This window comes from Salmo salar, chromosome ssa16 (genome assembly GCF_905237065.1).
Source record: "Salmo salar chromosome ssa16, Ssal_v3.1, whole genome shotgun sequence".
Taxonomy (NCBI): Eukaryota; Metazoa; Chordata; class Actinopteri; order Salmoniformes; family Salmonidae; genus Salmo; species Salmo salar.
The window spans coordinates 58,246,886-58,367,069 of NC_059457.1; the positions used below are offsets into that span (position 1 = coordinate 58,246,886).

The following is a 120,184-nucleotide window of genomic DNA, read 5'->3' on the forward strand; positions in this document are numbered from 1 at the left end:
ATAGTATACTGTAGAATCCTATAATCCACACTGTAGTTTCCCTCAATCGTGTCGTGCTTACAATAGAATTATATAGTATAGTATACTGTAGAATCCTATAATCCACACTGTAGTTTCCCTCAATCGTGTCGTGCTTACAATAGAATTATATAGTATAGTAAACTGTAGAATCCTATACACCGTAGAATCCTATACACCGTAGAATCCTATACACTGTAGAATCCTATACACTGTAGAATCCTATACACCGTAGAATCCTATACACCGTAGAATCCTATACACCGTAGAATCCTATACACTGTAGAATCCTATACACTGTAGAATCCTATACACTGTAGAATCCTTTGATCATGTAGTGTTTACTTTATCGGTTTTTTATTAATCGATTGGAACGTCAGCTAGCTTTAATGCTAGCTGCCAACATTGTCAATGCTGTTTTGGATGTGCTGTCCTTGGGGGAGCTCCTGCTGGGGATTTCCTCTGAGGTTCCCCCACTGTAGAATACTACACTCCACACTGTAGTATCCATGGATTATATTTGACTATTTAGAAACACAAAACAATCACAAAAATGTGGATACAATTCATTTAGACATTTGTCGAGAATGTATTTCCATTGTGGTCCTAGTTCAGGCATGTCACACATTTACAGCTAACCCACATGAAGAAATATTAATAGTGTACTATGGTTTAAACACTGTACTATTATTATATTTATATAAATTATAGAATTCTATCATCTAAATACTATAGTATTCACTGTAATGTTTTTACAAACTTCACTGTAGAATTAATTGTAGCATTATTGCAGCCATGACTGTAATATATTGCAGTAAAACCTGCTGACTAGGGTTAGTATATAGTAACTAGGGTTAGTATATAGTAACTAGGGTTAGTATATAGTAACTAGGGTTAGTATATAGTAACTAGGGTTAGTAGATAGTAACTAGGGTTAGTATATAGTAACTCCTGCTGACTAGGGTTAGTAGATAGTAACTAGGGTTAGTATATAGTAACTCCTGCTGACTAGGGTTAGTATATAGTAACTAGGGTTAGTAGATAGTAACTAGGGTTAGTATATAGTAACTCCTGCTGACTAGGGTTAGTATATAGTAACTAGGGTTAGTAGATAGTAACTAGGGTTAGTAGATAGTAACTAGGGTTAGTAGATAGTAACTAGGGATAGTATATAGTAACTAGGGTTAGTATATAGTAACTAGGGTTAGTATATAGTAACTAGGGATAGTAGATAGTAACTAGGGATAGTATATAGTAACTAGGGTTAGTATATAGTAACTAGGGTTAGTAGATAGTAACTAGGGTTAGTAGATAGTAACTAGGGTTAGTAGATAGTAACTAGGGTTAGTAGATAGTAACTAGGGTTAGTAGATAGTAACTAGGGTTAGTAGATAGGGTTAGTAGATAGTAACTCCTGCTGACTAGGGTTAGTATATAGTAACTAGGGTTAGTATATAGTAACTAGGGTTAGTAGATAGTAACTAGGGTTAGTAGATAGTAACTAGGGTTAGTAGATAGTAACTAGGGTTAGTAGATAGTAACTCCTGCTGACTAGGGTTAGTAGATAGTAACTAGGGTTAGTATATAGTAACTAGGGTTAGTATATAGTAACTAGGGTTAGTAGATAGTAACTTCTGCTGACTAGGGTTAGTAGATAGTAACTAGGGTTAGTATATAGTAACTAGGGTTAGTATATAGTAACTCCTGCTGACTAGGGTTAGTATATAGTAACTAGGGTTTGTATATAGTAACTAGGGTTAGTAGATAGTAACTAGGGTTAGTAGATAGTAACTAGGGTTAGTATATAGTAACTAGGGTTAGTAGATAGTAACTCCTGCTGACTAGGGTTAGTAGATAGTAACTAGGGTTAGTATATAGTAACTAGGGTTAGTATATAGTAACTAGGGTTAGTAGATAGTAACTCCTGCTGACTAGGGTTAGTATATAGTAACTAGGGTTAGTATATAGTAACTCCTGCTGACTAGGGTTAGTATATAGTAACTAGGGTTAGTATATAGTAACTCCTGTTGACTAGGGTTAGTATATAGTAACTAGGGTTAGTATATAGTAACTAGGGTTAGTATATAGTAACTACGGTTAGTAGATAGTAACTAGGGTTAGTAGATAGTAACTAGGGTTAGTAGATAGTAACTAGGGTTAGTATATAGTAACTACGGTTAGTATATAGTAACTAGGGTTAGTATAAAGTAACTAGGGTTAGTATATAGTAACTAGGGTTAGTAGATAGTAACTAGGGTTAGTAGATAGTAACTAGGGTTAGTAGATAGTAACTAGGGTTAGTAGAAAGTAACTAGGGTTAGTATATAGTAACTAGGGTTAGTATATAGTAACTCCTGCTGACTAGGGTTAGTATATAGTAACTAGGGTTAGTATATAGTAACTAGGGTTAGTATATAGTAACTCCTGCTGACTAGGGTTAGTATATAGTAACTAGGGTTAGTATATAGTAACTCCTGCTGACTAGGGTTAGTATATAGTAACTAGGGTTAGTATGTAGTAACTAGGGTTAGTATATAGTAACTAGGGATAGTATATAGTAACTAGGGTTAGTATACAGTAACTAGGGTTAGTATATAGTAACTAGGGTTAGTATATAGTAACTGGGGTTAGTATATAGTAACTCCTGCTGACTAGGGTTAGTATATAGTAACTAGGGTTAGTATATAGTAACTAGGGTTAGTATATAGTAACTCCTGCTGACTAGGGTTAGTATATAGTAACTAGGGTTAGTATATAGTAACTAGGGTTAGTATATAGTAACTCCTGCTGACTAGGGTTAGTATAGAGTAACTAGGGTTAGTATATAGTAACTAGGGTTAGTATATAGTAACTAGGGTTAGTATATAGTAACTAGGGTTAGTATATAGTAACTAGGGTTAGTATATAGTATCTCCTGCTGACTAGGGTTAGTATATAGTAACTAGGGTTAGTATATAGTAACTAGGGTTAGTATATAGTAACTAGGGTTAGTATATAGTAACTCCTGCTGACTAGCGTTAGTATATTAGTCAGGGGTTAAAAGACAAGTCTACTGGCTGATAGTCGGGGGTTGGAATCTCTATTCAATTCAGATGAATATGATTGGTGGTTAGTATATAGTAACTAGGGTTCAGATGATTATGATTGGTGGTTAGTATATAGTAACTAGGGTTCAGATGATTATGATTGGTGGTTAGTATATAGTAACTAGGGCTCAGATGATTATGATTGGTGGTTAGTATATAGTAACTAGGGTTCAGATGATTATGATTGGTGGTTAGTATATAGTAACTAGGGTTCAGATGATTATGATTGGTGGTTAGTATATAGTAACTAGGGTTCAGATGATTATGATTGGTGGTTAGTATATAGTAACTAGGGTTCAGATGATTATGATTGGTGGTTAGTATATAGTAACTAGGGTTCAGATGATTATGATTGGTGGTTAGTATATAGTAACTAGGGTTCAGATGATTATGATTGGTGGTTAGTATATAGTAACTAGGGTTCAGATGATTATGATTGGTGGTTAGTATATAGTAACTAGGGTTCAGATGATTATGATTGGTGGTTAGTATATAGTAACTAGGGTTCAGATGATTATGATTGGTGGTTAGTATATAGTAACTAGGGTTCAGATGATTATGATTGGTGGTTAGTATATAGTAACTAGGGTTCAGATGATTATGATTGGTGGTTAGTATATAGTAACTAGGGTTCAGATGATTATGATTGGTGGTTAGTATATAGTAACTAGGGTTCGGATGATTATGATTGGTGGTTAGTATATAGTAACTAGGGTTCAGATGATTATGATTGGTGGTTAGTATATAGTAACTAGGGTTCGGATGATTATGATTGGTGGTTAGTATATAGTAACTAGGGTTCAGATGATTATGATTGGTGGTTAGTATATAGTAACTAGGGTTAAGATGATTATGATTGGTGGTTAGTATATAGTAACTAGGGTTCAGATGATTATGATTGGTGGTTAGTATATAGTAACTAGGGTTCAGATGAATATGATTGGTGGTTAGTATATAGTAACTAGGGTTCGGATGATTATGATTGGTGGTTAGTATATAGTAACTAGGGTTCAGATGAATATGATTGGTGGTTAGTATATAGTAACTAGGGTTCGAGACGATTATGATTGGTGGTTAGTATATAGTAACTAGGGTTCAGACGAATATGATTGGTGGTTAGTATATAGTAACTAGGGTTCGAGACGATTATGATTGGTGGTTAGTATATAGTAACTAGGGTTCAGATGATTATGATTGGTGGTTAGTATATAGTAACTAGGGTTCAGATGATTATGATTGGTGGTTAGTATATAGTAACTAGGGTTCGAGATGATTATGATTGGTGGTTAGTATATAGTAACTAGGGTTCAGATGATTATGATTGGTGGTTAGTATATAGTACCTAGGGTTCAGATGAATATGATTGGTGGTTAGTATATAGTAACTAGGGTTCAGATGATTATGATTGGTGGTTAGTATATAGTAACTAGGGTTCAGATGAATATGATTGGTGGTTAGTATATAGTAACTAGGGTTCAGATGATTATGATTGGTGGTTAGTATATAGTAACTAGGGTTCAGATGATTATGATTGGTGGTTAGTATATAGTAACTAGGGTTCAGATGATTATGATTGGTGGTTAGTATAGAGTAACTAGGGTTCAGATGATTATGATTGGTGGTTAGTATATAGTAACTAGGGTTCAGATGATTATGATTGGTGGTTAGTATAGAGTAACTAGGGTTCAGATGATTATGATTGGTGGTTAGTATATAGTAACTAGGGTTAGTATATAGTAACTCCTGCTGACTAGGGTTAGTATATAGTAACTAGGGTTAGTATATAGTAACTAGGGTTAGTATATAGTAACTCCTGCTGACTAGGGTTAGCATATAGTAACTAGGGTTAGTATATAGTAACTAGGGTTAGTATATAGTAACTAGGGTTAGTATATAGTAACTAGGGTTAGTATATAGTATCTCCTGCTGACTAGGGTTAGTATATAGTAACTAGGGTTAGTATATAGTAACTAGGGTTAGTATATAGTAACTAGGGTTAGTATATAGTAACTCCTGCTGACTAGCGTTAGTATATTAGTCAGGGGTTAAAAGACAAGTCTACTGGCTGATAGTCGGGGGTTGGAATCTCTATTCAATTCAGATGAATATGATTGGTGGTTAGTATATAGTAACTAGGGTTCAGATGATTATGATTGGTGGTTAGTATATAGTAACTAGGGTTCAGATGATTATGATTGGTGGTTAGTATATAGTAACTAGGGTTCAGATGATTATGATTGGTGGTTAGTATATAGTAACTAGGGTTCAGATGATTATGATTGGTGGTTAGTATATAGTAACTAGGGTTCAGATGATTATGATTGGTGGTTAGTATATAGTAACTAGGGTTCAGATGATTATGATTGGTGGTTAGTATATAGTAACTAGGGTTCGGATGATTATGATTGGTGGTTAGTATATAGTAACTAGGGTTCAGATGATTATGATTGGTGGTTAGTATATAGTAACTAGGGTTCAGATGATTATGATTGGTGGTTAGTATATAGTAACTAGGGTTCAGATGAATATGATTGGTGGTTAGTATATAGTAACTAGGGTTCAGATGATTATGATTGGTGGTTAGTATATAGTAACTAGGGGTTCGGATGATTATGATTGGTGGTTAGTATATAGTAACTAGGGTTCAGATGATTATGATTGGTGGTTAGTATATAGTAACTAGGGTTCAGATGATTATGATTGGTGGTTAGTATATAGTAACTAGGGTTCAGATGATTATGATTGGTGGTTAGTATATAGTAACTAGGGTTCAGATGATTATGATTGGTGGTTAGTATATAGTAACTAGGGGTTCAGATGATTATGATTGGTGGTTAGTATATAGTAACTAGGGTTCAGATGATTATGATTGGTGGTTAGTATATAGTAACTAGGGTTCGAGACGATTATGATTGGTGGTTAGTATATAGTAACTAGGGTTCAGATGATTATGATTGGTGGTTAGTATATAGTAACTAGGGTTCAGATGATTATGATTGGTGGTTAGTATATAGTAACTAGGGTTCAGATGAATATGATTGGTGGTTAGTATATAGTAACTAGGGTTCAGATGATTATGATTGGTGGTTAGTATATAGTAACTAGGGTTCAGATGATTATGATTGGTGGTTAGTATATAGTAACTAGGGTTCGAGATGATTATGATTGGTGGTTAGTATATAGTAACTAGGGTTCAGATGATTATGATTGGTGGTTAGTATATAGTAACTAGGGTTCAGATGATTATGATTGGTGGTTAGTATATAGTAACTAGGGTTCAGATGATTATGATTGGTGGTTAGTATATAGTAACTAGGGTTCAGATGATTATGATTGGTGGTTAGTATATAGTAACTAGGGTTCGAGATGATTATGATTGGTGGTTAGTATATAGTAACTAGGGTTCGAGATGATTATGATTGGTGGTTAGTATATAGTAACTAGGGTTCAGATGATTATGATTGGTGGTTAGTATATAGTAACTAGGGTTCAGATGATTATGATTGGTGGTTAGTATATAGTAACTAGGGTTCAGATGAATATGATTGGTGGTTAGTATATAGTAACTAGGGTTCGGATGATTATGATTGGTGGTTAGTATATAGTAACTAGGGTTCAGATGATTATGATTGGTGGTTAGTATATAGTAACTAGGGTTCGGACGATTATGATTGGTGGTTAGTATATAGTAACTAGGGTTCAGACGAATATGATTGGTGGTTAGTATATAGTAACTAGGGTTCAGACGATTATGATTGGTGGTTAGTATATAGTAACTAGGGTTCAGACGATTATGATTGGTGGTTAGTATATAGTAACTAGGGTTCAGATGATTATGATTGGTGGTTAGTATATAGTAACTAGGGTTCAGATGATTATGATTGGTGGTTAGTATATAGTAACTAGGGTTCAGATGATTATGATTGGTGGTTAGTATATAGTAACTAGGGTTCAGATGAATATGATTGGTGGTTAGTATATAGTAACTAGGGTTAGTATATAGTAACTAGGGTTAGTATATAGTAACTCCTGCTGACTAGGGTTAGTATATAGTAACTAGGGTTAGTATATAGTAACTAGGGTTAGTATATAGTAACTCCTGCTGACTAGGGTTAGCATATAGTAACTAGGGTTAGTATATAGTAACTAGGGTTAGTATATAGTAACTAGGGTTAGTATATAGTAACTGGGGTTAGTATATAGTATCTCCTGCTGACTAGGGTTAGTATAAAGTAACTAGGGTTAGTATATAGTAACTAGGGTTAGTATATAGTAACTAGGGTTAGTATATAGTAACTAGGGTTAGTATATAGTAACTCCTGCTGACTAGCGTTAGTATATTAGTCAGGGGTTAAAAGACAAGTCTACTGGCTGATAGTCGGGGGTTGGAATCTCTATTCAATTCAGATGAATATGATTGGTGGTTAGTATATAGTAACTAGGGTTCAGATGATTATGATTGGTGGTTAGTATATAGTAACTAGGGTTCAGATGATTATGATTGGTGGTTAGTATATAGTAACTAGGGTTCAGATGATTATGATTGGTGGTTAGTATATAGTAACTAGGGTTCAGATGATTATGATTGGTGGTTAGTATATAGTAACTAGGGTTCAGATGATTATGATTGGTGGTTAGTATATAGTAACTAGGGTTCAGACGATTATGATTGGTGGTTAGTATATAGTAACTAGGGTTCAGACGATTATGATTGGTGGTTAGTATATAGCAACTAGGGTTCAGACGATTATGATTGGTGGTTAGTATATAGTAACTAGGGTTCAGATGATTATGATTGGTGGTTAGTATATAGTAACTAGGGTTCAGATGATTATGATTGGTGGTTAGTATATAGTAACTAGGGTTCAGATGATTATGATTGGTGGTTAGTATATAGTAACTAGGGTTCAGATGATTATGATTGGTGGTTAGTATATAGTAACTAGGGTTCAGATGATTATGATTGGTGGTTAGTATATAGTAACTAGGGTTCAGATGATTATGATTGGTGGTTAGTATATAGTAACTAGGGTTCAGATGATTATGATTGGTGGTTAGTATATAGTAACTAGGGTTCAGATGATTATGATTGGTGGTTAGTATATAGTAACTAGGGTTCAGATGAATATGATTGGTGGTTAGTATATAGTAACTAGGGTTCAGATGATTATGATTGGTGGTTAGTATATAGTAACTAGGGTTCAGATGAATATGATTGGTGGTTAGTATATAGTAACTAGGGTTCAGACGATTATGATTGGTGGTTAGTATATAGTAACTAGGGTTCGAGACGATTATGATTGGTGGTTAGTATATAGTAACTAGGGTTCAGATGATTATGATTGGTGGTTAGTATATAGTAACTAGGGTTCGAGATGATTATGATTGGTGGTTAGTATATAGTAACTAGGGTTCGGATGATTATGATTGGTGGTTAGTATATAGTAACTAGGGTTCAGATGATTATGATTGGTGGTTAGTATATAGTAACTAGGGTTCAGATGATTATGATTGGTGGTTAGTATATAGTAACTAGGGTTCAGATGAATATGATTGGTGGTTAGTATATAGTAACTAGGGTTCAGATGATTATGATTGGTGGTTAGTATATAGTAACTAGGGGTTCAGATGATTATGATTGGTGGTTAGTATATAGTAACTAGGGTTCAGATGATTATGATTGGTGGTTAGTATATAGTAACTAGGGTTCGGATGATTATGATTGGTGGTTAGTATATAGTAACTAGGGTTCGGATGATTATGATTGGTGGTTAGTATAGAGTAACTAGGGTTCAGATGATTATGATTGGTGGTTAGTATATAGTAACTAGGGTTAGTATATAGTAACTAGGGTTAGTATATAGTAACTCCTGCTGACTAGGGTTAGTATATAGTAACTAGGGTTAGTATATAGTAACTAGGGTTAGTATATAGTAACTCCTGCTGACTAGGGTTAGCATATAGTAACTAGGGTTAGTATATAGTAACTAGGGTTAGTATATAGTAACTAGGGTTAGTATATAGTAACTAGGGTTAGTATATAGTATCTCCTGCTGACTAGGGTTAGTATATAGTAACTAGGGTTAGTATATAGTAACTAGGGTTAGTATATAGTAACTAGGGTTAGTATATAGTAACTCCTGCTGACTAGCGTTAGTATATTAGTCAGGGGTTAAAAGACAAGTCTACTGGCTGATAGTCGGGGGTTGGAATCTCTATTCAATTCAGATGAATATGATTGGTGGTTAGTATATAGTAACTAGGGTTCAGATGATTATGATTGGTGGTTAGTATATAGTAACTAGGGTTCAGATGATTATGATTGGTGGTTAGTATATAGTAACTAGGGTTCAGATGATTATGATTGGTGGTTAGTATATAGTAACTAGGGTTCGGATGATTATGATTGGTGGTTAGTATATAGTAACTAGGGTTCAGATGATTATGATTGGTGGTTAGTATATAGTAACTAGGGTTCGGATGATTATGATTGGTGGTTAGTATATAGTAACTAGGGTTCAGATGATTATGATTGGTGGTTAGTATATAGTAACTAGGGTTCAGATGATTATGATTGGTGGTTAGTATATAGTAACTAGGGTTCAGATGATTATGATTGGTGGTTAGTATATAGTAACTAGGGTTCGGATGATTATGATTGGTGGTTAGTATATAGTAACTAGGGTTCAGATGATTATGATTGGTGGTTAGTATATAGTAACTAGGGTTCGGATGATTATGATTGGTGGTTAGTATATAGTAACTAGGGTTCGGATGATTATGATTGGTGGTTAGTATATAGTAACTAGGGTTCAGATGATTATGATTGGTGGTTAGTATATAGTAACTAGGGTTCAGATGATTATGATTGGTGGTTAGTATATAGTAACTAGGGTTCGAGATGATTATGATTGGTGGTTAGTATATAGTAACTAGGGTTCGGATGATTATGATTGGTGGTTAGTATATAGTAACTAGGGTTCAGATGATTATGATTGGTGGTTAGTATATAGTAACTAGGGGTTCAGATGATTATGATTGGTGGTTAGTATATAGTAACTAGGGTTCAGATGATTATGATTGGTGGTTAGTATATAGTAACTAGGGTTCAGATGATTATGATTGGTGGTTAGTATATAGTAACTAGGGTTCGAGATGATTATGATTGGTGGTTAGTATATAGTAACTAGGGTTCAGACGAATATGATTGGTGGTTAGTATATAGTAACTAGGGTTCAGACGATTATGATTGGTGGTTAGTATATAGTAACTAGGGTTCAGATGATTATGATTGGTGGTTAGTATATAGTAACTAGGGTTAGTATATAGTAACTAGGGTTAGTATATAGTAACTCCTGCTGACTAGGGTTAGTATATAGTAACTAGGGTTAGTATATAGTAACTAGGGTTAGTATATAGTATCTCCTGCTGACTAGGGTTAGTATATAGTAACTAGGGTTAGTATATAGTAACTAGGGTTAGTATATAGTAACTAGGGTTAGTATATAGTAACTAGGGTTAGTATATAGTAACTCCTGCTGACTAGCGTTAGTATATTAGTCAGGGGTTAAAAGACAAGTCTACTGGCTGATAGTCGGGGGTTGGAATCTCTATTCAATTCAGATGAATATGATTGGTGGTTAGTATATAGTAACTAGGGTTCAGATGATTATGATTGGTGGTTAGTATATAGTAACTAGGGTTCAGATGATTATGATTGGTGGTTAGTATATAGTAACTAGGGTTCAGATGATTATGATTGGTGGTTAGTATATAGTAACTAGGGTTCAGATGATTATGATTGGTGGTTAGTATATAGTAACTAGGGTTCAGATGATTATGATTGGTGGTTAGTATATAGTAACTAGGGGTTCGAGATGATTATGATTGGTGGTTAGTATATAGTAACTAGGGTTCAGATGATTATGATTGGTGGTTAGTATATAGTAACTAGGGTTCGGATGATTATGATTGGTGGTTAGTATATAGTAACTAGGGTTCAGATGATTATGATTGGTGGTTAGTATATAGTAACTAGGGTTCGAGATGATTATGATTGGTGGTTAGTATATAGTAACTAGGGTTCAGATGATTATGATTGGTGGTTAGTATATAGTAACTAGGGTTCAGATGATTATGATTGGTGGTTAGTATATAGTAACTAGGGTTCAGATGATTATGATTGGTGGTTAGTATATAGTAACTAGGGTTCAGATGATTATGATTGGTGGTTAGTATATAGTAACTAGGGTTCAGATGATTATGATTGGTGGTTAGTATATAGTAACTAGGGTTCAGATGATTATGATTGGTGGTTAGTATATAGTAACTAGGGTTCAGATGATTATGATTGGTGGTTAGTATATAGTAACTAGGGTTCAGATGATTATGATTGGTGGTTAGTATATAGTAACTAGGGTTGGTATATAGTAACTCCTGCTGACTAGGGTTAGCATATAGTAACTAGGGGTTAGTATATAGTAACTGGTGGTTAGTATATAGTAACTAGGGGTTTAGTATATAGTAACTAGGGTTAGTATATAGTATCTCCTGCTGACTAGGGGTTAGTATATAGTAACTAGGGGTTAGTATATAGTAACTAGGGTTAGTATATAGTAACTAGGGTTAGTATATAGTAACTCCTGCTGACTAGCGTTAGTATATTAGTCAGGGGTTAAAAGACAAGTCTACTGGCTGATAGTCGGGGGTTGGAATCTCTATTCAATTCAGATGAATATGATTGGTGGTTAGTATATAGTAACTAGGGTTCAGATGATTATGATTGGTGGTTAGTATATAGTAACTAGGGTTCAGATGATTATGATTGGTGGTTAGTATATAGTAACTAGGGTTCAGATGATTATGATTGGTGGTTAGTATATAGTAACTAGGGTTCGGATGATTATGATTGGTGGTTAGTATATAGTAACTAGGGTTCAGATGATTATGATTGGTGGTTAGTATATAGTAACTAGGGTTCGGATGATTATGATTGGTGGTTAGTATATAGTAACTAGGGTTCAGATGATTATGATTGGTGGTTAGTATATAGTAACTAGGGTTCGGATGATTATGATTGGTGGTTAGTATATAGTAACTAGGGTTCAGATGATTATGATTGGTGGTTAGTATATAGTAACTAGGGTTCAGATGATTATGATTGGTGGTTAGTATATAGTAACTAGGGTTCAGATGATTATGATTGGTGGTTAGTATATAGTAACTAGGGTTCAGATGATTATGATTGGTGGTTAGTATATAGTAACTAGGGTTCAGATGATTATGATTGGTGGTTAGTATATAGTAACTAGGGGTTCGAGATGATTATGATTGGTGGTTAGTATATAGTAACTAGGGTTCAGATGATTATGATTGGTGGTTAGTATATAGTAACTAGGGTTCGAGATGATTATGATTGGTGGTTAGTATATAGTAACTAGGGTTCAGATGATTATGATTGGTGGTTAGTATATAGTAACTAGGGTTCGGATGATTATGATTGGTGGTTAGTATATAGTAACTAGGGTTCAGATGATTATGATTGGTGGTTAGTATATAGTAACTAGGGTTCGGATGATTATGATTGGTGGTTAGTATATAGTAACTAGGGTTCAGATGAATATGATTGGTGGTTAGTATATAGTAACTAGGGTTCGAGATGATTATGATTGGTGGTTAGTATATAGTAACTAGGGTTCAGATGAATATGATTGGTGGTTAGTATATAGTAACTAGGGTTCAGATGATTATGATTGGTGGTTAGTATATAGTAACTAGGGTTCAGACGAATATGATTGGTGGTTAGTATATAGTAACTAGGGTTCAGATGATTATGATTGGTGGTTAGTATATAGTAACTAGGGTTCAGATGATTATGATTGGTGGTTAGTATATAGTAACTAGGGTTAGTATATAGTAACTAGGGTTAGTATATAGTAACTCCTGCTGACTAGGGTTAGTATATAGTAACTAGGGTTAGTATATAGTAACTAGGGTTAGTATATAGTAACTCCTGCTGACTAGGGTTAGCATATAGTAACTAGGGTTAGTATATAGTAACTAGGGTTAGTATATAGTAACTAGGGTTAGTATATAGTAACTAGGGTTAGTATATAGTAACTAGGGTTAGTATATAGTATCTCCTGCTGACTAGGGTTTGTATATAGTAACTAGGGTTAGTATATAGTAACTAGGGTTAGTATATAGTAACTCCTGCTGACTAGCGTTAGTATATTAGTCAGGGGTTAAAAGACAAGTCTACTGGCTGATAGTCGGGGGTTGGAATCTCTATTCAATTCAGATGAATATGATTGGTGGTTAGTATATAGTAACTAGGGTTCAGATGATTATGATTGGTGGTTAGTATATAGTAACTAGGGTTCAGATGATTATGATTGGTGGTTAGTATATAGTAACTAGGGTTCAGATGATTATGATTGGTGGTTAGTATATAGTAACTAGGGTTCAGATGATTATGATTGGTGGTTAGTATATAGTAACTAGGGTTCGAGATGATTATGATTGGTGGTTAGTATATAGTAACTAGGGTTCGGATGATTATGATTGGTGGTTAGTATATAGTAACTAGGGTTCGAGATGATTATGATTGGTGGTTAGTATATAGTAACTAGGGTTCGGATGATTATGATTGGTGGTTAGTATATAGTAACTAGGGTTCAGATGATTATGATTGGTGGTTAGTATATAGTAACTAGGGTTCAGATGATTATGATTGGTGGTTAGTATATAGTAACTAGGGTTCAGATGATTATGATTGGTGGTTAGTATATAGTAACTAGGGTTCAGATGATTATGATTGGTGGTTAGTATATAGTAACTAGGGTTCAGATGATTATGATTGGTGGTTAGTATATAGTAACTAGGGTTCGGATGATTATGATTGGTGGTTAGTATATAGTAACTAGGGTTCAGATGATTATGATTGGTGGTTAGTATATAGTAACTAGGGTTCGGATGATTATGATTGGTGGTTAGTATATAGTAACTAGGGTTCGAGATGATTATGATTGGTGGTTAGTATATAGTAACTAGGGTTCAGATGATTATGATTGGTGGTTAGTATATAGTAACTAGGGTTCGAGATGATTATGATTGGTGGTTAGTATATAGTAACTAGGGTTCAGATGAATATGATTGGTGGTTAGTATATAGTAACTAGGGTTCGAGATGATTATGATTGGTGGTTAGTATATAGTAACTAGGGTTCAGACGAATATGATTGGTGGTTAGTATATAGTAACTAGGGGTTCAGATGATTATGATTGGTGGTTAGTATATAGTAACTAGGGTTCAGATGATTATGATTGGTGGTTAGTATATAGTAACTAGGGTTAGTATATAGTAACTAGGGTTAGTATATAGTAACTCCTGCTGACTAGGGTTAGTATATAGTAACTAGGGTTAGTATATAGTAACTAGGGTTAGTATATAGTAACTCCTGCTGACTAGGGTTAGCATATAGTAACTAGGGTTAGTATATAGTAACTAGGGGTTAGTATATAGTAACTAGGGTTAGTATATAGTAACTAGGGTTAGTATATAGTATCTCCTGCTGACTAGGGTTAGTATATAGTAACTAGGGTTAGTATATAGTAACTAGGGTTAGTATATAGTAACTAGGGTTAGTATATAGTAACTCCTGCTGACTAGCGTTAGTATATTAGTCAGGGGTTAAAAGACAAGTCTACTGGCTGATAGTCGGGGGTTGGAATCTCTATTCAATTCAGATGAATATGATTGGTGGTTAGTATATAGTAACTAGGGTTCAGATGATTATGATTGGTGGTTAGTATATAGTAACTAGGGTTCAGATGATTATGATTGGTGGTTAGTATATAGTAACTAGGGTTCAGATGATTATGATTGGTGGTTAGTATATAGTAACTAGGGTTCGAGATGATTATGATTGGTGGTTAGTATATAGTAACTAGGGTTCGAGATGATTATGATTGGTGGTTAGTATATAGTAACTAGGGTTCAGATGATTATGATTGGTGGTTAGTATATAGTAACTAGGGTTCAGATGATTATGATTGGTGGTTAGTATATAGTAACTAGGGTTCAGATGATTATGATTGGTGGTTAGTATATAGTAACTAGGGTTCGGATGATTATGATTGGTGGTTAGTATATAGTAACTAGGGTTCGAGATGATTATGATTGGTGGTTAGTATATAGTAACTAGGGTTCAGATGATTATGATTGGTGGTTAGTATATAGTAACTAGGGTTCAGATGATTATGATTGGTGGTTAGTATATAGTAACTAGGGTTCAGATGATTATGATTGGTGGTTAGTATATAGTAACTAGGGTTCGGATGATTATGATTGGTGGTTAGTATATAGTAACTAGGGTTCAGATGATTATGATTGGTGGTTAGTATATAGTAACTAGGGTTCAGATGATTATGATTGGTGGTTAGTATATAGTAACTAGGGTTCGGATGATTATGATTGGTGGTTAGTATATAGTAACTAGGGTTCAGATGATTATGATTGGTGGTTAGTATATAGTAACTAGGGTTCAGATGATTATGATTGGTGGTTAGTATATAGTAACTAGGGTTCAGATGATTATGATTGGTGGTTAGTATATAGTAACTAGGGTTCAGATGATTATGATTGGTGGTTAGTATATAGTAACTAGGGTTCGGATGATTATGATTGGTGGTTAGTATATAGTAACTAGGGTTCAGATGATTATGATTGGTGGTTAGTATATAGTAACTAGGGTTCGAGATGAATATGATTGGTGGTTAGTATATAGTAACTAGGGTTCAGATGATTATGATTGGTGGTTAGTATATAGTAACTAGGGTTCGAGACGATTATGATTGGTGGTTAGTATATAGTAACTAGGGTTCAGATGATTATGATTGGTGGTTAGTATATAGTAACTAGGGTTCAGATGATTATGATTGGTGGTTAGTATATAGTAACTAGGGTTAGTATATAGTAACTAGGGTTAGTATATAGTAACTCCTGCTGACTAGGGTTAGTATATAGTAACTAGGGTTAGTATATAGTAACTAGGGTTAGTATATAGTAACTCCTGCTGACTAGGGTTAGCATATAGTAACTAGGGTTAGTATATAGTAACTAGGGTTAGTATATAGTAACTAGGGTTAGTATATAGTAACTAGGGTTAGTATATAGTATCTCCTGCTGACTAGGGTTAGTATATAGTAACTAGGGTTAGTATATAGTAACTAGGGTTAGTATATAGTAACTAGGGTTAGTATATAGTAACTCCTGCTGACTAGCGTTAGTATATTAGTCAGGGGTTAAAAGACAAGTCTACTGGCTGATAGTCGGGGGTTGGAATCTCTATTCAATTCAGATGAATATGATTGGTGGTTAGTATATAGTAACTAGGGTTCAGATGATTATGATTGGTGGTTAGTATATAGTAACTAGGGTTCAGATGATTATGATTGGTGGTTAGTATATAGTAACTAGGGTTCAGATGATTATGATTGGTGGTTAGTATATAGTAACTAGGGTTCGAGATGATTATGATTGGTGGTTAGTATATAGTAACTAGGGTTCAGATGATTATGATTGGTGGTTAGTATATAGTAACTAGGGTTCAGATGATTATGATTGGTGGTTAGTATATAGTAACTAGGGTTCAGATGATTATGATTGGTGGTTAGTATATAGTAACTAGGGTTCGAGATGATTATGATTGGTGGTTAGTATATAGTAACTAGGGTTCAGATGATTATGATTGGTGGTTAGTATATAGTAACTAGGGTTCGAGATGATTATGATTGGTGGTTAGTATATAGTAACTAGGGTTCAGATGATTATGATTGGTGGTTAGTATATAGTAACTAGGGTTCGAGATGATTATGATTGGTGGTTAGTATATAGTAACTAGGGTTCGGATGATTATGATTGGTGGTTAGTATATAGTAACTAGGGTTCAGATGATTATGATTGGTGGTTAGTATATAGTAACTAGGGTTCAGATGATTATGATTGGTGGTTAGTATATAGTAACTAGGGTTCGAGATGATTATGATTGGTGGTTAGTATATAGTAACTAGGGTTCAGATGATTATGATTGGTGGTTAGTATATAGTAACTAGGGTTCGAGATGATTATGATTGGTGGTTAGTATATAGTAACTAGGGTTCAGATGATTATGATTGGTGGTTAGTATATAGTAACTAGGGTTCAGATGATTATGATTGGTGGTTAGTATATAGTAACTAGGGTTCAGATGATTATGATTGGTGGTTAGTATATAGTAACTAGGGTTCGGATGATTATGATTGGTGGTTAGTATATAGTAACTAGGGTTCAGATGATTATGATTGGTGGTTAGTATATAGTAACTAGGGTTCGGATGATTATGATTGGTGGTTAGTATATAGTAACTAGGGTTCAGATGATTATGATTGGTGGTTAGTATATAGTAACTAGGGTTCGGATGATTATGATTGGTGGTTAGTATATAGTAACTAGGGTTCAGATGATTATGATTGGTGGTTAGTATATAGTAACTAGGGTTCGGATGATTATGATTGGTGGTTAGTATATAGTAACTAGGGTTCAGATGATTATGATTGGTGGTTAGTATATAGTAACTAGGGTTCAGATGATTATGATTGGTGGTTAGTATATAGTAACTAGGGTTCAGATGATTATGATTGGTGGTTAGTATATAGTAACTAGGGTTCGGATGATTATGATTGGTGGTTAGTATATAGTAACTAGGGTTCAGATGATTATGATTGGTGGTTAGTATATAGTAACTAGGGTTCAGATGATTATGATTGGTGGTTAGTATATAGTAACTAGGGGTTCAGTATGATTATGATTGGTGGTTAGTATATAGTAACTAGGGTTCAGATGATTAGTGATTGGTGGTTAGTATATAGTAACTAGGGTTCGGATGATTATGATTGGTGGTTAGTATATAGTAACTAGGGTTCAGATGATTATGATTGGTGGTTAGTATATAGTAACTAGGGTTCAGATGATTATGATTGGTGGTTAGTATATAGTAACTAGGGTTCGGATGATTATGATTGGTGGTTAGTATATAGTAACTAGGGTTCAGATGATTATGATTGGTGGTTAGTATATAGTAACTAGGGTTCAGATGATTATGATTGGTGGTTAGTATATAGTAACTAGGGTTCAGATGATTATGATTGGTGGTTAGTATATAGTAACTAGGGTTCAGATGATTATGATTGGTGGTTAGTATATAGTAACTAGGGTTCAGATGATTATGATTGGTGGTTAGTATATAGTAACTAGGGTTCGAGATGATTATGATTGGTGGTTAGTATATAGTAACTAGGGTTCAGATGATTATGATTGGTGGTTAGTATATAGTAACTAGGGTTCAGATGATTATGATTGGTGGTTAGTATATAGTAACTAGGGTTCAGATGATTATGATTGGTGGTTAGTATATAGTAACTAGGGTTCGGATGATTATGATTGGTGGTTAGTATATAGTAACTAGGGTTCAGATGATTATGATTGGTGGTTAGTATATAGTAACTAGGGTTCAGATGATTATGATTGGTGGTTAGTATATAGTAACTAGGGTTCAGATGATTATGATTGGTGGTTAGTATATAGTAACTAGGGGTTCGAGATGATTATGATTGGTGGTTAGTATATAGTAACTAGGGTTCAGATGATTATGATTGGTGGTTAGTATATAGTAACTAGGGTTCGGATGATTATGATTGGTGGTTAGTATATAGTAACTAGGGTTCAGATGAATATGATTGGTGGTTAGTATATAGTAACTAGGGTTCAGATGATTATGATTGGTGGTTAGTATATAGTAACTAGGGTTCAGACGAATATGATTGGTGGTTAGTATATAGTAACTAGGGTTCAGATGATTATGATTGGTGGTTAGTATATAGTAACTAGGGTTCAGATGATTATGATTGGTGGTTAGTATATAGTAACTAGGGTTAGTATATAGTAACTAGGGTTAGTATATAGTAACTCCTGCTGACTAGGGTTAGTATATAGTAACTAGGGTTAGTATATAGTAACTAGGGTTAGTATATAGTAACTCCTGCTGACTAGGGTTAGCATATAGTAACTAGGGTTAGTATATAGTAACTAGGGTTAGTATATAGTAACTAGGGTTAGTATATAGTAACTAGGGTTAGTATATAGTATCTCCTGCTGACTAGGGTTAGTATATAGTAACTAGGGTTAGTATATAGTAACTAGGGTTAGTATATAGTAACTAGGGTTAGTATATAGTAACTCCTGCTGACTAGCGTTAGTATATTAGTCAGGGGTTAAAAGACAAGTCTACTGGCTGATAGTCGGGGGTTGGAATCTCTATTCAATTCAGATGAATATGATTGGTGGTTAGTATATAGTAACTAGGGTTCAGATGATTATGATTGGTGGTTAGTATATAGTAACTAGGGTTCGGATGATTATGATTGGTGGTTAGTATATAGTAACTAGGGTTCAGATGATTATGATTGGTGGTTAGTATATAGTAACTAGGGTTCGGATGATTATGATTGGTGGTTAGTATATAGTAACTAGGGTTCAGATGATTATGATTGGTGGTTAGTATATAGTAACTAGGGTTCGGATGATTATGATTGGTGGTTAGTATATAGTAACTAGGGTTCAGATGATTATGATTGGTGGTTAGTATATAGTAACTAGGGTTCAGATGATTATGATTGGTGGTTAGTATATAGTAACTAGGGTTCGGATGATTATGATTGGTGGTTAGTATATAGTAACTAGGGTTCAGATGATTATGATTGGTGGTTAGTATATAGTAACTAGGGTTCAGATGATTATGATTGGTGGTTAGTATATAGTAACTAGGGTTCAGATGATTATGATTGGTGGTTAGTATATAGTAACTAGGGTTCGAGATGATTATGATTGGTGGTTAGTATATAGTAACTAGGGTTCAGATGATTATGATTGGTGGTTAGTATATAGTAACTAGGGTTCGGATGATTATGATTGGTGGTTAGTATATAGTAACTAGGGTTCAGATGATTATGATTGGTGGTTAGTATATAGTAACTAGGGTTCGAGATGATTATGATTGGTGGTTAGTATATAGTAACTAGGGTTCAGATGATTATGATTGGTGGTTAGTATATAGTAACTAGGGTTCAGATGATTATGATTGGTGGTTAGTATATAGTAACTAGGGTTCAGATGATTATGATTGGTGGTTAGTATATAGTAACTAGGGTTCGAGATGATTATGATTGGTGGTTAGTATATAGTAACTAGGGTTCAGATGATTATGATTGGTGGTTAGTATATAGTAACTAGGGTTCAGATGATTATGATTGGTGGTTAGTATATAGTAACTAGGGTTCAGATGATTATGATTGGTGGTTAGTATATAGTAACTAGGGTTCGAGATGATTATGATTGGTGGTTAGTATATAGTAACTAGGGTTCAGATGATTATGATTGGTGGTTAGTATATAGTAACTAGGGTTCAGATGATTATGATTGGTGGTTAGTATATAGTAACTAGGGTTCAGATGATTATGATTGGTGGTTAGTATATAGTAACTAGGGTTCAGATGATTATGATTGGTGGTTAGTATATAGTAACTAGGGTTCAGATGATTATGATTGGTGGTTAGTATATAGTAACTAGGGTTCAGATGATTATGATTGGTGGTTAGTATATAGTAACTAGGGTTCAGATGATTATGATTGGTGGTTAGTATATAGTAACTAGGGTTCGGATGATTATGATTGGTGGTTAGTATATAGTAACTAGGGTTCAGATGAATATGATTGGTGGTTAGTATATAGTAACTAGGGTTCGGATGATTATGATTGGTGGTTAGTATATAGTAACTAGGGTTCAGATGATTATGATTGGTGGTTAGTATATAGTAACTAGGGTTCAGATGATTATGATTGGTGGTTAGTATATAGTAACTAGGGTTCAGATGATTATGATTGGTGGTTAGTATATAGTAACTAGGGTTCGGATGATTATGATTGGTGGTTAGTATATAGTAACTAGGGTTCAGATGAATATGATTGGTGGTTAGTATATAGTAACTAGGGTTCAGATGATTATGATTGGTGGTTAGTATATAGTAACTAGGGTTCAGATGAATATGATTGGTGGTTAGTATATAGTAACTAGGGTTCAGATGATTATGATTGGTGGTTAGTATATAGTAACTAGGGTTCAGATGATTATGATTGGTGGTTAGTATATAGTAACTAGGGTTCGGATGATTATGATTGGTGGTTAGTATATAGTAACTAGGGTTCAGATGATTATGATTGGTGGTTAGTATATAGTAACTAGGGTTAGTATATGTAACTGGGGTTGGTATATAGTAACTCCTGCTGACTAGGGTTAGTATATAGTAACTAGGGTTAGTATATAGTAACTAGGGTTAGTATATAGTAACTCCTGCTGACTAGGGTTAGCATATAGTAACTAGGGTTAGTATATAGTAACTAGGGTTAGTATATAGTAACCGCACTAGGGTTAGCATATAGTAACTAGGGTTAGTATATAGTAACTAGGGTTAGTATATAGTAACTAGGGTTAGTATATAGTAACTAGGGTTAGTATATAGTAACTAGGGTTAGTATATAGTAACTAGGGTTAGTATATAGTAACTAGGGTTAGTATATAGTAACTAGGGTTAGTATATAGTAACTCCTGCTGACTAGCGTTAGTATATTAGTCAGGGGTTAAAAGACAAGTCTACTGGCTGATAGTCGGGGGTTGGAATCTCTATTCAATTCAGATGAATATGATTGGTGGTTAGTATATAGTAACTAGGGTTCAGATGATTATGATTGGTGGTTAGTATATAGTAACTAGGGTTCAGATGATTATGATTGGTGGTTAGTATATAGTAACTAGGGTTCAGATGATTATGATTGGTGGTTAGTATATAGTAACTAGGGTTCAGATGATTATGATTGGTGGTTAGTATATAGTAACTAGGGTTCAGATGATTATGATTGGTGGTTAGTATATAGTAACTAGGGTTCGAGATGATTATGATTGGTGGTTAGTATATAGTAACTAGGGTTCAGATGAATATGATTGGTGGTTAGTATATAGTAACTAGGGTTCGGATGATTATGATTGGTGGTTAGTATATAGTAACTAGGGTTCAGATGATTATGATTGGTGGTTAGTATATAGTAACTAGGGTTCAGATGATTATGATTGGTGGTTAGTATATAGTAACTAGGGTTCAGATGATTATGATTGGTGGTTAGTATATAGTAACTAGGGTTCGAGATGATTATGATTGGTGGTTAGTATATAGTAACTAGGGTTCAGATGATTATGATTGGTGGTTAGTATATAGTAACTAGGGTTCAGATGATTATGATTGGTGGTTAGTATATAGTAACTAGGGTTCGAGATGATTATGATTGGTGGTTAGTATATAGTAACTAGGGTTCGGATGATTATGATTGGTGGTTAGTATATAGTAACTAGGGTTCAGATGATTATGATTGGTGGTTAGTATATAGTAACTAGGGTTCGGATGATTATGATTGGTGGTTAGTATATAGTAACTAGGGTTCAGATGATTATGATTGGTGGTTAGTATATAGTAACTAGGGTTCGAGATGATTATGATTGGTGGTTAGTATATAGTAACTAGGGTTCAGATGATTATGATTGGTGGTTAGTATATAGTAACTAGGGTTCAGATGATTATGATTGGTGGTTAGTATATAGTAACTAGGGTTCAGATGATTATGATTGGTGGTTAGTATATAGTAACTAGGGTTCAGATGATTATGATTGGTGGTTAGTATATAGTAACTAGGGTTCAGATGATTATGATTGGTGGTTAGTATATAGTAACTAGGGTTCGGATGATTATGATTGGTGGTTAGTATATAGTAACTAGGGTTCAGATGATTATGATTGGTGGTTAGTATATAGTAACTAGGGTTCAGATGATTATGATTGGTGGTTAGTATATAGTAACTAGGGTTAGTATATAGTAACTAGGGTTAGTATATAGTAACTCCTGCTGACTAGGGTTAGTATATAGTAACTAGGGTTAGTATATAGTAACTAGGGTTAGTATATAGTAACTAGGGTTAGTATATAGTAACTAGGGTTAGTATATAGTATCGCGACTAGGGGTTAGTATATAGTAACTAGGGTTCAGTATGATAGTGATTGGTGGTTAGTATATAGTAACTAGGGTTCAGATGAATATGATTGGGGGTTAGTATATAGTAACTAGGGTTCGGATGATTATGATTGGTGGTTAGTATATAGTAACTAGGGTTCAGATGATTATGATTGGTGGTTAGTATATAGTAACTAGGGTTCAGATGATTATGATTGGTGGTTAGTATATAGTAACTAGGGTTCAGATGATTATGATTGGTGGTTAGTATATAGTAACTAGGGTTCAGATGATTATGATTGGTGGTTAGTATATAGTAACTAGGGTTCAGATGATTATGATTGGTGGTTAGTATATAGTAACTAGGGTTCAGATGATTATGATTGGTGGTTAGTATATAGTAACTAGGGTTCGGATGATTATGATTGGTGGTTAGTATATAGTAACTAGGGTTCAGATGATTATGATTGGTGGTTAGTATATAGTAACTAGGGTTCAGATGATTATGATTGGTGGTTAGTATATAGTAACTAGGGTTCAGATGATTATGATTGGTGGTTAGTATATAGTAACTAGGGTTCAGATGATTATGATTGGTGGTTAGTATATAGTAACTAGGGTTCAGATGATTATGATTGGTGGTTAGTATATAGTAACTAGGGTTCGAGATGATTATGATTGGTGGTTAGTATATAGTAACTAGGGTTCAGATGAATATGATTGGTGGTTAGTATATAGTAACTAGGGTTCAGATGATTATGATTGGTGGTTAGTATATAGTAACTAGGGTTCAGATGAATATGATTGGTGGTTAGTATATAGTAACTAGGGTTCAGATGATTATGATTGGTGGTTAGTATATAGTAACTAGGGTTCAGATGATTATGATTGGTGGTTAGTATATAGTAACTAGGGTTAGTATATAGTAACTAGGGTTAGTATATAGTAACTCCTGCTGACTAGAGTTAGTATATAGTAACTAGGGTTAGTATATAGTAACTAGGGTTAGTATATAGTAACTCCTGCTGACTAGGGTTAGCATATAGTAACTAGGGTTAGTATATAGTAACTAGGGTTAGTATATAGTAACTAGGGTTAGTATATAGTAACTAGGGTTAGTATATAGTATCTCCTGCTGACTAGGGTTAGTATATAGTAACTAGGGTTAGTATATAGTAACTAGGGTTAGTATATAGTAACTAGGGTTAGTATATAGTAACTAGGGTTAGTATATAGTAACTCCTGCTGACTAGAGTTAGTATATTAGTCAGGGGTTAAAAGACAAGTCTACTGGCTGATAGTCGGGGGTTGGAATCTCTATTCAATTCAGATGAATATGATTGGTGGTTAGTATATAGTAACTAGGGTTCAGATGATTATGATTGGTGGTTAGTATATAGTAACTAGGGTTCAGATGATTATGATTGGTGGTTAGTATATAGTAACTAGGGTTCGAGATGATTATGATTGGTGGTTAGTATATAGTAACTAGGGTTCGAGATGATTATGATTGGTGGTTAGTATATAGTAACTAGGGTTCAGATGATTATGATTGGTGGTTAGTATATAGTAACTAGGGTTCAGATGATTATGATTGGTGGTTAGTATATAGTAACTAGGGTTCAGATGATTATGATTGGTGGTTAGTATATAGTAACTAGGGTTCGGATGATTATGATTGGTGGTTAGTATATAGTAACTAGGGTTCAGATGATTATGATTGGTGGTTAGTATATAGTAACTAGGGTTCGGATGATTATGATTGGTGGTTAGTATATAGTAACTAGGGTTCAGATGATTATGATTGGTGGTTAGTATATAGTAACTAGGGTTCAGATGATTATGATTGGTGGTTAGTATATAGTAACTAGGGTTCAGATGATTATGATTGGTGGTTAGTATATAGTAACTAGGGTTCAGATGATTATGATTGGTGGTTAGTATATAGTAACTAGGGTTCAGATGATTATGATTGGTGGTTAGTATATAGTAACTAGGGTTCAGATGATTATGATTGGTGGTTAGTATATAGTAACTAGGGTTCAGATGATTATGATTGGTGGTTAGTATATAGTAACTAGGGTTCAGATGATTATGATTGGTGGTTAGTATATAGTAACTAGGGTTCGGATGATTATGATTGGTGGTTAGTATATAGTAACTAGGGTTCAGATGATTATGATTGGTGGTTAGTATATAGTAACTAGGGTTCAGATGATTATGATTGGTGGTTAGTATATAGTAACTAGGGTTCAGATGATTATGATTGGTGGTTAGTATATAGTAACTAGGGTTCAGATGATTATGATTGGTGGTTAGTATATAGTAACTAGGGTTCGGATGATTATGATTGGTGGTTAGTATATAGTAACTAGGGTTCAGATGATTATGATTGGTGGTTAGTATATAGTAACTAGGGTTCGGATGATTATGATTGGTGGTTAGTATATAGTAACTAGGGTTCAGATGATTATGATTGGTGGTTAGTATATAGTAACTAGGGTTCAGATGATTATGATTGGTGGTTAGTATATAGTAACTAGGGTTCAGATGATTATGATTGGTGGTTAGTATATAGTAACTAGGGTTCAGATGATTATGATTGGTGGTTAGTATATAGTAACTAGGGTTCAGATGATTATGATTGGTGGTTAGTATATAGTAACTAGGGTTCAGATGATTATGATTGGTGGTTAGTATATAGTAACTAGGGTTCAGATGATTATGATTGGTGGTTAGTATATAGTAACTAGGGTTCAGATGATTATGATTGGTGGTTAGTATATAGTAACTAGGGTTCAGATGATTATGATTGGTGGTTAGTATATAGTAACTAGGGTTCAGATGAATTATGATTGGTGGTTAGTATATAGTAACTAGGGTTCAGATGATTATGATTGGTGGTTAGTATATAGTAACTAGGGTTCAGATGATTATGATTGGTGGTTAGTATATAGTAACTAGGGTTCAGATGATTATGATTGGTGGTTAGTATATAGTAACTAGGGTTCGGATGATTATGATTGGTGGTTAGTATATAGTAACTAGGGTTCAGATGAATATGATTGGTGGTTAGTATATAGTAACTAGGGTTCGGATGATTATGATTGGTGGTTAGTAGATAGTAACTAGGGTTCAGATGAATATGATTGGTGGTTAGTATATAGTAACTAGGGTTCGAGATGATTATGATTGGTGGTTAGTATATAGTAACTAGGGTTCAGACGATTATGATTGGTGGTTAGTATATAGTAACTAGGGTTCGGATGATTATGATTGGTGGTTAGTATATAGTAACTAGGGTTCAGATGATTATGATTGGTGGTTAGTATATAGTAACTAGGTTTAGTATATAATAACTAGGGTTAGTATATAGTAACTCCTGCTGACTAGGGTTAGTATATAGTAACTAGGGTTAGTATATAGTAACTAGGGTTAGTATATAGTAACTCCTGCTGACTAGGGTTAGCATATAGTAACTAGGGTTAGTATATAGTAACTAGGGTTAGTATATAGTAACTAGGGTTAGTATATAGTAACTAGGGTTAGTATATAGTATCTCCTGCTGACTAGGGTTAGTATATAGTAACTAGGGTTAGTATATAGTAACTAGGGTTAGTATATAGTAACTAGGGTTAGTATATAGTAACTCCTGCTGACTAGCGTTAGTATATTAGTCAGGGGTTAAAAGACAAGTCTACTGGCTGATAGTCGGGGGTTGGAATCTCTATTCAATTCAGATGAATATGATTGGTGGTTAGTATATAGTAACTAGGGTTCAGATGATTATGATTGGTGGTTAGTATATAGTAACTAGGGTTCGGATGATTATGATTGGTGGTTAGTATATAGTAACTAGGGTTCGGATGATTATGATTGGTGGTTAGTATATAGTAACTAGGGTTCAGATGATTATGATTGGTGGTTAGTATATAGTAACTAGGGTTCAGATGATTATGATTGGTGGTTAGTATATAGTAACTAGGGTTCCGAGATGATTATGATTGGTGGTTAGTATATAGTAACTAGGGTTCAGATGAATATGATTGGTGGTTAGTATATAGTAACTAGGGTTCAGATGATTATGATTGGTGGTTAGTATATAGTAACTAGGGTTCAGATGATTATGATTGGTGGTTAGTATATAGTAACTAGGGTTCGGATGATTATGATTGGTGGTTAGTATATAGTAACTAGGGTTCGGATGATTATGATTGGTGGTTAGTATATAGTAACTAGGGTTCAGATGATTATGATTGGTGGTTAGTATATAGTAACTAGGGTTCAGATGATTATGATTGGTGGTTAGTATATAGTAACTAGGGTTCGGATGATTATGATTGGTGGTTAGTATATAGTAACTAGGGTTCAGATGATTATGATTGGTGGTTAGTATATAGTAACTAGGGTTCAGATGATTATGATTGGTGGTTAGTATATAGTAACTAGGGTTCAGATGATTATGATTGGTGGTTAGTATATAGTAACTAGGGTTCAGATGATTATGATTGGTGGTTAGTATATAGTAACTAGGGTTCAGATGATTATGATTGGTGGTTAGTATATAGTAACTAGGGTTCAGATGAATATGATTGGTGGTTAGTATATAGTAACTAGGGTTCAGACGATTATGATTGGTGGTTAGTATATAGTAACTAGGGTTCAGACGAATATGATTGGTGGTTAGTATATAGTAACTAGGGTTCAGACGATTATGATTGGTGGTTAGTATATAGTAACTAGGGTTCAGATGATTATGATTGGTGGTTAGTATATAGTAACTAGGGTTCAGATGATTATGATTGGTGGTTAGTATATAGTAACTAGGGTTCAGATGATTATGATTGGTGGTTAGTATATAGTAACTAGGGTTCAGATGATTATGATTGGTGGTTAGTATATAGTAACTAGGGTTCAGATGAATATGATTGGTGGTTAGTATATAGTAACTAGGGTTCAGATGATTATGATTGGTGGTTAGTAGATAGTAACTAGGGTTCAGATGAATATGATTGGTGGTTAGTATATAGTAACTAGGGTTCAGATGATTATGATTGGTGGTTAGTATATAGTAACTAGGGTTCAGATGATTATGATTGGTGGTTAGTATATAGTAACTAGGGTTCAGATGATTATGATTGGTGGTTAGTATATAGTAACTAGGGTTCAGATGATTATGATTGGTGGTTAGTATATAGTAACTAGGGTTAGTATATAGTAACTAGGGTTAGTATATAGTAACTCCTGCTGACTAGGGTTAGTATATAGTAACTAGGGTTAGTATATAGTAACTAGGGTTAGTATATAGTAACTCCTGCTGACTAGGGTTAGCATATAGTAACTAGGGTTAGTATATAGTAACTAGGGTTAGTATATAGTAACTAGGGTTAGTATATAGTAACTAGGGTTAGTATATAGTAACTAGGGTTAGTATATAGTATCTCCTGCTGACTAGGGTTAGTATATAGTAACTAGGGTTAGTATATAGTAACTAGGGTTAGTATATAGTAACTAGGGTTAGTATATAGTAACTCCTGCTGACTAGCGTTAGTATATTAGTCAGGGGTTAAAAGACAAGTCTACTGGCTGATAGTCGGGGGTTGGAATCTCTATTCAATTCAGATGAATATGATTGGTGGTTAGTATATAGTAACTAGGGTTCAGATGATTATGATTGGTGGTTAGTATATAGTAACTAGGGTTCAGATGATTATGATTGGTGGTTAGTATATAGTAACTAGGGTTCAGACGATTATGATTGGTGGTTAGTATATAGTAACTAGGGTTCGGACGATTATGATTGGTGGTTAGTATATAGTAACTAGGGTTCGGATGATTATGATTGGTGGTTAGTATATAGTAACTAGGGTTCCAGATGATTATGATTGGTGGTTAGTATATAGTAACTAGGGTTCAGATGAATATGATTGGTGGTTAGTATATAGTAACTAGGGTTCGGATGATTATGATTGGTGGTTAGTAGATAGTAACTAGGGTTCAGATGATTATGATTGGTGGTTAGTATATAGTAACTAGGGTTCGGATGATTATGATTGGTGGTTAGTATATAGTAACTAGGGTTCAGATGATTATGATTGGTGGTTAGTATATAGTAACTAGGGTTCAGATGATTATGATTGGTGGTTAGTATATAGTAACTAGGGTTCAGATGATTATGATTGGTGGTTAGTATATAGTAACTAGGGTTCAGATGAATATGATTGGTGGTTAGTATATAGTAACTAGGGTTCAGATGATTATGATTGGTGGTTAGTAGATAGTAACTAGGGTTCAGATGAATATGATTGGTGGTTAGTATATAGTAACTAGGGTTCAGATGATTATGATTGGTGGTTAGTATATAGTAACTAGGGTTCAGATGATTATGATTGGTGGTTAGTATATAGTAACTAGGGTTCAGATGATTATGATTGGTGGTTAGTATATAGTAACTAGGGTTCAGATGATTATGATTGGTGGTTAGTATATAGTAACTAGGTTTAGTATATAATAACTAGGGTTAGTATATAGTAACTCCTGCTGACTAGGGTTAGTATATAGTAACTAGGGTTAGTATATAGTAACTAGGGTTAGTATATAGTAACTCCTGCTGACTAGGGTTAGCATATAGTAACTAGGGTTAGTATATAGTAACTAGGGTTAGTATATAGTAACTAGGGTTAGTATATAGTATCTCCTGCTGACTAGGGTTAGTATATAGTAACTAGGGTTAGTATATAGTAACTAGGGTTAGTATATAGTAACTAGGGTTAGTATATAGTAACTCCTGCTGACTAGCGTTAGTATATTAGTCAGGGGTTAAAAGACAAGTCTACTGGCTGATAGTCGGGGGTTGGAATCTCTATTCAATTCAGATGAATATGATTGGTGGTTAGTATATAGTAACTAGGGTTCAGATGATTATGATTGGTGGTTAGTATATAGTAACTAGGGTTCAGATGATTATGATTGGTGGTTAGTATATAGTAACTAGGGTTCAGATGATTATGATTGGTGGTTAGTATATAGTAACTAGGGTTCAGATGATTATGATTGGTGGTTAGTATATAGTAAATAGGGTAGAGATGAATATGATTGGTGGTTAGTATATAGTAACTAGGGTTCAGATGATTATGATTGGTGGTTAGTATATAGTAACTAGGGTTCAGATGATTATGATTGGTGGTTAGTATATAGTAACTAGGGTTCAGATGATTATGATTGGTGGTTAGTATATAGTAACGTCCTGCTGACTAGGGTTAGCATATAGTAACTAGGGTTAGTATATAGTAACTAGGGTTAGTATATAGTAACTAGGGTTAGTATATAGTAACTAGGGTTAGTATATAGTATCTCCTGCTGACTAGGGTTAGTATATAGTAACTAGGGTTAGTATATAGTAACTAGGGTTAGTATATAGTAACTAGGGTTAGTATATAGTAACTCCTGCTGACTAGCGTTAGTATATTAGTCAGGGGTTAAAAGACAAGTCTACTGGCTGATAGTCGGGGGTTGGAATCTCTATTCAATTCAGATGAATATGATTGGTGGTTAGTATATAGTAACTAGGGTTCAGATGATTATGATTGGTGGTTAGTATATAGTAACTAGGGTTCAGATGATTATGATTGGTGGTTAGTATATAGTAACTAGGGTTCAGATGATTATGATTGGTGGTTAGTATATAGTAACTAGGGTTCAGATGATTATGATTGGTGGTTAGTATATAGTAACTAGGGTAGAGATGAATATGATTGGTGGTTAGTATATAGTAACTAGGGTTCAGATGATTATGATTGGTGGTTAGTATATAGTAACTAGGGTTCAGATGAATATGATTGGTGGTTAGTATATAGTAACTAGGGTTCAGATGATTATGATTGGTGGTTAGTATATAGTAACTAGGGTTCAGATGATTATGATTGGTGGTTAGTATATAGTAACTAGGGTTCAGATGATTATGATTGGTGGTTAGTATATAGTAACTAGGGTTCAGATGATTATGATTGGTGGTTAGTATATAGTAACTAGGGTTCAGATGAATATGATTGGTGGTTAGTATATAGTAACTAGGGTTCAGATGATTATGATTGGTGGTTAGTATATAGTAACTAGGGTTCAGATGATTATGATTGGTGGTTAGTATATAGTAACTAGGGTTCAGATGATTATGATTGGTGGTTAGTATATAGTAACTAGGGTTCAGATGATTATGATTGGTGGTTAGTATATAGTAACTAGGGTTCAGATGATTATGATTGGTGGTTAGTATATAGTAACTAGGGTTCAGATGATTATGATTGGTGGTTAGTATATAGTAACTAGGGTTCGAGATGATTATGATTGGTGGTTAGTATATAGTAACTAGGGTTCAGATGATTATGATTGGTGGTTAGTATATAGTAACTAGGGTTCAGATGATTATGATTGGTGGTTAGTATATAGTAACTAGGGTTCAGATGATTATGATTGGTGGTTAGTATATAGTAACTAGGGTTCAGATGAATATGATTGGTGGTTAGTATATAGTAACTAGGGTTCAGATGATTATGATTGGTGGTTAGTATATAGTAACTAGGGTTCAGATGATTATGATTGGTGGTTAGTATATAGTAACTAGGGTTCAGACGATTATGATTGGTGGTTAGTATATAGTAACTAGGGTTCAGACGAATATGATTGGTGGTTAGTATATAGTAACTAGGGTTCAGACGATTATGATTGGTGGTTAGTATATAGTAACTAGGGTTCAGATGATTATGATTGGTGGTAAGTATATAGTAACTAGGGTTCAGATGATTATGATTGGTGGTCAGTATATAGTAACTAGGGTTCAGATGATTATGATTGGTGGTTAGTATATAGTAACTAGGGTTCGGATGATTATGATTGGTGGTTAGTATATAGTAACTAGGGTTCAGATGAATATGATTGGTGGTTAGTATATAGTAACTAGGGTTCAGATGATTATGATTGGTGGTTAGTAGATAGTAACTAGGGTTCAGATGAATATGATTGGTGGTTAGTATATAGTAACTAGGGTTCAGATGATTATGATTGGTGGTTAGTATATAGTAACTAGGGTTCAGATGATTATGATTGGTGGTTAGTATATAGTAACTAGGGTTCAGATGATTATGATTGGTGGTTAGTATATAGTAACTAGGGTTCAGATGATTATGATTGGTGGTTAGTATATAGTAACTAGGGTTAGTATATAGTAACTAGGGTTAGTATATAGTAACTCCTGCTGACTAGGGTTAGTATATAGTAACTAGGGTTAGTATATAGTAACTAGGGTTAGTATATAGTAACTCCTGCTGACTAGGGTTAGCATATAGTAACTAGGGTTAGTATATAGTAACTAGGGTTAGTATATAGTAACTAGGGTTAGTATATAGTAACTAGGGTTAGTATATAGTATCTCCTGCTGACTAGGGTTAGTATATAGTAACTAGGGTTAGTATATAGTAACTAGGGTTAGTATATAGTAACTAGGGTTAGTATATAGTAACTCCTGCTGACTAGCGTTAGTATATTAGTCAGGGGTTAAAAGACAAGTCTACTGGCTGATAGTCGGGGGTTGGAATCTCTATTCAATTCAGATGAATATGATTGGTGGTTAGTATATAGTAACTAGGGTTCAGATGATTATGATTGGTGGTTAGTATATAGTAACTAGGGTTCAGATGATTATGATTGGTGGTTAGTATATAGTAACTAGGGTTCAGATGATTATGATTGGTGGTTAGTATATAGTAACTAGGGTTCAGATGAATATGATTGGTGGTTAGTATATAGTAACTAGGGTTCAGATGATTATGATTGGTGGTTAGTATATAGTAACTAGGGTTCAGATGAATATGATTGGTGGTTAGTATATAGTAACTAGGGTTCGGATGATTATGATTGGTGGTTAGTATATAGTAACTAGGGTTCGGATGATTATGATTGGTGGTTAGTATATAGTAACTAGGGTTCAGATGATTATGATTGGTGGTTAGTATATAGTAACTAGGGTTCGGATGATTATGATTGGTGGTTAGTATATAGTAACTAGGGTTCAGATGAATATGATTGGTGGTTAGTATATAGTAACTAGGGTTCAGATGATTATGATTGGTGGTTAGTATATAGTAACTAGGGTTCAGATGATTATGATTGGTGGTTAGTATATAGTAACTAGGGTTCAGATGATTATGATTGGTGGTTAGTATATAGTAACTAGGGTTCAGATGATTATGATTGGTGGTTAGTATATAGTAACTAGGGTTCAGATGAATATGATTGGTGGTTAGTATATAGTAACTAGGGTTCAGATGATTATGATTGGTGGTTAGTATATAGTAACTAGGGTTCAGATGAATATGATTGGTGGTTAGTATATAGTAACTAGGGTTCAGATGATTATGATTGGTGGTTAGTATATAGTAACTAGGGTTCAGACGAATATGATTGGTGGTTAGTATATAGTAACTAGGGTTCAGACGATTATGATTGGTGGTTAGTATATAGTAACTAGGGTTCAGACGATTATGATTGGTGGTTAGTATATAGTAACTAGGGTTCAGATGATTATGATTGGTGGTTAGTATATAGTAACTAGGGTTCAGATGATTATGATTGGTGGTTAGTATATAGTAACTAGGGTTCAGATGATTATGATTGGTGGTTAGTATATAGTAACTCCTGCTGACTAGGGTTAGCATATAGTAACTAGGGTTAGTATATAGTAACTAGGGTTAGTATATAGTAACTAGGGTTAGTATATAGTAACTAGGGTTAGTATATAGTATCTCCTGCTGACTAGGGTTAGTATATAGTAACTAGGGTTAGTATATAGTAACTAGGGTTAGTATATAGTAACTAGGGTTAGTATATAGTAACTCCTGCTGACTAGCGTTAGTATATTAGTCAGGGGTTAAAAGACAAGTCTACTGGCTGATAGTCGGGGGTTGGAATCTCTATTCAATTCAGATGAATATGATTGGTGGTTAGTATATAGTAACTAGGGTTCAGATGATTATGATTGGTGGTTAGTATATAGTAACTAGGGTTCAGATGATTATGATTGGTGGTTAGTATATAGTAACTAGGGTTCAGATGATTATGATTGGTGGTTAGTATATAGTAACTAGGGTTCGGATGATTATGATTGGTGGTTAGTATATAGTAACTAGGGTAGAGATGAATATGATTGGTGGTTAGTATATAGTAACTAGGGTTCAGATGATTATGATTGGTGGTTAGTATATAGTAACTAGGGTTCAGATGAATATGATTGGTGGTTAGTATATAGTAACTAGGGTTCGAGATGATTATGATTGGTGGTTAGTATATAGTAACTAGGGTTCAGATGATTATGATTGGTGGTTAGTATATAGTAACTAGGGTTCGGATGATTATGATTGGTGGTTAGTATATAGTAACTAGGGTTCAGATGATTATGATTGGTGGTTAGTATATAGTAACTAGGGTTCAGATGAATATGATTGGTGGTTAGTATATAGTAACTAGGGTTCAGATGATTATGATTGGTGGTTAGTATATAGTAACTAGGGTTCGGATGATTATGATTGGTGGTTAGTATATAGTAACTAGGGTTCAGATGATTATGATTGGTGGTTAGTATATAGTAACTAGGGTTCGGATGATTATGATTGGTGGTTAGTATATAGTAACTAGGGTTCAGATGATTATGATTGGTGGTTAGTATATAGTAACTAGGGTTCAGATGATTATGATTGGTGGTTAGTATATAGTAACTAGGGTTCAGATGATTATGATTGGTGGTTAGTATATAGTAACTAGGGTTCAGATGATTATGATTGGTGGTTAGTATATAGTAACTAGGGTTCAGATGATTATGATTGGTGGTTAGTATATAGTAACTAGGGTTCAGATGATTATGATTGGTGGTTAGTATATAGTAACTAGGGTTCAGATGAATATGATTGGTGGTTAGTATATAGTAACTAGGGTTCAGATGATTATGATTGGTGGTTAGTATATAGTAACTAGGGTTCAGATGAATATGATTGGTGGTTAGTATATAGTAACTAGGGTTCGAGACGATTATGATTGGTGGTTAGTATATAGTAACTAGGGTTCGAGACGAATATGATTGGTGGTTAGTATATAGTAACTAGGGTTCGGGACGATTATGATTGGTGGTTAGTATATAGTAACTAGGGTTCAGATGATTATGATTGGTGGTCAGTATATAGTAACTAGGGTTCAGATGATTATGATTGGTGGTCAGTATATAGTAACTAGGGTTCAGATGATTATGATTGGTGGTTAGTATATAGTAACTAGGGTTCAGATGATTATGATTGGTGGTTAGTATATAGTAACTAGGGTTCAGATGAATATGATTGGTGGTTAGTATATAGTAACTAGGGTTCAGATGATTATGATTGGTGGTTAGTAGATAGTAACTAGGGTTCAGATGAATATGATTGGTGGTTAGTATATAGTAACTAGGGTTCAGATGATTATGATTGGTGGTTAGTATATAGTAACTAGGGTTCAGATGATTATGATTGGTGGTTAGTATATAGTAACTAGGGTTCAGATGATTATGATTGGTGGTTAGTATATACTAACTAGGGTTCAGATGATTATGATTGGTGGTTAGTATATAGTAATTAGGGTTAGTATATAGTAACTAGGGTTAGTATATAGTAACTCCTGCTGACTAGGGTTAGTATATAGTAACTAGGGTTAGTATATAGTAACTAGGGTTAGTATATAGTAACTCCTGCTGACTAGGGTTAGCATATAGTAACTAGGGTTAGTATATAGTAACTAGGGTTAGTATATAGTAACTAGGGTTAGTATATAGTAACTAGGGTTAGTATATAGTAACTAGGGTTAGTATATAGTATCTCCTGCTGACTAGGGTTAGTATATAGTAACTAGGGTTAGTATATAGTAACTAGGGTTAGTATATAGTAACTAGGGTTAGTATATAGTAACTCCTGCTGACTAGCGTTAGTATATTAGTCAGGGGTTAAAAGACAAGTCTACTGGCTGATAGTCGGGGGTTGGAATCTCTATTCAATTCAGATGAATATGATTGGTGGTTAGTATATAGTAACTAGGGTTCAGATGATTATGATTGGTGGTTAGTATATAGTAACTAGGGTTCAGATGATTATGATTGGTGGTTAGTATATAGTAACTAGGGTTCAGACGATTATGATTGGTGGTTAGTATATAGTAACTAGGGTTCAGACGATTATGATTGGTGGTTAGTATATAGTAACTAGGGTTCAGATGATTATGATTGGTGGTTAGTATATAGTAACTAGGGTTCAGATGATTATGATTGGTGGTTAGTATATAGTAACTAGGGTTCAGATGATTATGATTGGTGGTTAGTATATAGTAACTAGGGTTCAGATGAATATGATTGGTGGTCAGTATATAGTAACTAGGGTTCAGATGATTATGATTGGTGGTTAGTATATCGTAACTAGGGTTCAGATGAATATGATTGGTGGTTAGTATATAGTAACTAGGGTTCAGATGATTATGATTGGTGGTTAGTATATAGTAACTAGGGTTCAGATGAATATGATTGGTGGTTAGTATATAGTAACTAGGGTTCAGATGATTATGATTGGTGGTTAGTATATAGTAACTAGGGTTCAGATGATTATGATTGGTGGTTAGTATATAGTAACTAGGGTTCAGATGATTATGATTGGTGGTTAGTATATAGTAACTAGGGTTCAAATGATTATGATTGGTGGTTAGTATATAGTAACTAGGGTTCAGATGATTATGATTGGTGGTTAGTATATAGTAACTAGGGTTCAGATGATTATGATTGGTGGTTAGTATATAGTAACTAGGGTTCAGATGATTATGATTGGTGGTTAGTATATAGTAACTAGGGTTCAGATGAATATGATTGGTGGTTAGTATATAGTAACTAGGGTTCAGATGATTATGATTGGTGGTTAGTATATAGTAACTAGGGTTCAGATGATTATGATTGGTGGTTAGTATATAGTAACTAGGGTTCAGATGAATATGATTGGTGGTTAGTATATAGTAACTAGGGTTCAGATGATTATGATTGGTGGTTAGTATATAGTAACTAGGGTTCAGATGATTATGATTGGTGGTTAGTATATAGTAACTAGGGTTCAGATGATTATGATTGGTGGTTAGTATATAGTAACTAGGGTTCAGATGAATATGATTGGTGGTTAGTATATAGTAACTAGGGTTCAGATGAATATGATTGGTGCTTAGTATATAAATACACTTCATGCTGTGATGCCCTGTTTCTCTTCAAATAAGAACCATAATTTAATTCCATGTTATTGTTTACTAACTAATGTACATTAGTATTAGCAGTATGACTGGAGACGGCCTAATGACCAATTAGGGTGGAATCCCTGTCCTTATAACGTTCTCCATACTTAGGCCAGGAAACTAAGTGGTAAGCACTTTTCTTCTACAGCCAGGCAACCCCCTATATACTCACTACAGTAGACCTGTCGAAACCACTCCATCTGGAAACCCAAGGCTCTATTCTGGTCTGGTTGTTTTACACTACCTTTATTTCTGTCTCTTTTTATAAACGTCTGTTTGCTCTTCTATTAATAAGTCTACGCATGACAGATCACTATGATAGCCTACCTGAGGTTACTCATAGAGATGGATAGAGGACTCGCTTGGCCCAAAACGTGTTGTAGCATGGGGCAGGGCTAATCGTCATTGAGGGCTTTCACCATTTCGAAGTAGTCAACTGGGTGAGACTTGCGATAGGTTAGGAAAGGACACAGAGAGAGCCTATAAAATGTGTAATATGTTGTAATACATTCAAAAACGTTCTAATGTAAATCTATGTGGAAGGGTCACAGAAGAGGCCATTTTGAAGATAGACTATAGAGAGCTCTTCTATCTCTATGAGGTTAGCTTCGTAAAGGGTACGCCCATCTAACTGCCTGTTTCCAAGCAGCAGCTTTAGGAAGCTCAGATGGTGCTCAGGTCTTATCTGAGATTAACGGTGGCCACTCTATCTCTATCTGCAGATTGGCCAGGGATTTCTCAGGTCTCTCTCGGCTAACTGGGGGGGTGCTTGGCTTATGTCAGGTCAGGTGTTACTTTGTGTAACGGTCCGTGTGTCCTGTGTGTCCTAATCACCTGGATCGCTGGATCATCAAATATCAAGCTGCCAGAACCAAGAATTGTTGTGATAGTTAGAGAAATATTGAGAGTTACAAAGAGTACGGATGACCCTATTGACAGAGTGCACGTTAGATGTTACAGTACACGGGGCTGTTTAGTCCATCTATATAGCTGAAGCGTCACAGACTCAGCTAGAGAAATTTAAAGGTAATTTCAGATTGAGTTGACATAAGCAGTGTTTACTGTGAATGCAGTCTCCCGCTAAAGACGGAACATTACCTTTAAATTCAATCACGCTGTAAAGCTGAACTTCCGTGATGTGGATTGAAAAGAACCCGTGGTCTAGATATGTCCAGTATTTAGGTATGTCCAGTGTAGCGTGTTTTCTTCATGTTACCGTGTGTATTACAGGAATCTGCCAGTAGATAAATGACCTAGCTTGTTACCATGTGTATTACAGGAATCTGCCAGTAGATAAATGACCTAGCTTGTTACCATGGGTATTACAGGAATCTGCCAGTAGATAAATGACCTAGCTTGTTACCATGTATATTACAGGAATCTGCCAGTAGATAAATGACCTAGCTTGTTACCGTGTGTATTACAGGAATCTGCCAGTAGATAAATGACCTAGCTTGTTACCATGGGTATTACAGGAATCTGCCAGTAGATAAATGACCTAGCTTGTTACCGTGTGTATTACAGGAATCTGCCAGTAGATAAATGACCTAGCTTGTTACCATGTATATTACAGGAATCTGCCAGTAGATAAATGACCTAGCTTGTTACCATGTGTATTACAGGAATCTGCCAGTAGATAAATGACCTAGCTTGTTACCATGTGTATTACAGGAATCTGCCAGTAGATAAATGACCTAGCTTGTTACCGTGTGTATTACAGGAATCTGCCAGTAGATAAATGACCTAGCTTGTTACCATGTGTATTACAGGAATCTGCCAGTAGATAAATGACCTAGCTTGTTACCATGTGTATTACAGGAATCTGCCAGTAGATAAATGACCTAGCTTGTTACCGTGTGTATTACAGGAATCTGCCAGTAGATAAATGACCTAGCTTGTTACCGTGTGTATTACAGGAATCTGCCAGTAGATAAATGACCTAGCTTGTTACCGTGTGTATTACAGGAATCTGCCAGTAGATAAATGACCTAGCTTGTTACCATGTGTATTACAGGAATCTGCCAGTAGATGTGGATTGAATAGAACCAGTGGTCTAGATGTGTCCAGTATTTAGTTATATACAGTGTAGCGTGTTTTCTTCTTTTGACTCTATACTCCAACATTTTGATTTAACATCCAAACTTTTGGAGTATAGAGCCAAAAGAAGAAAACACTATGCTGCACTGTCTCAATAATTACAGGGGGCACTGAATACTGGTGCTGACTGTCAGCTTTAATTGGAAGGTATTTTCATACATATCGTGTGAAACGTTTAGAAATTACAGCACATTTTGTACATAGTGGCCCCATTTTAGGAATCCAAACAAATTCACATATGTGCAGTAAAAGTGAAGTATTTGGACCCATATTCATAGCATGGAATGACTACATCGATCTTGTGACTACAGATTTGTTGGATGCATTTGCTGTTTGCTTCGGTTGTTTCAGATTATGTTGTGCCCAATAGAAATTAATGGTAAATAATGTATTGTGTCATTTGGAGTCCTTTTTATTGTAAATAAGAACACAATATGTATATAAACACTTCCACATTCATGTGGACGCTACCATGATTACTGACAATCCTGAATGAATCTGAAACACAACCAAAACAAACAGCAAATGCATCCAACAAATCTGTAGTCACAAGATCGATGTAGTCATTCCATGCTATGAATATGGGACCAAATACTTCACTATTTATTACTTTAATACACATACAGTACCAGTCAAACGTTTGGGTTTTTCTTTATTTTGACTATTTTCTACATTGTAGAATAATAGTGAAGACATCAAAACAATGAAATAACACATATGGAATCATGTAGTAACCAAAAAAGTTTTAAACCCTTTTCCATGATGACAGCTTTGCAAACTCTTGGTATTCTCTCAACCAGCTTCACCTGGAATGTTTTTCCAACTGTCTTGAAAGAGTTCCCACATATGCTGAGCACTTGTTGGCTACTTTTCCTTTACTCTGTGGTCCAACTCATCCCAAACCATCTCAATTGGGTTGAGGTCGGGTGATTGTGGAGGCCAGGTCATCTTTTTTTAACCTTTATTTAACCAGGTAGTCTAGTTGAGAACAAGTTCTCATTTACAACTGTGACCTGGCCAAGATAAAGCAAAGCAGTGTGACAGAAACAACACAGAGTTACACATTTAGGGAGGTAAGGCAATAAATAGGCTATTGTGGTGAAATAATTACAATTTAGCAATTGAACACTGGAGTGATAGATGTGCAGAAGATGAATGTATAAGTAGAGATACTGGGGGGCAAAGGAGCAAAAATAAATAACAATATGGGGATGAGGAAGTTGGTTGGGCTATTTACAGATGGGCTATGTACAGATGCAATGATCTGTGAGCTGCTCTGACAGCTGATGCTTAAAGCTAGAGAGGGAGATATAACTCTCCAGCTTCATTGATTTCTACAATTCATTCCAGTCATTGGCAGCAGAGAACTGTAAGGAAAGGCGGCCAAAGGAGGTGTTGGCTTTGGGGATGACTAGTGAGATATACTTTATGGAGCGCGTGCTACGGGTGGGTGCTGCTATGGTGACCAGTGAACTGAGATAAGGCAGGGCTTTACCTAGCAAAGACTTATAGATGACCTGGAGCCAGTGGGTTTGGCGACGGATATGAAGCGAGGGGGAGTGTGGTGGAGGTACCTGTACCAGACAGGGGGGAGACAAGCCAGGGCAGACGGTGAACAGAGACGGGGAGACAGGCCAGGGCAGACGGTGAACAGAGAGGGGGGTACCTGTACCAGACAGGGGAGACAGGCCAGGACATTAGGTTAGGTTGTAGGTTTGGAGTTTTGATCTGGAGTGAAAGTTATGCTGTGGAGGGTAGCATCCTGTATGTGTCTCTGACCCAAAAAAATCCAAGTTTATCTAACTCTAAATCTCTATTTTTGTATAAACATGCTGAAAAACACGGGAGCTCATCTGCTCATGACCTCTCTCCAGCAGCCAGCTCTCTCCATGCAGCTCTCTCCATGCAGCACTCCATCTCTCTCCTTATTGGTCAAATAGCCCTTACACAGCCTGGAGCTGTGTTGGAACATTGTCCTGTTGACAAAATGATAGTCCCACTAAGCACAAACCAGATGGGATGGCGTATCACTGCAGAATGCTGTGGTAGCCATACTGGTTAAGTGTGCCAAAGCAGGCATCACTTGCCACCATGTGTGGCTGGTAAAAGTTACTTTACAAGAGGTGATTTTAGGAGGCATTCTTCTTTAAATGACCCCAAAATTGTATTTTTTATTATTCTTTCTAATCTATCCTACAGAAGGACAGTTACTAAATCAAGTCAAATACTCACATTTCTGAGGCAAATGCCCACTGTTCCAAAATTAATCTATTTCCTTGTTTCTAGGGGACGTTCCCTCAGACCAATGTATATGAACCTTGTAGAATAAACGTTGGTTAGGTGACATGACACTTTAGAGGGACAGACAAACAGATTGCAGAGGGTCAGGTGAGGACTGCAACGAGTCAATTACCAACTAATCCTACCACCTGCATGGCTTGGCATCGCTTTCTTCGTCATTCTTTCCCCAGTGTACTTTGTAGTGTGATTTCCCCACCTCCCCCCAGTGTACTTTGTAGTGTGATTTCCCCACCTCCCCCCAGTGTACTTTGTAGTGTGATTTCCCCACCTCCCCCCAGTGTACTTTGTAGTGTGATTTCCCCACCTCCCCCAGTGTACTTTGTAGTGTGATTTCTCCACCTCCCCCAGTGTACTTTGTAGTGTGATTTCTCCACCTCCCCCAGTGTACTTTGTAGTGTGATTCCCCCCCCAGTGTACTTTGTAGTGTAATTTTCCCCCCCAGTGTACTTTGTAGTGTGATTTCCCCCCCAGTGTACTTTGTAGTGTGATTTTCCCCCAGTGTACTTTGTAGTGTGATTCCCCCCCACTATTGTAAATCTATTCTGAGGCATCTGGAACAGAATAACAACAGAATAGAAGAAGGAGGAAGAGGAAGAGGATGTCTACCATGAAGAGGAGGTCACAGAGAATGAAATAGAAGAGGAACTAGAGAAGCTTGTCTTCTCCTCTGATACCAGTCTTAGAGAAGCTTGTCTTCTCCTCTGGTACCAGTCTTAGAGAAGCTTGTCTTCTCCTCTGATACCAGTCTTAGAGAAGCTTGTCTTCTCCTCTGGTACCAGTCTTAGAGAAGCTTGTCTTCTCCTCTGATACCAGTCTTAGAGAAGCTTGTCTTCTCCTCTGGTACCAGTCTTAGAGAAGCTTGTCTTCTCCTCTGATACCAGTACTAGAGAAGCTTGTCTTCTCCTCTGATATCACTTCTAGAGAAGCTTGTCTTCTCCTCTGATACCACTTCTAGAGAACCTTGTCTTCTCCTCTGATACCAGTACTAGAGAAGCTTGTCTTCTCCTCTGATATCACTTCTAGAGAAGCTTGTCTTCTCCTCTGATACCACTTCTAGAGAAGCTTGTCTTCTCCTCTGATACCAGTTCTTCAGGATTGAGCCAGTAGCTCATCAGAATGTCAAACCCATTCGGAAAGTATTCAGACCCCTTCACTTTTTCCACATTTTGTCACGTTACAGCCTTATCCTAAAATTGATGAAATAGTTTTTTCCCCTCATTAATCTACACACAATACCCCATAATGACAAAGCAAAAACAGGACAATCCTGTCTCGTAGCTCTACGGACAATTCCTTCGACCTCATGGCCTGGTTTTTGCTCTGAAATGCACTGTCAACTGTGAACTGTGAATTTACCACAGGTGGACTCCAATCAAGTTGTAGAAACATCTCAAGGATGATCAATGGAAACAGGATGTACTGCGAGTCTCATTTGAAAGGGCCTGAATACCTATGTAAATATGGTATTTCTGTTTTTTATTTTTAATACATTGGCAAAAATGTCTAAAAACCTGTTTTTGCTTTGTGATTATGGCGTATTGAGTGTAGATTGATGAGGGAATAAAAAAAAAAAAACATATATTTTACAATAAGGCTTTAACTTAACAAAATGTGGAAAAAGTGAAGGGGTCTGAATAATTAGCGAATGCACTGTATGTTCACCATCAAACCCATGTACAGTTTGTTTTCCCTTGATATACCAACATTTATAGGTTGCCGTGAACATCTGTATTGTGAGCATGGCACCCAAATCAAAAAGATCAGAATACATCAAATGCTTGGCGTATTAGGGTACATTCACAAACCATGAGTAGAGGGATAGGGAAAAGGGGATACCTAGTCAGTTGTACAGCTGAATGCATTCTACTGAAATGTGTCTTCCGCATTTAACCAGTACCAATAATAATGCATATACTTAATTTAAGACTCTTAAATTGAAAATAAATGAAAAAAAAATAATAATAATAATAATACAACAAAACCTTAATTTTGTTTCTTGAGGAACAGTGAGAAGCTTAATGTTTTACGATACTCCTTGCATTACATTTTGACATTTAAATGAAGCTTTCGGGCCAAGAACGCTCACTAATGAAATTATGTAATGTTTTGGAAATAAAATAAGTATTCTGTTGATCTGGGTGCATTGTTTTTGTAGATTTATTTCTACTAATTACCTTATAGGAAAATACAATCGGAATCAACCTTTTTATGACTTAATAAAATGATATATTAATAGCAGAGTATCCATAGAGATCCTATTAAATGACGTTCATGTCCATTCTAGTATTCTAATTATATGGCAGCATCGTTGATTTAAAAAATGCCAGATTGTTTGCCTGTTGAATATTGATGAGTTAGAGCACCACCAGGCTCCGCCCTGCCATTAAAAACTGTCAGATTGTTTGTCTGTTGAATATTGATGAGTTAGAGCACCACCAGGCTCCGCCCTGCCATTAAAAACTGTCAGATTGTTTGTCTGTTGAATATTGATGAGTTGGAGCACCACCAGGCTCCGCCCCTACCATTAAAAACTGTCAGATTGTTTGTCTGTTGAATATTGATGAGTTAGAGCACCACCAGGCTCCGCCCCTACCATTATAAACTGTCAGATTGTTTGTCTGTTGAATATTGATGAGTTAGAGCACCACCAGGCTCCGCCCCTACCATTAAAAACTGTCAGATTGTTTGTCTGTTGAATATTGATGAGTTAGAGCACCACCAGGCTCCACCCTGCCAGACGGCTCAGTGATCTCTCTCCTGTTAGCGCGCTGTCCGTGATGGTTAATGTACCACAGAAAGGCTTCTCTGAAAGTCACTCACTAAATTCTCTACTATTTGGATTACAATTGGGATTATGATTTTTTTCCTCACAGAACAACAACTAACGACCAAACGACATAGGATTACAATTATTTCTGAAAAATGGAATTATCCAATGTGAATTTGAGAGGGATTATGTGCAACACAGCGTGAGGAGAGGACCAGGCTACATTCAGGTGAGCTACTGTTGCTTTAGCCGACGACACAGGACAGTCTAGATGCTGTTTGAACAGTTCTAACTATATACCCTATTAGTGTTTCATTAACGACTACCAGGTTATTATATCAAGAGAGCACCACATCACAGGCTACACGTTTTGTCAGTAAACAACCTTGATTGGCTATCATAGATACTTTATGGACTATAATTATGTTACAGGCTATTTGAAGATGCTGAAATGTTTAAAACCGATAGTACTGCTATATGCGTATGTATATTCAGAGCTTACCTAACTGGGATCTGCTTGAGCAGAGCTTAAAGCCATGGTATTATCTATCACTAATCCGTAGGTACACGTGTTGTCAGCAGTGGTCTTCACACCATAGATCAGATCACTCCATCACCAAATAAATACACATCAGGGTTCAGCTCAATTATATTTCAATTCTGGAAGTAAAACTCACATTCAAATTCTCTCCAATGTTTTTCAATGAGGAAAATGTGGATTTGGAAATGGGTTTAAGTTCTGGATTTAAATGGAAAAATACCCCCGAACCTGATAAACATGCAAAGACAGTGTCACTTGAGGTCAACAGAAATGTTGATCTCAGTAAATGAATTACGACCTACCTATACTATCTCAATAAATGAATTACGACCTACCAATACTATCTCAGTAAATGAATTACGACCTACCTATACTATCTCATTAAATGAATTACGTCCTACCTATACTATATCAATAAATGAATTACGACCTACCTATACTATCTCAGTAAATGAATTACGACCTACCTATACTATCTCAATAAATGAATTACGACCTACCTATACTATCTCAATAAATGAATTACGACCTACCTATACTATCTCAGTAAATGAATTACGTCCTACCTATACTATATCAATAAATAAATTACGTCCTACCTATACTATCTCAATAAATGAATTACGACCTACCTATACTATCTCAATAAATGAATTACGACCTACCTATACTATCTCAATAAATGAATTACGACCTACCTATACTATCTCAGTAAATGAATTACGACCTACCTATACTATCTCAATAAATGAATTACGACCTACCTATACTATCTCAGTAAATGAATTACGACCTACCTATACTATCTCAATAAATGAATTACGACCTACCTATACTATCTCAGTAAATGAATTACGACCCACCTATACTATCTATCTCAATAAATGAATTACGACCTACCTATACTATCTATCTCAGTAAATGAATTACGACCTACCTATACTATCTCAGTAAATGAATTACGACCTACCTATACTATCGCAATAAATGAATTACAACCTACCTATACTATCTCAATAAATGAATTACGACCTACCTATACTATCTCAATAAATGAATTACGGCCTACCTATACTATCTCAATAAATGAATTACGACCTACCTATACTATCTCAATAAATGAATTACGGCCTACCTATACTATCTCAATAAATGAATTACGACCTACCTATACTATCTCAGTAAATGAATTACGACCTACCTATACTATCTCAGTAAATGAATTACAACCTACCTATACTATCTCAGTAAATGAATTACGACCTACCTATACTATCTCAATAAATGAATTACGACCTACCTATACTATCTCAATAAATGAATTACGTCCTACCTATACTATCTCAGTAAATGAATTACGACCTACCTATACTATCTCAATAAATGAATTACGACCTACCTATACTATCTCATTAAATGAATTACGACCTACCTATACTATCTCAATAAATGAATTACGACCTACCTATACTATCTCAGTAAATGAATTACGACCTACCTATACTATCTCAGTAAATGAATTACTACCTACCTATACTATCTCAGTAAATGAATTACGACCTACCTATACTATCTCAGTAAATGAATTACGACCTACCTATACTATCTCAGTAAATGAATTACGACCTACCTATACTATCTCAGTAAATGAATTACGGCCTACCTATACTATCTCAGTAAATGAATTACGACCTACCTATACTATCTCAGTAAATGAATTACGACCTACCTATACTATCGCAATAAATGAATTACAACCTACCTATACTATCTCAATAAATGAATTACGACCTACCTATACTATCTCAATAAATGAATTACGGCCTACCTATACTATCTCAATAAATGAATTACGACCTACCTATACTATCTCAATAAATGAATTACGGCCTACCTATACTATCTCAATAAATGAATTACGACCTACCTATACTATCTCAGTAAATGAATTACGACCTACCTATACTATCTCAATAAATGAATTACGACCTACCTATACTATCTCAGTAAATGAATTACGACCTACCTATACTATCTCAGTAAATGAATTACAACCTACCTATACTATCTCAGTAAATGAATTACGACCTACCTATACTATCTCAGTAAATGAATTACAACCTACCTATACTATCTCAGTAAATGAATTACGACCTACCTATACTATCTCAATAAATGAATTACGACCTACCTATACTATCTCATTAAATGAATTACGACCTACCTATACTATCTCAATAAATGAATTACGACCTACCTATACTATCTCAGTAAATGAATTACGACCTACCTATACTATCTCAGTAAATGAATTACTACCTACCTATACTATCTCAGTAAATGAATTACGACCTACCTATACTATCTCAGTAAATGAATTACGACCTACCTATACTATCTCAGTAAATGAATTACGACCTACCTATACTATCTCAATAAATGAATTACGACCTACCTATACTATCTCAGTAAATGAATTACGACCTACCTATACTATCTCAGTAAATGAATTACGACCTACCTATACTATCGCAATAAATGAATTACAACCTACCTATACTATCTCAATAAATGAATTACGACCTACCTATACTATCTCAATAAATGAATTACGGCCTACCTATACTATCTCAATAAATGAATTACGACCTACCTATACTATCTCAATAAATGAATTACGGCCTACCTATACTATCTCAATAAATGAATTACGACCTACCTATACTATCTCAGTAAATGAATTACGACCTACCTATACTATCTCAATAAATGAATTACGACCTACCTATACTATCTCAGTAAATGAATTACGACCTACCTATACTATCTCAGTAAATGAATTACAACCTACCTATACTATCTCAGTAAATGAATTACGACCTACCTATACTATCTCAGTAAATGAATTACAACCTACCTATACTATCTCAGTAAATGAATTACGACCTACCTATACTATATCAATAAATGAATTACGACCTACCTATACTATCTCAATAAATGAATTACGACCTACCTATACTATCTCAGTAAATGAATTACGACCTACCTATACTATCTCAGTAAATGAATTACGACCTACCTATACTATCTCATTAAATGAATTACGACCTACCTATACTATCTCAGTAAATGAATTACGACCTACCTATACTATCTCAATAAATGAATTACGACCTACCTATACTATCTCAATAAATGAATTACGACCTACCTATACTATCTCAATAAATGAATTACGACCTACCTATACTATCTCAGTAAATGAATTACGACCTACCTATACTATCTCAGTAAATGAATTACGACCTACCTATACTATCTCAGTAAATGAATTACTACCTACCTATACTATCTCAGTAAATGAATTACGACCTACCTATACTATCTCAGTAAATGAATTACGACCTACCTATACTATCTCAGTAAATGAATTACGACCTACCTATACTATCTCAATAAATGAATTACGACCTACCTATACTATCTCAGTAAATGAATTACAACCTACCTATACTATCTCAGTAAATGAATTACGACCTACCTATACTATCTCAGTAAATGAATTACAACCTACCTATACTATCTCAATAAATGAATTACGTCCTACCTATACTATCTCAATAAATGAATTACGACCTACCTATACTATCTCAATAAATGAATTACGGCCTACCTACACTATAGCCTATATACAGACATAACAATGTAGGACTAGATATTTTTGTCATAGCATTGATTTTCGGACTTTTTGACTTTTACTTTAAAACAGGAAGTTCTTTCAGTGATGTTTACATTCACAAGTTGGATAACTTAAAAAAAACAGTTTTGAAATGAGAAAGACAATCAAAAAGTAAGCTTTCTTAGTCACTGTACAGATTATAGTGAATAAATAAACATGGAATCAAATATTAGCCACCTGAGGTCAGAACCACCCTATAGCCTATTCATAACCATGCTATTATTAGCGTAGGCTACCATTGATTGCTATCAATAATTGAGAATATTTTCAATTTTACAGCACTTTGATTTGAACGAACAGTTCATAACTTTCTGCCGATTTACTTGAAAAGAGGACATTCTTTCGGTGAAATGTAAATTCACAGGGAAATAAACACAATGGTCTCTTCTTTTACATGTTTTACTATCCATACCACAGGTCAGTGGTCTCTGACTCTCTGTCCACACCACAGGCCAGTGGTCTCTGACTCTCTGTCTACACCACAGGCCAGTGGTCTCTGACTCTCTGTCCACACCACAGGTCAGTGGTCTCTGACTCTCTGTCTACACCACAGGTCAGTGGTCTCTGACTCTCTGTCTACACCACAGGCCAGTGGTCTCTGACTCTCTGTCTACACCACAGGCCAGTGGTCTCTGACTCTCTGTTTACACCACAGGCCAGTGGTCTCTGACTCTCGGTCCACACCACAGGCCAGTGGTCTCTGACTCTAGGTCTACACCACAGGCCAGTGGTCTCTGACTCTCTGTCAACACCACAGGTCAGTGGTCTCTGACTCTGTCTACACCACAGGCCAGTGGTCTCTGACTCTCTGTCTACACCACAGGTCAGTGGTCTCTGACTCTCTGTCTACACCACAGGTCAGTGGTCTCTGACTCTGTCTACACCACAGGCCAGTGGTCTCTGACTCTCTGTCTACACCACAGGTCAGTGGTCTCTGACTCTCTGTCTACACCACAGGTCAGTGGTCTCTGACTCTCTGTCTACACCACAGGTCAGTGGTCTCTGACTCTCTGTCTACACCACAGGCCTGTCACTTTATTTTAATTCAAGGTTCTCCATTCAGCTACATTTGATCCATGGTTCTCCTTTCAGCTACATTTGATCCAAGGTTCTCCATTCAGCTACATTTGATCCATGGTTCTTCATTCAGCTACATTTGATCCAAGGTTCTCCATTCAGCTACATTTGATCCAAGGTTCTCCATTCAGCTTTTAATAAGAGCAGAACGATGCCGTTATTATGCAGTTCAATGACGGTATGATGACCCCATCATTGTGGTGTATTCTCAGTGTTTAACACCACCAGTAGCACCAGTCAGAATGTCCTGTATGTAGATCAGGCTGGGCAAGCTCAGAAAGGCTCCGTCTCAGCCACTGCATTTTGGATACATTACAAATCGTCCTTTGCGAGGATAGGCTAAGTACGCTAATCTCTTCCCAGAAGCCAATGGCTAATGAACTGTTCCTCGAAATCGCCAATAACAAAAATGTCCTAAAATATCTTATTCCCCCATACTAGAGGTCTTTCAGGGTGCTTCTGTAAAATGTCCTAAAATATCTTATTCACCCATACTACATGTCCTGAAAATGAGGTCCTTCACATAGTCTATACGTGGCCCCAGAACTAGAATGGTTCTATTTTTATGGACCTGTAGACCTGATGAAACACAGGGCCTAGCCACAGGGCCTAGCCACAGGGCCTAGCCACAGGGCCTAGCCACAGGGCCTAGCCACAGGTAGCCACAGGCCTCACCACAGGGCCTAGCCACAGGGCCTAGCCACAGGGCCTAGCCACAGGGCCTAGCCACAGGTAGCCACAGGCCTAGCTACAGGGCCTAGCCACAGGTAGCCACAGGGCCTAGCTACAGGGCCTAGCCACAGGGCCTAGCTACAGGGCCTAGCTACAGCCTACAGGGCCTACCTACAGGGCCTAACCACAGGGCCTAGCTACAGGGCCTAGCTACAGGGCCTAGCTACAGGGCCTTGCTACAGCCTATAGGGCCTAGCTACAGCCTACAGGGCCTAGCTACATGGCCTAGCTACAGCCTACAGGGCCTAGCCACAGGGCCTAGCCACAGGGCCTAGCCACAGGGCCTAGCCACAGGGCCTAGCCACAGCCTATAGGGCCTAGCCACAGGGCCTTGCTACAGCCTATAGGATCTAACCACAGGGCCTTGCTACAGCCTATAGGGCCTAACTACAGCCTATAGGGCCTAGCTACAGCCTATAGGGCCTAGCTACAGGGCCTAGCTACAGCCTATAGGGCCTAGCTACAGCCTATAGGGCCTAGCTACAGCCTATAGGGCCTAGCTACAGGGCCTAGCTACAGGGCCTAGCTACAGGGCCTAGCTACAGCCTATAGGGCCTAGCTACAGGGCCTTGCTACAGCCTATAGGGCCTAGCTACAGCCTATAGGGCCTACCTACAGCCTATAGGGCCTAGCTACAGCCTATAGGGCCTACCTACAGCCTATAGGGCCTAGCTACAGCCTATAGGGCCTAGCTACAGGGCCTAGCTACAGCCTACAGGGCCTAGCTACAGGGCCTAGCTACAGGGCCTAGCTACAGCCTATAGGGCCTAGCCACAGGGCCTTGCTACAGCCTATAGGGCCTAGCTACAGGGCCTAGCTACAGCCTATAGGGCCTAGCTACAGCCTATAGGGCCTAGCTACAGCCTATAGGGCCTAACTACAGCCTATAGGGCCTAGCTACAGGGCCTTGCTACAGCCTATAGGGCCTAGCTACAGCCTATAGGGCCTAGCTACAGCCTATAGGGCCTAACTACAGCCTCTAGGGCCTAGCTACAGGGCCTAGCTACAGGGCCTAGCTACAGCCTATAGGGCCTAGCTACAGCCTCTAGGGCCTAGCTACAGGGCCTAGCTACAGGGCCTAGCTACAGCCTATAGGGCCTAGCTACAGCCTATAGGGCCTAGCTACAGCCTACAGGGCCTTGCTACAGCCTATAGGGCCTAGCTACAGCCTATAGGGCCTAGCTACAGCCTACAGGGCCTTGCTACAGCCTATAGGGCCTAACTACAGCCTCTAGGGCCTAGCTACAGGGCCTAGCTACAGGGCCTAGCTACAGCCTATAGGGCCTAGCTACAGCCTCTAGGGCCTAGCTACAGCCTATAGGGCCTAGCTACAGCCTATAGGGCATGGTTCTTTTAAAGCCGTGGTGATCTTTCAGAGGACCAGGGCACTGATCCTGTTTAGTGTTTAAGACTTAATCAGGATGTATTTTTAGGAGCCTCCAGGAGCACCACTCTCAGATGGCTCGCCTGCCTTGATTGGCACTTCAGTCAGCCAGAATAAATCTCGTCATGACAACAACAGGTGTGTGTCCCAAATGTCATCCTGTTCCTTTTAAACTGCACTACTTTTGACCAGAGCCCTATGGGTAGAAACCCTATGGGTAGAGCCCTATGGGTAGAAACCCTATGGGTAGAGCCCTATGGGTAGAAACCCTATGGGTAGAGCCCTATGGGTAGAAACCCTATGGGTAGAGCCCTATGGGTAGAAACCCTATGGGTAGAGCCCTATGGGTAGAAACCCTATGGGTAGAGCCCTATGGGTAGAAACCCTGTGGGTAGAAACCCTGTGGGTAGAGTCCTATGGGTAGAAACCCTGTGGGTAGAGCCCTATGGGTAGAAACCCTGTGGGTAGAAACCCTGTGGGTAGAGTCCTATGGGTAGAAACCCTGTGGGTAGAGCCCTATGGGTAGAAACCCTGTGGGTAGAAACCCTGTGGGTAGAGTCCTATGGGTAGAAACCCTGTGGGTAGAAACCCTGTGGGTAGAGTCCTGTGGGTAGAAACCCTGTGGGTAGAGCCCTATGGGTAGAAACCCTGTGGGTAGAAACCCTGTGGGTAGAAACCCTGTGGGTAGAGCCCTATGGGTAGAAACCCTGTGGGTAGAAACCCTGTGGGTAGAGCCCTACGGGTAGAAACCCTGTGGGTAGAGCCCTGTGGGTAGAAACCCTGTGGGTAGAGCCCTACGGGTAGAAACCCTGTGGGTAGAGCCCTATGGGTAGAAACCCTGTGGGAAGAAACCCTGTGGGTAGAGTCCTACGGGTAGAAACCCTGTGGGTAGAGCCCTGTGGTTAGAGCCCTGTGGGTAGAGTCCTATGGGTAGAGTCCTATGGGTAGAAACCCTATGGTTAGAAGCCCTGTGGGTAGAGCCCTATGGTTAGAGCCCTGTGGGTAGAGCCCTATGGTTAGAGCCCTATGGGTAGAGTCCTATGGGTAGAGTCCTGTGGTTAGAGCCCTATGGGTAGAGTCCTATGGGTAGAGTCCTATGGGTAGAGCCCTATGGGTAGAGTCCTGTGGGTAGAGCCCTGTGGGTCGAGCCCTGTGGGTCGAGCCCTGTGGTTAGAGCCCTGTGGGTAGAGCCCTGTGGTTAGAGCCCTGTGGGTAGAGCCCTGTGGTTAGAGCCCCGTGGGTAGAGCCCTGTGGGTAGAGCCCTGTGGTTAGAGCCCTGTTGGTAGAGCCCTATGGCTAGAGTCCTATGGGTAGAGTCCTGTGGTACAGGCCTTTGTTTCATTACGACTAGCAGTTATAGTCAGACATACTGTAGTCTTACCCTGTGGGTAGAGCCCTATGGCTAGAGTCCTATGGGTAGAGTCCTGTGGTACAGGCCTTTGTTTCATTACGACTAGCAGTTATAGTCAGACATACTGTAGTCTTACCCTGTGGGTAGAGCCCTATGGCTAGAGTCCTATGGGTAGAGTCCTGTGGTACAGGCCTTTGTTTCATTACGACTAGCAGTTATAGTCAGACATACTGTAGTCTTACCCTGTGGGTAGAGCCCTATGGGTAGAGTCCTATGGGTAGAGCCCTGTGGGTAGAGCCCTGTGGGTCGAGCCCTGTGGGTCGAGCCCTGTGGGTCGAGCCCTGTGGGTCGAGCCCTGTGGTTAGAGCCCTGTGGGTAGAGCCCTGTGGTTAGAGCCCTGTGGTTAGAGCCCTGTTGTTAGAGCCCTGTGGGTAGAGCCCCGTGGGTAGAGCCCCGTGGGTAGAGCCCCATGGGTAGAGCCCCGTGGGTAGAGCCCCGTGGTTAGAGCCCTGTGGTTAGAGCCCTGTGGTTAGAGCCCTGTGGGTAGAGCCCTGTGGGTAGAGCCCTGTGGGTAGAGCCCTGTGGGTAGAGCCCTGTGGGTAGAGCCCTGTGGTTAGAGCCCTGTTGGTAGAGCCCTATGGCTAGAGTCCTATGGGTAGAGTACTGTGGTACAGGCCTTTGTTTCATTACGACTAGCAGTTATAGTCAGACATACTGTAGTCTTACCCTGTGGGTAGAGCCCTATGGCTAGAGTCCTATGGGTAGAGTCCTGTGGTACAGGCCTTTGTTTCATTACGACTAGCAGTTATAGTCAGACATACTGTAGTCTTACCCTGTGGGTAGAGCCCTATGGCTAGAGTCCTATGGGTAGAGCCCTGTGGTACAGGCCTTTGTTTCATTACGACTGTAGTCTTACTTTTCTAAATGCTTCATGGGGATTTACGAGAGAGAAAAAAAAAGGATTCAACTGTAAATTGTTCTGGATTAGAGCGTCTGATAAATGACTAATGTAATGTAAAATGTGAAGGTCCCGTGTGGCTCAGTTGGTAGAGCATGGTGTTTGCAATGCCAGGGTTGTGGGTTCGATTCCCATGGGGGACCATTACGGAAAAATAAGAAATGTTTGCATTCACTACTGTAAGTCGCTCTGGATAAGAGCGTCTATAAAATGTAAAGAAAAGACCATTGAAAGACTGAGAATGAATATGGAACCATACACAGACGTAAAATGAAGGTCTATTTTCTAGCTGTCCACACACTCAGTTATTTTCATGCAGGGTAAACATTTTGTGACGTACAAGGAGCAGGTTTTACCTGTGAACTGATCATTGGTTAGCTGACCTCTTAAAATCTCCACCCGGCACAGCCAGAAGAGGACTGGTCACCCCTCATAGCCTGGTTCCTCTCCACTCTGCACAGCCAGAAGAGGACTGGCCACCCCTCATAGCCTGGTTCCTCTCTAGGTTTCTTCCTAGGTTCCTGCACAGCCAGAAGAGGACTGGCCACCCCTCATAGCCTGGTTCCTCTCTACCCGGCACAGCCAGAAGAGGACTGGCCACCCCTCATAGTCTGGTTCCTCTCCACCCAGCACAGCCAGAAGAGGACTGGCCACCCCTCATAGTCTGGTTCCTCTCCACCCGGCACAGCCAGAAGAGGACTGGTCACCCCTCATAGCCTGGTTCCTCTCTAGGTTTCTTCCTAGGTTCCTGCACAGCCAGAAGAGGACTGGCCACCCATCATAGCCTGGTTCCTCTCTAGGTTTCTTCCTAGGTTCCTGCACAGCCAGAAGAGGACTGGCCACCCCTCATAGCCTGGTTCCTCTCTAGGTTTCTTCCTAGGTTCCTGCCTTTCTAGGGAGTTTTTCCTAGCCACCGTGCTTCTACACCTGCATTGCTTGCTCTTTGGGGTTTTAGGCTGGGTTTCTGTAAAGCACTTTGTGACACAACTGCTGAAGTAAAAAGGGCTTTATAAAATACATATAATTGACTGATTGTGGTCTATGACCCCTTGACCTCTACAGTGTCTTGTTGGATGGCTGGAGGCCCCTGCCCAGCAGAACCTTAGGACTCAGCATGGCAAAGATCTGCACAGACCAGTCCTACCCGGCGATGACCCGGCAACGGTCATCTCTCTGCACGCCAAATGACAATCTGGACTCCATTGACAACGGAACCCCCAGGTCAGTGGTCGCTACAGAACGCTTGAGAGCCAATGAGCTTCTGCCTCCTAAATGGCACACTAGTCCCAATATAGTTCTCTATTTTTGATCAAGGTCCAAAGGATTCTGGGAATAAGGTGCCATTTTGGACGTACCCAATCAAAATGTTTAGGTTGATCTCCACGAATTCAGTATGTGGTGCGTGAAAATTTAGGTTGTCTCAATCCGAAAACAGCTGCCTGCTGTCGACCCTGTGGATTGTACTGTACGTGTAGGGGAGAGTGGGGTAAATTGAGCAATTTTTTTTGCATCCAGCATCATTCCATAAAGGGAAATACAGGATTATTTCTAACAAAGATATCTACATATATTTCAGGATAATGTGTATCCCTAGAAATAAATCATCAGAATTTATGTAAACGTTACAGTTTTGAAAACAGCTTGTCCAACAACAACAAAAAGTGGTCTTTTTGGCACAACTTACCCGGGTGTGGGGTAAATCTTACATATTTCTGTACTGAATGAAATATTACCACTACCTTATAAAACCATGTGTATCTTTACTTCCCAAACACCGTTTTTAAACACTTTTAACACGGAAATAAGAATTTATTCTTAACTGACTTGCCTAGTTAAATCAAGGTAAATGTTGTTACCTCATATCCCAGCGATAACGCCTTGAATTACGCCTGGGAATAAAACATTTCAATTGGCTCAACTTTCCTCAAAGCAAACATTTTGACTATATTAGCTCACACACACACACACACAGCTACAATAATGCCCTTTCATGCTCGGTTTAAGACCTCATATTAAAACTGATAAAGACTGATGTATAGAACAAATTTAAAAGTATCTACTTTGGTTTAGAGAAAAGCATAACGAAATCTCTAACACAATAAATACATTTGACTAGGTGAAAATCCGTTTTTTTCCCCCCCCCCATGTGGTTTCTTCTTAAAAAAGATGACCTCGTCCTACATATTTGGTCAAATGATTCATTTTGTGTACGGTGTCTTAGAAACAAGGGTGGATCAACTTACCCCACTCTTCCCCACAGTAGCAATCCCAAATGGCACCCCATTCCCTATATAGTGTACTACTGTTGTGTCCTCTGGTCAACAGTACACATGCTGTATGTCACTGCTGTCATGTTCTCTCTCCATCTCCTATTTCTTGAAGGTCCAACTCAGAGTGTGAGGACACCACGTCAGAGATTCAGGGTTCTGTCTCCGTGTTAACCAACAGATACCCAGAGTCTCACAGAGATTCCTTCACAGGTTCAGGAGCCCTGGCCAGGTATCCCACACCTCGCAGTCGCACCATCTCACTAGTGTGGTCATGAGCCCTGCTGGTCTGTTAATGCATAGCAACCCAGCGGTGCCAAAAGCCCTGGTCTGCTATTGCATAGCAACCCAGCGGTGCCAAAAGCCCTGGTCTGCTATTGCATAGCAACTTAGCGGTGCCGAAAGCCCTGGTCTGCTATTGCATAGCAACCTAGCGGTGCCGAAAGCCCTGGTCTGCTATTGCATAGCAACCTAGCGGTGCCAAAAGCCCTGTTCTGCTATTGCATAGCAACCTAGCGGTGCCAAAAGCCCTGGTCTGCTATTGCATAGCAATCCAGCGGTGCCAAAAGCCCTGTTCTGCTATTGCATAGAAACCTAGCGGTGCCAAAAGCCCTGGTCTGCTATTGCATAGCAACCCAGCGGTGCCAAAAGCCCTGGTCTGCTATTGCATAGCAACCTAGCGGTGCCAAAAGCCCTGGTATGCTATTGCATAGCAACCCAGCGGTGTCAAAAGCCCTGGTCTGCTCTAGAAAGCATATGTAAATTACGATCGCCAAAACCCCAAAATGTAGACCCCCTGTTTTGGGCTCTAAATTTGGTTTATTATGATCAAGTTCGATCCCCACGGTGAATTCTTGACCAATGGAGATATTTAATGAAGTAGTGAGCCATTCTGACTACTATATTTGTCGTCACTCAGGACCATGTGCTGATACAGACCAATCACAGGCCTGTTAGACTCACTCAGGCAGAATGAAAACAACTACATCGACCATGATCCTTTGCTAGTTACAGCCACATTCACCATGATCCTTCGTGATTTTCTTATGCAATTCAGTCCCATAGCACCTTTCACATTGAAATACTTCCAGCTTCAGAGGAATTATTTTTTTAAATGTTTAATTAACCTTTATTTAACTAGGCAAGTCAGTTAAGAACAAATTCTTATTTTCAATGAGGGCCTAGGAACAGTGGGTTAACTGCCTTGTTCAGGGGCAGAACGAGAGATTTTTACCTTGTCAGCTCGGGGATTCGATCTTGCAACCTTTCGGTTACTAGTCCAACGCTCTAACCACTAGGCTACCTGCTGGTTACTAGTCCAACGCTCTAACCACTAGGCTACCTGCAGGTTACTAGTCCAACGCTCTAACCACTAGGCTACCTGCTGGTTACTAGTCCAACGCTCTAACCACTAGGCTACCTGCTGGTTACTAGTCCAACGCTCTAACCACTAGGCTACCTGCTGGTTACTAGTCCAACGCTCTAACCACTAGGCTACCTGCAGGTTACTAGTCCAACACTCTAACCACTAGGCTAGCTGCTGGTTACTAGTCCAACACTCTAACCACTAGGCTAGCTGCTGGTTACTAGTCCAACACTCTAACCACTAGGCTAGCTGCTGGTTACTAGTCCAACACTCTAACCACTAGGCTACCTGCAGGTTACTAGTCCAACGCTCTAACCACTAGGCTACCTGCTGGTTACTAGTCCAACGCTCTAACCACTAGGCTACCTGCTGGTTACTAGTCCAACGCTCTAACCACTAGGCTACCTGCTGGTTACTAGTCCAACGCTCTAACCACTAGGCTACCTGCAGGTTACTAGTCCAACGCTCTAACCACTAGGCTACCTGCTGGTTACTGGCCCAACGCTCTAACCACTAGGCTACCTGCTGGTTACTAGTCCAACGCTCTAACCACTAGGCTACCTGCTGGTTACTAGTCCAACGCTCTAACCACTAGGCTACCTGCTGGTTACTAGTCCAACGCTCTAACCACTAGGCTACCTGCTGGTTACTAGTCCAACGCTCTAACCACTAGGCTACCTGCTGGTTACTAGTCCAACGCTCTAACCACTAGGCTACCTGCTGGTTACTAGTCCAACGCTCTAACCACTAGGCTACCTGCTGGTTACTAGTCCAACGCTCTAACCACTAGGCTACCTGCCTCCCCTCCACTCTAACCACTAGGCTACGCTGCCTCCCCTCCACTCTAACGCTAGGCTACGCTGCCGCCCCTCCACTCTAACCGCTAGGCTACGCTGCCGCCCCTCCACTCTAACCGCTAGGCTACGCTGCCGCCCCTCCACTCTAACCGCTAGGCTACGCTGCCGCCCCTCCACTCTAACCACTAGGCTACGCTGCCGCCCCTCCACTCTAACCGCTAGGCTACGCTGCCGCCCCTCCACTCTAACCGCTAGGCTACGCTGCCGCCCCTCCACTCTAACCGCTAGACTACGCTGCCGCCCCTCCACTCTAACCGCTAGGCTACGCTGCCGCCCCTCCACTCTAACCGCTAGGCTACGCTGCCGCCCCTCCACTCTAACCGCTAGGCTACGCTGCCGCCCCTCCACTCTAACCACTAGACTACGCTGCCGCCCCTCCACTCTAACCACTAGGCTACGCTGCCGCCCCTCCACTCTAACCGCTAGGCTACGCTGCCGCCCCTCCACTCTAACCGCTAGGCTACGCTGCCGCCCCTCCACTCTAACCACTAGGCTACGCTGCCGCCCCTGACGCGGATGACGTCAGTGCTAACAGTATCTACTGGTTTAATGTCTATGCATCTCACCCATATCATTCAGTCATTCGTGTTCATGCAGTGTTTCATAGGGAGCCATTTTGGACGTAGCCAGCGGCAGCGTAGACACAGAGTGCGTTATGTTGTTGTGTTACCTGATCGTCTAGGCTCTCTCACTTCTTGTTCATGCTTCGGACCTGGGCCTCTCACAGGATGCACCGCGAGGTGGAGAGACTGGACTCCTTCCCGGAGCGCTTCAGGACCCCTGAGCTCAAAGAGACCCCCTCCAGCAGAGAGAGCAACGCACGGTCACAGGGATACCCCGACAGAATCCGCAAGAGGAAGTAAGTCTGGACTAGAGATGGTGATGGTTAACTCGGATTGCAAAATTCTGCTGATTTTTTGTTGTTGTGGAGGATTCACAGATTTTCTGCTTCTTCTGTCCTCATTCCGGGAATCTTCCAACCCATCCTGGGATTTATGGAAAACCTGTTTCCAGAATTTAGCAGTTTTATACTCAACGAAAAAAAGCTGTCTTGATGAGTGAACCCTAAAAACAGATTGGACAGGTCTCTCTTCTTTTAAAAGAGATTTTCTGATCTCAGCGGGTCTAACCTGTATTTAAAAAAGGTTAAATGAAAACAAACCTAAAATCTCTAACTTCGAATATCCTTGAATAGACCTGTGATTTAATATCTTCATCTAAGATGACTTGAATAGACCTGTGATTTAACATCTTCATCTAAGATGACTTGAATAGACATGTGATTTAATATCTTAATCTAAGATGACTTGAATAGACCTGTGATTTAATATCTTCATCTAAGATGACTTGAATAGACCTGTGATTTAATATCTTCATCTAAGATGACTTGAATAGACCTGTGATTTAATATCTTCATCTAAGATGACTTGAATAGACCTGTGATTTAATATCTTCATCTAAGATGACTTGAATAGACCTGTGATTTAATATCTTCATCTAAGATGACTTGAATAGACCTGTGATTTAATATCTTCATCTAAGATGACTTGAATAGACCTGTGATTTAATATCTTCATCTAAGATGACTTGAATAGACCTGTGATTTAATATCTTCATCTAAGATGACTTGAATAGACCTGTGATTTAATATCTTCATCTAAGATGACTTGAATAGACCTGTGATTTAATATCTTCATCTAAGATGACTTGAATAGACCTGTGATTTAATATCTTCATCTAAGATGACTTGAATAGACCTGTGATTTAATATCTTCATCTAAGATGACTTGAATAGACCTGTGATTTAATATCTTTATCTAAGATGACTTGAATAGACCTGTGATTTAATATCTTCATCTAAGATGACTTGAATAGACCTGTGATTTAATATCTTCATCTAAGATGACTTGAATAGACCTGTGATTTAATATCTTCATCTAAGATGACTTGAATAGACCTGTGATTTAATATCTTCATCTAAGATGACTTGAATAGACCTGGGATTTAATATCTTCATCTAAGATGACTTGAATAGACCTGGGATTTAATTAATACATCAGCAGAGAAAAACTGGTATTAAATGACGCTCAATTTGAATTAAATTAAGCAAAAAAATTTGAATAAAAATGATGATCAATTTTTGATTACATTATGCTCAATTTGAGTAATTATTTAACTAACACTGCCTATCTGTCCCTGTCTTTCCCTCTCAAGCCAAGTCAGTCAATGGCCGCTGGCTATGTACAATATGAACAACTGCAACAACACAGATGAGTAAGTGGAGCTAAACGCAACTCTTTAGAGAGGAAGTAGGAAGTAGCCCTCGATACTAGTTTATAGAGGACACTGGAACTCTCACAGGTCTTAACCTATTGGTACACTGTAAATCCTGGTATGGTGTAGATGTACACCAGTAGTTGTAGATCCATATAAAGCATGTATAACCATAGACGACAGTAAGTTCCTCTGTCCATTGTGTTCGTCTGTGGTAGACATTTTCCCTGTAGTTCTGTAGACATAATAGTTCATAGATATAGATAAGATATAGATAAGACATAGATAAGCATGTATGACTATGGGTAATAAAGATCTGCTATGTCGATAACAGTTTCGTTATGCATTAAGTCCCAGTTGGATTTTAGTTGCAACTATAGAACGAGAAGACACTTTATCATTGTTTGAGAGGTCCCCATTTAGGATCATTATTAAATAGCTTTTAATGGATCACCTATATAGTACTATAAGTCTTCTTTAGAATGAATTGTTTAAAGTCCTGATCTTGATTATAGTGGTGAGGCCACTGGTTATATCTCATCTCAAAAAGATACATCTAAAAATGGAAGTATAAACTATTTTACTCCTTGTTCAACATTCAGTGAATGGTTGAACTATACCCTTTTTTTTTTATTTACGTCAATATAAAGTTGGAAGTTATTCTCATGAGGAGTGAACTGTACGGTGAACATTAAACAGTAGTAGTGCTGCCACCTACAGGGGCTGTCGTAGATAACATGCACTTTCACATACGGTTAATGAATTCCCTCTGAAACACTCTGGGGACTGTTTCAACCTGGATATGATAGACCTGTTTCTGTAGAGCAGGGGTTCATAATTACATTCAGGCCGATGGTCGGGGGGGGGGGACGACGACGACGACGACCAGAACATAGTTATAAATAAATAAATATTTAGTACACTGCAAATTGACCACAAGAATCCCAGTCAGATATAGTATTTCACGATAACAGAATAATCTCCCGACGTTGATTACATTGGGATACGATCACGTATTGCTTTATTTATGCGTGGGACTACTTGGAAACAGATTTTCTAAATTAAAAAATAACTTTGAGTTGATTTCCTAGTGATTTTACATTCTTTCACGGCCAACAACAAAATGATTAATTCAAATAAAAATGATCATCAAATAAAATGAGATTTTGCCTGTGGGCCGCCTATTGGGGAACCCTGCTGTAGAGTATCTAGTTCCCCTCTCTAGCTTTGGCTCATATTGGAGTATGATAGTCCACCAATAGTCTACCAATAGTATGCCAATTAGTCCACCAATAGTCTGTCAATAGTCTTGACAAACAAAAATGACCCTAGAAAGTAACTTATAGATCATCTTAGCCCTTTAACATGAAAAAAATAAACATCCATTATCCATAGCAAAAAAGATGACAAGAAGGACGAAATAAAGAAAGAGGAGAAAAAAGATGAGGAGAAGGAGAAAGAGGAGGAGCCTAAGAAGGAGGAGGAGCCTAAGAAGGAGGAGGAGCCTAAGAAGGAGGAGCCTAAGAAGGAAGAGAAGAAGAAGGAGGAGCCCCCGTAAGTAGTATGACTGTAGTCTGATAGGTCGTCTGCCCCAAGATGTGAAGGATAAGGCACACCTGACATAAAAAAAAAATAGCTCCACTCTGATTGGATGGGTGGGAGAGTAACACTAAGTGGGTGTCGGTAAGAGAGAAAGGTAGCCTTTGTTTTTACCAATTCCCGGGTTTCATCACCGTGAACATTGAACATGGTGGCCATTGATTGTACAATGTCAGAATAAGACATTAACAAATGTTGTTCCGTTGTAATGTATTGTATATGCAAGATGGTGGTCAATCTTGTCACTTGATTATAATGAAAGACTATAACCCCTTTGTGATTGAGGCCACCCCTCATAGCCTGGTTCCTCTCTAGGTTTCTTCCTAGGGTTCCTGGCCTTTCAAAGGAGTTTTTCCTTAGCCACCGTGCTTCTACACCTGCATTGCTTGCTGTTTGGGGGGGTTTTTAGGCTGGGTTTCTGTACAGCACTTTGAGAATATCAGCTGATGTAAGAAGAGCTATATAAATACATTGGATTTGATTTTGATTGAAAAGTGTGCGGTCATGTTTCAGGAAAGAGATTTGGATCATGGACCCATCAACAGATCATTACTACACATGGCTGACCATCATCGCAGCACCATGTTTCTACAACCTGATGATGCTAGTGACCAGGTATGTTCTCATACAGTACAGTTCACTTCATTTTATCTTACAAACTGGAATATGTTCGATTTGTTGTTGTTGAATGTTTGTTGTATTTAAAAAAAATATATATAAAAAAAAAAAATGTAATGTTGTTTATTGTTGTTGACTATTTGTTGTTTTGTCGCCCCACAGGGCATGTTTTAACGAACTCCAGAACACATACACAATACTGTGGGTTGTCCTGGACTACACATCAGACTTAGTTTACTACGCGGACACATTCGTCAGGTCTAGAACAGGTGAGGTTCTTCTTCTAAAAACACATATGAGGTATTTTTACAGTTTGATAGACCGGGATGAGCAGGGAGACAGATAGAGGGAACGTAGTGTGAAGACGGGTGGTGATGGGATGTGAAGACCGGGGGTGATGGGATGTGAAGACGGGTGGTGATGGGATGTGAAGACCGGGGGTGATGGGATGTGAAGCCCGGGGGTGATGGGATGTGAAGACCGGGGTGATGGGATGTGAAGCCCGGGGGTGATGGGATGTGAAGACCGGTGGTGATGGGATGTGAAGACCGGGGGTGATGGGATGTGAAGACCGGGGGTAATGGGATGTGAAGACCGGGGTGATGGGAAGTGAAGGCCGGGGTGATGGGATGTGAAGACCGGGGTGATGGGATGTGAAGACGGGTGGTGATGGGATGTGAAGACCGGGGGTGATGGGATGTGAAGACCGGTGGTGATGGGATGTGAAGACCGGGGGTGATGGGATGTGAAGACGGGGGTGATGGGATGTGAAGACGGGGGGTGATGGGATGTGAAGACCGGTGGTGATGGGATGTGAAGACGGGTGGTGATGGGATGTGAAGGCCGGGGTGATGGGATGTGAAGGCCGGGGGTGATGGGAAGTGAAGGCCGGGGGTGATGGGATGTGAAGACCGGGGGTGATGGGATGTGAAGACGGGTGGTGGTGGGATGTGAAGACGGGGGGTGATGGGATGTGAAGACCGGTGGTGATGGGATGTGAAGACGGGTGGTGATGGGATGTGAAGACAGGTGGTGATGGGATGTGAAGGCCGGGGGTGATGGGATGTGAAGGCCGGGGTGATGGGATGTGAAGGCCGGGGGTGATGGGATGTGAAGACGGGTGGTGATGGGATGTGAAGGCCGGGGGTGATGGGATGTGAAGGCCGGGGGTGATGGGATGTGAAGACGGGTGGTGATGGGATGTGAAGACGGGTGGTGGTGGGATGTGAAGACGGGGGGTGATGGGATGTGAAGACGGGTGGTGATGGGATGTGAAGGCCGGGGGTGATGGGATGTGAAGCGCGGGGGTGATGGGATGTGAACACGGGTGGTGATGGGATGTGAACACGGGTGGTGATGGGATGTGAAGGCCGGGGGTGATGGGAAGTGAAGGCCGGGGGTGATGGGATGTGAAGCGCGGGGGTGATGGGATGTGAAGCGCGGGGGTGATGGGATGTGAAGACGGGTGGTGATGGGATGTGAAGACGGGTGGTGATGGGATGTGAAGACCGGGGGTGATGGAATGTGAAGACCAGGGGTGATGGAATGTGAAGACCGGGGGTGATGGGATGTGAAGACGGGTGGTGATGGGATGTGAAGACCGGGGGTGATGGGATGTGAAGACGGGTGGTGATGGGATGTGAAGACCGGGGGTGATGGAATGTGAAGACCGGGGGTGATGGGATGTGAAGGCCGGTGGTGATGGGATGTGAAGACCGGGGGTGATGGGATGTGAAGGCCGGGGGTGATGGGATGTGAAGACCGGGGGTGATGGGATGTGAAGGCCGGGGGTGATGGGATGTGAAGACCGGGGGTGATGGGATGTGAAGGCCGGTGTGGATTTGAACCAACGCAAGTAGGGGTTTCTTTGATCATTTGTGATTTGTCAAGCAAGAGAGGCAGTAGACACTTCCATGCAGTCAAAATGAATTAACTTTTGTTTGTGATTATTTGATTTATTTTTGATTATCACTAATTACATTTTCTCTTCATTATCTTAACAGGTTATTTGGAACAGGGGCTGCTTGTGAAAGACAAACAAAAGCTTCTAGACAAATACAGACAAACGGAACAGTTCAAATGGGACGTCATTTCAATGATACCCACAGACCTGCTTTTTCTGAAAGTGGGCATCAACAACCCCGAGCTCAGACTGAACCGGCTTGCAAAGATGAACCGCCTCTTTGAGTACTTTGACCGCACAGAAACCAGAACCAGCTTCCCCAACGTTTTCCGAATCAGTAATCTGGTACTTTACATCCTGATCATCATCCACTGGAACGCCTGCATCTTCTTCGCCATCTCCAAGATCATCGGGTTCGGGTCCGACTCATGGGTGTACCCCAACATCAGTCACCCTGAGCACGGCCGCCTTTCCAGGAAGTACATCTACTGTCTCTATTGGTCGACCCTGACCCTGACCACCATCGGAGAAACCCCGCCTCCCGTCAAGGACTTTGAGTACCTCTTCGTGGTCGCCGACTTCCTCATCGGCGTGCTGATTTTCGCCACCATTGTCGGTAATGTTGGCGCCATGATCTCCAACATGAACAAAAACCGTGCAGACTTCCAGGCTAAGATCGACTCCATCAAGCAATACATGCAGTTCCGTAAGGTCTCCAAGGATCTGGAGGCCAGGGTCATCAAGTGGTTTGACTACCTCTGGACGGAGAAGAAGACCTGCGATGAGAAGGAGGTGCTGAAGAACCTGCCGGACAAGCTGAAGGCCGAGATTGCCATCGACGTCCATCTGGATACCCTGAAGAAAGTGAAAATCTTCCAGGAATGCGAGGCTGGGCTGCTTATTGAGTTAGTGATGAAGCTGCAGCCTCAGGTCTTCTCCCCAGGAGATTACATCTGTAAGAAGGGAGACATCGGCAGAGAGATGTACATCATCAAGGAGGGGAAGCTAGCGGTGGTTGCGGAAGACGGCGTCACACAGTGGTGCGTGCTCAGCGACGGAGCGTACTTTGGAGACATCAGTATCCTAGGCATCAAGGGTTCCAAAGCCGGTAACAGGAGAACGGCCAACATCAGGAGCGTTGGTTACTCTGACCTCTTCGCTCTATCTAAAGACGACCTTATGGAAGCTCTCACCGAGTATCCCGAAGCCAAGAAGATCCTGGAAGAGAAAGGAAAGGCTACGCTGATGAAGGACAACATGATCGATGAGGAAATCGCTAACGCGGGTGCCGACCCCAAGGACATGGAGGAGAAGATCCTCAGGCTGGAGAGTAATATGGAAGTCATGACGTCCAAGTTGGCCAAGATCATGGCTGAGTTCACAGCCAGCCAGAGCAAGATCAAACAGAGGATCACCAGCATGGAGACAACAGTCAAGTCGGTCCGGCCCGAGGATATATCTGAGGTGGTGGCCGACAAGTAGACCAAATAGTCCCACAACACAATGTATTTACCCAGAGACTTTAGGAACCTTTCACACTGAGCAATGCAGAGTAAAAGGACGAAGCCAACTCAACGGGTTTCATTAGGGAAGGTGCGTCGGAGTGGTAGAGGTACAGGCGTACCAGGGGTGCGTGAAGTTGTACAAAAACGAGGCACTTCTCCGTTAGCTCTGTGTGGGATGTGTTGCCAGTGTGTGTGAGCCCTTACAGTTAACACAGAGATGTTTTTTTGGTTTTCAAAAACAATACATAAAACAGTAGATAGTTTGATACTTTTTGACTGTTCGTATTTATACATCATATGTACATTATCAACCACGTATTATGTACTTCTTATTGAGTAAAAATGCACCTCTAAATATGTGTCAAATGTCAATATGTTCATATCCAGTGTATAAAGTGGGTACACATTTCCATATGCAGTGACTGAGAAGTTACAGACTTGTGCATCTTCAAAATCAGAATCATGGCATGGGACTGGTTTCGAGACACTCGTTGGGGCAATAGAGAGCCGAGTCCATTCAATTCCAGTCCATTCAGAGATTGTACACCGACATTTCTATTCCAATACTCTTCAAAATGCTTTTACAATGAGTACAATTTTTGAATTGGAATCTGTAATTTGGTTTACTTTCTGAATTGACTTGGAATTGAAACCAACCCTGGTAAAGAGAAAAAGTCTTTGTACAGGACATTTTCATAATATAGCCTTTAGTGGTTTTGGAAATGTATTCTTTATTTTTCAAATGTTCCGAGTCTAGTTGAATGAAGTGCTTCACAGAGAATAATATAATTTAGTATTATTGATCATCTGTCAATGCATTAGTATGTGTATGAATGTGGCATGTATGAAACATGTTCTAATCGATTCTATTTCTATGGCGACTACAGTCCACAACGGTGTATTTTACAACGGAAGTTATTATATCATTTGATAACTTCAGCTTTACACTTTAAGTTATGTAAACTGGACCAAGACATTCGTGTACCTCAAATATGCACAAATCACAAGACCAGACTGTCATCAAAAGCGTGTATTTGATCTGCCGTGATCTACAGTATGAATATGAAATGTGCAATGGGATGTATTAGCAAGTGTTCAATTCCAACCAAAAGATTAAATGAATAATAAAAACTAAATGTTATTGTGTGTGTGTTCTATGTTGTCTTTGTAGGGACCGGCAGATGTTCCTGTAGTCCATCACCTATATTATATTTAATTATATAACATCCTCTAGCTTTGGCTCATATAGTCAAACAATATTCCACCAATAGCCCACCAATAGCCCATCAATAGCCCACCAATAGCCCACCAATAGACCACCAATAGACCACCAATAGCCCACCAATAGCCCATCAATAGCCCATCAATAGTCCACCAATAGTCCACCAATAGATAGTCCACCAATAAATAGCCCACCAATAGTCTACCAGTAGTCTACCAATAGCCCACCAATAGTCTAGCTATAGTCCACCAATAGTCTATCAATATCCCACCAATTGTCCACCAATAGTCTATCAATATCCCACCAATTGTCCACCAATAGTCCATCAATAGCCCATCAATAGTCTACCAATAGACTACCGATAGTCTATCAATAGTCCACCAGTAGTCTGCAATAGCCTATCAATATCCCACCAATAGTCTATCAATAGTCCACCAATAGTCTATCAATATCCCACCAATAGTCTATCAATATCCCACTAATAGTCTATCAATAGCCCACCAATAGTCTATCAATAGCCCACCAATAGTCTATCAATAGTCCACCAATATCCCACCAATAGTTTATGGATAGTCCAACAGTAGTCTATCTATCAATTTGTCTATCGATAGTCCACCAGTAGTCTGCAATAGCCCACCAGTAGTATATTGCTAATCCACTAATAGTCCACCAATAGTCCCTCATAAACCACCCATAAATCATCTCAAATCAAATCTTATTTGTCACATGCGACAAATACAACAGTGAAATGCTGAATACAACAGGTGTAGTAGACCTCACAGTGAAATGCTGAATACAACAGGTGTAGTAGACCTTACAGTGAAATGCTGAATACAACAGGTGTAGTAGACCTCACAGTGAAATGCTGAATACAACAGGTGTAGTAGACCTCACAGTGAAATGCTGAATACAACAGGTGTAGTAGACCTTACAGTGAAATGCTTACAAAGTGTTCAGTAAAAAATAGATAAGTAAACAATAAAAATAACAAATAATTACAGAGCAGCAGTAAAATAACATTAGCGAGGTCATATACAGGGTTATATACCGGTTAGTCTAGGTAATATGTAGGTAGAGGTAAAGTGACTATGCATAGATAATAAACAGAGTAGCAGCAGCGTAAAAGGGGGGGGGGGGACAATGCAAATAGTCTGGGTAGCCATTTGATTAGCTATTCAGGAGTCTTATGGCTTGAGGGTAGAAGCTGTTAGAAGAAGCAGCCTTTTGGACCTAGACTTGGCGCTCTGGTACCGCTTGCCGTGTGGTAGCAGAGAAAACAAACTGACTAGGGTGGCTGGAGTCTGACAATTTTTATGGCCTTCTTCTGACAGCGCCTGGTTATAGAGGTCCTGAATGGCAGGAAGCTTGGCACCATTGATGTACTGGGCCGTACGCACTACCCTCTGTAGTGCCTTGTAGTCAGAGGCCGAGCAGTTGTCATACCAGGTGGTGATGCAACCAGTCAGGATGCTCTTGATGGTGCAGCTGTAGAACTTTTTGAGGATCTGGGGACCCATGCCAAATCTTTTTAGTCTCCTGAGGGAGAAAATGTTTTGTCGTGCCCTCTTCACAACTGTCTTGGTGTGTTTGGACCATGTTAGTTTGTTGGTGATGTGGACATCAATCTGCTCCACTACAGCCCCGTCGATGAGAATGGGGGCGTGCTCGGCCCTCCTTTTCCTGTAAGTCCACAATCATCTCCTTTGTCTTGATCACGTTGAGGGAGAGGTTGTTGTCCTGGCAACACACGGACAGGTCTCTGACCTCCTCCCTTTAGGTTGTCTCATCCTCATCGTTGTCGGTGATCAGGCCTACCACTGTTGTGTCATTGGCAAACTTAATGATGGTGTTGTCTGGCCGTGCAGTTATGCGTGAACAGGAAGTACAGGAGGGGACTGACCACGCACCCCTGAGGGGCCCCCATGTTGAGGATGTGTTGTAACCTACCCTTACCACCTGGAGGCGGCCCGTCAGGAAGTCCAGGATCCAGTTGCAGAGGGAGGTGTTTAGTCCCAGGGTCCTTAGCTTAGTGATGAGCTTTGAGGGCACTATGGTGTTGAACGCTGAGCTGTAGTCAATGAACAGCATTCTCACGTAGGTGTTCCATTTGTCCAGGTGGGAAAGGGCAGTGTGGAGTGCAATAGAGATCGTGTCATCTGTGGATCGGTTAGGGTGGTATGCAAATTGGAGTGGGTCTAGGGTTTCTGGGATAATGGTGTTGATGTGAGCCATAACCAGCCTTTCATAGAACTTCGTGGCTACAGACGTGAGTGCTATGGGTCTGTAGTCATTTAGGCAGGTTACCTTGTGCACAGGGACTATGGCGGTCTGCTTGAAACATGTAGGTATTACAGACTCAGTCAGGGACAGGTTGAAAATGTTAGTGAAGACACTTGCCATTTGGTCCACGCATGCTCTGAGTACATGTCCTGGTAATCCATCTGGCCCTGCGGCCTTGTGAATGTTGACCTGTTTAAAGGTCTTACTCACATCGGCTACGGAGAGCGCGATCACACAGTCGTCCTGAACAGCTGGTGCTCTCATGTATGCCTCAGTGTTGCTAGCCTCGAAGCGAGCATAGAAGTAATTTAGCTCGTCTGGTAGGCTCATGTCACTGGGCAGCTCTCGGCTGTAGTCTGTAATAGTACGCAAACCCTGCCACATCCGACGAGCGTCGGAGCCGGTGTAGTACGATTCGATCTTAGTCCTGTATTGATGCTTTGCCTGTTTGATGGTTAGTCGCAGGGCATAGCGTGCAGGTTAGAGTCCCGCTCATTGAAATCAGCAGCTCTACCCTTTAGTCATCGATGTACTTATCGATGAAGCTCGAGTCACTGGTACAGTGAGGGAAAAAAGTATTTGATCCCCTGCTGATTTTGTACCACTGACAAAGAAACGATCAGTCTATAATTGTAATGGTAGGTTTATTTGAACAGTGAGAGACAGAATAACAACAAAAAAATCCAGAAAAACACATGTCAAAAATGTTATAAAATGATTTGCATTTTAATGAGGGAAATAAGTATTTGACCCCTCTGCAAAACATGACTTAGTACTTGGTGGCAAAACCCTTGTTGGCAATCGCAGAGGTCAGACGTTTCTTGTAGTTGGCCACCAGGTTTGCACACATGTCAGGAGGGATTTTGTCCCACTCCTCTTTGCAGATATTCTCCAAGTCACTAAGGTTTCGAGGCTGACGTTTGGCAACTCGAACCTTCAGCTCCCTCCACAGATTTTCAATGGGATTAAGGTCTGGAGACTGGCTAGGCCACTCCAGGACCTTAATGTGCTTCTTCTTGAGCCACTCCTTTGTTGCCTTGGCCGTGTGTTTTGGGTCATTGTCATGCTGGAATACCCATCCACGACCCAATTTCAAATGCCCTGGCTGAGGGAAGGAGGTTCTCGCCCAAGATTTGAAGGTACATGGCCCCGTCCATCGTCCCTTTGATGCGGTGAAGTTGTCCTGTCCCCTTAGCAGAAAAACACCCCCAAAGCATAATGTTTCCATCTCCATGTTTTACAGTGGGGATGGTGTTCTTGGGGTCATAGGCAGCATTCCTCCTCCTCCAAACACGGTGAGTTGAGTTGATGCCAAAGAGCTCCATTTTGGTCTCATCTGACCATAACACTTTCACCCAGTTGTCCTCTGAATCATTCAGATGTTCATTGGCAAACTTCAGACGGGCATGTATATGTGCTTTCTTGAGCAGGGGGACCTTGCGGGCGCTGCAGGATTTCAGTCCTTCACGGCGTAGTGTGTTACCAATTGTTTTCTTGGTGATTATGGTCCCAGCTGCCTTGAGATCATTGACAAGATCCTCCCGTGTAGTTCTTGGCTGATTCCTCAGCGTTCTCATGATCATTGCAACTCCACGAGGTGAGCTCTTGCATGGAGCCCCAGGCCGAGGGAGATTGACAGTTCTTTTGTGTTTCTTCCATTTGCGAATAATTGCACCAACTGTTGTCACCTCACCAAGCTGCTTGGCGATGGTCTTGTAGCCCATTCCAGCCTTGTGTAGGTCTACAATCTTGTCCCTGACACCCTTGGAGAGGTCTTTGGTCTTGGCCATGGTGGAGAGTTTGGAATCTGATTGATTGATTGCTTCTGTGGACAGGTGTCTTTTATACAGGTAACAAACTGAGATTAGGAGCACTCTCTTTAACCTCCTCTAACTGCCCCTGTTCTCTCCCCTGTCCAGCCCCACTGGAGAAAGGCATACAATACAACACATTATTACATCACCTACAATACAGCACATTATTACACCACTACATCACCTACAATACAGAACATTATTACACCACTACATCACCTACAATAGAGCACATTATTACACCACTACATCACCTACAATACAACACATTATTACACCACTACATCACCTACAATACAACACATTATTACACCATTACATCACATTATTACACCACTACATCACCTACAATACCACACATTATTACACCACTACATCACCTACAATACAACACATTATTACACCACTACATCACCTACAATACAACACATTATTAGACCACTACATCACCTACAATACAACACATTATTACACCATTACATCACATTATTACACCACTACATCACCTACAATACCACACATTATTACACCACTACATCACCTACAATACAACACATTATTACACCACTAAATCACCTACAATACAGCACATTATTACACCACTACATCACCTACAATACAACACATTATTACACCACTACATCACCTACAATACAGCACATTATTACACCACTACATCACCTACAATACAACACATTATTACACCACTACATCACAACACATTATTACACCACTACATCACCTACAATACAGCACATTATCACACCAATACATCACCTACAATACCACACATTATTACACCACTACATCACCTACAATACAACACATTATTACACCACTACATCACCTACAATACAACACATTATTAGACCACTACATCACCTACAATACAACACATTATTACACCATTACATCACATTATTACACCACTACATCACCTACAATACCACACATTATTACACCACTACATCACCTACAATACAACACATTATTACACCACTAAATCACCTACAATACAGCACATTATTACACCACTACATCACCTACAATACAACACATTATTACACCACTACATCACCTACAATACAGCACATTATTACACCACTACATCACATTATTACGCCACTACATCACCTACAATACAACACATTATTACACCACTACATCACAACACATTATTACACCACTACATCACCTACAATACAGCACATTATCACACCAATACATCACCTACAATACAACACATTATTACACCACTACATCACCTACAATACAGCACATTATCACACCAATACATCACCTACAATACAACACATTATTACACCACTACATCACCTACAATACAGCACATTATCACACCAATACATCACCTACAATACAACACATTATTACACCACTACACTACCACTATATATCTACAATACAACACATTATTACACCACTACATCACCTACAATACAACAATATGACAACATTACAATAAAATATTTACCAAGTGTACAAAACATTAAGAACACCTTCCTAATATTGAGTTAAAACAGCCTGAATTCATCGGGTCATGGACTCTACAAGGTGTCGAAAGCGTTCCACAGGGATGCTGGTCCGTGTTAACTCCAATGCTTTCCACAGTTAGGCCAAGTTGCCTGGATGTCCTTTGGGTGGTGGACCATTCTTGAAACACACAGGAAACTGTTGTCATGACTTGCCCTTTTGGGTGAGGATCATAGGCGCCAGATTCCCCCCCCCCCCAAACACAGTTTCATGATGGTCGTAAATAGTTGCAGGAAAACTCTCGCTCATTTTAATGTTTTTTTTCAATCTGATTTTACTGCTTGCTTGAGTTACTTGATGTTGAATAGAGTTCCATGTATTCATGCCTCTATAAAGTACTGTGTGTTTCCCCAGAGTCTGTTTTGGTCTATGAATGGGTGTCTGAGCTGTGTGCTAGTAGTTTTAAAAACAGACAGCTCAGTGCTTTCAACATGTCAATACTTTTTACAAAGACAAGTGGTGATGAAGTCAATCTCTCTTCTACTGTGAGCCAGGAGAGATTGACATGCATATTATTAATGTTAGCTCTCTGTGTACATTTAAGGGCCAGCCGTGCTGCCCTGTTCTGGGATTCTGTAATCTGCCTATCTCACCTCTCTGTGGCACCTGACTATAATGACTGGGGAGTAGTCCAGTTGAGACAAAACTAGGGCTGTTAGGAAAGCAGAGCAGCGCTTTATTATGGACAGACTTCTCCCCATCTTAGCTACTGTTGTATCAATATGTTTTGACAAGGACAGTTTACAATCCAGGGTTACTCCAAGCAGTTTAGTCACCTTAACTTGCTCAATTTCCACATTATTCATTACAAGATTTAGTGAGTGTCCGCCAGCCCATCGTGTGGTCCCCCTGCGAGTGTCCTCCAGCCCATCGTGTGGTCCCCCTGTGAGTGTCCGCCAGCCCATCATGTGGTCCCCCTGTGAGTGTCCTCCAGCCCATCCTGTGGTCCCCCTGTGAGTGTCCACCAGCCCATCGTGTGGTCCCCCTGTGAGTGTCCACCAGCCCATCATGTGGTCCCCCTGAGAGTGTTCGCCAGCCCATCGTGTGGTCTCCCTGTGAGTGTCCTCCAGCCCATCATGTGGTCCCCCTGTGAGTGTCCTCCAGCCCATCATGTGGTCCACCTGTGAGTGTCCTCCAGCCCATCGTGTGGTCCCCCTGTGAGTGTCCTCCAGCCCATCTTGTGGTCCCCCTGTGAGTGTCCTCCAGCCCATCATGTGGTCCCCCTGTGAGTGTCCACCAGCCCATCGTGTGGTCCCCCTGTGAGTGTCCACCAGCCCATCATGTGGTCCCCCTGAGAGTGTTCGCCAGCCCATCGTGTGGTCTCCCTGTGAGTGTCCTCCAGCCCATCATGTGGTCCCCCTGTGAGTGTCCTCCAGCCCATCATGTGGTCCACCTGTGAGTGTCCTCCAGCCCATCGTGTGGTCCCCCTGTGAGTATCCTCCAGCCCATCTTGTGGTCCCCCTGTGAGTGTCCTCCAGCCCATCATGTGGTCCCCCTGTGAGTGTCCTCCAGCCCGTCGTGTGGTCCCCCTGTGAGTGTCCTCCAGCCCATCATGTGGTCCCCCTGTGAGTGTCCGCCAGCCCATCATGTGGTCCCCCTGTGAGTGTCCTCCAGCCCATCATGTGGTCCCCCTGTGAGTGTCCTCCAGCCCATCATGTGGTCCCCCTGTGTTTTGTGACGTAGACATCTGGAGATACGTGTCGGGGGGGAGGGGGACGGACGGACAGACGGACTCTGTCATGCCTATTGCGAAACAGCTGGCAACCATCATTGCGCATACCTTCTCCCCATCGTTAAGCACAGCTGGACTTCATCACCACCCTGATTACTCTCCCTTCATATAGCCCTCACCAACCTCAGTCATCAGGCAGTATTGGTTCTGTTTTCAAGTCCAAACGCTTCTCTTGTTTTGTAACTCTCCGTGGTCGTTATTTTAAACTCACCATCTGCACCTGACTCCCTGCGTCTTCGTTGCAGAATTCTGCCTCAGAAATTATGGAAGCGGCAGAAGATTATACCATATTCCAGATGGTCGAGGAATAGGGTCATCTACTCCGCCAACACCACGACCAGCTGGCTCTACAGAGTACGACCATGAAGGAAGTCCTCCGCCTCGACACCACCAGCTGGCTCTACTGGGAACGACCATGAAAGAAGTCCTCCGCGTTCTCCACCGCCTCAACACCACCAGCTGGCTCTACTGGAAACGACCATGAAGGAAGTCCTCCGCGTTCTCCACCGCCTCGACACCACCAGCTGGCTCTACTGGGTACGACCATGAAGGAAGTCCTCCGTGTTCTCCACCGCCTGGACACCACCAGCTGGCTCTACTGGGGAATGACCATGAAGGAAGTCCTCCGTGTTCTCCACCGCCTTGACACCACCAGCTGGCTCTACTGGGGAATGACCATGAAGGAAGTCCTCCGCCTCGACACCACCAGCTGGCTCTACTGAGAACGACCATGAAGGAAGTCCCCCGCATTCTCCACCGCCTCGACACCACCAGCTGGCTCTACTGGGAACGACCATGAAGGAAGTCCTCTGTGTTCTCCACCGCCTCGACACCACCAGCTGGTTCTACTGGGTACGACCATGAAGGAAGTCCTCTGTGTTCTCCACCGCCTCGACACCACCAGCTGGCTCTACTGGGGAACGCCCATGAAGGAAGTCCTCCGCCTTGACACCACCAGCTGGCTCTACTGGGGAACGCCCATGAAGGAAGTCCTCCGCCTCGACACCACCAGCTGGCTCTACTGGGTACGACCATGAAGGAAGTCCTCTGTGTTCTCCACCGCCTCGACACCAACAGCGAGGTTCTCCGTACCTCAGATGGATTGCCTCCTACCACGGGTCATCACAGTGAGCCAGTCCCCCGGACTACCCGGCCGTCCCCCGGACTACCCGGCCGTCCCCCGGACTACCCGGCCGTCCCCCGGACTACCCGGCCGTCCCCCGGACTACCCAGCCGTCCGCCCAGATCAGTACCTGTATGTTGACACCCTGGTCTTGAAAGGGGCGGCAGCGTAACCTAGTGGTTAGAGTGGAGGGGCGGCAGCGTAACCTAGTGGTTAGAGTGGAGGGGCGGCAGCGTAGCCTAGTGGTTAGAGTGGAGGGGCGGCAAGGTAACCTAGTGGTTAGAGTGGAGGGGCGGCAGCATAGCCTAGTGGTTAGAGTGGAGGGGCGGCAAGGTAGCCTAGTGGTTAGAGTGGAGGGGCGGCAGGGTAACCTAGTGGTTAGAGTGGAGGGGCGGCAGCGTAGCCAAGTGGTTAGAGTGGAGGGGCGGCAGCGTAGCCTCGTGGTTAGAGTGGAGGGGCGGCAGCGTAGCCTAGTGGTTAGAGTGGAGGGGTGGCAGCGTAGCCTAGTGGTTAGAGTGGAGGGGTGGCAGCGTAGCCTAGTGGTTAGAGTGGAGGGGCGGCAGCGTAGCCTAGTGGTTAGAGTGGAGGGGTGGCAGCGTAGCCTAGTGGTTAGAGTGGTGGGGCGGCAGCGTAGCCTAGTGGTTAGAGTGGAGGGGCGGCAGGGTAACCTAGTGGTTAGAGTGGAGGGGCGGCAGCGTAGCCTAGTGGTTAGAGTGTTGGACTAGTAACCAGCAGCTAGCCTAGTGGTTAGAGCGTTGGACTAGTAACCAGCAGCTAGCCTAGTGGTTAGAGCGTTGGACTAGTAACCAGCAGGTAGCCTAGTGGTTAGAGTGTTGGACTAGTAACCAGCAGGTAGCCTAGTGGTTAGAGCGTTGGACTAGTAACCAGCTGGTAGCCTAGTGGTTAGAGTGTTGGACTAGTAACCAGCAGGTAGCCTAGTGGTTAGAGTGTTGGACTAGTAACCAGCAGGTAGCCTAGTGGTTAGAGTGTTGGACTAGTAACCAGCAGGTAGCCTAGTGGTTAGAGCGTTGGACTAGTAACCAGCAGGTAGCCTAGTGGTTAGAGCGTTGGACTAGTAACCAGCAGCTAGCCTAGTGGTTAGAGTGTTGGACTAGTAACCAGCAGCTAGCCTAGTGGTTAGAGTGTTGGACTAGTAACCAGCAGCTAGCCTAGTGGTTAGAGTGTTGGACTAGTAACCAGCAGCTAGCCTAGTGGTTAGAGTGTTGGACTAGTAACCACCAGGTAACGTAGTGGTTAGAGTGTTGGACTAGTAACCAGCAGGTAACCTAGTGGTTAGAGTGTTGGACTAGTAACCAGCAGGTAACCTAGTGGTTAGAGTGTTGGACTAGTAACCAGCAGCTAGCCTAGTGGTTAGAGCGTTGGACTAGTAACCAGCAGGTAACCTAGTGGTTAGAGTTTTGGACTAGTAACCAGCAGGTAACCTAGTGGTTAGAGTGTTGGACTAGTAACCAGCTGGTAACCTAGTGGTTAGAGTGTTGGACTAGTAACCAGCAGCTAGCCTAGTGGTTAGAGTGTTGGACTAGTAACCAGCAGCTAGCCTAGTGGTTAGAGCGTTGGACTAGTAACCAGCAGCTAGCCTAGTGGTTAGAGCATTGGACTAGTAACCAGCAGGTAGCCTAGTGGTTAGAGCGTTGGACTAGTAACCAGCAGGTAACCTAGTGGTTAGAGTGTTGGACTAGTAACCAGCAGCTAGCCTAGTGGTTAGAGTGTTGGACTAGTAACCAGCAGCTAGCCTAGTGGTTAGAGCATTGGACTAGTAACCAGCAGCTAGCCTAGTGGTTAGAGCATTGGACTAGTAACCAGCAGGTAGCCTAGTGGTTAGAGCGTTGGACTAGTAACCAGCAGGTAACCTAGTGGTTAGAGTGTTGGACTAGTAACCAGCAGCTAGCCTAGTGGTTAGAGTGTTGGACTAGTAACCAGCAGCTAGCCTAGTGGTTAGAGTGTTGGACTAGTAACCAGCAGCTAGCCTAGTGGTTAGAGCGTTGGACTAGTAACCAGCAGGTAACCTAGTGGTTAGAGTTTTGGACTAGTAACCAGCAGGTAGCCTAGTGGTTAGAGCGTTGGACTAGTAACCAGCAGCTAGCCTAGTGGTTAGAGCGTTGGACTAGTAACCAGCAGCTAACCTAGTGGTTAGAGCGTTGGACTAGTAACCAGCAGCTAGCCTAGTGGTTAGAGCGTTGGACTAGTAACGAAAGGTTGCAAGATCGAATCCCCGAGCTGACAAGGTACAAATCTGCCGTTCTGCCCCCTGTTCCCCGGTAGGCCGTCATTGAAAATAATAATTTGTTCTTAACTCACTTGCCTAGTTAAATAAAAAGCAAGACACTGATGTTGTTTTCAAGGAGGTAACTTCGTAGCAACGAGGTTAAACAGGTTCCTTTTTCCTCTCTTTACCTGCTCTGACCTGATGCAGTCCAGTGATCGCTGAATAATCCTTCAGGTGACCAGGCGCAGTAGCTGAGAGCAGACATGCACATTTCATGTGGTTTGTAGTCGCTACTTTTCACTAAGTGTCCAGGTAAAAATAGAACTCGTAGAGGGGGAATTCACGAGAGAGATGTCATGATAAGAAAATAAATTCTAGCCGTTTTTAGATCGCTTGAGTGAATTCAATGTTAATATGATGATAATAGACAGTAGTTGATCTCATGTACTTCCACAAGGAGACAAAGGTTAAAAAAATTTACTTTTATTTTGCATTCTGTTGACACATCAAGTGTTTCAATGTGTTTGCACATTCCTTCATCTCATGAGATATCCATTTTGATCAAATAAACCAGGCAGCAAACAACTAAAAATACTTTCTTTCCTTCCTGTTGCACACATTGGATATTAAACCAAAACATTCTGTAGGGCTTGTGAGGCTTTCAGGTGCACATCAGTGGAGGCTGCACAGGGGAGGAAGGCTCACAATAACGGCTAAAACGGATCGAACGGAACAGCATCAAACCACCATGTGTTTGATACCATTCCACTCCAGCCATTAACAACGAGCCCATCCTCCCAAATGAAGGTGCCACCAACCTCCTGTGCTGTACAGCATAATAACAATTCCCAGTCACACCAAAAATCAATCCGAAAACAACATGAACCAAACGCACTGTTCTGAGTGAGCATGGCTGTGGCGTATTAATTCAGTGCTATTATTATAGAAATACGCAAGAAACATTTCTCCACGCCAATATTTCCCAATATCTGGGTCTGATTTATGGTAAAGTGAGCAAAGGGTTCCAATATTTCACAATATCTGGGTCTGATTTACGGTAAAGTGAGCAAAGGGTCCCAATATTTCACAATATCTGGGTCTGATTTACGGTAAAGTGAGCAAAGGGTTCCAATATTTCACAATATCTGGGTCTGATTTACGGTAAAGTGAGCAAAGGGTCCCAATATTTCACAATATCTGGGTCTGATTTACGGTAAAGTGAGCAAAGGGTTCCAATATTTCACAATATCTGGGTCTGATTTACGGTAAAGTGAGCAAAGGGTTCCAATATTTCACAATATCTGGGTCTGATTTACGGTAAAGTGAGCAAAGGGTCCCAATATTTCACAATATCTGGGTCTGATTTACGGTAAAGTGAGCAAAGGGTTCCAATATTTCACAATATCTGGGTCTGATTTACGGTAAAGTGAGCAAAGGGTTCCAATATTTCACAATATCTGGGTCTGATTTACGGTAAAGTGAGCAAAGGGTTCCAATATTTCACAATATCTGGGTCTGATTTACGGTAAAGTGAGCAAAGGGTTCCAATATTTCACAATATCTGGGTCTGATTTACGGTAAAGTGAGCAAAGGGTTCCAGAATTCTGGTAACATTCCCAGATTTAGCTACAAAATATTAACATAGCCCGGCACAATAGACTGCAGCGATGCAAAGCAAATTATACATTTTAATTTTTACATTTAAGTCATTTAGCAGACGCTCTTATCCAGAGCGACTTACAAATTAATGTCGAATTATGCGTTAAAATAAAACTTGAAAACATTCCATCAGGGCAGAGTGTATTCAGTTCTGTCTGGGCTGTGGCATACAAAATGAACATTGCAACAAAACAAAAAAAAGTGTTTAAACAGCAAACTAATCAATGTATCAGAAACATTTCGTATGCAGCACTACAGCCAAATGTAGCAGCGTGGTTTACCAAAGTGGTAGAAATATAGTCAGTCATGCAACTCCATGATATTTATATAGGCTACTTCCCAAATTGCAGCCTATTCCCTACATCAGGGCTTTCCAACCTTGTTCCTGGAGAGATACCGTCCTGGAGGTTTTAACTCCGACCCTGTTCCTGGAGAGATACCGTCCTGGAGGTTTTAACTCCGACCCTGTTCCTGGAGAGATACCCCTCCTGTAGGGTTTTAACTCCAACCCTGTTCCTGGAGAGATACAACCCTAATCTAGCACACCTATCCTAATTATTAGCTGGTAGTTAAGATGAATCAGGTTAATTACAACTGGGGTTGGAGATAAAAACCTCCAGGAGGCTCTCTCTCCAGGAACAGGGTTGGAGTTTAAACCTCCAGGAGGGTATCTCTCCAGGAACAGGGTTGGAGTTTAAACCTACAGGAGGGGTATCTCTCCAGGAACAGGGTCGGAGTGTAAACCTCCAGGAGGGTCTCTCTCCAGGAACAGGGTTGGAGTGTAAACCTCCAGGAGGGTATCTCTCCAGGAACAGGGTTGGAGTTAAAACCCTACAGGAGGGGTATCTCTCCAGGAACAGGGTCGGAGTTAAAACCCTACAGGAGGGGTATCTCTCCAGGAACAGGGTTGGAGTGTAAACCTCCAGGAGGGTATCTCTCCAGGAACAGGGTTGGAGTGTAAACCTCCAGGAGGGGTATCTCTCCAGGAACAGGGTTGGAGTGTAAACCTCCAGGAGGGGTATCTCTCCAGGAACAGGGTTGGAGTGTAAACCTCCAGGAGGGGTATCTCTCCAGGAACAGGGTTGGAGTGTAAACCTCCAGGAGGGTATCTCTCCAGGAACAGGGTTGGAGTTAAAACCCTACAGGAGGGGTATCTCTCCAGGAACAGGGTCGGAGACCCCTGCCATACATGGTGTACTCCTATGGACCCTGGTCAAAAGTAGTGACGAATGCAGGGAATAGTGTGCCATTTGCACAGAGGCTGGCAGAGCAGGAACACCATTGGTGTACTTGGTGAGAACAGTCAGTCCGGTGCTGCTGGGATCCACCAATGGGTGCACATTTTGGTTTTAGACCTAGCGCTACACAGCTGATTTAAATAACCAGCACCGAGTATGGGAAAAAACCTGCCTTAGACCACTTGCTAACACTTCATATGAACACTCTCTTAATAATGCATTATAAAGATGCTTATGAACAGCTATAAGCACCTATGTCAGGTATTAAAAATACCATATGCATAACTCGCAAATGGTATTAAGAATGCACTTATAATGCATTATGAAGAGGGTATTCATTTTAGGCAGTTTAACCGACAATACTGCTGGCAATTACAGAATACTAACCGGGAAGACTTATGATTCATAAACAAACAAAATGTCACCGGACGAAAGTATACAGTCCTGTATATACACCATTGACTGACATACAGTCCTGTATATACACCATTGACTGACATACAGTCCTGTATATACACCACTGACTGACATACAGTCCTGTATATACACCATTGACTGACATACAGTCCTGTATATACACCATTGACTGACATACAGTCCTGTATATACACCATTGACTGACATACAGTCCTGTATATATACCATTGCCTCACATACAGTCCTGTATATACCATTCGCTAACATTCTGAACGTTTAGTTAAGTGCACTTTCACAACAAATCAGAGACAATGATAACCTGCTTCAGACTGGATGTTTTTTGTTTTTTTTTACACGTCAACCATCTTTAATAAACACATGTAGGAGAACCGTGCTCCTCCAGTAAGCATTCTGAGTGATTTTAAACTATTTGAAAAAGCTAGAAAATAAGGAGAGGTTCTACATTAGAGAGATCTGAGTGGGAGGGATTGATCAAAGTGTCTGTCTAATTGATATCTTGGCACACACCAGTGGAACACTTCCTTGTCATAATGCCACTTTTTTTTTTTTTTTATTTAAACTCATGTCTCATTGTATTGTAGAACTCCTTCCTTATCCATTAAAACCATTTAATTTATTATTAATATTATATATTTTCCCAGAGTAGTTGTTTTGTTTCACAACATTCCAAATCCTTTGGCATAAGTGATGGCTTTGAGAAGTCTCTCCTTCAGCTTGTCCTTTGTGTCGTATTCTGGGAGCAGCAAGGCATTAAAACAAGTGTGAGAAGTAGGTAACCTAGAAAGAAAGAGAGAGAGAGAGAGAAAGAGAAAGAGAGAGAGAGAGAGAGAGAGAGAGAGAGAGAGAGAGAGAGAGAGAGAGAGAGAGAGAGAGATTATAGATCTGTCCAAGTCATCTGAGAGGCCCCATTGAAACAGGTCTCTGGTCCAAATGGCACCCTATTCCCTAGACAGTGCACAACTTTTGACCAGTAATGCAGTACATAGGGAACAAGATGCCATTTTGGGACCCGAGGCCTGGTCTCACCTGTCTGTGTCGGGGCCGTTCTTGGCGATGATCATCTTTAACTTGCCCAGCCCTCCTACGGGTGCTCTGTCAGTCCCCGTAGTAAACTGGAGGAAAAGTCTCTTATCTTCCTCACCAAACAAATGCACCGTCTCCCAGAAGTCTCTATGAGTACGGAAATAAAGAACAGCGTTTCATAAAACAGGATATATAATAACAATACAACAGCAGCATCAGAATGAGCAGGAGTATAATGGTAGTCTGTTAAAATACTTTAAAAGTCTGTTAAATATTTTAAAAAGAGACATTTTGAAATAGATTTATGTATTGGACTAAAACATCTATGTCATTCTGGAGAGAAATTACATGTTTTTACTTGATAATGCGACAGTCTTTGTTGTAGCCTCCGTCATACTCTGTTGTTTCTTCAAGTGCGTGAAAGTCTAAATTCTGAAGAGTTAGAATACAAGAGACGGGTACATCAGGGGGTGTAGAAGGAGTTAGAATACAAGAGACAGGTACATCAGGGGGTGTAGAAGGAGTTAGAATACAAGAGACGGGTACATCAGGGGGTGTAGATTGAAGTCAGAATACAAGAGACGGGTACATCAGGGGGTGTAGAAGGAGTTAGAATACAAGAGACAGGTACATCAGGGGGTGTAGAAGGAGTTAGAATACAAGAGACGGGTACATCAGGGGGTGTAGATTGAAGTCAGAATACAAGAGACGGGTACATCAGGGGGTGTAGAAGGAGTTAGAATACAAGAGACGGGTACATCAGGGGGTGTAGATTGAAGTCAGAATACAAGAGAAGGGTACATCAGGGGGTGTAGAAGGAGTTAGAATACAAGAGACGGGTACATCAGGGGGTGTAGAAGGAGTTAGAATACAAGAGACGGGTACATCAGGGGGTGTAGAAGGAGTTAGAATACAAGAGACAGGTACATCAGGGGGTGTAGAAGGAGTTAGAATACAAGAGACAGGTACATCAGGGGGTGTAGAAGGAGTTAGAATACAAGAGACGGGTACATCAGGGGGTGTAGATTGAAGTCAGAATACAAGAGACGGGTACATCAGGGGGTGTAGAAGGAGTTAGAATACAAGAGACAGGTACATCAGGGGGTGTAGAAGGAGTTAGAATACAAGAGACGGGTACATCAGGGGGTGTAGATTGAAGTCAGAATACAAGAGACGGGTACATCAGGGGGTGTAGAAGGAGTTAGAATACAAGAGACAGGTACATCAGGGGGTGTAGAAGGAGTTAGAATACAAGAGACGGGTACATCAGGGGGTGTAGATTGAAGTCAGAATACAAGAGACGGGTACATCAGGGGGTGTAGAAGGAGTTAGAATACAAGAGACGGGTACATCAGGGGGTGTAGATTGAAGTCAGAATACAAGAGAAGGGTACATCAGGGGGTGTAGAAGGAGTTAGAATACAAGAGACGGGTACATCAGGGGGTGTAGAAGGAGTTAGAATACAAGAGACGGGTACATCAGGGGGTGTAGAAGGAGTTAGAATACAAGAGACAGGTACATCAGGGGGTGTAGAAGGAGTTAGAATACAAGAGACAGGTACATCAGGGGGTGTAGAAGGAGTTAGAATACAAGAGACGGGTACATCAGGGGGTGTAGATTGAAGTCAGAATACAAGAGACGGGTACATCAGGGGGTGTAGAAGGAGTTAGAATACAAGAGACAGGTACATCAGGGGGTGTAGAAGGAGTTAGAATACAAGAGACGGGTACATCAGGGGGTGTAGATTGAAGTCAGAATACAAGAGACGGGTACATCAGGGGGTGTAGAAGGAGTTAGAATACAAGAGACGGGTACATCAGGGGGTGTAGATTGAAGTCAGAATACAAGAGAAGGGTACATCAGGGGGTGTAGAAGGAGTTAGAATACAAGAGACGGGTACATCAGGGGGTGTAGAAGGAGTTAGAATACAAGAGACGGGTACATCAGGGGGTGTAGAAGGAGTTAGAATACAAGAGACAGGTACATCAGGGGGTGTAGAAGGAGTTAGAATACAAGAGACAGGTACATCAGGGGGTGTAGAAGGAGTTAGAATACAAGAGACGGGTACATCAGGGGGTGTAGATTGAAGTCAGAATACAAGAGACGGGTACATCAGGGGGTGTAGAAGGAGTTAGAATACAAGAGACGGGTACATCAGGGGGTGTAGAAGGAGTTAGAATACAAGAGACGGGTACATCAGGGGGTGTAGATTGAAGTCAGAATACAAGAGACGGGTACATCAGGGGGTGTAGAAGGAGTTAGAATACAAGAGACAGGTACATCAGGGGGTGTAGATTGAAGTCAGAATACAAGAGACGGGTACATCAGGGGGTGTAGATTGAAGTCAGAATACAAGAGACGGGTACATCAGGGGGTGTAGAAGGAGTTAGAATACAAGAGACGGGTACATCAGGGGGTGTAGAAGGAGTTAGAATACAAGAGACAGGTACATCAGGGGGTGTAGAAGGAGTTAGAATACCAGAGACAGGTACATCAGGGGGTGTAGAAGGAGTTAGAATACAAGAGACAGGTACATCAGGGGGTGTAGAAGGAGTTAGAATACAAGAGAAGGGTACATCAGGGGGTGTAGATTGAAGTCAGAATACAAGAGACGGGTACATAAACAAATATTTACACATGTTAAGTTTGCTGAAAATAAACGCAGTTCAGTGAGGACGTTTCTTTTTTTGCTGAGTTCACACACACACACACACACACAAGGTTGCATTAGATCAGGTGGTGTAGAAAAGATGAAGCAGTGACTCCAACACTGACACCAAATGTCTTTTCTATAACTCAAGCTCAATTGGTCTTTCCGTGAGACCTTGCATCATTGCCTCCAGAAAGTCTCACATTCCTGTGACCTTCTCTCTCCCCCAAAATCCTTTAGAGAAGGAAACGAGGAGAAGAGAGAGAGGAAGCGAGTAAACAAAGCAAAGAATCATTGAGAAAGGGCCTCAGATGAGTTTCCTTACCCTGCTTCCACAGATCAGTAGCTCCACCTCTTCAGGTCTAAATAAACACTTGAGAGGCGATTCGTTGGTGACCATCTGAAAGCCCCTCCTGAAGGCTTTGAACTGGCGCTCCACGCTCTTATTAAGGATGTAATCACCATACAGAGAGACAAACTCCTGGAGATCACACACAGGAACACAGATAGGACCAGTCAGAATTAAAAGGCATCATTCACTTCCACTGCATCATTTTTTACATTTTAGTCATTTAGCAGACGCTCTTGTCCAGAGCGACTTACAGTAGTGAATGCATACACTTCATACATTCCCCCCCCTTCGTACTGGTCCCCCGTGGGAATCGAACCCACAACCCTGGCGTTGCAAACACCATGCTCTACTAACTGAGCCACACGGGCATCAACTTCTTTGATAGTTCAGTCAGTTAAAAAAAATAATAATAATAATATTTCACCTTTATTTAACCAGGTAGGCCAGTTGAGAACAAATTCTCATTTACAACTGCGACCTGGCCAAGATAAAGCAAAGCAGTTCGACACAAACAAAACAGTTTCACATAAACAAACGTACAGTCAATAATACAATAGAAAAAAGTTTTTTCTATTTATGTAAAGTGTGCAAATGTAGGGAGGTAGGCAATAAATAGGCCATAGAGGCGAAAATAATTACAATTTAGCATTAATACTGGAGTGATAGATGTGCAGATGATGATGTGCAAGTAGAGATACTGGGGTGCAACAGAGCAAGAGGGTAAGTAATAATATGGGGATGAGGTAGTTGGATGGGCTATTTACAGATGGGCTATGTACAGCTGCAGTGATCTGTGAGCTGCTCTGACAGCTGATGCTTAAAGTTAGAGAGGGAGATATAAGACTCCAGCTTCAGTGATTTTTACAATTAGTTCCAGTCATTGGCAGCAGAGAACTGGAAGGAAAGGCAGCCATAGGAAGTGTTGGCTTTGGGGATGACCAGTGAGATATACCTGCTGGAGCGCGTGCTACGGGTAGGTGTTGCTATGGTGACCAGTGAGCTGAGATAAGGCGGGGCTTTACCTAGCAGAGACTTGTAGATGACCTGGAGCCAGTGGGTTTGGCGACGAATATGTAGCGAGGGCCAGCCAACGAGAGCATACAGGTCGCAGTGGTGGGTAGTATATGGGGCTTTGGTGACAAAACGGATGGCACTGTAATAGACTGCATCCAGTTTGTTGAGTAGAGTGTTGGAGGCTATTTTGTAAATGACATCGCCGAAGTCGAGGATCGGCAGGATAGTCAGTTTTACGAGGGTGTGTTTGGCAGCATGAGTGAAGGAGGCTTTGTTGCGAAATAGGAAGCCAATTCTAGATTTAATTTTGGATTGGAGATGTTTAATATGAGTCTGGAAGGAGAGTTTATAGTCTAACCAGACACCTAGGTATTTGTAGTTGTCCACATATTCTATGTCAGAACCATCCAGAGTAGTGATGCTGGACGGGGTGCGGGTGTGGGCAGCGATCGGTTGAAGAGCATGCATTTAGTTTTACTTGTATTTAAGAGCAGTTGGAGGCCACGGAAGGAGAGTTGTATGGCATTGAAGCTCGTTTGGAGGTTAGTTAACACAGTGTCCAAAGAAGGGCCAGATGTATACAGAATGGTGTCATCAGAGAATCACCAGCAGCAAGAGCGACATCATTGATATATACAGAGAAGAGAGTCGTCCTGAGAATTGAACCCTGTGGCACCCCCATAGAGACTGCCAGAGGTCTGGACAACAGGCCCTCCGATTTGACACACTGAACTCTATCAGAGAAGTAGTTGGTGAACCAGGCGAGGCAATAATTTGAGAAACCAAGGCTGTTGAGTCTGCCGATAAGAATGCGGTGATTGACAGTCAAAAGCCTTGGCCAGGTCGATGAAGATGGCTGCACAGTACTGTCTTTTATCGATGGTTATGATGTCGTTTAGGACCTTGAACGTGGCTGAGGTACACCCATGACCAGCTCGGAAACCAGATTGCATAGCGGAGAAGGTACGGTGAGATTTGAAATGGTCTTTAATTTGTTTGTTAACTTGGCTTTTGAAGACTTTAGAAAAGGCAGGGTAGGATAGATATAGGTCTGTAGCATTTTGGGTCTAGAGTGTCACCCCCTTTGAAGAGGGGGACGACCGCGGTCCTGTGATAGACTAGATACTTCAGCCAGTCAGTGGTCCTGTGACAGACTAGATACTTCAGTGGTCCTGTGACAGACTAGATACTTCAGTGGTCCTGTGACAGACTAGATACTTCAGTGGTCCTGTGATAGACTAGATACTTCAGTGGTCCTGTGATAGACTAGATACTTCAGTGGTCCTGTGACAGACTAGATACTTCAGTCAGTGGTCCTGTGACAGACTAGATACTTCAGTCAGTGGTCCTGTGACAGACTAGATACTTCAGTGGTCCTGTGACAGACTAGATACTTCTCTATGGGTCGTTCTGGACAGGGCTACAACAAAATATTCACCTTTCTATTGTCCTCACCGACAGGTATCTCACCTTTCTATTGTCCTCACCGACAGGTATCTCACCTTTCTATTGTCCTCACCGACAGGTATCTCACCTTTCTATTGTCCTCACCGACAGGTATCTCACCTTTCTATTGTCCTCACCGACAGGTATCTCACCTTTCTATTGTCCTCACCGACAGGTATCTCACCTTTCTATTGTCCTCACCGACAGGTATCTCACCTTTCTATTGTCCTCACCGACAGGTATCTGGTCCCCATTTTCCTTCAGGTCGTAAGTGATGGGTTCTCCAAACAGGTCCGTCTGTGAGATCTGGAAGGTGATCATCATGTCCTCCTCCACATCCCCTTCATAGTCCAGCAGCTCCTTCAGACTCTGGTACTGAACCTGGCATGGGAAAGACCCCAGGCTGTCAGTCAGTCAGTATAAATGGGAGAGACCCCAGGCTGTCAGTCAGTCAGTATAAATGGGAGAGACCCCAGAATGTCAGTCAGTCAGTATAAATGGGAGAGACCCCAGGCTGTCAGTCAGTCAGTATAAATGGGAGAGACCCCAGAATGTCAGTCAGTCAGTCAGTATAAATGGGAGAGACCCCAGGCTGTCAGTCAGTCAGTCAGTATAAATGGGAAAGACCCCAGGCTGTCAGTCAGTCAGTCAGTATAAATGGGAAAGACCCCAGGCTGTCAGTCAGTCAGTCAGTATAAATGGGAAAGACCCCAGGCTGTCAGTCAGTCAGTCAGTATAAATGGGAGAGACCCCAGGCTGTCAGTCAGTCAGTCAGTCAGTATAAATGGGAGAGACCCCAGAATGTCAGTCAGTCAGTCAGTATAAATGGGAGAGACCCCAGAATGTCAGTCAGTCAGTCAGTATAAATGGGAGAGACCCCAGGCTGTCTGTCAGTCAGTCAGTATAAATGGGAGAGACCCCAGGCTGTCAGTCAGTCAGTCAGTATAAATGGGAGAGACCCCAGGCTGTCAGTCAGTCAGTATAAATGGGAGAGACCCCAGGCTGTCAGTCAGTCAGTATAAATGGGAAAGACCCCAGGCTGTCAGTCAGTCAGTATAAATGGGAGAGACCCCAGGCTGTCAGTCAGTCAGTCAGTCAGTATAAATGGGAGAGACCCCAGGCTGTCAGTCAGTCAGTCAGTATAAATGGGAGAGACCCCAGGCTGTCAGTCAGTCAGTCAGTATAAATGGGAGAGACCCCAGGCTGTCAGTCAGTCAGTCAGTATAAATGGGAAAGACCCCAGGCTGTCAGTCAGTCAGTATAAATGGGAGAGACCCCAGGCTGTCAGTCAGTCAGTCAGCATAAATGGGAGAGACCCCAGGCTGTCAGTCAGTCAGTATAAATGGGAGAGACCCCAGGCTGTCAGTCAGTATAAATGGGAGAGACCCCAGGCTGTCAGTCAGTCAGTCAGTATAAATGGGAGAGACCCCAGGCTGTCAGTCAGTCAGTCAGTATAAATGGGAGAGACCCCAGAATGTCAGTCAGTCAGTCAGTATAAATGGGAGAGACCCCAGAATGTCAGTCAGTCAGTCAGTATAAATGGGAGAGACCCCAGAATGTCAGTCAGTCAGTCAGTATAAATGGGAGAGACCCCAGAATGTCAGTCAGTCAGTCAGTATAAATGGGAGAGACCCCAGAATGTCAGTCAGTCAGTCAGTATAAATGGGAGAGACCCCAGGCTGTCAGTCAGTCAGTCAGTATAAATGGGAGAGACCCCAGAATGTCAGTCAGTCAGTCAGTATAAATGGGAGAGACCCCAGGCTGTCAGTCAGTCAGCATAAATGGGAGAGACCCCAGGCTGTCAGTCAGTCAGTCAGTATAAATGGGAGAGACCCCAGGCTGTCAGTCAGTCAGTATAAATGGGAGAGACCCCAGGCTGTCAGTCAGTCAGTCAGTATAAATGGGAGAGACCCCAGAATGTCAGTCAGTCAGTCAGTATAAATGGGAGAGACCCCAGAATGTCATTCAGTCAGTCAGTATAAATGGGAGAGACCCCAGGCTGTCAGTCAGTCAGTCAGTATAAATGGGAGAGACCCCAGGCTGTCTGTCAGTCAGTCAGTATAAATGGGAGAGACCCCAGGCTGTCTGTCAGTCAGTCAGTATAAATGGGAGAGACCCCAGGCTGTCAGTCAGTCAGTCAGTATAAATGGGAGAGACCCCAGGCTGTCTGTCAGTCAGTCAGTATAAATGGGAGAGACCCCAGGCTGTCAGTCAGTCAGTCAGTATAAATGGGAGAGACCCCAGGCTGTCAGTCAGTCAGTCAGTATAAATGGGAGAGACCCCAGGCTGTCAGTCAGTCAGTATAAATGGGAGAGACCCCAGGCTGTCAGTCAGTCAGTATAAATGGGAGAGACCCCAGGCTGTCAGTCAGTCAGTATAAATGGGAGAGACCCCAGGCTGTCAGTATAAATGGGAGAGACCCCAGGCTGTCAGTATAAATGGGAGAGACCCCAGGCTGTCAGTATAAATGGGAGAGACCCCAGGCTGTCAGTCAGTCAGTATAAATGGGAGAGACCCCAGGCTGTCAGTCAGTCAGTATAAATGGGAGAGACCCCAGGCTGTCAGTCAGTCAGTATAAATGGGAGAGACCCCAGGCTGTCAGTCAGTCAGTATAAATGGGAGAGACCCCAGGCTGTCAGTCAGTCAGTATAAATGGGAGAGACCCCAGGCTGTCAGTCAGTCAGTATAAATGGGAGAGACCCCAGGCTGTCAGTCAGTCGGTATAAATGGGAGAGACCACCAATACATATTTAACACAGGGATTAGCGCGCTATATTAATTCGTAGCTAACAGAGGGATAAGCATGCTATATTAATACGTAGCTAACAGAGGGATTAGCATGCTATATTAATACGTAGCTAACAGAGGGATTAGCAGGCTATATTAATACGTAGCTAACAGAGGGATTAGCAGGCTATATTAATACGTAGCTAACAGAGGGATTAGCAGGCTATATTAATACGTAGCTAACAGAGGGATTAGCGCGCTATATTAATACGTAGCTAACAGAAGGATAAGCATGCTATATTATTAAATTACAAGGTTTTAAATTAAAAAATTAAACACAGCTCTTGTAGTAGTTGTCTAACCTGAAACACTTTTTAAGAACATAGACCGATTCAGAATTACATTTAAACATATTTCAGCATGTTTCAGTACCGGATGTGAGTCTGCCAGGTCCAGATAGGTGCCTTTCTTCCCCATCAGTTTCCTGTAGACCACCATGGGAAAGTGAACATCCAGGATGCAGTTGTTGTAGATGGCCAGGCCCAGGACGATGCCAATCAGGGTGAACTGGGCCTCATTCTCCAGAGAAGGCGGGTTGAACCAGAACAGCTTGGTGGACTCGTCATATGTAAACATGCCTGGAGGAGGGAGGGAGAACTGGACTTTAATACCAAGAAAACAGATGGACAATTTGTTTGTGAATATCAAGTTTAAAACTTTATAGAAATGTGTCTATGGCTAACATACGGTGCATTCACAAAGTGTTCAGATCCCTTCACTTCTTCCACATTTTGTTACGTTACGGCCTTATTCTAAAATGGACAACAAAAATATTTTACGTCATCAATCGACACACAATACCCCATAATGACAAAGCAAAAACGGGTTTTGGGAAATTTGGCAAATTAATAAAAAAAGCCTGAAATATCACATTTACATAAGTATTCAGACCCTTTACTTTTGTATTTATTAGGGATCCCCATTAGTTCCTGCCAAGGCAGCAGCTACTTTTCCTGGGGTTTATTAGGGACCCCCATTAGTTCCTGCCAAGGCAGCAGCTACTCTTCCTGGGGTTTATTATGGATCCACATTAGTTCCTGCCAAGGCAGCAGCTACTCTTCCTGGGGTTTATTAGGGATCCCCATTAGTTCCTGCCAAGGCAGCAGCTACTCTTCCTGGGGGTTTATTATGGATCCCCATTAGTTCCTGCCAAGGCAGCAGCTACTCTTCCTGGGGTTTATTATGGATCCCCATTAGTTCCTGCCAAGGCAGCAGCTACTCTTCCTGGGGTTTATTATGGATCCCCATTAGTTCCTGCCAAGGCAGCAGCTACTCTTCCTGGGGTTTATTATGGATCCCCATTAGTTCCTGCCAAGGCAGCAGCTACTCTTCCTGGGGTTTATTAGGGACCCCCATTAGTTCCTGCCAAGGCAGCAGCTACTCTTCCTGGGGTTTATTAGGGATCCCCATTAGTTCCTGCCAAGGCAGCAGCTACTCTTCCTGGGGTTTATTATGGATCCCCATTAGTTCCTGCCAAGGCAGCAGCTACTCTTCCTGGGGTTTATTATGGATCCCCATTAGTTCCTGCCAAGGCAGCAGCTACTCTTCCTGGGGTTTATTATGCATCCCCATTAGTTCCTGCCAAGGCAGTGGCTACTCTTCCTGGGGTTTATTATGAATCCCCATTAGTTCCTGCCAAGGCAGCAGCTACTCTTCCTGGGGTTTATTATGGATCCACATTAGTTCCTGCCAAGGCAGCAGCTACTCTTCCTGGGGTTTATTAGGGATCCCCATTAGTTCCTGCCAAGGCAGCAGCTACTCTTCCTGGGGTTTATTATGGATCCCCATTAGTTCCTGCCGAGGCAGCAGCTACTCTTCCTGGGGTTTATTATGGATCCCCATTAGTTCCTGCCGAGGCAGCAGCTACTCTTCCTGGGGTTTATTATGGATCCCCATTAGTTCCTGCCGAGGCAGCAGCTACTCTTCCTGGGGTTTATTATGGATCCCCATTAGTTCCTGCCAAGGCAGCAGCTACTCGTCCTGGGGTTTATTATGGATCCCCGTTAGTTCCTGCCAAGGCAGCAGCTACTCTTCCTGGGGTTTATTATAGATCCCCGTTAGTTCCTGCCAAGGCAGCAGCTACTCTTCCTGGGGTTTATTATGGATCCCCATTAGTTCCTGCCAAGGCAGCAGCTACTTTTCCTGGGGTTTATTATGGATCCCCATTAGTTCCTGTCAAGGCAGCAGCTACTCTTCCTGGGGTTTATTATGGATCCCCATTAGTTCCTGTCAAGGCAGCAGCTATTCTTCCTGGGGTCCAGCAAAATTAAGGCAGTTTATACAATTTTAAAAACATTACAATACATTCAGACTGTGTGCCCTCAGGCCCCAACTCCACCACATATATACAGTACAAAATCCATGTATACATGTGAGTCTGTCTGTCTGTCTGTCTGTCTGTCTGTCTGTCTGTCTGTCTGTGCCTATGTTTGTGTTGCTTCACAGTCCCCGCTGCTCCATAAGGTGTTTTTAAAAAATGTGTTTTGTTTTTTAAATCTGATTTTACTGCTTGCATCAGTTACTTGATGTGGAATAGAGTTCCATGTAGTCATGGCTCTATGTAGTACTGTGCTCCTCCCATAGTCTGTTCTGGACTTGGGGACTGTGAAGAGACCTCTGGTGGCATGTCTTGTGGGGTATGGATGGGTGTCTGAGCTGTGTGCCAGTAGTTTAGACAGACAGCTCGGTGCATTCAACATGTCAATACCTCTCACAAATACAAGTAGTGATTAAGTCAAGTTCTCCTCCACTTTGAGACAGGAGAGATTGACATGCATATTATTCATATTAGCTCTGTGTGTACATCCAAGGGTTCTGAACCAATTGCAATTTTCTTAAGTCCTTTGATGTGGCACCTGACCACACGACTGAACAGGTGTCCAGGTGTGACAAAACTAGGGCCTGTAGGACCTGCCTTGTTGATAGTGTTGTTAAGAAGGTAGAAACTAGGGCCTGTAGGACCTGCCTTGTTGATAGTGTTGTTAAGAAGGTAGAAACTAGGGCCTGTAGGGACCTGCCTTGTTGATAGTGTTGTTAAGAAGGCAGAGCAGCGCTTTATTATGGACAGACTTCTCCCCATCTTAGCTACTGTGGTATCAATATGTTTTGACCAGGACAGTTTACAATCCAGGGTTACTCCAAGCAGTTTAGTCACCTCAACTTGCTCAATTTCCACATGATTTATTACAAGATTTAGTTGAGGTTTAGGGTTTAGTGAATGATTTGTCCCAAATACAATGCTTTTAGTTTAAAAATATATATATATATTTAGGACTAACTTATTCCTAGCCACCCACTCTGAAACTAACTGCAGCTCTTTGTTAAGTGTTGCAGTAATTTCAGTCGCTGTAGTAGCTAACGTGTATAGTGTTGAGTCATCCACATACATAGACACTCTGGCTTTCCTCTACGCCAGTTGCAATTTATTAGTTAAGTACTTTGTTGAAGCACCTTTGGCAGGGATTACAGTCTCGAGTCTTCTTGGGTATGACACTACAAGCTTGGCCCACCTGTATTTGTGGAGTTTCTCCCATTCTTCTCTGCAGATCCTCTCAAGCTCTGTCAGGTTGGATGGGGAGCGTCGCTACACAACTATTTTCAGGTCTCTCCAGAGATGTTTGATCGGGTTCAAGTCCGGGCTCTGGCTGGGCCACTCAAGGACATTCAGAGACTTGTCCCGAAGCCACTCCTGTGTTGTCTTGGCTGTGTGCTTAGGGTCGTTGTCCTGTTGGAAGGTGAACCTTCGCCCCAGTCTGAGGTCCTGAGTGCTCTGGAGCAGGTTTTCATCAAGGATCTCTCTGTACTTTGCTCTGTTCATCTTTCCCTCAATCCTGACTAGTCTCCCAGTCACTGCTGCTGAAAAACATCCCCACAGCATGATGCTGCCACCACCATGCTTCCCCGTAGGGATGGCAAACTCCAAGCGGGCTGTCATGTGCCTTTTACTGAAGAGTGGCTTCCATCTGGCCACTCTACCATAAAGGCCTGATTGTTGGAGTGCTGCAGAGATGGTTGTCCTTCTGGAAGAGTTCTCCCATCTCCACAGAAAAACTCTGGAGCTCTGTCAGAATGACCATTGGGTTCTTGGGCACCTCTCTGACCAAGGTCCTTCTTTCCCGATTGCTCAGTTTGGTTGTGCGGCCACCTCTAGGGAGAGTCTTGGCAGTTCCAAACTTGTTCCATTTAAGAATGATGGAGGCCACTGTGTTCTTGGGGAAATTCAATGCTGCAGAAATTGTTTGGTACCGTTCCCCAGATCTGTCTCTGAGCTCTCCAGACAATTCCTTCGACCTCATGACTTGGTTTTTGCTCTGACATGCACTGTCAACTGTGGGACCTTATATAGACAGGTGTGTGCCTTTCCAAATCATGTCCATTCAATTGAATTTACCACAAGTGGACTCCAATGAAGTTGTAGAAACATCAAGGAGGATCAATTTCGAGTCTCAAATCAAAGGGTCTGAATGCTTATGTAAAATAAGGTATCTGTTATTTATATTTAATACATTAGCAAAAACGACTAAACTTGTTTTTCGCTTTGTCATTATATCTAGATTGATGAGGATTTTTTAAAATTTACTTTATCCATTTTAGAATAAGACTAATGTAACAAAATGTGGAAAAACAGAAGAGGTCTTGATACATTTCTATATTCAGTGCATTAGGAAAGTGTCTTTGGCTCACATATAACAACATGTATAACGCAAAGCCTGAGAGACGACATTGTATTTTTAAATCAACCACAGATACAGCATTCAATTCCAAGTAGAACATCTCACCAATATCAGGGTTGAACATCTCCTCCAGGACGAGCTGGAAGAACTCTTTAGAGACTCCTCCCTCGTCGACGCCCTGCTCTCCTTCAAACTCCACAAACAGCTGCTTCCTCAGGTCCGCTGGGTTCTCCATGGAGATCATCTCTAACTGTAGGACGCAGACCATTAGGTTTAGGAGAAGGGGACAGACACACAGAGGAACCCTTCCCAGACCATTAGGTTTAGGAGAAGGGGACAGACACACAGAGGAACCCTTCCCAGACCATTAGGTTTAGGAGAAGGGGACAGACACACAGAGGGACCCTTCCCAGACCATTAGGTTTAGGAGAAGGGGACAGACACACAGAGGAACCCTTCCCAGACCATTAGGTTTAGGAGAAGGGGGACAGACACACAGAGGAACCCTTCCCAGACCATTAGGTTTAGGAGAAGGGGGACAGACACACAGAGGAACCCTTCCCAGACCATTAGGTTTAGGAGAAGGGGACAGACACACAGAGGAACCCTTCCCAGACCATTAGGTTTAGGAGAAGGGGACAGACACACAGAGGAACCCTTCCCAGACCATTAGGTTTAGGAGAAGGGGACAGACACACAGAGGAACCCTTCCCAGACCATTAGGTTTAGGAGAAGGGGACAGACACACAGAGGAACCCTTCCCAGACCATTAGGTTTAGGAGAAGGGGACAGACACACAGAGGAACCCTTCCCAGACCATTAGGTTTAGGAGAAGGGGACAGACACACAGAGGAACCCTTCCCAGACCATTAGGTTTAGGAGAAGGGGACAGACACACAGAGGAACCCTTCCCAGACCATTAGGTTTAGGAGAAGGGGACAGACACACAGAGGAACCCTTCCCAGACCATTAGGTTTAGGAGAAGGGGACAGACACACAGAGGAACCCTTCCCAGACCATTAGGTTTAGGAGAAGGGGACAGACACACAGAGGAACCCTTCCCAGACCATTAGGTTTAGGAGAAGGGGACAGACACACAGAGGAACCCTTCCCAGACCATTAGGTTTAGGAGAAGGGGGACAGACACACAGAGGAACCCTTCCCAGACCATTAGGTTTAGGAGAAGGGGACAGACACACAGAGGAACCCTTCCCAGACCATTAGGTTTAGGAGAAGGGGACAGACACACAGAGGAACCCTTCCCAGACCATTAGGTTTAGGAGAAGGGGACAGACACACAGAGGAACCCTTCCCAGACCATTAGGTTTAGGAGAGGGGGACAGACACACAGAGGAACCCTTCCCAGACCATTAGGTTTAGGAGAAGGGGACAGACACACAGAGGAACCCTTCCCAGACCATTAGGTTTAGGAGAAGGGGACAGACACACAGAGGAACCCTTCCCAGACCATTAGGTTTAGGAGAAGGGGACAGACACACAGAGGAACCCTTTCCATTCACCTTAGCGCTAGCCTGGTCTCTGGGTCGACCCGAGAGTCGTCTGTTCTTTCCACCAATCGATTGGTAGAAATGTTAAAACGTTTTTTTTTTTCTCTCCCATATATAGACACATCCAATGTGTTTTAAATCAAATCAAAGATATGCACCGAGCTTGTCTGACAAAATAATTTTAAAAAAAGACACAGATGACTAGAGGGAGTCCGACCGACGTGACCGCTCTGCTGCTAAGCAACTCAGCAGTATTATTTTGGTTTTTGTTATTTATTACATTACCCCAGAATGTTCTTTGCGTTTTTTTACATACAGACGGAAATCACTCACCTGCATTTCGAACAGAAATATTACTTATCTGAATTGGATTCTTTCTTCGTACCCCCCCCAAGATGCATGAACTTATCCCAGAGGTAAGATGCCACGGAGATGAGGTATTCGGAGTGGACGTCTAGTCCGAGTCAGGAGGCGAACACGCCATCCACCGCTTCTGAGTATATTACTGGCTAATGTTCAGTCCCTGGACAATAGAGTAGACGAGCTCAGGGCGAGGATCTCCTTCCAGAGAGACATGAGGGACTGTAACATACTCTGTTTCATGGAATCATGGCTCTGTAAGGATATACTGTCCCTGTCCATACAGCCAGCTGGGTTCTCAGTACATCATGCAGACGAGAATAAAGAAGAGAATAAAGAACTCTCCGGGAAGAAGAAATGCGGAGCTGTATGTTTCATGATTAACTACTCATGGTGTGATTGTGGTAATGTACAGGAACTCAAGTCCTTTAGTTCACCCGACCTCGAATACCTCAAATGTTGACCATATTACCTCCCAAGAGAATTCTCTTCGGCTAATGTCGCAGCCATAACCGCAGTATATTCCCCCTCAAGCCGATACCACGACGGCCCTCAAAGAACTACACTAGACTTTGTGCAAGTGGAAACCACATATCCTGAGGCCACATTTATTGTAGCTGGGGACTTTAACAAAAGCAAATCTGAGGAAAACGCTACCGAAGTTCTACAAACACATTGACTATAGTACTTGAGCTTCAAAAACTCTATCGTTGTTACTCTCTCTTCCTGGATGGCTACAAGGCCCTCCCCCTTCCACCTTTCGGGCAAATCAGATGATGACTCCATTCTGCTACTCCCTTCCTATAGGCAGAAACTCAAAACAGGAATTATCCGTGTTAAGAACTGTTCAACGCTGGTCTGACCAATCGGAATCCATGCTTCGAGATTGTTTTGATCACGCGGACTGGGATATGTTCCGGGTTGCCTCTGAGAATAACGTTGATGTATACACTGAACTCGGTGACGCAGTTCATCGGGAAGTGCACAGGGGATGTTGTTCCCACTGTGACCATTAAAACCTACCCTCCTAACCAGAAACCGTGGACAGATGGCAGCAAAACTGAAAGCGCAAACCACGGCAAGGTGAATGGGAATATGGTTGAAAAGAAACAGTGCAGTTATGCCCTTCGTAAGGCAAATCAAAACAGGATAAAACGTCAGTACAGAGACAAAGCGGAGTCGCAATTTCAACGGCTCAGACACGAGACGTATGTGGCAGGGTCTACAGACAATTACGGATTACAAAGGGAAAACCAGCCACGTAGCGGATACCGACGTCTTGCTCCCGGACAAGCTAAAACACAATCTTTGCTCGATTTGAGGATAACACAGTGCCATCGATGCGGCCCGCTCAAGAGGACTGTGGGCTCTCATTCTCTGTGGCCAAGATGAGTAAGACATTGAAGCGTGTTAACCCTCGCAAGGCTGCCGGCCCAGACGGCATCCCTAGCCGCATCCTCAGAGCATGCGCAGACCAGCTGGCTGGAGTGTTGACGGACATATCCCAGTCTGCTGTCCCCACTTGCTTCAAGATGTCCACCATTGTTCCTGTACCCAAGAAAGCGAAAGTAACTGAACTAAATGACTAACTAATCGCCCCGTAGCACTCACTCCTGTCATCATGAAGTGCTTTGAGAGACTAGACAAGGATCATATCACCTCCACCTTACCTGTCACCCTAGACCCACTTGAATTTGCTTACCGCCCCAATAGGTCCACAGACGATGCAATCGCCTTCAATGTTTAATTTTCCATTTAAGAATGATGGAGGCCACTGTGTTCTTGGGGAGCTTCAATGCTGCAGAAATGTTTTGGTGCCCTTCCCCAGATCTGTGCCTCGACACAATCCTGTCTCAGAGCTCCACATACAATTCCTTCGACCTCATGGCTTGGTTTTTGCTCTGACATGCACTGTCAACTGTGGGACCTTATATAGACAGGTGTGTACCTTTCCAAATCATGTCCAATCAATTGAATTTACCACAGGTGGACTCCGATCAAGTTGTAGAAACATCTCAAGGACGATCAATGGAAACAGGATGCACCTGAGCTCAATTTCGAGTCTCATAGCAAAGTGTCTGAATACTTATGTAAATAAAGTATTTTACATTATTTTTTATAAAAATGTAAAAAATCTTAACCTGTTTTCGCTTTTTAATTATTGGGTATTGAGTGTAGATATAATTGTATTTAACCCATTTTAGAATAAGGCTGTAATATAACAAAATGTAAAGAGGAATGGTCCAAAATTCCTCCTGACCATTGTGCAGGTCTAAACATATTTGGTTGAGGTTATTGCTTCCAAAGGAGGGTCAATCAGTTATTACATCCAAGGGTTCACATACTTGTTCCGACCCTGCACTGTGAATGTTTACACGGTTTGTTCAAGAAAAACGTCTAACTGTTTGTGTGTTATTACTTTAAGCAGACTGTGTTTGTCTGTTGTTGTGACCTAGATTTTATGACCAATTTATGCAGAAATCCAGGTATTTCCAAAAGGTTCACATACTTTTTCTTGATACTGTATATTTTGATTTGTTTAACACTTTTTTTTTTGGTTACTACATGATTCCATTTGTGTTATTTCACAGTTTTGATGTCTTCACTATTATTCTACAATGTAGAAAATAGTAAAAATAATGAAAAACCCTGGAATAAGTAGGTGTGTCCAAACTTTGGACTGGTACTATATGTGTGTGTGTGTGTGTGTGTATGTGTGTTGTTTGTGACTCACCCTGACGAGGGCGTCGTCGATGATGTGCTCTCGTCGTACTTTGAGCCTGAGGTACGGGTTGAGCTGCTGTCCTTGTACCAGGCTGTAGAGCGCTGTGATCCTCCTCTCGCTGTACATGCTGATGCGGTTGTCGTAGTACAGACCCAGGCTCTTGGTGCAGGCGTTGAGGACGAAGGGACAGCTCTGGAAGGAGAACTTACTCTCCGAGTCCACCTTGAAGAAGGTAAAGTCCTTGTCCATTTCTAGAACATCGTTCAACGGTTCGTTGACAAACTCCTCGAAGGGGATGAGGGGTCGTCTGCAGTCCAGGGTCCTGACGCCCAGCTCCTTTTCATTGGACAATTTAAAAATAATTCAACCAACCGTGGACACTATCCATTCCAAATCAGTGTGGATAACAAAGTATTTAAATCATTGAGGATAACACAAAAAAAGTATTTACAGTGTATCTGGAAAGTATTCAGACCCCTAGACTTTTTCCAGATTTTGTTACAGCTTTAATCTAAAACAGATTTTTTTTTTTTTTTTAATTGTCCCTCAATATACACACACACACCATACCCCATAATGACAAAGCCAACAGGTTTTTAGAAATGTTGGTAATTTATAAAAAAAGACAAAAACATACCTTATTTACATAAGTATTCAGACCCTTTACTATGAGACTTGAAATTGAGCTCAGGTTCATCCTGTTTCCATTGATCATCCTTGAGATGTTTCTACAACTTGATTGGAGTCCACCTGTGGTAAATTCAATTGATTGGACATGATTTGGAAAGTCACACACCTGTCTATATAAGGTCCCACAGTTGACAGTGCATGTCAGAGCAAAAACCAAGCCATGAGGTCAAAGGAATTGTCCGTAGAGCTCAGAGAGAGGATTGTGTCGAGGAACAGATCTGGGGAAGGGCACCAAAACATTTCTGCAGCATTGAGGCCACTGTGTTCTTGGGGACCTTCAATCATTCTTAAATGGAAGAAGTTTGGAACCACAAAGATTGCTTCTAGAGATGGCCGCCCGGCCAAACTGAGCAATCAGGTGAAAGTGCCTTGGTCAGGAAGGTGACCAAGAACCCGATGGTCACTGACAAAGCTCCAGAGTACCTCTGTGGAGATGGGAGAAGCTTCCGGAAGGACAATCATCTCTGCAGTAGTCCACCCATCAGGCCTTAATGAAAACCTGCTCCAGAGTGCTCAGGACCTCAGGCTGGGGCAAAGGTTCACCATCCAACAGGACAACGACCCTAAGCACACAGCCAAGACAACGCAGGAGTGGCTTTGGGACGAGTCACTGAATGTCCTTGAGTTGCCCGGACTTGAATCCGATCGAACATCTCTGGAGAGACCTGAAAATAGCTGTGCAGCGACGCTCCCAATCCAACCTGACAGAGCTTGAGAGGATCTGCAGAGAAGAATGGGAGAAACTCCCCAAATACAGGTGTGCCAAGCTTGTAGCGTCATACCCAAGAAGACTTGAGGCTGTAATCACTGCCAAAGATGCGTCTGAATACTTATGTCAATGTGATACGTTTTTTTGTGTGAATAAATCAGCAAAAATTTCTAAACCAGTTTTTGCTTTGTCATTATGGGGTATTGTGATGTCATTATGGGGTATTGTGATGCCATTATGGGGTATTGTGATGTCATTATGGGGTATTGTGATGTCATTATGGGGTATTGTGATGTCATTATGGGGTATTGTGATGTCATTATGGGGTATTGTGTGTAGATTGATGAGGGGGAAAAAAAACGATTTAATCGATTTTAGAATAAGGCTGTAACATAACGTGGATAAAATCAAGCGATCTGAATACTTTGACTGCACTGTAAATTATTGAGGATAACAAAGAAAAAGTGAATTCTTTACCTTCTCCAGAGGGTCGACCCGGGGACCCTTCTTGTTCCTCCTCTCCTCCCCCAAGAGCTCCTGCAAGGTGAGCTCGCTGGACTCAGACGGGGGCTCCTCCTCCTGATTGAATTTGCACTTTTTAAAACTTCTCCCACTACCATAAAAATACTTGACCTACGTGGATAGGGCCAAATTGAAACGTTCCTTACAGAACCGTGAAAGAGAACACTGAGGATTATGGGTAAATTATTAGACCAAAAAGGTGAGGACACAACTGTAGATCTGCCAAGAATGAATCCAAACATGACATTGTTGATTTGATGTGCATTTTACATCAACAGTACTTTCACTGTATTTGTTGATAACGAAATCTGAAAATACTCCGGATACTTACAGTAACATGATAAGAATATTAATTGAACTTTCGGAGTAGGTACAAGATAAGAAAAAACGATTACAATGGTTTCAGGGAGAGGACTAACTGGTGTTTCCAAGTGGCTCCACACCTCTCCAAACTGTGGGTTTCAGGGAGAGGAATAACTGGTGTTTCCAAGTGGCTCCACACCTCTCCAAACTGTGGGTTTCAGTGAGAGGAATAACTGGTGTTTCCAAGTGGCTCCACACCTCTCCAAACTGTGGGTTTCAGGGAGAGGAATAACTGGTGTTTCCAAGTGGCCCCACACCTCTCCAAACTGTGGGTTTCAGGGAGAGGAATAAGTGGTGTTTCCAAGTGGCCCCACACCTCTCCAAACTGTGGATTTCAGGGAGAGGAATAAGTGGTGTTTCCAAGTGGCCCCACACCTCTCCAAACTGTGGGTTTCAGGGAGAGGAATAACTGGTGTTTCCAAGTGGCTCCACACCTCTCCAAACTGTGGGTTTCAGTGAGAGGAATAACTGGTGTTTCCAAGTGGCCCCACACCTCTCCAAACTGTGGGTTTCAGTGAGAGGAATAACTGGTGTTAGGGGTACGGCCCTGTGATAGGCTGGCGTCCTGTCCAGGGGTACGGCCCTGTGATAGGCCAGCGTCCTGTCCAGGGGTACGGCCCTGTGATAGGCTGACGTCCTGTCCAGGGGTACGGCCCTGAGATACTATATGACCTTAAAGCTGTATTTATTATAACCCTCAACGTCTCATCCGTCAGAACACCCTCTTGATTTACAACATTTACCTCCCTCAGACAACAAATGTGAAAAAGTTGCCCAATTAGTTGGGAGGATGGCAGCAACTTCTTGTTGAGTGCTGTGCTCAAATGTATAATGGTTATCAGTCAAGACAAAAATATGCCACTTTCAATCCATATTGAAGTGGAAAAAGGCTACCTAAACAGTTAAAGCAAGTCACGCAACTTCTCTTCATGGACAAAATACCTTTCTAGTTGATTATGAGTTTATTAGACAATCATAAATCAGTAAGCTGCTCCAGCCGGACAACATTTCTTACCTCCTCTTCGTTGTGGCCCGTATCGAGGTCACCTCCCAGTACGTTGGCGTAGAACACCAGCTTCAAATAGAATCAAACATGATTCAAAATCACAACACACTTTACAGTAAAACAATAAATTACAACTATAACATTTATAAAAATGTCTACAATAAATTGTGAAATCGTTGATTTACAGTAAAAAGCAAAATAACAGTAAAATCATTTATTTAAAAAAAAGTGGCTTTTCAAACGAGTTTTAAAAACCTTGACTGTCTGCCCCTCTTTCCTGACAGGTCGTTCCATAGCTGTGGGGATCCGATAAAGGATTCTCCTTGGTTCTACTCGGTGTAGAACCACTTCCTGCCTTCAGGAGGTATTCATACCCCCATGACTTATTCCACTGTGTGTTACAACCTTAATTTAAAATGGATTAAATTGTTTGTTTTTTTCTTCTCACTTAATCTACACCCCAAAATTACAGAGTGAAAACATGTTTTTTGTTAGAAATGTGCTAATTTATTGACAATGAAATACAGAAATATCTAATTGAATATTCACACCCGAGTCAATACATGTTACAATCACCTTTGGCAGTGATTACAGCTGTTGAGTCTTTCTGGGTAAGTCTCTAAGAGCTTTCAACACCTGGAGGTGTAAGGAGGAGACTCAGCATAGGAGGTGTAAGGAGGAGACTCAGCATAGGAGGTGTAAGGAGGAGACTCAGCATAGGAGGTGTAAGGAGGAGACTCAGCATAGGAGGTGTAAGGAGGAGACTCAGCATAGGAGGTGTAAGGAGGAGACTCAGCATAGGAGGTGTAAGGAGGAGACTCAGCATAGGAGGTGTAAGGAGGAGACTCAGCATAGGAGGTGTAAGGAGGAGACTCAGCATAGGAGGAAGGTATAAATGCCAGTGCTTGTGTCAATATGTCTTTGTCTTTTTTCGGCTGTTTGACCCATTTAATCTGTTAGACCAGATTAAACTTGGTTTGAGCTGTTGCTAGTTTTCACTCTATTTATAAGCTATAGGGTTGGCGTTGTTGGCAGGATTCACCACGATTTCATTCGAACCGGAGAGTCCGAATCAGGGGGAAAACGACTCAAAACATAAATCAGGATTTCATTTTTAATTAATTTGTTAAAAAAATAATAATTCCACTTTGACATTATGGGGTATCGTGTGTAGGCCAGTGACACATCTCAGTTGAATTCATTTTAAATTCAGGCTGTAACACAACAAGGGGTGTGAATACTTTCTGAAGACTGTAGGTATAGATAATAGGGTATTGTTATAGACCCCATCCTTGGTTGTAACACTAGGTATTGTTATACCAGATCCTTGGTTGTAACACTAGGTATTGTTAGACCAGATCCTTGATTGTAACACTAGGTATTGTTATAGACCAGATCCTTGGTTGTAACACTAGGTATTGTTAGACCAGATCCTTGGTTGTAACACTAGGTATTGTTAGACCAGATCCTTGATTGTAACACTAGGTATTGTTAGACCAGATCCTTGGTTGTAACACTAGGTATTGTTAGACCAGATCCTTGATTGTAACACTAGGTATTGTTATAGACCAGATCCTTGGTTGTAACACTAGGTATTGTTAGACCAGATCCTTGGTTGTAACACTAGGTATTGTTAGACCAGATCCTTGATTGTAACACTAGGTATTGTTAGACCAGATCCTTGGTTGTAACACTAGGTATTGTTAGACCAGATTAAACTTGGTTGTAACACTAGGTATTGTTATAGACCAGATCCTTGGTTGTAACACTAGGTATTGTTATAGACCAGATCCTTGGTTGTAACACTAGGTATTGTTAGACCAGCTCCTTGGTTGTAACACTAGGTATTGTTAGACCAGCTCCTTGGTTGTAACACTAGGTATTGTTAGACCAGCTCCTTGGTTGTAACACTAGGCATTGTTAGTCCAGATCCTTGGTTGTAACACTAGGTATTGTTATAGACCAGCTCCTTGGTTGTAACACTAGGTATTGTTAGACTAGATCCTTGGTTGTAACACTAGGTATTGTTAGACTAGATCCTTGGTTGTAACACTAGGTATTGTTAGACCAGATCCTTGGTTGTAACACTAGGTATTGTTATAGACCAGATCCTTGATTGTAACACTAGGTATTGTTATTAGACCAGATCCTTGGTTGTAACACTAGGTATTGTTATAGACCAGATCCTTGATTGTAACACTAGGTATTGTTAGACCAGATCCTTGGTTGTAACACTAGGTATTGTTATAGACCAGATCCTTGGTTGTAACACTAGGTATTGTTATAGACCAGATCCTTGGTTGTAACACTAGGTATTGTTATAGACCAGATCCTTGATTGTAACACTAGGTATTGTTATTAGACCAGATCCTTGGTTGTAACACTAGGTATTGTTATTAGACCAGATCCTTGATTGTAACACTAGGTATTGTTATAGACCAGATCCTTGGTTGTAACACTAGGTATTGTTAGACCAGATCCTTGGTTGTAACACTAGGTATTGTTAGACCAGATCCTTGGTTGTAACACTAGGTATTGTTAGACCAGATCCTTGGTTGTAACACTAGGTATTGTTAGGCCAGATCCTTGGTTGTAACACTAGGTATTGTTATAGACCAGATCCTTGGCTTTAACACTAGGTATTGTTAGGTTCAGATCCTTGGTTGTAACACTAGGTATTGTTATAGACCAGATCCTTGGCTGTAACACTAGGTATTGTTAGGACAGATCCTTGGTTGTAACACTAGGTATTGTTAGACCAGCCCCTTGGTTGTAACACTAGGTATTGTTAGACCAGATCCTTGATTGTAACACTAGGTATTGTTAGACCAGATCCTTGGTTGTAACACTAGGTATTGTTAGACCAGATCCTTGGTTGTAACACTAGGTATTGTTAGACCAGGTCCTTGGTTGTAACACTAGGTATTGTTAGGCCAGATCCTTGGTTGTAACACTAGGTATTGTTATAGACCAGATCCTTGGCTGTAACACTAGGTATTGTTAGGTTCAGATCCTTGGTTGTAACACTAGGTATTGTTATAGACCAGATCCTTGGCTGTAACACTAGGTATTGTTAGGGTCAGATCCTTGGTTGTAACACTAGGTATTGTTAGACCAGATCCTTGGTTGTAACACTAGGTATTGTTAGACCAGATCCTTGGTTGTAACACTAGGTATTGTTAGACTAGATCCTTGGTTGTAACACTAGGTATTGTTAGACCAGATCCTTGGTTGTAACACTAGGTATTGTTATAGACCAGATCCTTGGTTGTATGGAACCAGCACGTCTGTCAGATAAGAGGGAGGCAAGGCTGTGAACTTCAGTGCTTTTAAAAGTTAAGTAAAACGTGGTCGTCTCACCTAGCTACCTTAAGATGAATGCAATGTTAAGTTGCTCTGGATGAGAGCGTCTGATAAATGACTAACATGTAAAATCAAAAAAAAAAAAAAAAAAGACCCATACCTTCAGACACTTGGTGGCCGCCACAACGCGCTCGTCATCGTTCACCAGACTGTCGCTGCCGCATTCGTTGCTTATCACCTTAATAACGATAATAATAACACATTTGTATAACAGCATTTTACTGTACTTTTTCCACCTGCTGTATCATGTGCTGTTGACTTTGAGAGAGAAGTATTCACTACAGACGAATCAACGCTCTAGGTAGCCAGAAAATGACAAAAAAAAAATACCAAATAACGTACATAAAACATTGAATGCGAGTAACGGCGTTTTCCGCATAATTCAGTCTTGTCGACTGCGAGCATGAACGAAAATAAAAACCTCAAAATCAAATAGAAGAATGTAACGTTACCGTGTAGGTGATGAGCTGCTGGAAGGTCTCCATCATACGCCTGACGTGCTCCACACTGTACTGAGACCACAGGCGCGTCAGCTTGGCCAGGGCAGGCAGAGGGAGTTTACTCATACACTTACAGAACAGAGGCATGGCCATCTCCAGGTACTCTGGGCTGTGGAGGCTGCTGTTCTCCATCACGATGACGAAGATGTTTAGGTAGTCTGGGTTGGTGTCGTACACGTCTAGATAGGTCAGATCCAGCTCTACGTTGGGAGTTAGGTAGACCAGGGCGTTGAGGAAGGCCGATTCGATCTTCTCGTTGGAGAGGAGTCTGTCGTACACTCTCCTCACAGCTTCTATGTCCACCGAGACCTCGACAGGACCCAGTCTGTTCTCCGTCGATCCCGTCGCTCCTTCCATGGACGCCGAGGCCTCCGATTCCTCTGATTCCTGCTCCATGGCCGTGGTTCTCTCCTTCTCATCCTCGTCCTTGTCCTCATCTTTGGCCTGGTGGGTCTTGCGCTGCTCCTTGGTGTTGGGGTGTTGTTCCTTGTCTTTTCTGAAGCTCTGCACCAGACCGTCAGCGCTGGAGAAGATCCTCCCGATGACTCGGATCAGAGGAGAGTAGTCCTCCTTCCCCTCACAGATACTCAGGATCTCGTACACCTTCTCCTCAGTCAGGTAATGCACCTCTGGAAACAGATATAACAAGAGAAACATAGTGAGCAACCATTTTAAATCTCTCTAAAATGAATGACTATTGAACAGCATGAATGGAGAATAAAATAAGTTTGTGTCTGTTTCCCCATTCGGCACCACCTTCCCCTGCATACCGCGGCACCACCTTCCCCTGCATACCGCGGCAACACCTTCCCCTGCATACCGCGGCAACACCTTCCCCTGCATACCGCGGCAACACCTTCCCCTGCATACCGCGGCAACACCTTCCCCTGCATACCGCGGCAACACCTTCCCCTGCATACCGCGGCAACACCTTCCCCTGCATACCGCGGCAACACCTTCCCCTGCATACCGCGGCAACACCTTCCCCTGCATACCGCGGCAACACCTTCCCCTGCATACCGCGGCAACACCTTCCCCTGCATACCGCAACGTACCGGCACCACCTTCCCCTGCATACCGCGGCACCACCTTCCCCTGCATACCGCGGCACCACCTTCCCCTGCATACCGCGGCAACACCTTCCCCTGCATACCGCGGCAACACCTTCCCCTGCATACCGCGGCAACACCTTCCCTGCATACCGCGGCAACACCTTCCCCTGCATACCGCGGCGAACACCTTCCCCTGCATACCGCAGCGAACACCTTCCCCTGCATACCGCGGCACCACCTTCCCCTGCATACCGCGGCACCACCTTCCCCTGCATACCGCAGCGAACACCTTCCCCTGCATACCGTGGCACCACCTTCCCCTGCATACCGCGGCACCACCTTCCCCTGCATACCCCGGCACCACATTCCCTACACACCGCGACCCACAGGGCACCACATTTCCCCACATACCTCGTCCCACACGGCACCATATTCCCTACATACCACGTGGCACCATATTCCCAACATATCGCGTCCCACGCGGCACCATATTCCCTATATAGTGCATTAATTTTGACCAGAGCCCTATACAACGCTTTCGGAAAGTATTCAGACCCCTTGACTTAATCCACATTGCTACGTTAAAGCCTTATTCTAAAACTGATTAAATTGTTCGTTTTTTTCCACCTCAATCTACACACAATAACCCCATAATGACAAAGCAAAAACAGCTTTTTAGAAAAGTTTGCAAATTTATTAAAAATAAAACCGAAATATTACATTTACATCAATATTCAGACCCTTTACTCAGTACTTTATTGAAGCACCTTTGGCAGTGATTACAACCTCGAGTCTTCTTGGGTATGATGCTACAAGCTTTGCACACCTGTATTTGGGGAGTTTCTCCCATTCTTCTCTGCAGATCCTCTCAAGCTCTGTCAGGTTGGATGGGGAGCGTCGCTGCACAGCTATTTTCAGGTCTCTCCAGAGATGTTCGATCGGGTTCAAGTCCGGGCTCTGGCTGGGCCAGTAATGGACATTCAGAAACTTGTCCTGAAGCCACTCCTGCGTTGTCTTGGCTGTGTGCTTAGGGTCGTTGTCCTGTTGGAAGGTGAACCTTTGTCTCAGTCTGGAGCAGGTTTTTAATCAAGGATCTGTATGTACTTTACTACGTTCACCTTTCCCTCGATCCTGCTGCTGAAAAACATCCCCACAGCATGATGCTCCCACCAACATGCTTCACCGTAGGGATGGTTTGGCCAGGTGATGAGTGGTGCCTGGTTTCCTCCAGACGTGACGCTTGGCATTCAGGCCAAAGAACTCAATCTTGGGTTCATCAGACCAGAGAATCTTATTTCTCATGGTCTGAGAGTCTTTTAGGTGCCTTTTGACAAATTCTAAGCGGGCTGTCATGAACCTTTTAATGAGGAGTGGCTTCCGTCTGGCCACTCTACCATAAAGGCCTGATTGTTGGAGTGCTGCAGAGATGGTTGTCCTTCTGGAAAGTTCTCCCATCTCCACAGAGGAACTCTGGAGCTCTGTCAGAGTGACCATCGGTTTCTTGGTTCACCTCCCTGACCAAGGCCCTTCTCCCCTGATTGCTCAGTTTGGCTGGGCGGTCAGCTCAAAGAGTCTTGGTTGTTCCAAACTTCTTCCATTTATGAATGATTTAAGGTCTCCAAGAACATAGTGGCCTCATGATAAGAGAATTATCTAATAAATGTAAATGAATCAATAAACCATGATGAATTATTAGTCATACAGCAGGTTTAATGAATAATCAATGTAATGATCAATGTAGGGATCGATTAGTCTGAGTAGTTCCGGAAAGTCCAGGAACCACTGGAGAGGGAAAGAAATGTGTGTATGCCATTAGGAGGGACAGCAGGAGACAGATGGTCAAGGGAGTAAAAGCTTCAGAGAGTTCTTGAACCTTGAGGGAAAAGAACAGGCTGAGCTCTGGATAGTGATAAACAGTGTGAGAAGTTTATGGGGGATGCAGGTCACCAACAGTTTGTGTGTAAATGCATGTGCGTAAGTAAGCAAGAACTATATAATGACTGTTTTGTTATCCTGACCTCAGAACGTTCTCATGAATAAAGCTACAGAAACCTTTTGCAGAAAGCTGAGTCCTTGCCTAATTATTATAACCTATTGTCTTACAAACCTTGGGCATTAGTCAAGGCGAATTGATTATTGATTATTATCATCAAGATATTAACTTCCTTTAACACCTCAATGCTGCAGAAATGTTTTGGTACCCTTCCCCAGATCTGTTCCTCGACACAATCCTGTCTCGGAGTTCTACGGACAATTCCTTTGACCTCATGGCTTGGTTTTTGCTCTGACATGCACTGTCAACTGTGGGACCTTATATAGACAGGTGTGTGACTTTCCAAATCATGTCCAATCAATTGAATTTACCACAGGTGGACTCCAATCAAGTTGTAGAAACATCTCAAGGACGATCAATGGAAACAGGAAAAACCAGAGTTCAATTTCAAGTCTCATAACAAAGGGTCTGAATACTTATAGAAATAAGGTATCCATTTTTTTTTTTTTTTGTATAAATTTGCCAACATTTCTAAAAACCTGTTTTCGCTTCGTCATTATGGAGTGTCGAGCTTAGATCGATGAGGAAAACAATTTATTTAATAGATTTTAGAATAAGGCTGTAACGTAACAAAATGTTTAAAAAAAGTAAAGAGGTCTGAATACTTTCCAAATGCACCGTATGTATTTCAATCATATTGAAATCAGTTTCATGTGTATTAAATTGAGTTCTATTTTGCAAATTGTAGGCTAGGTCTACTGTCTGTAATTTGAGTCTCAATATTTTTCATGCGTAACAACATGAGCATTGATGTGCTAAGTCTTGATTCAGTGTATTAATATTATTATTATTATTATTATTATATTAAGCCATCTCGATCTTTTCAGCCAGAGGTGGTAATATCTCTCTAGGAGCTGATCCATCGTCAGTATTGTGGAATAATTATAACGTTAAGGTAAGACTGGAAAAGGGAGAACTCTGATCCGAAAGCAGCTCTGCCGTTCTTTCCATCCTATCGGTATCGACACCATGCCTCAATGACGCGCTTAGTGAACCTTCTCTCTGTGTGCCATTTTGGGAAACGCATTCGTAAGCCTCAGTTCTATCGCTGTCGGGAAAACCGGTCCCTGGTCAAAAACAGCGTCTGATATAGGGCCCTGGTCAAAAGCAGCGTCTGATATAGGGCCCTGGTCAAAAGCAGCGTCTGATATAGGGCCCTGGTCAAAAGCAGCGTCTGATATAGGGCCCTGGTCAAAAGCAGCGTCTGATATAGGGCCCTGGTCAAAAGCAGCGTCTGATATAGGGCCCTGGTCAAAAGCAGCGTCTGATATAGGGCCCTGGTCAAAAGCAGCGTCTGATATAGGGCCCTGGTCAAAAGCAGCGTCTGATATAGGGCCCTGGTCAAAAGCAGCGTCTGATATAGGGCCCTGGTCAAAAGCAGCGTCTGATATAGGGCCCTGGTCAAAAGCAGCGTCTGATATAGGGCCCTGGTCAAAAGCAGCGTCTGATATAGGGCCCTGGTCAAAAGCAGCGTCTGATATAGGGCCCTGGTCAAAAGCAGAGCATTATATAGGGCCCTGGTCTAAAGTAGTGTATGATATAGGGCCCTGGTCAACAGCAGTGTATGATATAGGGCCCTGGTCTAAAGCAGAGCATTATATAGGGCCCTGGTCTAAAGCAGAGCATTATATAGGGCCCTGGTCAAAAGCAGAGCATTATATAGGGCCCTGGTCAAAAGCAGAGCATTATATAGGGCCCTGGTCAAAAGCCGCGTCTGATATAGGGCCCTGGTCAAAAGCAGAGCATTATATAGGGCCCTGGTCAAAAGCAGAGCATTATATAGGGCCCTGGTCAAAAGCAGAGCATTATATAGGGCCCTGGTCAAAAGCAGAGCATTATATAGGGCCCTGGTCAAAAGCAGAGCATTATATAGGGCCCTGGTCAAAAGCAGAGCATTATATAGGGCCCTGGTCTAAAGCAGAGCATTATATAGGGCCCTGGTCAAAAGCAGAGCATTATATAGGGCCCTGGTCAAAAGCAGAGCATTATATAGGGCCCTGGTCAAAAGCAGAGCATTATATAGGGCCCTGGTCAAAAGCAGAGCATTATATAGGGCCCTGGTCAAAAGCAGAGCATTATATAGGGCCCTGGTCAAAAGCAGAGCATTATATAGGGCCCTGGTCAAAAGCAGAGCATTATATAGGGCCCTGGTCAAAAGCAGAGCATTATATAGGGCCCTGGTCAAAAGCAGAGCATTATATAGGGCCCTGGTCTAAAGCAGAGCATTATATAGGGCCCTGGTCAAAAGCAGCGTCTGATATAGGGAACAGGGTGCCATCTGGGATACAGCCAGTGTGTATTTCTGTGAAAGTGTTTACCTCTGAAGTCTTCTCTAGGGGGAAACAGGTTGTCTGTCATCTTCCCGTTGCGGTCGCCCAGTAATAAGGCAGGTCGTGTGTCCTCGGCACTATCGTTGTCAGGGAAGGCAGCGGAGGGGTGAAGGTCACACAGTTTGGTGTTAATTTTATAGAGCTCCAGGGCTCTGATGGCCGCCGCGTTGTGATCCAACGGTTGAAAATCAAGACACGATGCACACAACTCATTCGTGCAGGCCCCATTTCCACAGCCCTCTGTTAACTGGCGAAAGTAGCGCTCAATTAGATGCTTTGCAGCCGCTCTCTTCCTGTACAGGACATTCAAACAGGAAGTGACAAGGTTTTAGTACGACAACCACCGAAAAGGAAGCTTGCTCTACCACAGAACTAACATTGTCATTTCAGCAAGCCATGACTCCGATAGTTCTGAAATTGTTTCTGTAGTTAGAAATGGATATGATTTTTGCATTCCTGCAACATTATTTGGTTGAAATATAATTTAAATCTGAGAAATTAAACTAATTGACTGCATCTAAATGTATAGGATTAATATAATCTTCAATAAATATAGTACCTAACATACGATTTGGACCAAAATGTATTCTAACAACGAGTTAGGCATGAAGAATCGAAATAAATGGTCAAACATTAATTTATATGAATCCTATAAATTAAAATGGCCAACTTGGGTGCAATCAATTATCTTAAATTTGTCAGATCAAATTATATTTCAACAAAACAATGCAGCAGGAACGCTAATCTGATCTGTTGCTAATCTGATCTGATGCTAATCTGATCTGTTGCTAATCTGATCTGTTGCTAATCTGATCTGTTGCTAATCTGATCTGTTGCTAATCTGATCTGTTGCTAATCTGATCTGTTGCTAATCTGATCCGTTTCTTACAATTTCAGAACAATCTGAGACGGTGGATGTGAAAATCCTCTTTGTGCTTTTTGGAGGTGGAACGACTCCCAGAACAGAGAGGATACATTATATTTACAATTTTGTTTAAAAAAAGCACAAAAACCCCCCAATAAAAACAGTAAGAATAAACGTGCAATGCAACAACTATGAATGTACTAATCATAAGTTTAAAAAAAATAATAATAATAAATCTGAGCATTGCATGCATTTAGACTAAAATGTAGACCGTTTACAATTTAGCGACAATGTTGCCATTTGGTCCATGCCAAAAGTGATGACACGTTTAAAATTTAAAAAAAAGGTAAACTGTGTGAATCACCATGGTGACAAATCATATCAAATCAGCATGGAGATATCTAGCCTCAGTCCAAATAGGATGAAGAGAATAATTGTGGCTCCGTGGTTAATATGGGACATGGGTAGTTAGCAGTAGTAACATTCCTGTACCTCACACTTACATTCGGCTTGATTTAGCGTCCTCTATGATGTAGGCAATGGTCTGAAACAAGATGGCAGGACGTTAACAAACTAACCTTTGATTTAAAAAGAAATGTTATATATATGAGGCTTCTGAAGGACTGTCTAAATAAAAGTTCGTAACTAGGCCAAAGAATAAGCAGCTATAGGAGGATAACTGCTTCATATTCACTTGCTGTCTTCGACATGGTCAGTCACTCGGGATACGGCTATGGCTGCCTAGAGGCTACAGTACAGATGTCAACAAGCTCCTTCCATTTGTTGTTACACTGTTACAGTTCAGCATCAGCTGGCTACATTGGTGTCATGTTGCAACACATCAGCTAGACAGACACTTCTTTACATCTCACGTGTGTCTCACCACAGCAGCAGCTAGAGGGCAACTAGAGGGCAGCTAGAGGGCAGCTAGGAGGGCAGCTAGGAGGGCAGCTAGGAGGGCAGCTAGAGGGCAACTAGAGGGCAGCTAGAGGGCAGCTAGAGGGCAGCTAGAGGGCAGCTAGAGGGCAGCTAGAGGGCAGCTAGGCGGGCAGCTAGGCGGGCAGCTAGAGGGCAGCTAGAGGGCAACTAGAGGGCAACTAGAGGGCAACTAGAGGGCAACTAGAGGAGAAGAAATACATGATGCTAGTTCGAGGTGAGCAAAGTGAAACCTACCCAGAAGATACCGACCCTGCCGTTACGCTTGTTTAAATTGAGCTGGGAACAAAATCATGGTTACATTAAGACACCATGGAGCCAGTGTGAGATATGGGTCGGAAAATGTAATGCAGGGATGGGATACTGTACTCAATCTGTACCTTTTTCCAAGAATTACTGTTAGTGTTCCTGGAAAATTGCCCTTTTCGTCTTCATGCTAGCTAGCAGTAGGCACCGCAGCCAATTAGGAACGGCAGTGTCAGCCAATCAGCTCCTTCGTTGTTCAACGTGACTAAAATAATTTCAATTTGAATAATGATTTAGTCTAATTATTGTCAAAATTACAAAAAACAGTTTCGTTTAGTCAACTAAATGCCCTTTCATTTGTTACATCACATTTGTAGTGCCTCATGAACCTATAGTAAACATAAACATACATATCTAGCCTTGTCCTACCAACATATTGCTCTGCTAAACATCCTATTCTCTTCCCAACAGTAGAAATATGACAAACATATAGAAGATTATATAAAATAATTATCTGTCCATGTAAATTCCTAATTCAGCCTAAATAGATATTATAGCACAGACACACACACACACACACACACACACACACACACACACACACACACACACACACACACACACACACACAGAGTGAGGAGAGAAACACAATCAACAGATGGTGCTGTAAAGTAGTAGGTGTAGCACCTCCGTCATTCGGTCAAGTCATTGATATCAACGCTCCATAGCCACACTGGGCTAATGACTGTTTCACCCTGTGATGTAGCCGAGTCCGAATCGAGCCCCCCCCCCCCAAGTCCCCTTGTGCTCGAGTCCGAGTCATCAATGGTTGAGTTACGAGTCCAGTCACGAGTCCCTATGGCTGAAGTCCGCATCCCAGTGCTCAAGTCAGTCACTGGTTACTCATTAACTCAAAATAAAGTTATTTACCCAGTCAGATATTAAAAAGGAGAATACATTACAAAGGAAGAAGAAGCAATACTCCAAGCTGCAGCTTAACACTACTTGTCAGACAGAGAATTGATACTGTATACTGGTCGTTGGCGTGGGATTGGCGTGGGCAGTCCGTGGGTTGCTTTTGACCATTTTATTGGATTCCTCACGTCTTGGACATTGGTAGGAATAATTATGGTCCAAATCGGATGGTAGGTACTATTTTTATTGAAGATTATATGAATTTTATAAATACAAAAAAATGCCAATAACAAAAAAAATCTAATTACATTTAAAGAAAATTATATTTCAGGAATGCTAATCTTATCGGTTTGTAACTACAGAAAGTATTTCAGAACAATCTGAGACGGTGGGTGTTGAAATCCTTTTTGATGTGGAATGACTCATATGAAATGCAGTGGGAAAAGTGGGAGGGTTGAGCGAGACTAACAAATTCAAAGACTGCCTGCAATCTGATGGTAAAGCAAGAGAGTCACCTGTGTGATGTGTAGGCTACAATCGGAGGCGGAGCCAGTCTGCCCACAGTCATCGCTTGCTCCCCCGCAGCTCACCAGCTGATGTAGGCTGTGTGACGCATACTTCCCACTGCTGAACAGAACTGCACATCTATGCTGGTAATAATAAAAGGTGAAATATGGTTGCAAAATTCTAATAGTTCAATAATTCTTGTAACTATATATTGCTTATTTTAATCACACAAACTGAAATTATGTGAACTATCTAAACCACTGAAATATATTTTCAATAACCAATAATATTGAATTTTCAGCTGTTCGAAGCTGGTTTACAAACCAAAAGTAAGACGCAAAAACTAAACTTAACGGGAAGCATAGAAATAGCGCAACAAGAACAGATCCACCTCTTCTTAGACTTGCCTTCAATGAGAATGACAGATCTATAACTCACATTTCTATGTGAATTTGGTCAGGGTCGCCCAAAAAGTGACATATTGCAGCTTTAAATTGTGCTCGTCACTGAAAAGCTTGCAATCTCTCCAAAAACGATTGTCCATTCCACTTAGAAGTCAGACTTTAGTCACATAGAGAATATTTTTTCTTGTCTTAGTGAACTGAAATATATATATATATATTTTTTTTTTAATTAGCCAATAGTTTTTTCTGGGTCTCTTTAGTCAAGGGCAGTTCTCCCTAAACACTATTTCAATCTTCTAGATGTATCAGTGTGGATAAAGGTCAAACTTGGGAGTGAAGTGGCATATGCCATCCCTGCATTGAGGTATGTTTTCCAACCCTCACGCCGGCTCCCGGTGTCAATGTAACCATGATTGCGTTCTGCCCCCAGTGCAGCTCAGAAAGCAGATTTACGGTCAATCTGGATCAGTTACTGAGACGCGGCCTCTGCAGAAGTCAGGACATACAATATTTCTTGCGGTCGCAGTGATAAGTGAGGAAGTGAGTTTGTGTTTATATGGACAAACTGCCCCCACTTAACCGTCAACCTATCATCTCAACGCAGAGCTATACGGAGCTCTATGCGATGTTACATTTTGGGAGGCGCACGGCGATGCGGTACGGAGCTGGATCTGGCCTCTGCAAGCCTACGGCTTCACACCCGCTGTACGGAACCACCAGGCCACATTCCCCGGGTCAAGCATAAACAGGCTTTGTGTAAAACAAGCGTAACAGTAAGGTCAGCTATTTCTTGCAAAGTGAAACCCAGGATATCGAGAGCTTTGGGACTATAGCGACGGTTTCTATCTGCATTCAAATTGTTTTATGGAGTTGGTTGACATAGCCTTGTTCTGTTCAGTTGTTGACATAGCCTTGTTCTGTTCAGTTATTGACATAGCCTTGTTCTGTTCAGTTGTTGACATAGCCTTGTTCTGTTCAGTTGTTGACATAGCCTTGTTCTGTTCAGTTGTTGACATAGCCTTGTTCTGTTCAGTTGTTGACATAGCCTTGTTCTGTTCAACGTTCTCTACCGATGACTCTGCTAAATAGTTAAATAGTTTACCCTTTTCGCATGAAATATTTTGACTCATCACATATGCTACTGCTACTGTTTACTGTCTGTCATTTTATTCCTAGTTATATGTAAATACACTACATGATCAAAGGTATGTGGACACCTGTTCATCTAACATCTCATTCCAAAATCATGGGCATTATTATGGAGTTGGTCCCCTCCTTTGCTGCTATAACAGCCTCCACTCTTCTGGGAAGGATTTCCACTAGATGTTGGAACATTGCTGAGGGGACTTGCTTCCATTCAGCCACGAGCGTTAGTGAGGTCGGGCACAGATGTTGGGTGATTAGGCCTGGCTCGCAGTCGGCGTTCCAATTCATCCCAATGGTGTTCGATGGGGTTGAGGTCAGGGCTCTGTGCAGGCCAGTCAAGTTCTTCCACACCGATCTCGACAAACCATTTCTGTATGGACCTCGCTTTTTGCATGGGGGCATTGTCATGCTGAAACAGGAAAGGGCCTTTCCCTAAACTGTTGTCACAAAGTTGGAAGTACAGAATCGTCTAGAATGTCATTGTATGTTGTAGCGTTAAGATTTCCCTTCACTGGAACTAAGGGGCCCGAACCATGAAAAACAGCCACAGACCATTATTCCTCCTCCACCAAACTTTACAGCAGGTACGTTCTCCTGGCACCTGCCAAACCCAGATTCATCTGTCGGACTGCCAGATGGTGATGCGTGAGAGTCCAATGGCGACGAGCTTTACACCAATCCAGTCGACGCTTGGCATTGCGCATGGTGATCTTAGGCTTGTGCGGCTGCTCGGCCATGAACAGTTATTGTGCTGAAGTTGCTTCCAGAGGCAGTTTGGAAGTCGGAAGTGAGTTTTGCAACAGAGGAAAGAGGATTTTTACCCGCTACGCGCTTCAGCACTCAGCGGTCCCGTTCTGTGAACTTGTGTTACCTTCAGTTAAGGCCAGTCTACTGCCAATGTTTTCCTACAGATTGCATGGCTGTGTGTTCAATTTTTTACACCAGCCAGCAACGGGTGAACCTGAAAAAGCTGAATCCTCTAACTTGAAGGGGTGTCCAGATATTTCTGCTACGTAAAGATAGAATATAGTCCCAAGTGCTTGATATGCCAAAGTGGACAAGTAAAAAACATCGCTGTGTATCAGTATTTTGGCGATCTTAAGACATTCTGTTCATGCAATCGCTTCCTCGCTTTTTTGTGACAAGACTGCAGTCCAATAATATCCCCGTTGTTAGATAGATAGATAGATAAATAGATAGATAGATATTGTATGTTACCGACCTGTGAGTGTTATCCGAGTCATGCAGGGCGGACTGTGCGTCTTGTCTGTGGCAGAATCAACTCTCCTTCGACAGTCTTGCTCTCATGCTGTAGAAATGTCCTTTCTATAAAACTATCTCATGCACTTAATCTACTATTTACTATCCGAATATAGATGTTTCTGCGTGCCGAATGATAAGGTACAACTTTTAGGCCTGCTAAACTCCCGGGTCACAAAACATACTCGACCATTTTGTGTCAACAACGGAGGTGTATCCCGGCATGCAGCGCAACAACCCGACCAAAGACAGTACAGTCAGAGAGATATTACAGAGAGAGGAGGACAACCCGACCAAAGACAGTACAGTCAGAGATATTACAGAGAGAGGAGGACAACCCGACCAAAGACAGTACAGTCAGAGATATTACAGAGAGAGGAGGAGGATATGGGAATCCCATTGGGCAGTGGATGGAGGAATGGCAGACTGTCGACCAATCGCGTTCACGCTGTTGCTAAACTAAAAGTCAGGCTGTGAATTGCGAAACCGGGCTATTTTCCTCTAAAGTACATTATTCCAAAGCTATATGATATCGTGGAAAATATTTGTAAAGTTGTACTTCCTTGTTCAC

The 120,184-nt window shown here is 41.4% G+C and overlaps 2 protein-coding genes across 8 annotated transcripts; one reads left to right on the forward strand and one right to left on the reverse strand.

The window, feature by feature from the left end:
• Positions 1 to 44,701: 44,701 nt before the first annotated feature.
• On the forward strand, positions 44,702 to 68,065 carry cnga3a (cyclic nucleotide gated channel subunit alpha 3a). 3 transcript variants are annotated; one of them, XM_014149732.2, is made up of 9 exons: positions 44,702 to 44,979; positions 55,598 to 55,756; positions 56,918 to 57,034; positions 59,708 to 59,884; positions 61,240 to 61,299; positions 62,695 to 62,853; positions 63,412 to 63,513; positions 63,679 to 63,785; positions 65,520 to 68,065. In XM_014149732.2, the coding sequence occupies exons 2-9, from the start codon at positions 55,650 to 55,652 to the stop codon at positions 66,899 to 66,901; spliced, it is 2,211 nt and encodes a 736-aa protein (XP_014005207.2). In that variant the 5' UTR covers positions 44,702 to 44,979; positions 55,598 to 55,649; the 3' UTR covers positions 66,902 to 68,065. The 3 variants fall into 3 exon arrangements, with proteins under 3 accessions (XP_014005207.2, XP_014005204.1, XP_045553456.1); XM_014149729.2 differs by having other exon boundaries at positions 59,753 to 59,884; XM_045697500.1 differs by lacking the exon at positions 61,240 to 61,299 and having other exon boundaries at positions 59,753 to 59,884.
• Positions 68,066 to 82,510: 14,445 nt separating this feature from the next.
• On the reverse strand, positions 82,511 to 119,918 carry LOC106574119 (ubiquitin-protein ligase E3A). Of its 5 annotated transcripts, XM_045697501.1 has the most exons (16): positions 119,576 to 119,917; positions 116,812 to 116,946; positions 114,703 to 114,743; positions 113,323 to 113,627; positions 107,852 to 108,528; positions 107,500 to 107,577; positions 104,046 to 104,105; positions 102,623 to 102,724; positions 100,756 to 101,082; positions 96,259 to 96,403; positions 91,853 to 92,058; positions 88,910 to 89,074; positions 86,207 to 86,362; positions 83,590 to 83,663; positions 83,235 to 83,378; positions 82,511 to 82,985 (listed from the first exon to the last, which is right to left on the reverse strand). In XM_045697501.1, coding segments are annotated over exons 3-16 (2,562 nt in total). In that variant the 5' UTR covers positions 114,705 to 114,743; positions 116,812 to 116,946; positions 119,576 to 119,917; the 3' UTR covers positions 82,511 to 82,864. The 5 variants fall into 5 exon arrangements, with proteins under 5 accessions (XP_045553457.1, XP_014005201.1, XP_014005200.1 ...); XM_014149726.2 differs by lacking the exon at positions 114,703 to 114,743 and having other exon boundaries at positions 116,812 to 116,941; positions 119,576 to 119,918; XM_014149725.2 differs by lacking the exon at positions 114,703 to 114,743 and having other exon boundaries at positions 119,576 to 119,918.
• Positions 119,919 to 120,184: the final 266 nt, after the last annotated feature.

Coding starts and splice junctions, on each gene's coding strand:
- cnga3a (XM_014149732.2), top strand. CDS start 55,650: ATGGCAAAGATCTGCACAGACCAGTCCTACCCGGCGATGACCCGGCAA. Junction 55,757..56,917: donor ATTGACAACGGAACCCCCAG/GTCAGTGGTCGC, acceptor TATTTCTTGAAG/GTCCAACTCAGAGTGTGAGG. Junction 63,786..65,519: donor ATTCGTCAGGTCTAGAACAG/GTGAGGTTCTTC, acceptor TTATCTTAACAG/GTTATTTGGAACAGGGGCTG.
- LOC106574119 (XM_014149726.2), bottom strand. CDS start 116,864: ATGACTGTGGGCAGACTGGCTCCGCCTCCGATTGTAGCCTACACATCA. Junction 96,404..100,755: donor TCGACGACGCCCTCGTCAGG/GTGAGTCACAAA, acceptor TGCGTCCTACAG/TTAGAGATGATCTCCATGGA. Junction 82,986..83,234: donor AACGGCCCCGACACAGACAG/GTGAGACCAGGC, acceptor CTTTCTTTCTAG/GTTACCTACTTCTCACACTT.